The sequence below is a fragment of the Eublepharis macularius genome, chromosome 19 (genome assembly GCF_028583425.1).
Source record: "Eublepharis macularius isolate TG4126 chromosome 19, MPM_Emac_v1.0, whole genome shotgun sequence".
In the NCBI taxonomy this organism is placed as follows: domain Eukaryota; kingdom Metazoa; phylum Chordata; class Lepidosauria; order Squamata; family Eublepharidae; genus Eublepharis; species Eublepharis macularius.
Window position 1 is genome coordinate 23,769,313 of NC_072808.1, and position 116,584 is coordinate 23,885,896.

General features: G+C 50.7%; 2 protein-coding genes across 6 annotated transcripts in view; both read left to right on the plus strand.

Moving 5' to 3' along the window:
• Positions 1-4,393, plus strand: part of HAUS7 (HAUS augmin like complex subunit 7) — a 12,847-nt gene extending 8,454 nt beyond the window's left edge. The window contains exons 8-10 of the mRNA XM_055003646.1: positions 837-1,064; positions 3,461-3,572; positions 4,203-4,393. Of these exons, the coding sequence (XP_054859621.1) occupies positions 837-1,064; positions 3,461-3,572; positions 4,203-4,306 (444 nt within the window). The 3' untranslated portion in view covers positions 4,307-4,393. The remainder of the gene's footprint in view (positions 1-836; positions 1,065-3,460; positions 3,573-4,202) is intronic.
• Positions 4,394-26,084: 21,691 nt separating this feature from the next.
• On the plus strand, positions 26,085-112,573 carry FLNA (filamin A). 5 transcript variants are annotated; one of them, XM_055003303.1, is made up of 48 exons: positions 26,099-26,202; positions 39,800-40,294; positions 47,400-47,648; positions 49,247-49,344; positions 49,760-49,907; positions 50,682-50,800; positions 50,894-50,971; positions 51,064-51,226; positions 54,914-55,114; positions 55,574-55,711; positions 67,218-67,344; positions 67,786-67,922; positions 68,998-69,191; positions 70,351-70,464; positions 70,581-70,724; positions 71,402-71,525; positions 72,357-72,517; positions 72,617-72,707; positions 74,450-74,619; positions 75,072-75,189; positions 76,010-76,272; positions 76,730-77,327; positions 78,625-78,798; positions 80,014-80,176; positions 80,667-80,827; positions 81,634-81,804; positions 81,882-82,005; positions 84,287-84,443; positions 85,555-85,744; positions 86,005-86,028; positions 88,855-89,102; positions 92,217-92,324; positions 95,118-95,208; positions 95,404-95,544; positions 95,649-95,777; positions 96,070-96,243; positions 96,326-96,487; positions 96,604-96,807; positions 97,733-97,885; positions 99,226-99,348; positions 100,746-101,012; positions 102,005-102,142; positions 103,580-103,695; positions 104,422-104,554; positions 109,180-109,356; positions 109,452-109,670; positions 109,852-110,040; positions 111,591-112,573. In XM_055003303.1, the coding sequence occupies exons 2-48, from the start codon at positions 39,889-39,891 to the stop codon at positions 111,776-111,778; spliced, it is 7,965 nt and encodes a 2,654-aa protein (XP_054859278.1). In that variant the 5' UTR covers positions 26,099-26,202; positions 39,800-39,888; the 3' UTR covers positions 111,779-112,573. The 5 variants fall into 5 exon arrangements, with proteins under 5 accessions (XP_054859280.1, XP_054859278.1, XP_054859281.1 ...); XM_055003305.1 differs by lacking the exon at positions 86,005-86,028 and having other exon boundaries at positions 26,085-26,202; positions 88,861-89,102; XM_055003306.1 differs by lacking the exon at positions 92,217-92,324 and having other exon boundaries at positions 26,100-26,202.
• Positions 112,574-116,584: the final 4,011 nt, after the last annotated feature.

Sequence of the window (116,584 nt, forward strand, 5' to 3'; positions counted from 1 at the left end):
AACAGCTAGTAGTAGGTTCCCAACAAATTTGGTAAAATTTGGTCCTAAAATGCCCCCCTAGACCCCCGAAAAGCCCCAAATCACATTTCTCATTGGAAATAATGGCCAAATTTTACCCAATTTGCTCTGTATTGCCGAGACAAACTGGAAAATGAGTACCCCCCTACCCCATCCTTTTCAGGTTCATATATCAGGCATGTTTCTAAAATTTTGCTCAGATGCTTAGTCGTGTTGCCATGATCTTTCTTCCCACCTCCTCCTTATCCCGACCGAAAAAGTTGCATAGAGAGGAGGAGAACGTTAAGGGGGGAGGAGGGTGCAGGAAGGAGAAGTAAGGAGGTGGCGGCATCAACTAGAAAACAGGAGAATTTAAAACATGCCAGATTAAAAGCAAAACAGTTTGGGTGTAAGCCAGATCTAAGGGCAAAAAGAGGGGACAGGGAAGCGGAAGCTGCCCAAAATCGACGCTCTGCAATGCCGACTCGCTGATTATGACCATGGACACTTGCAACTGCGACTACACCAGTTACCCAACACAGGCGCTGACTAGGGCTACAGGACACGTGTTCACTCGGGGTAAAATAGACACGGGCAGGTAGGAACCGACATGATTCTAGGCATTCACGTAGCCTCGCGTAATTCGTCTCGTCTAGTTCAGCTCCCAGTGGCAGCAGCCTCTGATATGCGAAGGGCACTAAGTTCTCTGACTAACAGCTGGAGGGCCAGGGCCTTCTTCAGAGGAAGCGGGGAGCCATATCAAGAGCAGCAATGCCTCACCTAGCAGCAGAGGAGCCGAGTTGCAACCTTCCTTGACCACGACTCTTTTGGCTCGGCAGTGTTCCTTCCTGCACGGGACCTCAGCTGGGGCTGAGCAGCTTCTTGATGGCGCCACAGTGCTACAGACCCTCAAGCTGGTTGTCTCCGACTTCAACCAGCTGCTCGTGGCCTTCGAGCAGGTATACGGGAACGAGCTGCAGAAGCATTGTGAGCGCCCTGCGCCTTGGCTGAGCCCATGTGGCCCCCTCTTCAAAGCTGTGCAGCAGGAACTCTGGCTCTGCATGCAGGTTGGTTGGGAAGGAGCTCGGCACTGGGAGTCATTTGGTGGTAACGTGGGGAATAAATCATGTCTCTTGATGCACTGAGGGCTTTCTGCATTCATGGAAGCTGAAGCTTCGGGGAGCGATGAACAAGGCAGGAAGGAGGAGTGGGAAGAGGTGCAGGGCCCAGCAACCGTCTAGTTTGGAGGCCTTTAACACTGTTGAGACTGTGGGAATTTTGAGGACAGATACTGTCCATTGTGGTGCTGCACAGAAGGTTGGGGGTATCAAAGCAAGCGTGCCAGATGTGGACAGCTGTTTCCAAAAGGCAGCTTCCTGCAGACATAAAGGTGATGCTTCCTGAGCCCTTCAGAAGAGTCTCCTGTTCTGATGAGGAGGTGGAAAGGTAGAGCGTTTGGGGGGAGAACAGGCGTTGCCAATAGGCCTGGAAAAAAGTGCCCTGTCTCTTTAACAGAGGTTTAATGTATGGAAATGGGCAGCTGAAGTTATGGAACTAATTAACAACATCTGGTCAATAACATCTAACTATAGTTTCAGGTGGATAACCGTTTTGCTCTGCAATAAAAGTGCACAAGATTCGAGTCCAGTAGCACCTTAAAGACCAACCAGATTTGCAAGAGTCAAAGCTCCTTTCGTCAGATATGTTTAGAAGTGGAACTATGCAGGCAAGGTTTTTATCCAGCCAGAGAGCGGGAAGGGTATTTAAAATAAGGATGGAAGCACCCTTACTCCCCCCACCCCACACACCAACTTCTGGCTTGAAAAAGATCCTACGTAGCGTAGGATCTAAATGTGTCTGAAGAAGGGAGCTTTGACTCTCAAAAACTCCTACTCTGGAAATCAAGTTGGTCTTTAAGGTGCAATTGGATTTGAACATCTAATTATATAATTATTATCTAAGGGACAGGACATTTTTTTTCTCCTGGCAACCCTATGAATGCTGGGAAACGCAGCTGGTGGGCCCCGTGTTTGGGATCGCTGATCTGGCTCATTTCCTTACAGCTTCTTTCTTCTCGGCCTCATTCTCAGGACGATCATAGAATCCTAGAGTTGGAAGGGGCCATACAGACCATCTAGTCCAACCCCCTGCCCAGTGCAGGATCAGCCTAAAGCATCTCTGACAAGTATTCATCCAGCCTCTTCTTGAAAACTGCCAGTGAACGGGAGCTCACCACCTCCCTAGGCAGCTGATTCCACCTTTGAACTACTCTGACTGTAGATTGTACAGCTCAGCCAAAAATGTGTGTCTGAGCCTTGCAGTCTCAGTGAGAACAAAGCCCAGAAGAAAGATGGCGGCTGCCTTCCTCCAGAGCAGTGATCCCAAACATGGGTACCCGCCAGTTGTGTTCCTGGCACCACCAGTTGTGTTCCTGGCACCCGTACAATTCCATGACATCAGAGAGTCAGGCTTTGTATTCATAAGAGCCCCCCTAAGTCAGCCCCATGGGCCATCAAGCCCCACACCCTGAGGCCAACGCAGCTGCCAAACCCCTTGACCCGGAGAGTCATCAAGCAGAGCTTTCCCCTGTTGCTGCATCCTGGCATTGGGATTCATCGGTTGACTGCCTCTGAATAGAGAGGCTCCCCGTAGTCACTATGGGTAGTAGCCACAGATGTTAGAGGCTAGTAGCCTCTGTTAATTTTTTTTAATCCCCTTTTAAAATTGTCGATGCTCGTGGCTGTCACTATGTCACTGGTGGGAATTCCACAGTTTACTTACTTACTTACTTATTCCCAAACTTTGTTTGCTACCCTGATGAGAACTTAACCCTAGCGTAGCCCCTGCAGTGGCGCATCTCCATCCTAATCAGTAAGCATGCAGTAGTAAAAAAAAAGAAAAGAAACATCACTTACAGCTTTTTTTCTGAGCTGTGCCAAACTTGTTTAAATGGTGTAGACTTGCAACATGTGAAGCCGGTTTACTGGGACAGCAGCTCCCAGTAAGGTTGCCTGCTTCTTGTGCATCAGTGTTGGTCTCAGCTGTGTTAGTAACCCCGTCCTCTCTCCAAAGAACTCGGGGGGATCTGTATATTGCATGGGTATACAGCTGCAGCTTATTTCATGGCCTTTGGACACACACACACTCCAGCCAATGTGTGTCTGAATATATGGAGGTGTGGGGCATACATTTTATACATCTGATGAAGTGAACCCAAGCCTACGACTACACTCCATCAGTCTTTTAAGATGTGCCATGAGACTGAGTCTGAAGGGAAAACATAATGGAATCCCCCTGTAATTATCCTTCCAGGGACAGATTTCTTCTTCTCGCTCCCAGCTGCCCTTGTGCCCGGGTTTCAGGCCTTGTCAGGGGTCCAAGGCAATTGGAGGTGGCTGAGCAATTAGGTTTGGGCTGATAAAGTAGCTGAGGAGCTTTCTGTTCTGTGTGTTTCTGCAACCAGGAGTTGAAAAGCCTGGCCCAGGTCACAGAAACCTCCGAGCACGTAGCGCACACTGTGAGCCAGCTGCATGCAGAGAAGCTAGCGTGGAGGGGCAGCGCTAAAGCCACCTTGCGTAAGTACCACTCTCAAGGGTAGGCTGCTCCTGAGTGGGCGCCCCTTGTGCCTCATCTGGCATTGGGAGTCTTGTCTGGGTAACTTTCATTTTGTGGCTGGACTGGCTGCCAGCTCCTCTCAGCTCTGTCTGCTCAACTCCCTCCCAGCTTGGATCCAAGTTTGGAGATGCTGCCTTAAGTCTCTCCTTTGACTCTGTCCCTTTGGAATATCCCAGATCTTTGAGGGGTGGTGGTGATCTTCCTTTAGAGGCAGGAAGGAGAAGGCGTTAGCCTGAGTGATTGTACTCATAAGAGAGAGAGAGCACCCAAATCTGGGGTGCCCTTGCTGAAAGGCATCTATATTCCTTGGCGGCAGCAGTATAGAGGTGAAGGGGGGCTTCTCAGACTCAATGAGAGACATATGGGGGGGGCGGGTTGCCAGCAGAAGGTTCCAGTTTTGGCCCTTGGCTTCTCCACCTAAGGGAACTCTGGTAGCAGGTGGTAGGGCTGACCTCCCACCACAGGGAACTGCTGCCAGAGTAGACCAAGGGTCTGACTTGGGACAAGGCACCTTCAGGTACTCCCAAGCCCCCGACCCCGACGGTGCTGTTTTTCTGTCCTTTCTATAGCGACAGGTTTCTTTTTTTCAGCTTCAAAACTTGAAGAACTGTGCCAGAAATACAAGACCATTCATGGCGCGCTTCACAAGCTGCCGGTGATCCTGAGCAGTACAAAGGAGACCACCTCCCTGTGAAATACCCACCAGATGCCAGACCCAGACGGCGGAAGCCCCCTTGCCATGTTTTCTTTCTTGTACATAAATGTATGTGATCAAAAGGAAGGAGCCTCTTTGTACTTTCTCTGTGCATCTTGTAGCCTCTGCCAAACATGCTGGCTCTGCAGTGCAGCTGCTGTTCTCTGGTTTGAGTAGCTTGGGCAGAGCTCTCCCCCTAAACGACAGAATAATCGAATCATGGGGTGGGAAGGGATCTCTAGGGTCATCTAGTCCAACCCCCAGCACAGTGCAGGAGATTCACAACTACCCCTCCCCCCCTCCAACCTCCCCAGTGACCCCTGCTCCATGCCCAGAAGATGGTAGAACACCTCCAGGATCCCTAGCCAAGCTGGCCTGGGGAAAATTGCTTCACAGTCAATGCTCTGTTGTGATTCTGACTGGCCTCTTCTTCTGGAAGGCAGTGTAGTATAATGGTTAGGGTGTTAGACTAGGATCGGGAAGACCTATGTTCAAATCCCCGTTCTTCCATGGAAGCTTGTTGGGTGACCATGGGCCAGTCACACTCTCAGCCTAGCCTGCCTCACAGGGTTGTTGTGAGTTCAAAATGAAGAAGAACATGATGTAAGCTGCTTTGGGTCCCCGTTGGGGTGAAAGGCAGAGTATAAATGAAGTAAATAATTAAATAAGGGGCTAGTGGCTATGGTCACTGTACTATGGCACCCTTCTGTCTGCCCAAGCATACTTTTGGTGATGTTGTAGCTAGTACCTCTATCATAACTGGCCCATGGCAGTCTCTAGCCCAGGATGTGTGATGGTGCCCAGTGGGCTCACTCCTAGTTGCCCTGGAAAGCAAGAATGCTGCACTTCTTTCCTTGTTCTCCTTTGCAGGCCTGGGAAAAACAAACGGGAGTGGCAGTTGATCCTTCTGGCCCTGCAGCATCTTGGCTGTGGAGGATTCGACTCCCCACCCCTTGGCAGTCTGACTCATCACAGCAACAGGCAGAGCTGTCAGACTGTGTATGTACACACAGCAGGGGATGCATGCAAATAAATTGCTTATGGGAGGAGTCTTGTAATGGATAATGTAACTTGCTGAATGACCCGCAGCCATGTGTGCGCTCTCTCCCCGCCCAGTGGCTTCCGAGCTTAACAAACAAATCCGCTCTGTCAGGACGTCCGTATTCCTGGGTTCTCTTATGCGGCCTTCTCCCCATGTGGGTGTCTTGCATATTTCTCCTTTGGCCCTAACATGGTTTTCAGGATTTAGTAAGCTGGTATAACAACAACTGGTGCTGAAACTGTCAACAAATATGCAGGATTTGCTGAGGCCATTCATATCAATATATCTAATTCTCAATGTGATCTCATCTGTGGATACTTTAATCTGGACCTGGTGGCATGGACAGACAACACAGATATTTCTAAAACATGAGAAAAGTCCCAGGTTTGCAGAAAAATCTGATTTTTTTTAAAATAGGGGTTAAAACTCCCCTAATCGATAAAAGGAGTGCTGTATCTTTAAGGCATGGATGCCCTCGGTAGCCATTGCTAGGCAACCGTACTAGTATTGCTAGCCTTCAAACCTTGATTGCTGTCAGTAAAAGGCAGGGGGAAGGTGCAGGCCCTTTCTTGGGTTGTTTTGGCCTTTGAGAGAGGACTTACCTGGGCAAGCTCTGGCAACAACCAGCAAGCAATTTGCTATTACCCGACTTGCACGACTCATCCAGCACAAAAGCTCAGTGCAGTTTAATGGTTAGAGCTTCATATTTTGGATCAGAAGTCTGCCATTGAAGCTTGGGCCACTCGCTCTCAGCCTAACCTACCTCACAGGGTTGTTACAGGGACAAAATGGAGGAGAGGAAATGATGTAATCTGCTTTGTGGATGAAGGAGGGATATAAATGAGGTTTGTTATTGTTATTTGATTTATAGTCTTCTCTCCGTGCAAACAGGCTCAAGGTGGATAACATCCAGTTAAAACACAATACAGTACACAATATAGACAATTAAAACTGGTAGCATTAAAGAGCAGTTGCAATTGCACACCCTCCCTCAGCAGCGCATACTGCACAATCCCACATGTAATCATTTGGGTCCATGGTGGCGGATGGCAAACAACGAATAAAAGCAGAAGCCAGGAGGGAGGCTGAGGAGGAGGCCCACTCGCCTCACCCACCAAAGGCAGCACATCTGTGTCTTGCAGGCCCGGCGAAGTGATAATATTAATAATAATTCATTATATTTCTAATCCGCTCTTTCCGTGAACGGGATCAGAGCAGAATACAACACATATAAAATACTTAAACATATTAACTTAAAACCAGATAAAAACCAATAAATATATAAAACAATTTCTAAAAGATAGCAGCACACACATTGCACAACCCAAGCAGCAATCTGTGGGGCTGGGTGGCCAACTATTGGATGTTGACAGAAGAGGGGGTAACCCTCCCCTCAAGGCAGGAGTCAATGCCCACCTGCCTCAGCCACCATGTGCCTGGTGGAACATACCTGTCTTACAGGCCCAGCAGAAAGATAACAATTCCTGCTGAGCCCGGGTCTCCATAGAGAGTTCCACCAAGTGGAAGCCAGGGCTGAGAAGGCCCTGGTCCTGGTTGAGGCAAGGCGAATTTCTTTGGGGCCAGGGACCACAAACAGATGTTTATCCATTGATCTAAGTGTCCTCCAGGGAACATAGGGTGAGAGGCGGTCCTGTAGATATGCTGGTCCCAGCCTGCTAAGGGCTTTAAAGGTTAAGACCAAGACCTTGAACCTGATCCAGAGCTGTGCTGCTGGCACAATACTGGTGTTAAATGTGACCGGAACAGAGTCCCGGTCAAAACACGCACCGCCACATTCTGGACCTGCTGCAATAAATCCCGCTGGGCCCAGGTTGCAGTTCCATCTGGTTGGGGCCAGGACCAAAAAGGCCCGGGCCCTGGTCGAGGCAAAACGGACCTCCTTGGGGCCAGGGACCACTAGTAGGTGACAGATGGTCCCGCAGGTATGCTGATCCTAGCCCACTAAGGGCTTTAAAGGTCAGAACCAAAACTTTGAACCTGATCCGGAACTCCATCGGCAGCCAGTGCAGCTGGCACAGAACAGGTGTCACATGTGACCAGAATGGAGTCCCGGTCAATAGACACGCCGCTGTGTTCTGGACCGGTTGTAACTTCCGGAGCAGGGCCAAGGGCAGCCTAGCTTAAAACGAGTTACAGTAGTCCAGCCTGGAAGTGACCATTGCATGGATCACTGTCGCTAGGTCGTGGGACAACAGGTAGGGGGCAAGCTGCCTGACCTGACGAAGGTAGTAAAATGCTGATCTGGCAACTGCTGTGATCTGAGCCTCCATCGATAAGGAGGCATCCAAGAAAAACACCCAGATTCCTTACCGATGAAGCAGGCGCAAATGGCGCCCCATCAAGATATGGGAGCTGGATCCCTGTACCCAATAGACCCTCACCCAGATACAGGACTTCCATCTTCGTTGGATCAATTTCAGTCTGTTCTGCTTTAACCATTCAGTCATGACCTCCAAAGCCCTGCCCAGGTTGTCCGGGACGGTATCTGGCTGGCCATCCATCGACAGATAAAGTCGGGTGTCATCTGCATATTGATGACAATTGAAATAATAAATATATTGCTGAAATAATATAGTTGTGGGGAGGTAGAAAAAAGATGGGTGGATGGGAAGGAGAGAAGGAAACGAGAAAGGTTACCAGGAAGAGGGAAAGAAGAAATAGTTGGAAAGAATTAAATGAAATGCCCCCACAAGTCCTTGCACGTTCCATGCTTGTTCATCCATATTCCTCTTCCTTGTACAGGACACTGCCAAAGCAAACATCTGCTTAATCACATCTGTGTTTGGTTTTTAAATTTAATGTAAGCAGCCTTGGGTACTGTTTGGAATAAGAAAATTGGGGAGCAAATATTTTAAATAAATATTCTCTAGTAAGCACTCTAGAGGTCACTCTAGTCTAGTATGAACTTCCCAGCTCTTGCGTTAAATCGCTAAGTGACAATGTTGGGTGAAACCGAATTGAACATCTCTGCCGCCTGAGGTAGGTGAGCATAGTTTCTGGACTTCTGGACACAAAGGCATGCAGTGATATCGACTGGCCTGGTTCTGCATGCAAACGCTTCTTCCTGATGTGCACACCTCACTGTGAGTCCCTCTGCATGCTAGACAGATGGCATGGGGGAAGGTTTCTAAAAGTTCAGGCCATAACTGAGCTGCTGCCTATCAAAAGTATTTTGCCTTGAGCTGTAGCCACAAAATTTGGCATTTGTGGGCTCAGTTCAGACATCACACAAAACCAGGGTTTAGTTACACAAACTGCAGTCATTATGATCGCCTGAATGCAGGGCACACCATTAACAGTAATTGTGACCCATCAAACCAGGAGGAAAAGTAGATTTTATCAACCGCAATTTAACTCTGGTTTCATGAGATGTATGGAGGGGCCAATGCAGTCTCTAGACAGATGCTTCAACTGCAGCCCCTACCCCCGAACTGGTTCAATGTAGGTTTATTTTTTGATCCGCTTGAAATGAAAAGGCCCCTGGCATTTTGCAAGTGGTGTTTAGCGCCACACACCCCTCCACGAAAGTACAAAGTTATGTGACTGTTCCTATCATAATTAAAGGGCTTCTTGCATTCAAGAAGTGGAAAAATTCTTGTGTGCAGGCCCCCGAGACCATTCCTCTCCCTGCAGTGGGGAAAAAGTGTACCCAGAGATGATGAAGATACTTCTGGGTAGGTGGCCTGAAATCTGCCACGTGTAGTCAAAGAGGGGGTGTGTGGCTCAATAGTGGAGCAGCTGGTCTCCCCAGAGAAGGTCCAGGGGAGTTAGGGGTTAATCCCCACTATGCCATGAAGCTGGCTGGGTGACCTTGCGCCAGTCACCCTCTCAACTAGACCTACCTCACAGGGTTGTTTTGAGAGTAAATAAGGGGAGAAGCTTGTATGCGGCTCTATGCTCCTCAAAAGAAAGACAGGGTAAACAAACGCTAGACAGACACAGATTCTACGCAGCACTGGAGACCTGTTGCCAGACAGAGCAGACAATTCCTGCCCTTTTCACAAATTACTATGAGTGCATGATCCATGTACAGTGTACATTTGGTTTTTCTTCATATACGAATTGAGTAATTTTCATGTTCAGCACATTTATGTCCCTGGTTTCATTTGTGAAGTGTTCATGCAGATGTACATGCATGCATTGTAATATGTGGACAGGGTTTTGAAGTTGAATGGATCAAATAGTATGTCCGTGTCATGTGGCTTCGTACACACTCAGAATCTGAAAATGGGACACTTATGCACCCAGCAGTCAACGAGTGGGGCATAAGGTGTACTTCAGGTCAGCATTCCAGTACAGAGCAAGCCCAGCTGCAGGGGGTGGGGTGGGTGCGAAACACACAAGTAACTAAACGGCTTACTCCTCCCTGGCATTTCAAAGCTACAGTGTGCGTTTGGCTGGGAGACAGGAGGAGCAACGACTGGATTTGACTGGAGTGATGAGTTTGCCAGCAGATATAACAAAGGTGGTCAGTCACCAAGGGATAGCTTGGCTAGCAGCAGTTTTCAAGACAATTGTCTCTCTCCTGCTCAAGAGAGACCCCAACCGTACCTGCACACCTGCAGCGATCTACTCCCTCTTCATGTTTGGGTATCCTGAGGGCTAGAAACTTGTGAAACAGATAATGGTGCTCTGTTTCTGCCTAGCCACAGATGGTTCTTTGATTACTGACAAAGAAGAGTGGCATGATCATAGGAGAGGGCCCTGAGACGAACATGTTTGTGGCTTGTGGTTCATTCTCCTCAGAGACCAGATAAAGCCCCCAGGCCTTAGGCACGTTGAAGAAAGCTGAGCCATGCTCCACGGAGTGGCAAAACATGATGTACCGAAACTCAGCAGGAAGCAAGTGGATGCTGGTGTGTGCCACTGGTTGTTTTTCTTGCTGAGTGTGCCCCATTTGCGTTTTTTAGGCTGCTTTGGGAGGAGAGCGCCTCAGAGCGTGTGCAAACAATCTTCCTCTACCAATGTGAAGAAACACAGATTAACTCTTACACATCCTCATCATAGGGGAACAGAAATCACGTGGCACCTTAAAGACGAAGTTCATCCCAGCATAAGCTTTGTGGGTCAGGCCTCACAACTGGGCAACTGTTGTACGGATACTTCTATGCAGGGCTTTTTTTCAGCAGGAACACGGGGGAACGGAGTTCTGGAACCTCTTGAAAATGGTCACATGGCTGGTGGCCCCGCCCCCTGATCTCCAGACAGAGGGGAGTTGAGATTGCCCTCCAGCGGAGGGCAATCTCAACTCCCCTCTGTCTGGAGATCAGGGGGCGGGGCCACCAGCCATGTGACCATTTTCTCTGAGGACAACCCACTGAGTTTCACCACCTCTTTCCCCAGAAAAAAAGCCCTGCTTCTATGGCCAAAACCACAGGGATGACTGGGGCGGGATTTGTGGCAGAGAGAGACTGGCTGTGAATCTCGGGAATCCAGCCGTGGGACTCTTCAGTTCTCTGGCTGAGACAGCAGGGGGCACTCCGAGACCACGTGAGGGAGTTTCACGGCCAGCCTTTGCAGAGCGTGAACTCAGCCTCCGGCGCCCCAACCTTTTCCCAAGGTTCCACGGGCTTCCTAGGTCCCTTTCTCCTCTTTTTGCCCCCATCATTCTCTTGCGCTCTTAAAAAAATGAGAACTCGAAGCAGCCCATGGTTCAGAAGCACAAGGACCCCCCCACACACACACCCACACACCCACACACAGCAATACATACTGTTCATTTCCAAAAGCCTGGCCCATCCCAACCCCCAGCGCTCAGGAATGCGGGCCTGGAGCTGAGTCACCTTGGCTCAGTGTAAACACAGCCCCAAAGTGGAGTGGCTGCCTTATAGGGGAGAGATTCCAACATTCTCCCCCCTCGCCGCCTCCACCAGCCAGCTACAGGCCTCAATAGTCCTGGCTGCCTTCCCACCCCATTCTATCACAGTGTGCCCTGATCCTATCCAAAAGGCGAGACGGCCTGGGCTCACACACAGCCAGGCCGGGAGATGAGGCGCAGATACCCTCTGGGTTTGTGTGTCAGCAGATGGTCCTCTAGGGGAGTTGCGCGTTAACTCCCTTGGCCCCACAATTCCCATCACACTTGACCTGCCAGAACAGCAAAAACTCACGTCAGCGCAAGGCATTTTGTCACCCTGTGCCAGGGACCCTGAAGCCTGTGTGGCCACCAGCGGAGCCCACATGGCACAGCCACAGGGTTGGTCCTGGCCATGATGGCCCCGGCCCAGGCGGGGATACCAGCTGAGCCCTGGTGGGGCAGCAGTCTCTCCTCTGCATCCTCCACAGCTGTCATTTGGGTGGGTGATTTGGCCATACAATTGGCCCTGCTTGTCCTGTGATATCTGCCATTGGTCTTAAACTAGGGCTGATTCCGCACACGTTGGATAATGCACTTTCAATGCACTTTATCAGTTGTTTGAGGTGGATTTTTTGTTCCGCACACACAAAAATCCGTTCCAAATGACCTATAAAGAGGATTGGAAGTGCATTATCCAACGTGTGCGGAATCAGCCTAGGACTGATAACTCCAGTGACTGCAGATGCGCTCTCCCCCCACCCGCAACACACACACACCACACCAGATTCTTCTTTTTCCCATACACAGAACTCAGCAGCAAACCTGACACAAATCTCAAGACTGGATGTTGGAAACGGGGAGTGCTTTGTCTTTCTCATTGCTATGCACACCAGCGGATCGCGATTCTGACCCCAAAGCATGTCAGCAGCCTGCTGTTCGAGGCAGCCTGAGGGGCAGCGTTGCCGAGCTCCAGATGGAGCCGGGAGATCTCCCAGAATTACAACTCGTCTCCAGATGAGAGAGATCAGTTCTCCTGGAACAAATGGCATCATACCCCGCCAAGCTCCTTCCCCTAACCCCACCCTTCCCAGGATCTACCCCCAAATATCCGGGAATATCACAGCCTGTATCTGGCAACCTAAGGGGATACCAGTCCATCCAGAATCGTTCAGGACTAGGTTCTGAAGTGCCAAGCGCATGGTAAGACCCACAGTCCTCCGAAGGGGTCTTGTCTCCAAAGGGCATGAGGGCTCAGCTCCCTCTGCTGACAGGTCCCTTTAGAGTCAGGTCGGACAAAAGGACTTCAAGCCAGAGGAAGCTGGCTTGTGAAACTCTCTGCCACAAGATGTGGCTTAGGTAGCTCGAAAAAGAGTTGAATCTATTTTTGGAGGAGGAGCCACCATTTTAGGCAAGTGGGGCCTCCCGATTCAGCTGAAGAATGACAGCATGAGTAACAGTCAGCTGGGGAGCGATGCAGCCATCGGGCCCTGCTTGTTGAATTCCCTGTGACATCAGTCCGGCTGCTGGAAACGAGATGCTAGATTAGATGATCAGACCAGGGCTGATTCCAGATGGCCAGAAATTGCGGTTTTTCTGCGGAAATAATCGCTTACCGGCCACACGTTCAGTTTCGTCTCCATCCGCTTTGTCTCGCAGCGTGCCGTGCCATCCCACTTCCGGATGTTCGCACAGCCAACTGAGGTACCCGGGATTGGTTGTTTCCTCCCTGTCACAGTTGACATCGGCGGCCTTCATTGGTTCGCATTTCAGTTTTTTTTTAAAAAAAAAATTACGTGTTTTGCGCAAATGCGCAAATGTGCAGGTATGCGAATATGCAGCGTCAACTTTTGTGCATTTGTGCATTTGCGCATTTGTGCGCATTTGCGCAGTTCGATGTGCGCAAACATGCAACTGCGCAAATGGTGCCCGGTTTTAAAAAAAAACTAAGGGAATATTGTTGCCGGCCAGCCAGCAAAGGAAGGAGGTAAAGGGGAGGGCCTCTCCATGGCGACGAAGTGTCCAGAAGTGTGCAAACCCGCAATACGGCGTTCACACCGTCCGCTTCTGGAGCGCAACACAGCGCCATGAACTGGAGGTAAGCAGGGACGGGACATTACGTGTTTTAACGAGTGAGGTCGCTGGAAAAGCGAAAGCACTCGCTTTATTTGTGCCCGTCTGGAATCGGCCCTGGCAGGGCTGCTCTTATCTCCATGCAGGGAACCTCAGCACAAGAAGGAAGTCACACACACGGTCAGGAAAGGGCTGGAGAAATAAATGCCCTCTCCCTTTAATAGAGGCATCGTGGGGTGCCATTTCCCACCTCCCCGCCATGAAAAGCTTCCGCTGCCCACTTCCACACATGAAGGCCTCTGTGAAAAGGATGGGACATTCCCCCCCCTCCCCGGCCAGGCCTGTTGGCAACCTCAGGTCAGGAGGCCTTTCTGGAACACGCTCCGCCTTCCCTTCTCCTTAGAGCCAGGAATGCTGGCCTCTCTGCTCAACAAGCCCTCCCCACCCAGAGCTTCTTTCTCCGTTTTAACCCCCTAAATCCATCCCACCCTCATTTGGCTAGGTTTCAGAACTGAGACTCTGGGGTGGGGGCTGCTTCCAGGCCATCTTTGCCTTTGAATATTATGAGAAAGAACCCAAGCATCCTGGCTCCCAGCCCCCCCCTTCCTTCCTAAGCCAGGAGGCTTGACCTCCCCACCCAGCTGGTATTTCTCAATGCTTGGCTCCCCCCCACCCCATCCTTGCAAGGCCAGATTCCTGAGGGGCTGAGGTAATGGGGCTGGGAGGCGGGCAAGTGGGCCGGCTTAGCTGCCGTGCTCAGCCCGTCTTGCTATCATCTTTGGGCAGCGAGCCAGGCCTGGTCTTGAGCATCCGGCCGGGACTCAGTTCCACTGGGCTGGAGCCAACGCCCAAGGCCTGCAGGGAGCACCATGCAGCCCTTCTTGCTGCGGAGCGCTCTGCCTGCTCCGGCAACGGGGCAGCCAGCATCCCAGCCAGAAGAGGAGAGGCCTCTGGGCGCCCATCAGTGCGCTTTCTCCAAGGGTCAGCAAACCTCCCTTTGGAAAAAAACGAAGGGTCCAAAGTGTCTCTGAGAGCTTCCTTGGAAACACCCCCTACCCCACCCCAGGGCTGGCTTCGAGGGGCTAGGGAGCATCAGCTCCCCCTCTTCCCACACTCAGCCAGGCGTGTTTCAGTCCAGAGGTGCTTCCGAGACCTCTGCCCAGATGACTCATGCAAGCCAGCCAAGCTGCACCATGTGCCAAGTTACTTTTTAAAAAACGACACCTTCCACTCTGCTGTCCTCAAGCAACTAAAGGACAACAGCTTCATTACAACGCTGTCCAGGAACACCGCCACCCTTTTGGCAGGTCTTGTCCAGTTTTCTCCAGCCTCCTTGGCGGGCCCCGTGCTGTTCTCAAGTCAAGGCAGGCTGGCCCTTTAACATACGGCAAAGATCCTGGAGGGCCACCACAAGCCTACGCTTGTTGTCCTTATTGCAGCAGCCCAGGTCTGAGCCGTGCAGCCCCAGCGCCCCTGCCAGCACTGCAGGGCTGCTCGATCGAGCTTACCCCAGGCAAGGTTGCCAGCAACCCGAAGAAACAGCCTCCTGCCCCTTTAAGAGTGGAAATGGGCAAGTGAAGCCTTTTCTGGCCTGGAGGCAAATAACATCATCTGCTAAATAATATCCCATAAACCTCTATTAAGGGGGCAGGACGTTTTTTTCCCTCCAGGTTGTTAGTAACCCCATGGCTCTTTTAACATCGCAATCTGCGCCAGATAGGCTTGCTAGCTCTGGTTGGTTAATTCCTAGAGATATGGGGGTAAAGTCTTAAAGAGAGCAGGGTTTGAAGAGGGGAGGGACAATGCCATACAGTCCGCCCTCCAGAGCAGCTGTCTTCTCCAGGAGGCTTGATTCCTGTTGTCTGGAGATCTGTTATAATTCCAGGAGCTCTCCAGGTCACACCTGGAGACTGGCAACCTTAGTCCCAAACAACCACCCTAACTCACCACCCTCGGCTAGGCCATGTGCCCCTCCTGGGCAATTCTGATCCTGATCTATCCAAATCAAAATTCCTATTTTGCCTTTTGTGGAAACTTAAAAAAATGGGCTTTCATTCCACTGTACTAATAACCGTGCAGTCCTAGATCAAGAAGGGTAGCTGCGTTAGTCTGTCTGTAGCAGCAGAAATGAGTAAGAGACCAGTAGAACCTACAAAACCCTACAAAATTTATTGTAGAGTATGAGCTCACACTCTACATTTTGTTAGTCTTCTAGGCGCTCTTTTCTACCGTGCAGTCCCGAGTTATGCCTTGTAAATCGGTTGAAGACCATGGGATTAGAAGGGCAGAACTCTGTTTAGGATGGCACTGTCATTGTGTAGAGGGTTTATGAAAATGCCCTACTTCAGAAGCAAGTGCAGGCCGGGCTACTCTGGAGTAAAAGAATGCCTGCAATTAGGAACGATCAGCTTTTCAATTAGCCCTTGCCAGGGCTTTTTTTCTGGGGAAGGAGGTGGCGGAACTCAGTGGGTTGCCCTCGGAGAAAATGGTCACATGGCCGGTGGCCCCGCCCCCTGATCTCCAGACAGGGGGGAGTTGAGATGGCCCTCCGCGCCGCTCAGCAGCACAGAGAGCAATCTCAACTCCCCTCTGTCTGGCAATCCAGGGGCGGGGCCACCAGCCATGTGACCTTTTTCAAGAGGTTCCGGAACTCCGTTCCCCCGCGTTCCCCCTGAAAAAAAGCCCTGGCCCTGGCTACTGTGCCTTTTACCATCATCGGTTCTGCAGCGTTAAACATCAGGCAACACTTCTCTGCCTGCTCTGTTACAAAGGCACAGGAGAAAGGGACAGTGGGTAAGTTGGCAACCTGACATACAGGAGAAAGGAAAAGAGCTGTCAGCCATTGATTAAAGAGGACAGGGGCACAGGCTAACAAGTTTCCTTGGTGGGGGCGGGGGTCCACAGGGCTGATTTGAGACCCTAGTGAGGCCAGTTTCACACGGGCAGCTGTGTTGGTGTGTAGTTGAAGCGCAAAATTCAGTCAAGCAGCTCCTTTAAGACCAACTAGATTTCCAGGGTGTGAACCTTTGAGAGTCAGAGCTCCCTTCGTCAGATACAAAAGCTCTCTCGGAAGCGCATACCCTGGAAATCTAATTAGTCTTTAAGGTGCTACTGGACCCAAATCTTGCCACTGCACCACACTGGCTTTGTCTAAAGCAGGACCCACCAGGACCCAGAAATGTGGCGTTATTAGCACCCCATCTGCAAAGGCGAACCATAGTTCTCTCGATCCATTATGTACATCAGAGGTTGTATTGCAGGCTACAGGAAATGCATTCTTCAACCACTGAGGCCATCTGATTGCTAGAGGGATCCAAGCGCTTCTGTTAATCTTCCCCTCCCCTCCCCTAAAGGCTCTCTCTCTCTCTCTGTATTGTTTCTTCACAGCCAATATTATTCACTGAAGCCCCCCCCTCCGCCTTTGCAAAAGCAAACAAAACCAGCCCGTGCCTCCCATTAACTTGCTAACTGAAAAGTGAACTTGACAGCCTTCCTGAGCAGCTTCAGAGTGCTACCTGGCAGCCCTCTTCTCCTGTAAGGAAATCCCAGAGGGGACCCAATCCCCACTGAGGTTTATGCCCCTGTAGGAGAAAGGACTGTGTGTGACCAAGAGCTCCTCAGTGGGAAACAGGAGTGTGAAAAGCATACAAGGAGGACCCTTAATCCACATGCTCTGCTCCTGGCCTTCCACCCGCGGTCTTCTCTTTCTGCTGGGCACCTCACACCCGGCAGGCAAAGGGTCGGCCGGTGCCCCTCAATACAGGCATTGAAACCATGCAAGGACACATCAGCCTTTGTGTGGCACTTCCACTGGTCCTCTTTTCCATTGTCAGTAGCTTGACATCCTGTCCGGACGTGGGAGAGGAGCAGCTCGGCCCCCTGCCCTCTGGCCAGATGTGTGTTCCAAGGGGTGGGGCAGCGGGAGAGAGGGGGGGGAAGCACCAGGCCTCCAAAGACCAGAACCAAGGCAAGGCGGCACAGGGCCTGGCAGGGCATTCTGTGCGTGGAAAACAGCCTTGCTGGTGTTTACTGCATTTTGAAAAATGGGTTCCTGGTTCCGCTTGCCTTGAAGCTGTATTGTTGAAGAGCAGGCATGACTTTCAAAGGGTTTTTAAAAAAATGAAAAATATGTTTTTGAATATGAAGGCATTGGCTTGAGAGGAGGTCGCCTCTGCCCCTGAATCACAGTATAATATCCCATACATGCCTATGGCCCCACGCAACCACATTCCACCTCACCGGGGCCACGTTGTCCAATGGAGAAATGGGGCAGGTGCCCAAGGCCTTTAGAGGCCCTCTAGGGTTGCCAGCCTCCAGGTGGTCAAAAACAAATAGTGGAAACCCACAGCTGAGAGTGGATACTATAACACAATTCTCAAAGTGCTACATGTTGGGATTGTGGAACTTGTTTCCTCTGATTCTGGTTCCACCTGCAGCAAAAAGGAAAATAAAAAAAAATAAAAATAAAACATAATTAATAGCAATATGTAAGATTGATGACCATCCAGGACGTTTACATGTAGAAGTTTTTGTTCCCTTTGGGATCCATTTTTGCTGTCACACCTAGAGAGAGAGAAAGAATGAACTGCAAACTCTCTGTTGGATGTTAGTTTCATAGTACAGTCTATGGACTTAGTTGGCTGTAATATTGTATTTATTGGATTGTGGATATTTTGTATGTCTTTTAGACATTTATTGTAAATGTATTTATACTGTATTTATATGTACATAACATGTAGCACTTTGCACTTTTTCAATTATAAAAAACAATTTTGAGAATTGTGTTATAGTATCCACTCCCAGCAGTGGGTTTCCACTATTTGTTTTTGTTAGCCTGACTGGGAGAGCTTCCCATTTAGTTGTAGCCTCCAGGTGGTGGCTGGAGATCTCCTGGAATTACAACTGATCTTCAGGTGACAGAGATCAGTTCCCCTGGAGAATATGGCTGCTGTGAATGGTGAACTCTACGGCATTATACCCCACTGAGGCCCCTCCCCTCCCTGCCCCCTCCCCGCCCTCTCCAAGCTCCACCCCCAAAATTTCCAGGAATTTCGCAACCTGCATTTTGCTGAGACTCTTACTCTCCTAGTCTCCCATAGCTTCAAAGAGTGGACTATGGTATACTCTAGAGTCCACCCTCCCAAGCAGCCGTTTCCTCCTGAGGGACTGATCTCCGTAGTCAGATCCGTTGAAATTCCAGGAGAACTCCAGGCCCTGCTGTGCAGTTGGTAACCCCAGAGAGAGGGGCCCCCTCCCCTTAAAGGAAAACTTAGGACTGGCACAACATAAATAAATGCTGATCATAGAAGTGCTTTCAATTTTGTTGATTTGCTAGTTGCTCCTCTATCATTATTTGCTGTGTCAATAATATTATTCTCTTTATTTTTTAGGTGGAAGGCCATGTTTGGTGTAGTGGTTAAGAGCGCAGGACTCTAACCGGGAGAGCCCGGTTTGATTCCCCACTCCTCCACTTGAAGCCAGCTGGGTGACCTTGGGTCAGTCACTTAAGAGCAGCAGGACTCTAATCTGGACAGCCAGGTTTGATTCCCCACTCCTCCACTTGAAGCCAGCTGGGTGACCTTGGGCTAGTCATGGCTCTCTGGAGCTCTCTCAGCCCCACCCACCTCCCAGGGTGTTTTGCTGTGGGGATAATAATGGCATACTTTGTAAACCGCTCTGAGTGGGCATTAAGTTGTCCTGAAGGGCGGTATATGGATCGAATGTTGTTGTTGTTGTTGTTGTTATTATGTTGGACTGCAGTAGAACAGCAAGTTCAAATCCAGTAATGCTTTAAAGACCAACAGGGTATAAACTTTTAAGGCTCAATCTTTCTTCTTCAGATACAAGTAGGACTGGAGACCCTTTAGCCTTTATATCCTACTCAGGAGGTGGGAGGGGCAAGGCAAAGAAGGGAGTCCGGATACAAAGATGCAATGCAGCTTGATTACAGCAGAAACCAGCACCTGCAGTATGATAAGAATCCTGTGTCTTTATTCAGCCCTGGGGGTCCATTGTTGTTAATCTGCGAATGAACTCAAATTCCGTAATTTCACTGTAATCTCCCCCCGAAGTTTCTCTGAAGACTACCACTTTTAGGTCAGCAATGGAATGGACTGGAAGATTAAAATGTTCTCCCACTGGATTCTGAGAGCTGTGATTCTTAATGTCAGATGTATGTCCGTTTATTCTTTTGGGATTAATCCAGTGTAGGGAGAGGAAGGGCACGGTTGACACTTGATAGCACATATAACATTGGAAGATGAACAACTGAATGAACCTGAGATGGTAGTACTGGTGTTATTAGGTCTGGTGATTGTGTTGGAGTGAATAAGGGGACAGATTTGGCATCTTGGATTATTGCAAAGAAGCGTCAAGGGGAGATGACAGTATGAGATGGTGGAACTTGAGTTTATTCACAAATTCAGGAAAAAATCAGAGATCTCCATTCCTACTTGTATCTGAAGAAGGGAGCTTTGACTCTGGAAAGTTTGTGCCTTGAAATTTGTTTTCAACAAACAAAAATGGTTTTCTGCATCTTTAATAGCTGAACTGTCAGCGTTATAACCAACTAGCAACAGAGCCCATTGTGAAAATAAATACAACCGGCTCTAGCAGCAGGGTATCCTACACAAGGATAAGAGGTGAGTCGTTGCCAATATGGCTCAGCTTTTATGTATAGGATAGGTCAGGAGTTCATGCCAAGAATTTTCTCGAGGTTGTTGGTAACCCTAGGCTCACCAGAGTTAAATATCTGGTCACCACAAGTTAGCTGCATCATCTGTGTTGGTGACCTCTGCTTTCATCCAGGTTGTCTACTGAGTGTGCAGGGGTGCAAAAAGCCCGACTCTTTCTCCACCCATCACACTCAGGAGGGTCAACCTGGCTTCCCAGAGAGGTCTTTATCAGTTTATGATCGTCCATGAATTAGCCCAGCTAACCAATGAGAGCCAATTTGGTGTAGTGGTTAAGAGCAGCAGGACTCTAATCTGGAGAGCCAGGTTTGATTCCCCACTCCTCCACTTAAAGCCAGCTGGGTCAGTCACAGCTCTCTCAGAGCTCTCTCAGCTCCACCCACCTCACAGGGGGATTGTTGTTGTAGGGATAATAATAACATACTTTGTAAACTGCTCTGAGTGGGTGTTAAGTTGTCCTGAAGGGCGGTATATAAATCGAACGTTGTTGTTACTAATATTATAATTAAACAGGAGATAATCTCTCATTTCCGGTAAGCTCTTCGGCAGCTGAGACTCAGCAGGTAACCAAGAGAGGCCAGACTTACACATCCGCCTCGGTTTAGCTTTGGCTGCTGGAAGGAGTTGAAGTGAAGCAGTTCCAGGATGCTCGACAGTGGAAATAAGAAAGGATCCCTTTGGCAGAACTGGATGTGGAGAGACTAGAAAGTTTCCTGAGGGTTTATACTTCGAAGCAGTGGTCTTTGACCTTTCAGAACCCACTTTTCCCCCCTAGCTGCAACGTGGGGCTCAGGGAGCTGCAGGTTTGTGACATCAGAGTTATATGACAGGAAGAGGTGGGATTTCACGGGGTCAAGGCCAGGAGCTGGCAACGTAAATATTAGCCAGCCACCAGGAATTGTACCACAATGAGGAACAAGCCATGTGCCAGAGCCTTTGGGGGATCCTCTCGACATGCAGTGGCCTCGCCCCCTTGCATGCAGGGGGCTGGAGGATATGGTTTCCTTGCTCTCTGTGCAGCAAGTCCTTCCAAAAAACAGCAAAGAGGAGGCTCTGTGAGACTCTTGATCCAGCAGGTAGCGTTAACGTGACTTACCTGAGAATAAAAGCATCAACTTAAGTGGTAGGCAGCAGAGTCTCTTAGCTTGCGGTCAATGCTTGTACGGTGCTTCAGTGTCACGAAAGAACATAGCCTCATACAGCAGAAAATATCCTTGTACTTCTTGGCTAACAGTCCAGTGACATCTAGAAGCTAGCATTTTCACTTGGTGGCTTGTGTGTGTTTCAGTTCCTCTTAGTCTACTCATCTTATTTTGAAAGAGCTTTAATGTCTTTGCAGTTGAGCAGGAAATGTTGCTGGGAAACAAAAAATGAACTTTGAGACAATCCCTTTGGCCTTTCACAACTCGAAGGGGATCTGGAACAAGTATGTAATCCTGTAGTGGGTCACTCTCTCCTTGAAGCGTCAAGTTTGCTGACTGGAGGTGCAGCTGGATTGTGGCCCATGTGCTCCTCCACAGCACATAGCTTCGGCTGATATGCCAGCTATCGCTCTTCCATGAAAAGTTGAATATGACAGTTCATGCTCTAATCACATCCAAGTTTGACTACTGTAGTGCACTCTACAAGGGGCTGCCTTTGAAAAATGTCCAGAAATTACAGTTGATTCAAAGTATTTTGGGTCTGGCTATCGTCCGGGCTAAATACAGGGATTATACCACCCTAGTGCTGAAAGATCTACACTGGCTGCTCGTCTGTTTCTGGGCACAATTGAAAGTGCTGGTTCATACCTTTAAGGCCCTCAGTGGCTGGGGGCCAAGGTTCTTCGGGCACCGCCTACTCCCATATTGTCCAGTCCTCCAGTTCTCTTCATGCCCCCACCTGCAGAGGTGAGAGGCAGCTGGCGGCTAGAGACAAGACAGGACAGGACATTTTCAGTGGTGGCACCTCACCTTTGGAATGCCACCCCCCGGAGGCTCACCTGGCACCTTACTTTCCTTTAGGCACCAGTCCAAAACAATACTATTTCCCCAGACTTTTCACTAAAAGAATCCCTTCTTTTTAAAATGGGATTTCAAGCCTACTTCTAGCCCAGGACTATTTTATGATGTTTTTAATGGCTTGTTTTCAATACTGACATTTATGTTGGTTTTTAAAAAAAATATTTTGTTGTGTTGTTCTTTACTAGTGAACTGCTTCGAGTAGATCTCTGGAGAGGCAGCATGTACATATCCTAAATAAATTGATAAATAAATCACTAATGCTGGGTAGAAATGGGCAGTGTCTTTTTCAAAGGCTGCAGGGGAGGGCACGCATCCATCCTGGAAGAACCACACCCTTCACGCAACGGAAGACAGGAACTGGAGTCTCTGCAACTGGATTAGCTAGTTGAACCATGCAAACATGAAGGACTTCAGCGTGATCTCTTAATATGGCAGTAAGTTACTGTTGTTCTAAGGCGCTTCGGCAGTAAACCTCACCAGTACGAATCCCAAAGTTTCTTTGTGCTACAAAACCAGAACACAATCTTCACAATACATTTTACTGGGACCAACCATATGTCACATAACCATACATGAGCTTTCCAGTTCTCCAAAACCCTTCTTGAAACTGGACGTTATAAATTAAAAGAAAAAACCGTGAAAGGAAAATGATTCGGCACAGGGTGTTAAGTCCTAGTCTAATCTGCACGGGATGCTAAATGCAGAAATTCATGCCATAGAAATTCATTCCAGGTGTGCATATATGGCCATTCTTCAGGAAGACAGCCAGCCATGTGTCTTTGTGCAGACACATGATGCTATTTGGGGCCCACTGAACACAGCAGTGGATGTGCAACTGGAGGTTTTGTATTCAAATTTGTGCTCAGTTATGAGCTTACTGCATGGTTTGCACTGCAGCCATGTTGCTTCGTCTACAACATGGGTGTTATCGGTAAAATAGCCTGTCCACATTTCCCATTCCGTTTGGAGTTAATCCATGTAGCATGCAAATGAAAGAAACTCATGAATAGTGTGGTTATATTTTTAATTCAGGGGATCATTTAACTCTATCCTCACAATTTGCCAGTTCCACATTGCTGCCTCTGCCCCCATGGCTTCCTCTATGCCCGCAGGATTTCAAAGGTGTTAACAGGATCTCAGGTAGTCCAACTAGAGAACTCCTCTCAAGACCCCGGCAGAGAGCAGGGGAGACAATGCTGCTGGGTCAGATGACCGGCTGATCCCACTCATGCGTCCTTTGATGTTCAGTGTACTTCCATACTTTTCATGACAATCATAAAACGTTCATGGTAAGGCTGAAGTTCTGCTTGGAACGTCAGTTGAAATCCACTGTGTTTATTTCTGAGTACGCAGGGCTTTTTTTCAGCTGCAACGTGGTGGAACGGAGTTCCGGAACCTCTTGAAAATGGTCACATGGCTGGTGGCCCTGCCCCCTGATCTCCAGACAGAGGGGAGTTGAGATTGCCCTCCGTGGAGGGCAATCTCAACTCCCCTCTGTCTGGAGATCAGGGGGCGGGGCCACCAGCCATGTGACCATTTTCCCCGAGGGCAACCCACTGAGTTCCACCACCTCTTTTCCCAGAAGAAAAGCCCTGTGAGTAGGCAGAGCTGGGGTAAAGTCAGCCTTGCCCTGCTTCACACAGCGGCCAACCCGCCAGCCAGACTCGGATCTGAAGTTCAAATCCTCTCACTGCTATGAAGCTCTCTGGGCAACCCTGGGCTGGCCCCACGCTCTGCAGGGTTTCATGGGGATAGAATGGGGAAAGGACAGTCATGTATGCTTCCCTGCACACCTTGAACAATGGGCAGGACAAAATTGTCCTATTGAAATAGGGCCAGAGGGTGCCTGATGCAGCAGCCTCTTTGCTGAAGGCACACAAGGTTTGTGCTGGTCACTGCTTGGACGGGAGGGCTCCTGCCAACCCAATGGATGCCATCCAGTTTTATAAATTTTTAAAGTCACTTCTAAAATGGCCAAGAGCACTGCATGCTCGGACTTCCACAACAGTGCTTGCAGAGGAAATGTGTGGGTCATATTCCATGGATGCTTTGCACAACAGCGCACACACCATCCTCAGGTGTGCACGTGTGTATAAGTAGGGCAGAAAGGATGGCTGACTATGCACAACCGGGAGATCCTTGGGAAACCACCATGCTCCCTGCTCTAGGAGAGATAATTTATTTTATTATTTCATTTATATCATTTATAGTCCTCCTTTCTCACTGAGATTCAAGGTGGATTACATAGTGTGAGATTAGCACAGTCTGTATCAGGAATAAACAATGCCATAGGGTAAAGAGATACAAGTTCACAAAGACATAGCATTAGTAGGAATCCAATACAACTTACTGGTGAAGTCTATGGTCCCTAACTCATTAGCGGAGCATCTGAGATCCCCTCCCTACAATACAGCCCTCCTATCTGAGAAAAAAGCCTTTTTGAATAATTCAGTTTTGCATCGTTTGTGGAAAGCCAGGAGAGTGGGGGCTCTCCTCTCCTCCTCAGGCAGGCCGTTCCACAGGGTAGGTAGGGGCCACCACAGAGAAAGCCCATGTAGGGCCTGCTGTTGATTTCGCCCATGTGCAGGGTGGCACATAAAAGAAATGTACCTCAATCATACAACCAGAAGGTGTCTTAGAGGCCATCTAGTCTAGTCCCCTGCTGCATGCAGGAAATTCAAATCTAGAGCATCACCGTTCAGTCTTTGCATGAAACTCTCCTCCGTATAACTGGCTCCAACGTCAAACTGCTCTTGTTGTAAGGAAGCCTCCCCTGCCACCCCAACGAAATCTCCACTCTGGCCCTCCGGAGCAACAGAGAAGGAGCCTCTGCCCGTTTCTCTGAGATGGCTCTTTAGATGTTTGAAGAGTCTTCTCTTTTGTGGGCTAAACATCCCCCATATCTTTAACCTGAGGGGACGTCAAATTGCCCCCCAAGACAGAAGATGAAGATGAGCCAGCTACTGCAGGCAGTGGGTTCGGGGCATCAGTGGGATGGGGGGGGGCAATCCACCACAGAGAGAAGGCAAGAGAATTTCTTGATGGAACCTGCCTCCTGTTGAATAGCAGGGCAGGGAATACCAAGGGGTGGTACTTGTATGTTGACTTCAGTGACAGGCTGCCGTTCTCTCCAATAGGGACCTGGATCCGTTTCCATTATCCTCACAACAACCCAGCAGGGAAAGTTAGGCTGACCCAAGGCCACCTAGCCAGCTTCCACGGCCTGTTATTTGAACCCGGCTCTCACAGACCCTCGTCCCGGCTCTTCCATAGACCAGGGTTCCCGGGATTCTCACAAACATGCATGCTAAAGAGCAAATGTGCACAGTAAAGGGTAGGCATGAAAAGTGCTTGGGGCCAGGTGGCTGCACGCAGATGACCCCCCCCTTCTTAAACAGGTGCAAACCACCCACCCCAACAGCATGGACACACACCCCTCTGGGCTTGCTCAGCTCGCAGGCCGAGCGCATCTCACGCGTGTAAACTCCACGCATATTTGGAAGCGTTGCTGATGAACGAACAGACGGCCATAAGCGCGGCTTCTTTGCATTCCCTGCCCCGCACAACAAACGAGCCTTTCCAAACACACGAGCGCGGCCCTCCCCGGCCTCGAGCCGCTTATCAGCCCCGGCCCGGCTCCCCGCCGCTTCCGGGCCTCCCCCGCCCCGCGCGCTGCCCCTTCCCCGCCACGCCCAGCAGCCGGCCCGGCCCGGCGAACGGCTTCTGCTCGGGCCGCGCGTGTTCGGGCCCCGGGTCTTCAGCGGAGACGCCCCCCCCCCCGCTTATTGATCAAGACGAGGGGGGCTTCCTCCCCCTCCTCCCCTCGTGTTATCCTCACACCAGCCCTGCGGGGTAGGCCGGGCCGGGCCCTAAGCGCGCCGAAGACGGGCGGGGCGGCCGCGGGCAGGCTGCGCGGGCCTCTGGGCGGCCGGCGGGACCGGGCCCCGTCCTCACCAGGGGGCCGCGCGGGAGGCGGGCGGCGCGGCCCTCCCGCGGCCCGAGGGCAGCCCCTGCCCGGGGGGCGCTGGCGCGGCGCTCATCCGGGGCGGCGTCTGGCTCCCTCCTCCCCGCCGCTCGCTCTTTACCAATTAAGGCGCGCTGAGCCGCCCGCCCGCCCGGCCGGTGTCCTCCGCGCAGCCCCCGCCGCCCGGCCACTCCGTGCCCAGCTCCGGCCCGAGGCGCACCGGCCCGCCCGCCCGTCCAGCCTCCCAGCGCCCGTCCGTCCGCCCGCGGGAAGGCGGCGAGCGGCCCCTGCGCGTCCCTCGGGAGAGGTGAGGAGGGCGCGGGCGAAGCGCGGCCGTCGGGGGTGCGGCGGGGCGCGGCCGCTTTCGCCTGCCGGCGGCCCCGCCAGGGAGCTGCCTGGGCGAGCGGGGATTCGAACCCAGGCCCGTACCGGGTGGGCAGGCGAGACGGGGAGCGGGCGTCGCCGGGGCCCGTCGCTCCGCGCCCGGGAAAGGCCGCCCGGCAAGCGGGCAGGGCAGGGGGTGCCTCGCCTCGGCCCCGGAGTCTTGCGGGGGCGGCAGGCGGAGGCTCGCCTTCGGGAGACGCCGCTGCAAGCGGCCCTTTGCCTGGACTCCTCCCGGCCTCGGTGCCCGGCAGGAGGGCCCAGGCAGCCCGGCGCCCCCGGCACCTCCTCGGTCGCCTTCGCCCCCCTCAGTGTGGGGCTGCACCTGGGCGTCTTCAGGGGGGCGCCGGTTGCCCTCCTGGCCCGGGATTCGTGACCTTCGCGAAACCGCTCCGGGCCCCCCTGGCTCAGCCTGGGAGCAGCGCCCTGGCCTGGCGGCACAGCAGCAGTTGCCCCTCGAGAGGAGAAGCCAGAGGCATTTGGGGTGGGGGCACGCCCAAGCCAGCCATCCTAGGGCCCTTCCCATTAATCCGTGGGCGGGGGGGGGGTGCTGCCCACCGGAGACTTCTCTGGAGGAGGTGCTGGGCTGGTGCGCAGATCCTCTTCCCTTTACTGAGATTTTGTGCAGTAGAACTTTCTGGTGCTTGGCTCAGATGCCCCGGTCTCCCCGGCTGCTCTGCCGTCCTTGAGGGCATCCCACGTTGCCTTCATGGGTGGGCTGCCTGGGGGAGCGATCGCTCCTGGCTTCTCTGCAACTGCACCTCGATGTGGGCACTGGCTAAGGGAGCCCTGTTGAGTGTGCCCTTTATGCTGGATTGCATGGCACAATGCGCCGTGCTTCCAGAGCACTTTCTCCTGTATGCCAGGGCATGTGCAAATGCGCACTCATGGCTGAGTCCCTGGGCAGATTTCTACACTTGTGAGCGTCTGTGGGAAGAGTCCAGTAGCACCTTTAAGACTAACCAACTTTACTGTAGCATAAGCTTTCGAGAGCCACAGCTCTCTTCGTCAGATGCATTGTCAGACGCATCTGACAAAGAGAGCTGTGGTTCTCGAAAGCTGACGATGCATCTGATGAAGACAGCTGTGGTTCTCGAAAGCTTATGCCACAGTAAAGTTGGTTAGTCTTAAAGGTGCTACTGGACTCTTTACTACTTTGCTACTACAGACTGGCACGGCTAACTCCTCTGGATCTGTGAGAAAAGTGTCTGCCATAAATGGATGACAGGATGATTGCAAAATAGGTTACTCAGAGCAGACTAAAAGCCACTCAGTCAGTGCTTTTGATCGGCATTAACTGGGAATTTGAACCCAGCTCTGAGACTGGGCAAGACGGCTAAATTAGGAGGATGCCGAGCCTTCTACTCTTCACTGCATATTCTTCCATGTGTGAACTATAATTTGGCATTGAATCAGGATGTGGTATATGGTACAAATGTGGTGAACAGCAAGTGTGGTATATGGTACGAATGCGGTGTCAACCACATACAGGTGACTTCTGCTTCGCCATCTGTTTGGGCACACGGCCGTGGGAGTTCAAGAAAGCTTGTTTTCTCTTCCCAGGGATGGGTAGATGCTCAAAATCATGCCTGCCTCTGAAACCTCTTCACACATGCAGTCTTAAAATGCAGGTTTAGTGGCTGAGAAACCTGGTTAATTGTGGCAGCTCTCTGGTGTGAAATAAATGGGAGTAAGCACAGGCGGGGGCGGGGGCAGCATGATACAGCTAAGCAGATGGAACCACCAAGTACTTGGACGGGAAACCACTGAGGAACTGCCTCTACTTCTCACTTGCCTTGAAAGCCCCTTGCAAATCAGTTGTGACTTGACAGCATAGCTGTACATAAAAGGGTGGGATCTTCCGCACAACCATTATAAAGGTTTCAGATGTGCCTTAGAACCTTTGCATTAGAATTCTTTTGCATGTGTGTTCCAAAAGCATTTGGGGTCAGAATCGAGGTGGGGTAGGGGGGTAGGTAGAGGAATGAGGGTGCTGGCTGCTAGCATAGACATCAGAGGTGGGACTATTAGAAGGCCACATTCAAGATGCCTGCTCATCGGTCCTAAATGCTCCAGGGATGCATTAAAAAGGAGGGTAGCCATGTTGGTCTGCAGAAGAGCAGCAGGATGAGTCCAGTGGCCCCTTTGAGACCTGCAAGATTTTCAGAGCGTGAGCTTTCGAGAGTCAAAGTAACTGAGGAAGGAAGCTTTGACTCTTGAAAGCTTAAACCCTGGAAATCTTGTTGATCTTTAAGGTCCACTGGACTCAAATCCTGTTGTTCTACTGCGGATCAACTCAGCTACCCACCTGAGACTATCCTAAGGGTGCAGAGGCATGCTTTGTGCTATGCTGAAAGAGTGTTCAGTGTTTTCTTTGGCACCTTCTACCGTTTGGCAAATTCAGTCTCACCTGGGCAGATTTCCTTGGAGATGTCCTCTGGGTGTGTCCTGGCAGCGAGAACTCTTCAAACTTTCTTTAAGCTGCCTTACTGGGAAAGAGGAAGAAGGGTAGAAGGCTTGGTTGGGGGGCTTGCTTTGGGGGGCTGTAGTCCCTAGGGGGATGGCCAGAACATGCAGCAAGACGAGGAAGTTGTCTGGCTGCCTGTCAGCCTCCTTGGCTGACCCCAGCAGAAAGGCCCCCAAAACGGATCTAGGTTTACCTTGGCCTGTGACACCTGGGCAGTTTTCACACAACCAGCTCAGTTCCTGGCAATGTGGGGAGAAAATTGGCACCTGTAGACTAACGACTGTGGTTGCCCGGGCTGAAGTGATTGTGTGAATAATCCTTTGTGTCAGGAAGCCTTCGGATCCTCAGCTCTTTCTCCAGAGCTGCCTTGCACCAGACTACGAGGCAGGTCAATGAATCCCCTTGAATTACTCTGCCGTAAGCACAAATGAGACAGCAGAGTGTAGCAGTTAGAGCGCCAGGCTAGGAGCTGGGAGACCCACGCTCCGGTTCCCTCTCTTTCATGGAAGCTTGCTGGCAGGTACCCTTGGGCCAGTCTCAGCCTAGCCTTCCTCACAGGGTTGTTGTGAGGAGGAAATAGAGGAGAGGAGAACAGTGTTGACTGCTTTGGGTTCCTACTAGGGAAAAAGGTGCGGCTTCAATGAAGAATATAAAATAAACGGGGCGATTACAGAATGGGAGAACAGAATATTCCTTTTTCCCCTATACCTACAGGGGGAACAGAGCCAGTGTTGTGCAGTGGCTAGGGTGCTGGATTCGGAAGTGTGAGAGCTGGGTTCAAATCCCTGCTTGCCATGAAACTCACTGGGTAACCCTGAGCCAGTTACATTCTCTCCACGCTTAATCCACCTCGCAGGGTTGTTGTGTGAATAAAATGGGGAAGAGAAAACAATGTCTGCTGCTCTGAGTTCCTGGGGAAGGGGGAGATGAAAATGTACTAGATAGATAGGTATTTTCGGTGAGTCAGCGTGGGAGAACCAGGAACTGCCTTTTCTGACCCCAGATCCCCAAACTGGCCAGCTCGCCTTGTTCTGACCTTCTGCACAGATACCCTCCTTCCCCATACTAAACCCAGCAAGGCCACCCCCTCCCCAGTAATAATCCACGCCGTTCTCTCACCCCCCCCAGGGCGCCTTGCCTCTGTTGACGCCTCTCCCGTTCTGACCTGCATCCTACTGCTCTCCCCCGGGGCCCTGGGGAGGGTCCGTCTGGTTATTTTAAAAAGCCAAAGAAATGAAGCTCTCCAAATAAGGGGAAAATATGAAGCGAAGGTCCCTAGGCTGGGAGTTCTTCTGAGCCACTCGGAGGAAGGGGTGGGAGGTGGGAAGAGGGGAAAGAGTGCCACCTACTGATAGAACCTTGGAATTCCACGGCACGTCTCCTGGCCCCCAAAGCCTTTTTGACGCGCCGAGGGGGCTCATTTCCCAGCTTCTCCCTGTGAGCTCGAAGGGGATCTTTCATGTTGCCTTTCTGGGGATCAGATTATTGCTGATCATGAACTGATGGGTAGTGGCAGCTTTGGCCCTGGTGGAGTGGGGAACCCGAAATGTATGGGGGCAGGGGACTCGCTGGCCGTTTCAGCTGAATCCGAGCAGTTGATGGGGCAGTATTTTTAGGGGCTCCAATGAGGAAATGGGTCTTTGCACTCCAAGATCCCCAGATTTCACGGAGACCAGCCACAGTCAGTAAAAGGATCCTCCACACCCGAAGGCTGTAAACCTCTGCATACCAGTGCTAATGAGCATCACCAGAGAAAGGCCCTGCCCTCCATGCCTGCATTGCGGGCCCTTCAGGGCGCCTGCGAGGCCCCTGTGTGAAGCAGGATGCTGGAGCAGGTGGGCAGCTGGTCAGACCCAGCAGGGCTGCTCTTAAGTTATGACCTTATAACTTGATGGAAGATGCTGGAGTTCGAGCGTTCAGTCGTGAGTGGCTACACATGACTCCAGGGCTGTGCTCCACCATCTTCCCGCCACTGCAAGATGGCCTAAGGCGCACCTCTTAGATGGTGCGGAGGGGGCAGCAACGCTTCCCAAGCAGGCCTTCCCAAGATCAGGGCTATGCACAGAAAGATCCTTGACACCACCTGCTGCCACAGGAGCCCTGGCCCGAACCTATCCAGACAGCAGCCATTTCTAGCCACCCAAGCCTTTTCGCACCAATGGACAATGGGGAAAGCTCTGCCGGCATTGACGGCTGCCTGCGATCGCTGGCACAGACCCAGCTACAGTGGCTTCCTCCCTTTTAAAAAACAGTTGGCACCAAACACTCTCATCTCAGATGCGTCAGCAGCTGTTTCTGATCTGTCCTGACTCTGAGGTGTGGCGAGGCAACTGACTTCAGGGGCAGATTTGGGGTGCCACCATGGGGGGGGGGCAGAGTCGCCCACTCTGAAAATCTGACCCATGAGGTGCAGCCCAGCAGGGCGTTTTCTTTCATGCACCCCCACTGAAAGGACTGGAGCGTCCATTGGGGAATCCCGCAATGGCCCGTGAACTGGTGGGGCGGGCTGCCATTAGGGGCTTCATGCGCCGATGGCACAACAGTTTGCGCTGGCCCCTGGGGACTGGCCGCCCGCCGGCCACAGGGACTAGAAGCCCTCATGGGACGGGCATGTCCCATCCAGTGCAAAAAGGTTGAGTGAATAGATACGACCATTTGAGATGCTAACTACAATTAAATCAGTTGTATCATTGCATAGTGGACTTTTTAATGTTTTTAAAATTTATTTGCTGCTCTTAGTTAACACACTGTTTATCCTGAGGCTCTAGGACAGGACAAGAATGCGGCCCAGTTCCCCCCATTTATAAAATATTTCCAAGGACACCCCCAAGAAACCCTGGACAGGGGGAGGGTAAGCAGTGGAGAGCAGGAGCATTGATTCTCAAGTGCTTGCATGAAAATCGAGGGGAGAGTAAATAAATTGCAGGCTGGGACGCAGATGGGGAGGGTGAACCTTCTTCAGGCTCTGAGGCCAGCAGGACTGGCTGTAGGACTGGCTCCCACCCGAGCAGCATCCCTGAGTGTTTTACTCTCAGACATGCAGACAGCTGCTGAATGGAAGGCAGAAGCGCCCTGCAGAGGTTCATAGATGCTCTGCACTCCTCCTCGTCATCTCTCACAGACACAGACACTTTTCTCGCAGATCACAGAGGCAGCATTCTGCAGGCCGACCCCTTGGACTTGGTGCCAAAGCAGACAGGACTCTCTCCCTTCCCTGGCGCAGCCTGACCGAACGGGCTTCTCCCTCCCCAATGTGAATCACAATGATAGGGTGTATTGGAAACACCTTTGGCAATTACTGTGTACCCATTTACCCATGCAAACAGCCACACCAGTGCACTCCATTAGCACATTCCTCTCCAGTGTGTCCATTGTTAATGGCACACACTTGTTTAAATGGCCAGGTTCCCCACCAGTAAACAGATATTTGGACTCCTACTCGGTTCCAGATTGTTGCATCTGTGTTCATTGCTGAGAAAAGGCAGCAATTTAAACGAGTGTGTGCTGGCCTCCGAGTCAAGCTGCAGGAGACAAACTGCATGAGGAGGAGCAGGTGAAGGGAGTCCCAATGTTAGCTGGGAAGCTGAGTTTTAAAAGAGGTGGGAAGGCTTTGTCAATTTCCCCTCTCTACAGAGCCAGGGAGAAACAGCTCAGAAGGTTTATTTCCTCTTTGCCTCCTAGAAGGGGAGGTGAAACTGACAGAGCTTTCCAGAGGCAAAGAGGAAATTAACAAACCCTCTGAGCAGAGATCTCCTTGGCTCTGTAGAGAGGGGAAATTGACAAAGCCTTCCCATCGCTTTTAAACCTCAGCTTCCCGGCTAACATTGCAACTCCCTTCCTGTGCTCTTCCTTGTGTAATTCATCTCTTGTAGCTTGGCTCTGTACGGATGGCCTCTGAACTGGATGCTTTCCCCCACCTGCATTCGAAATGTACTGTGTGAAATAGCTATTTCCATCATGAGTATGCCCAATGGCAGTCATACACAGGTAAAATGTCCCACGCCTACATTTCGGATTGTTCATTTTAAAGGCACAGAAGCAACCTGCCTTCTTCCTCCTCTTAATTCTCATCCCCCCCCCCCAACACTGATTGCTGTATAATCTTATTTTTCTGGGGCACTACCCTGATTCAAGAAGAACCTGACAAAATGTGACACCCCCATCCAGAAGTGCTACCAGGTTATACAACACTGTCGAAGGTGCGTTGTCTATCAAATGAGCCTATTGCATAGTGTCTGCGCTCTCAACAGTGACAAAGCAGAATGAGCTCACATCCACCTTGCCCACTTATTTTTACAACTGCCTTCAAGTGTGTGTAGCAAACATACGCTTGATAAAAAAAGAGACAGGCATAAAACTATTCCCTTGAATATTTTGGCCTCCTCTCTGTCAGTAGCATTTAACTGATTGTCTTTGATTGTGATATCTCCCCTTAAGCATTTCCGCAGCAGATTGTATCCTCCTAAGATGACTGAATCTTATCTTAGCCAAGAGCTTAGCAGTTCTGGTTCTGTCTACTTCAATCCCTTTCCCCATTTGCCAAACGGAACAGTAATACTGGCCAGGTGGGGCTGTTGTAATGCCTGCTGATAAAAAGAAACACAACGAAGCAGGTTACGTATGTGCAAAGGGGGCAGGGTCTTTTTTGGTCAGTGGTTGTGTGTCCCACCGTGCTTTGGAAATGCGAGTCCTGTGTGCAGTGAGGTTGCATGTGTGGATTTTAAGATTCAGGCCAGGCTGTTAAAGGCATGACAGCAGCTGGGATGGAGAGCTGATTGGAGAGTGGTGGCAATTCTTCACTGGTCCAGCAGGGGGCAAGCAAGCATTCATATCCCTACCTGAGGTCTCTCCCTTTTTCATTCATGGGAGAGGTGCAGGATGCGATTCATTCATAGGATTTTTTCATGGGTTCCAAACGAAAGTTTGGTGTAGGGGTTAAGAGTGGGGGACTCTAATCTCGAGAGCCGGGTTTGATTCCCCGCTCCTCCACTTGAGACCAGCTGGGCGACCTTGGGTCAATCACAGCTCTCTCGGAGCTCTCTCAGCCCCACCCACCTCACAGGGTGTTTTGTTGTGTGGATAATAATGGCATACTTGGTAAACTGCTCTGAGTGGGCATTAAGTTGTCCAGAAGGGCGGTATATAAATCAAATGTTGTTGTTATTGTTATTATTATTATTCTATATCCCTTACAACAATCCTGCAGAGGATCCCAGTATTATTTCCCCATATTGCAGAAAGGAAGAGGAAGCAAAATTGAAGATAAGGGCCTGGGGAGGGGCGGGGCAAGCTTGCTTAATTCCAGAGTTATTGCTGAAAAAAATAAAAAGGATTCTTGTGGAGGCTAATTAGATTTTATTCCAGCATAAAGTAGGAGCTCTAATCCACTAACATTTGTGCTGGAATAAAGTCTTGTTAGCCTTTAAGGTGACCCAAAGCTTTCTTGATAGGCATGCCAACTCCAGCCTGGTAAATTCCTGGACATTTCACAGTGATGCCTGTAGAGATGAGAGTTTGGGGGTGATACACTTTTATTATTATTATTATTTATTATTATTATTATTTATAAACCACCCATCCTCAGGGGCTCTGGTTGGTGAATAGTTAAAATCAATAAAAACAAGAAAACAATAATTCTAAAATCAACATACAATAAACAATAATAAAGTAACCAAATACATTAAGGTGCAATGGTGGGAGAACCCCCCCCAGCCCAAAGGTGGGAGGCCGACATGGCACCGCCCCCTTCAACCACCAAACACCTGGCGGAACAGCTCTGTCTTACAGGCCCGGCGGAACGATAATATGTCCCGCTGGGCCCGGGTCTCCATTGACAGAGCATTCCACCAGGCTGGGGCCACGACTGAAAAGGCCCTGGCCCTGGTTGAAGCGAGGTGGGCTTCCTTAGGGCCGGGGATCACCAGTAAACATTTATTCACTGATCAAAGCGGTCTCCAGGGAACATACAGGGAGAGGCAGTCCCAAAGATATACCAGTCCCAACCCGCTCAGAGCTTTAAAGGTAAGAACCAACACCTTGAACCTGATTCGGAATTCAACCGGAAGCCAGTGCAGCTGGCACAGGACAGGTGTGATATGTGACTGGTAGGATATACCGGTCAGGACCTGCGCTGCCGCATTCTGGACCAGTTGTAGTTTCCAGATCAGGCCCAGGGGTAGCCCAGCGTAGGGTGAGTTACAGTAATCTAGCCTAATCTACAGTAATCTAGTGACCGTTGCATGGGTCACTGTAGCCAGGTCCTGGGGCGTCAGGTAAGGGGCAAGTTGTCTGATCTGACGGAGATGGAAAAATGCAGACTTGGCAACCGCCGTGACCTGGGCGCCCATAGAGTTTGCCTTTCAAGGCTGCCATTTCCTCCAGGGGAACTGATCTCCAGAGTCTGGAGAATAGTTTTAACTCCTGGAGAACTCCAGGCCCCGCTTGGGAGCTGGCAACCCCTGTTTCTCGAGCTAGAGACTTTCACGTTCATGATTTCTGTACTACACTATTTTAATAGCAGTGATTAAAGCAGTGTGAAGAGGGCAGGCAGATGGCACCCCCCCCCCCACTGCTGCCTTGCTACAATTTCCTGGCTTGAACCTACCATCAGATCAGAGCATCACTAAAGGCAGGGCCCACCAGGTCCAAACGGGACTGGCTTTGTGGTTCCCCATTAATCCCCCCTCAGTTGCTTGAAATCAGAGTCAAGCATCACTGAGCAGGCACAGAGACTCTTGCCACCCACCACCGAGTAACAACAACAAGCCCCCCTCCCCCACTTCTAGGCTTAGGATGAAGCCAGTTTTTGAGCTCCCAGCAGCCTCTACAGATCCAACGTTAAGTGTGTCCTACAATGATCCCTCACCCCCTGTGCTGCACAGAGAGTTTAATCTCTTCTGCCTTCTCCCTGGCTCACTCTGTGAGAGGGGGAAGTCCCAGGGTGGGGTGCCTGGGAGGCGATGCAGAATGAGAAATTTCAAAACTGTTTGCAGGAAGTCTGGGTGGGGCTGGCGTTGCTTCTGCAGACCACTGCAAGTTCGCTGAATCATGGGCACGTGGGAAACGGATAGGGCAGAACAAAAGCTGTGTGTGACAGCTGTGTGCGCACTCACCTCTCGTATGTGTTTGCTGTTGTACCACCAGGAGGCACTATTCTGCAGTACTTTACCTGGTGGTGGTGGAGAGCGCCCTCAAGTCATAGCTGACTTATGGCAACCCCTGGTGAGGTTTTCAAGGCAGGAGACTAAGAGAGGTGGTTTGCCATTGCCTGGCTCTGCAACCCTGGTCTTCCTTGGAGGTCTCCCATCCAAATTCTAACCAAGGCTGACCCTGCTTAGCTTCTGAGATCTAATGAGATTGGGCTTGCCTGGGCTATCCAGGTCAGAGCAGCGCTTTACCTGAACCTCAATTGCATCTGCTTCATAAGACATATTCTATCTTGCTTTGCTTCACACCAACAGCATTAAAACACCCCTTGCCTTAGTTCTGAGGCTCACATGGACGAACAAGGCTGTTCTGCAGTTACCCCCCCCCCCGCCTCCCGTGCATTCCATTCCTGCAAACAACATAGCTCAACCGTCCCCCTCCCAAGATAGGTCTAGCTTCACTGTAACGGGCATGGAACCAGCACCCAACATTTTTGTATTTTGGTGAGAAATCCTCAATCACTGATTGACCTGTAATAGAACCCACAGGCGGCACACGTTCCATTGAAAGGAGCAGCAGTTGTGCAAAAAGCTCTTGTGCATTTTAACTGAAAATGTCCAAGCGGGTTTAAAATAAACAGGACCAGGGCTTTTTTTCAGCGGGAACGCGATGGAACGGAGTTCTGGAACCTCTTGAAAATGGTCACATGGCTGGTGGCCCCGCCCCCTGATCTCCAGACAGAGGGGAGTTGAGATTGCCCTCGGCGCGGCGCGGAGGGCAATCTCAACTCCCCTCTGTCTGGAGATCAGGGGGCGGGGCCACCAGCCATGTGACCATTTTCTCCGAGGGCAACCCACTGAGTTCCGCCACCTCTTTTCCCAGAAAAAAAGCCCCGAACAGGACTCAAGCGCCTGTATCAGAATTTTATTCCAGCACAAGCATTTGTCGATTAGAGAGCCCAGTTCTTTAGATCCAGGGAGTGGATCCTCACTAGACAGTCATCATGTAACAGTAATCAAGTGCTGTCAAGTCACAACCAACTTAGGACGACCCCTTAGGGGGTTTTCAAGGCAAGAGATGAGCAGAGGTGGCCTGCCATTGCCCGCCTCTGTGTAGCAGCCCTAGACCTGTCCAAGGGCCAGGCAGGGCTGACCATTATTATTTAGGAGGTCTGAAAATGGACAAAGAAACAGCAGAGGCAAAGTGGACATGAAAGGCAGGATGTAATCCCATAAAATTCAGATCTAATCAGGAAAAGTACCGAGTCCGTTCACTGGCAATGCTGCACGAGTTCACGCCTGGAATACTTGTAATGAGTAAGAAACGCCAGTTTTCATTCAAGCTAGGGGTGGGCGGGTGTAGCGTGAAACCTCTTAATAGATTCCCAATTCAGCAGTTTCACACTGGAGTCTCCCTTTGAAATACTATTGCTGAAGATTAGTAACTTTGAGCTCAGAAACAGCATCCAGGGAGACTGAACTCTCCTCCCCCTGGTTCCTGGATATTGCAGTTTCTATCCCTCTGGAATTATTCCAAGCTGATCGCATTTCTGTGCATCTCCCATGAATAAATAAAAAAACCCTTGCTTCCCTTCCTAAATCCCAAAAAACTGCCCCCGGAGATTTGCTGCCTCCCTGTGCCTTCTCTGGCAGAATGATAGAGCGGTCTGGTTCCAAAAAACTCCAACTAGTCCAGTAATTGGCTAGGCTGAGGGGCACCATCCAATTCCCTCTGGCCACAATATGGGTAGGGTTGCCAGGTTCATGTTGGGAAATTCCTGGAGATTTGGGGGATGGAGCCTGGAGAGGGCGGGGTTTGGGGAGAGGAGGAGCCTCAGTGGGGTATGAAATTCCGGGAGATCTCCAGCTACCACCTGGAGGCTGGCAACCCACTGTTGCAGCAGTCATGTCAATCTTTGGGGTCCTGATTGGCTAACAGGCCTGAGCCAATTAGGTCCCTAAACCCACAAAACATGTTAGCAACATGGAGAAGTTAGTCTAAGTCTGCAAATCTTAAGTTTGGAAGTTCGAGTGGAAAAGTGGGTATCATATCCCGTATCATATGGGATGGGGGCCAGAGACAGCAGAACACCTGATCTCCAGGCAGGCAAGCCCAGGTTTCAGCACCCCTCTTGCGCTAAGAGGAGGATCTCTGGAACCAGCCCAGCCCCCTGCAAATGCAGCCTCTGGAGTTGCTTTATTGGGGGGGGGCTTTAACCCTTTCCTCCCCCTATTCTCTCACTGGAAAAGAAAAAAGCCCCCCCCCGTGCTGTTTCTATGCCTACTGGGGGGGGGGAAGAGGGATGCCTGCAAGTTTTCCCTAGCAGGAGTCAAAGCCACTTGGAGGAGGCTTTTTTCCAGTGACAATGGCAGGAGGGGAGGGTTAAAGGCTCCCACTGTCCCTGCACCCCTCCCCAGCTAGACAAAATATCTGCCAAACAGGCTGTTTGTCGCTTAAAATCAATGCAAAAGAAATCTGAAATGTGTGGTTGAGTCCTCCCAAGGCAGCAGGTCAGGTCCTGAAGAACCACTGCGACTTAAGAGTAGCCAGAAATGGGCTTGAAGAACAGCCGGATTCTGTAGAAGGCCGGTCTCAGCCGTCTGGCACCCCGGTTCCCTAGTCCAGCGTCCTGCTTTGCACCACGGAGAGGCACGGATGGGCCTGGCCTCTGGAGACGGATGGAAGTTGCCTTTCTCTCCGTTCCTCTGCAAAGACCGCTCGTTAGGCTTTCCGGCTGCCACTCATCCGAATGGCTCTGGGGGCGCGGAATATACTTTGCACATGCTCTAGAGCAACTTCAGGCCAATCCACAAGACAGACTGCCGAGGGCGGGGCGGCGGGTGCCTGAGCGCCGGCCCTTGCTCCCCGGGGCGATGGAGGCTGCAGAGGAGCAGCCCCGGCCCGAAGCACCTTTGGCCTTGCCAGGCTCTGGTCAGATGGGGGGGGGGGAGGTGGTCGAGTCTCTCTCAACGCACCCAGGCAGAACCGAGCTGCCCCCGCCTCGGGCTGCGGGGCTGGGCTGCTGCGCGGCGGCGGCGGCGGCGGGCGGGGGGGGGGGCGTCGCGCAGGAATGCGGGCGACGTGTGCCTGCTGGCCCGCCGGCGTCCCTGCGCGGCCCCTCCGGGGCTGGGCTGGGGCCCGATCTGCCCAAGCCCCCCGAACCGGCCGGGCGAGTGCAGAGCAGGGGCCTCGTCTTCTCGAGGGCGGCGCGTTGCACGTGTGTGTGCCCGCGCACGTGTGAATCGCTTTTGGTTAGAGAGCCGAGTCGGGGCGCCGGGGTTCTCCCCTCCGGAGGGGTGGCGGGCGAAGGCGCGCCGAGCAGCGGCGGCCCCGTCCATTCCCCTCCGCGGGGCTCGCCTGCCCCGACGGGCTGTCGAAGGAGCCGCGAGCAGCGCCAGCGCCTCGTCCCCTCCTGCCCGGCGGGAGGGCGTCCTCCCGGGGCCACGCAGGGCGCCCGGGGAGTTCCCACGCCCCGGCCCCCTTGGCGCCAAGCCCCCGCGGCACGAGGCCAGGACCCGGCGGGCCCCGGGGACAGCCGCCTCCCGTCGGCGGCTCTAGCAGCAGCGGCGGTCCCCGGCCGCTTCGCTTTCCAGGTCCCCGACGGACGCAGCCCTTGCCGAGCCCCCCAAAGCGGCTCTGAAGTCAAGCGGGCTCGCTAGCCTCGGGGGGGGGCGCGGATCCCTCGGGCCGAGGCGCTGGGAGGGCCGGGTTCGAAGCCCCGCGTCGGGAGCGCGGCCTACCCAGCGGGGCGGTTGTCGGGAGGGACCGGGGGCGGGGCGGGGCTCTGCCAAGTGTCCGGCGGGCGGCAGAAGAGCCGCGCCGTCCAGGCCGGCGAGAGTCGCCGGGGGAGCTCAGCCGCCCGGCCTCAGCCCGCCTCTCTTTCTCTCTCTCTCTCTCTCTCCCGCCTCAGGCTCCTGCGCCTTTAACCGCGGCCGGGCCGGCCCAGCCCACCCAGCGTCGCGGGTCCACCCACCCACCAGCGCCAGCCCGGCCGTTATAATGAGCGGCTCCCAAGCGCGGCTGCACCAGGCGGCTGCGGCGGGAGCGGGAGGCGGCGCCGGCGGAGGAGGCGGCGGAGGAGGCAGCGCCAGCGGCCCGGGCGAGCCCGCCGAGATGCCGGCCACCGAGAAGGACCTGGCCGAGGACGCGCCCTGGAAGAAGATCCAGCAGAACACCTTCACGCGCTGGTGCAACGAGCACCTCAAGTGCGTCAACAAGCGCATCGGCAACCTGCAGACCGACCTGGGCGACGGCCTGCGCCTCATCGCGCTGCTCGAGGTGCTCAGCCAGAAGAAGATGGGCCGCAAGTACAACGCGCGCCCCACCTTCCGCCAGATGCAGCTGGAGAACGTCTCGGTGGCGCTGGAGTTCCTCGAGCGCGAGAGCATCAAGCTCGTCTCCATCGGTGAGGCCCGGCCCGGCGCGGCGCCGCCGAGGCCGCTGGAATGCGAGGGCGGGCGGGAGGACAGGGGCGGCGGCGCCGCGTCCAGCTTTTTGTCTGCAGCCCGCCCAGCGGCGCCCGCGCGCCCAGCCCGGGAGAGGCAGGGAGGCCCGTTAGCTGCTCCGGAGCGGCCCGGAGCCTCGCTGCTGAGGAGCCGTCGGGCCGCTGCCTTCGCCAGCCGGGGAGGCGGCCCGCGGCAGGAGGGGGCCGGATAGGAAAGGGCCCCTTGAGCGTGAGGCCAGGTAGCCCGGAGCTCCGCGGGGCGCCCGCAGGGGATGTGAGCGGGCAGGCCTCGGGATGGGGCGGGCGGGGGGCCCGGCGAGGGGAGCTGTGTTCGCGGCTTCCTGGGCCCCGGGTGCCGGAGGGGCGCCGCCTGGCTCGGCTCCCTCCTGTGGGCCTCCCGCCCTTTCCCACCCAGGTGGACCGCATCCCCCCCCGCCCCCCCGATAGGCCGCCTCCGTGCCGCAGCACCTGCTCCTTGGCTGCGGCGGTGCCAGGGGTGCTCTGTGCCCCCTAGAAGAGAACCCTCCTCAGTAAGCAGGTCTGGGCTCGGCTCATGCCAGGGGTCGGGCCGGGGGCAACGGTCACCCCCTTCCAAATGGCCCGGAGGGTAAATTCTTGGCAGCTCCCAGGCGGCTGTGGGGGAAGGGCAGGGGGGCATGTCTGCTGGCACTGGCATCACAGTGTCTTTAGCATCAGAGGCGGAAGCCCTGCCTCTGGGGCAGTAGCAGCAGCAGCAGCCCGTTCTTGCTCTTTGCTTCCCTTCCCAGCAGAGGAAGCCTGCCAGACTGTGAGGGCAGCTGGGTGGTTTTCTGGGCTTGGTGCCTGGAACCAAAAGCTCAGCACATCTGCACAGATTTGCCCCACGCGCCCTTCCCAGTATCTCAGTGGCATACAGCTCTTGCATCCGCTCAGGATTCTTGGGCCCCTCCCCCCACTAGAGTCAGGCCTGGTCAACTTTGTGACCCCCCCCCCCAAGCCAAAGGCACCCTTTCCTGCCCGAGTTCCCTCTTCCTGCATTTGCCCCTTGTTTAAAGACACACACACACACACAGCAGTTGTGTCCTCAGCAGGCTCCAGTAACCTGGTTGGTGTGTCTCTGACTGGGCAGGTAGGTTTGTGCTCAGCCCAGCTTCTGAAAGGCTGAGCGTGGGTGCTTTGCGCTTTTGTGTCCTGCCATGCTGAAATGCAAAAGTGGTTGTCAGGATCAACCCCTGTGGTTGCAGAGGAACTACTGAGCCAGTAGCTGGCAGACAGTGAAACGCATGCGCAAAAATGGGCATTTCCCCTGCGTCCTCTTCCACCCCAGAAAAGGTGTTCAAGTGGCCCTGGCTGAGTGCCTTCCCTCTTCTAGAGAGGACTGGAGCACAGTTTGGGCGTGTCCTGCTCCTCCTAGGTGGATAACTGTCAATGTGGTAGTAGCAAAGGAGGGGGGGGGGAGATTTCACAATAGGTTCTAAGTAGATGCTCCCTCCCCCCAATTCTAGCAAGAAACTTCCACAAAGCACTAGGGGGAACTTATAGCCCCCCCCCCCACTGCCTGCTGGAAGTCATTGAGGCTAGTGGGAGACTGGAACCCAGTGCAGCTCTCCACTGCAGTGAGTCACTGGGACCCAGACGCTGACTCAGAGCAAGCCTGGCTGGCAGAGGCTGCTGAGGAGGGCAGGCATCCTCTCCCCCCCCCCTTCTCAGTCTGCAGGCAAAGGGGATAAGTAGCACAGGGGATGGTAAGCAGGGAGCCAGTGAATGGGCTTGGAAGTGGAAAGGCCTCTTCCCTCCGCAGCAGCGTGGTTCCTTTCTCTGTTTTTGGTTAGAAGGTTGGGCTGGCAAGGATCCTTTCCCAGGAAGGCAGGATGTAGTAAGGGGGGGGAGGGAGGAGCCAGGCCTAGCATGTGGAGGGATGTCCCCTCCCCTCCCCCTGGAAGGAGGATCCTGTTGGGATACAGGAGCCGCTGCCTGTCGGCCACTCCATATAAGGCTAAAAAATGCTGGCGCGGCCCTGTGCAGGGCTGTGTGACTAGATGGGCGGTGCAGGCTGGCGGGGAGGGAGCTGGGGTGTCCTGTCTCTTTCCCTCGCTTCCTCCCTCCCCCCAGTGGTGGTGGCAAAGGGTGTAAGCCTGGATCACCACAACAAAAGATGAGGGCTGGTGGCAAGGGATGCCCAGGGGGCGTGTGGCACTGGCTTGCTCCTTGCCCTGAGGGCCTTGCTGCTTATGTTACGGCAAATTGAGTTCAAGGGCACTCTTCTGTGGTTTTGAGTCTGGCTCTGGCAGGCTCTGGAATCCATGCGCAGTCGAACCACTACACATTGCGCTTTGAATTATATGCTGCCTCTAGCTACCCCACATGAAATTCCCTACTGCTAGCATGCAGAGGGAGGTCATGGCATGAAGTCTGTTTTGTGCCCACTCGTGTAGGGGCTGGGGTAACGCCTCCTTCTGAATGCTGGGAAGCTGCCACACATGAAGCAAAATACACGTGCATGTTCTTGGAGCAGCATTCTAGCTGTGCTTTTCTTGTGTTGCACATTGTCATGTAACATGAAGAAGAGCTCCTGGCAGAGGAGCAAGCGGCTCAGCTCCATGAAAGCCTGTCTACAAATACTAATGAAACTAAAATACGGCATTCCTGCCCTGTGAATTCTGCAACCTGCGTAATTAACGCAGATTCAAAGACGCTTTCAGGGCTCTGTGGCAGCATTTAGTTTGTGCTAGTTTGGGAGGAGAGATTGGAGCTTCACAGGTTACTTGGAGCCCAGCGCCCCTCAGCATGGCAGATCTAATTCAGCGTTCAGTCTGGGCCATTTCTGAGGTGGCAGAAGCTACACGCGTACTTTCATAAGGGCTAGCAGGCCTTTCCCTTTATTCTCCCGCCCTCTTTTCTCCTCAATGGGGACCGAGTGGCCAATATAATAGTAATTAATAATAGTAATAATAATTCATTCTTTTCCATGTTATCCTCACAGCAATTCTGTAAGGTAGCAGTAGAAAAGAGCAAGAGTCCAGGAGCACCTCTAAGACTTAACAAAATTGGTGGTAGGGTATGAGCTTTCGTGAGCCACAGCTCACGAATCTGGTATCTGGTGTCTGACGAAGTGGTGTCTAAAGAAGTGAGCTGTGGCTCACGAAAGCTCCTACCCTACCACCAATTTTGTTAAGTCTTAGAGGTGCTCCTGGACTCTTGCTCTTTTCCACTGCTACAGACAGACTAATGTGGCTACCCATCTTGGTCTGTAAGGTAGGTTAGACTGAGAGAAAGTGGCTGGCGGAAGGGCACTCGGCAGGCTTCTGTGGCAGAATGAGGATAGCACCTGGGTTTCTCCGTTCCTGGCCTGGCACCCTAACCGCTGTGCCACACTGGTTGGCGGCAGCAGCCACCGGAGATTCTGGCCTGGCTATGGAGTGCGAATGCAGGTGAACCAGTGGTGATCTGGGCTGCCTGCCTTTTTGCCTAGTATTGGATTATTGGCAAAGGCAATGCAAGTTTGTGCTTCGGGGGGGATTGAGGCGAAGGTTGGCTAAGCCTTGCGGGGAGTTGCACGGAGAACTATTCAGTTTCAGTCTCCCAGGTCTGAGGAAGCATCTTACAACCATCCGTTGACACTTGATTCTCCAAACCCGTTCCATGCATTCTGGTAGTAGAGAGTGCTGTCAAGTCACAGCTGACTTACAGAGATCCCTGCTGGGGTTTTCATGGCAAGAGACTAACAGAGGTGGTTTGCCATTGCCTGCCTCTGCAACCCTCTTTTCGTTGGCTGGGTTCCCATTCAATTACTAACCGAGGCTGGCCCGGGTTAGCTTCTGAGATCTGACGAGATCGGCCAGGCCTGCTACGTACTAGAGGAGTTACCTTGTGCTGTTTGCACCACACATTCCCATTGAGCTTTTCTTTCACCCCTTTTCTGTTTATGCGTCACAATTCCTTCCAGATTGATGCAAAGAGTGGCATTCCTCCAGCCTACCAGCCAATTCCCATTGTTCATCACGGTCCTTGCTGAGTTAGTTATCCTTGGTTGCTTTTCCTCCTGCAAAATAACATCCTCTCTTGGCTGTGGGGGCAGCCCTGGTCAGTGTGCTGGGAAACCCTGCTGCTGCCTAAATACCGAGGGACACGCATGCACACACACACACACGACAGGCAGCCCCCTCAGGGCATTTCAGTTTCTGCCCTGCCTTTTAAACCACTTCTGCCCTAATGTCCGAGGTTTTGGACCTCTAAGGCTAAGGGAAAAGGTGTTCCATTGCCTGGGGCCACCTGTGTGTTTAAACATTTAAGCCCTGTTTTTCTCCCAGTGAGGACCAAAAGGGAGTTGTGTCATTTCCCTTCCTCCATTTTATCTGCCCAATCACACTGTGAGGGAACGTAGTCTAGAAGAGAGAGTGGCCACGATCATCCAGTCTGTGTCAGAATGGAGATTTGAACCTGGGTCTCCCAGATACTAGTTAGCAGGGCTTTTTTTCTGGGAAAAGAGGTGGTGGAACTCAGTGGGTTGCCCTTGGAGAAAATGGTCACATGGCTGGTGGCCCCGCCCCCTGATCTCCAGACAGAGGGGAGTTGAGATTGCCTTCCACTTGGTGGCGCGGAGGGCAATCTCAACTCCCCTCTGTCTGGAGATCAGGGGGCGGGGCCACCAACCATGTGACCATTTTCAAGAGGTGCCGGAACTCCGTTCCACCGCACTCCTGCTGAAAAAAAGCTCTGCTAGTTAGACATACTAACAACTACACCTCACTGGCTCTGCTGCAAGACCAGTTGCCATCTGCAGGTAGAATCGTAGGTTAATCCTGAACGAGGTTAGTGTCAACATAGGAATCGAGACGCAGAGATGGGGTGGCGGCTGAAGGTGTTCAACATATGCCCTTTTTGCCACGCAAGGCCGGCTGGTCTGCTGTCATGTCACTTATTTTTTGAACTGACTCTATTGGGTGGGGGATTTTTTTTTTTTTTGCGGTGATAGCAATCCCAGATTAGAAAGAATTTTCCTAATTCATAAATGCTGATCTGATACTAGGATGTAATAGGCATTTATGTGTGAACTTTAAAAGTGTGTAGGAGGGCAGGTTTTCCAGGGAAGGCAAGATTCATGACTTACTGCTCTGGCCTTGGCCTTGAATTTTATCTTTCCTGATACGAGTTTCTCTATTTCTTGCAAGCAGACTGGGTTAGAGTGCATGGCGACGGTGGGGTGACTTTGAGGTCTCTGCCCTCCCCTTGTGGTCTTCAGTTGAGACCACCTTTTGGCCCTTCAGGAATGAGCTGGCAGAGCTCGGATGGCTATGATCCAAGTAGCTAATTGCTTCCTGGGATTAAGAGGGTTTTGCAAGTCTCCAAAAGCTACGAGCCCACATATTTTACTAACCTGCTCACCAGTGCTGGAACGTCAATGGGGAATGAGTCTTGTCTGCTCACTTGGGGTGAGTAAGAGTGACTTCCAGGCGAGCAGGCACTGGCAATGTAAAATTTACTGAACTGTGGAGAAGCTTCTTTGAAAAAGGATGTGTCAGATCCACTTCCTTAGCTTATGCCTAATTTTTTGCTTTAACATAAAATGCACAATTTAGCGCACAAACTCTGCTGTTTTCCTGTTTATGAAACACAAAAGAATAAATGCTTTGGTTTTTGTAAAAGCAAAATTGCAAATACACCCAATGCTAACGAAAAAGTTGCAGATTGCTGTATCTTATGCTGCCTTAAGCATTTGTGCTATCCAAGAGGTACAAGAGAGGAGTTGAAATTAGAAAACAAATCTTGCAGTAAAGAAACTCTTGTAGAGTCCCAATACAACTGCAGCATATTTAGACAGAGTTGAACTTTATAACATTGAAAACACTGAATTCTTCAATAGCATAACATCATCCTGCGCCCTATGCCATGTTAGTAGTGGAAAGAGTCACATTTAAATCGCAAGCATCCTCAAACACTAGCGATGCAGGGTGCTATCCCAGCCTGCATCCCAGTCTGTTGTGGAGAAGGCTGATGGAGGGGGTCAAGATTTGTGATTTTGGCTCTTATTATGTCCCTCCAAATGGGAGTAAAGGTACTGAGGGAAGCCAAAGCAGTCCACTGGCAAAGATGGTTCTATCTACTCTTCTGATGGAAGATGCCAGCACCCTCTTTGGTGCAAAAATGCATCTTAGATTTGGGAGTTCTTTATGTCTACAGTGTACACATATATTGTCTGGGTGCTTAACTTGTCCTGGCTTGAAGCTTGCACGCCTCACCAGGTAGTCAGCTTCTCGCTTGCAGGCATGAGTGCTGGCGAAAGAAGTGTTTTTGGTTGAACTTGTGGCATCTGAATGCACCACTCACTGAAGGCGAAGGAAGGCATTCTCCATGATTTCCTCACACCGGTGAAGCGTGCTTTCCTTGGATGGACCACTAAAGGCCAAACTGTATACGACACAGAAGTTGTGTGACTGCACAGAAAGAGTTGAGCTTGACCGTGGCCATATGGGGAAGTCCACAGCTGCTTTTATATGTTGCCTGCACTTTGGCCCAAGGTCACGGCTTAAGGAACCTTCAGAAAGAATGTAACGCTTTCTTCCTTGCACAGATACCAAATTAGCCATGCGATCTGGCAAATCCAACAAAACTCCTGATCGAATGAGTAAAACTGAACCCACCCTTGGGGATGGGAGGATAGCAACCTAATTTAATCCAGCAGCAGCAGTTTTGTGATCCCAGTTTTGTTGACATTCTGGGTTCGGTCTGTTTTAAAGAATTTGAATGGTTGGGATAACTTGGTGGTTAAAGCTCAGGCCCATAGCCAATCTTGTAGGGAAAGATGGTTTAAGAGTGTTCCTGGTCAGGGGAGGAGGGTAATGCGTAACAGACATGCTTTGAATACAGGCAGCATAATTACGCTGAGCACTAACACAATTCAATTATTAAAGAATTTTATCAGTCTAAATGAAAGGCCTAGAGATTTAGTGTATCATTGTGAATGATGAGAATTCAGGGAAGGAAGCTGGAGACGCCCCCAGACAGCCACTGTGGTTTTGATGGGGAGGTTTAAATTCCTGTTGCTCTTTCTTGGGAAAACCGAACCATGCTTCTGACCCCTCTCCAGACAGCAAAGCGATTGTGGATGGGAATCTCAAGCTGATCCTGGGCCTGATATGGACGCTGATCCTGCACTACTCCATCTCCATGCCCATGTGGGACGAGGAGGACGATGAAGAGACCAAGAAGCAAACGCCCAAGCAGCGGCTGCTGGGCTGGATCCAAAACAAGCTGCCCCAGTTGCCCATCACCAACTTCAGCAAGGACTGGCAGAGCGGCCGGGCACTCGGCGCTCTGGTGGACAGCTGTGCTCCAGGTACGCAATGGGGCTGGCTGAAGGAGGGCGGCCAGGGGGCAGTTGCTACCTAGAGCAGCCTTGTGTGGTATGCCGGACAGTAAACAAGGCCATCAGGCTAAGCAGCGAGCAGGTGGGGGTGCGAAGAAAGGACTTGTTTCCCTCCTGGGAAAAGCCTGAGAAGGCACGTTTGAAATGTGGCTGATGTTGAAAGGAAACTAGGCACAGGGGCTCACCGAAGATGGAATCTGTGCAGAACCAACAGAAGGAAGGAGCCGGGAAAGGGGAAAGCGCAAAGAACAGGGATGTTGTCTTGCCATTTCTTGGCACACATGGACTCCAGGCTCGTAGCAGATGGGCTTGTGTGTGCTACAGTAGCTGCTCTTTCGCACATACAAAGAATGAGTGAAGGTGTGCTACCTTTAGTCTCGGGTGTTTGCTGCTATTTCTCCCCTCTAGTTTAGAATTGGGAACTTGGGGGTGGGGATTCTTCCAAAGTTAAGGCTTGATTCTTCTGTTGTCCAGAGTTGGTTAGTCCTGGGCTACTAGCTTTCTCGTGCTGCCGTAATCTCATTTAGGTCATGTCTTCTGGTGGAGTCCAGTAAAGGGCTCTGCAATCATGTGAAGATCTCTCCGCCTGAAAAGAATGCTTTGTCTGTAATGGCCTCCTGGGCTTTGCACATGGCCCGTAGGGGTACAGCACCAACCAGCAAGCCAGGCACGTCACAGGTGTTGCATGCTTGCTCGTCGCCTTGTTTCCTGGAGTCTGCAGCAGTGTAACACTCCAGTTTTTTTTTCTCTTCCTACAATGTAGTTTCTCCCCATTCTGGAACTGGACATCCATAACTCCTCCTGCTGACCTCCAAATAGACACTTTCGTAATTGGCTATTCCGCTGATGAAGCCCCTTCCCTTCTCTTTGGCACTGTAAGAACTTGTACCTGGAAGTTGCGGGCTGCCGCTGCCGCTGCCGCCGCTTCCAGGAAAGCATGTTCTCACCAGGGCTGCCCGTTCCAGGCCTCCTTGGTGCCTAGGGAAAGGATTCCGACTTGTCCTGCCTGAGAGTTATTTTTGAAAGTCTTTTGGAGTTTTTATTTGGCTGTTGCTGTTAACCACCTTATGTCTCATTTGGGAGAGAGGCTGCATAGAAACATCTTTAAAACCCAAGTTTTGTCTTGGAAGGTGCTTGGCAGGATCAGGCCTCTGGGCCAGAGTCTCTTAACACCTGAGGTGGAAAAGCCAACTCTTGGATGGTACCCTGTTTCCGCTAGCTGTCTTGGGGCACAGTTCCTGCACACATGCTTTTATCATAGAACAGTACAAAAACACTCTGTGCCCTTACACAGCTCTGACTGGCCTAGGGGAACTGGTTTTGGAGGTTGCATGCTTAATGACTCACATGGAGCTGCTTGAAGCGGCTGTTCGCTGTGTTTCGTGGTAGGCTTACTACCTCTCGACAGAATCATCCTGGGCTGCATGTTCTGATGTTGGTGAATTGGATCCTGACTGTTCGCTGTCGTGTGAGGTGCAGATATGGATCTGCTTGTCATGAAGCATCTGTGTAAAGGGAAAGGTGTTTGCTGCCGGTGGCTAATGGGGGGCTGCTTCCTCTCGAAACAGGGTTGTGTCCTGACTGGGATTCATGGGATGCTAGCAAACCCGTCAACAATGCCCGGGAGGCTATGCAGCAGGCCGATGACTGGCTGGGCATCCCACAGGTAAGCAGCGAGCGGCCTCTGGGCCATGCATAACTCTGGACGGAGAAGCTGAGTTCAAAAATATGTCCAGTGTTGGAAATGAAGTAGGGGGCTGGCATACGTTCTTTGGATAGAAAAGTTACTTTTGCCAGCCACTAAATGTTGCGGGTTGCTGAATTTTTTTTCCCTGAACTGCTAATAATCCCAGAGTGTTTCTTCCCCACCAGATAAGCACAGAATGCTTCGCCCAGACATATTTAAGACTCTCAGACTTGCTTTGGGCAGAAGAATTCTTTTTGGGAAACAACAATTTTGAGGGAAAGCGTTCTGTTCCGTATTTGTTTCCCGCGCTCTGGGATATACATCGCCCTGTTTATTTGTCTCTCTCTCTCGCTCTCTCTCTCTCTCTGTCTGCTGCTGGAATCTGTGGATCTAGGTGATCACTCCTGAAGAGATCGTTGACCCCAATGTGGATGAACACTCGGTCATGACCTACCTCTCCCAGTTCCCCAAAGCCAAGCTAAAGCCAGGAGCCCCACTCAGGCCCAAGTTGAACCCCAAGAAGGCCAGAGCCTATGGGCCAGGTGAGGCGGGCATGAGCGGCTGAGAACGTGATACTTGTGACCAGGGCTTTTTTTCTGGGGAAAGAGGTGGTGGAACTCAGTGGGTTGCCCTCGGGGAAAATGGTCACATGGCTGGTGGCCCCGCCCCCTGATCTCCAGACAAAGGGGAGCTGAGATTGCCCTCCGCAGCGGCGCGGAGGGCGATCTCAACTCCCCTCTGTCTGGAGATCAGGGGGCGGGGCCACCAGCCCATGTGACCATTTTCAAGAGGTTCCAGAACTCCGTTCCCCCGCGTTCCAGCTGAAAAAAAGCCCTGCTTGTGACCATGTTTGGGTGGGATCAGGATTCCTGCCAGCATGGGAAGTGGGTGGAGTCTGTCTTGTAAGGGAGGGGCTTGGGGCCTGCGAGCAGGGATCACAGGTTTTCTTAAAAGTGTGTGTGAAGGCTTGCTTGTCCTTGAGACAACGCTGGGTTTCTCTGGCGTTGACTTTCTTGTACCGCCTTTTATGCTGATAGCCAAGGCTGGCCACACACAGCCTTGGGCTTATTCTGGATCTCAATGGAATGGATCTTTGGCAGTGCCGGGGTAGGCTTTAGTTCTAAATCTGACCAGTTGATTTATCTTGACCCTTAACAGCTTTGCAAAGCAGGCCTGGTTTTATTCCCACCTTGTTTGGGCGGGATTGAGAGTGCCGTGCTTAAGGCGATCTCTCTGGTTGTGGGCATGGCTTGACTTGCGGGTGCTGGTGGCGCAGGGAATAGTGTGGTCACTGCTGTCTCCCTGGTCTCTCTCAGGCATTGAGCCCACCGGAAACATGGTGAAGAAGAAGGCAGAGTTCACCGTAGAAACCATCAGTGCTGGCCAGGGGGAGGTGCTGGTCTATGTAGAGGACCCTGCTGGGCATCGAGAAGAGGTACTGGCTATGGAAAGTGCATGGGGAGAGCGGCTAGAGGTTGTTTGTGAGAATGGCGGGACATATGCCTTCAGTTTCTGTCTTTTTTTTTAGGCCAAAGTCATTGCCAACAATGACAAGAATCGGACGTTCTCGGTGTGGTATGTGCCAAAGGTGACCGGTGTCCACAAGGTAAGAGGCCTGGCCGTTGGGTGGCAGAGGATTCTCCCACGGGGGCCTTGCCCTGGCACCAGGCACTCCCCGCTTCCTCTCTTCTGCTTCAGGTGACAGTCCTCTTTGCTGGGCAGCACATTGCCAAGAGCCCCTTTGAGGTGAATGTGGACAAATCACACGGTGATGCCAGCAAGGTCACTGCCCAAGGTCCGGGCCTGGAGCCCACAGGCAATATTGCAAACAAAACCACTTACTTCGAGATCTTCACTGCAGGTTAGTGGATGGATGCGGATGCTGAGGGAGGGGGCGGGGGATGATGGGCCTGCACTACAGCTGTTGGGAGACCTGCAGGCTGCCCCACAACCCTGGTTGCCCTTCTGGGAGGGCCCAGAAGCCATGATGTCAGCGGGGGGATGTCATTTTGGGGGTCTTTAAGGAACTGCCGTTCTGCAGCAGGCCAGCATGGCTCCTCCACCTGAAACAATGTCCAGAAGTGCTCAGAACTTGTGCTGGAACATGAATGGAAATGACACATAAATAGCCATGTGCTGTCCCAAAAGGTTTTGCTTGCATTTGCTAATCTTTGCCACAATCCTCCGAAGAGGAGACTGCCTTGACTTCTTTGGAGCCCAGGGCTTCTTGGTTTGTAGCCACTATTTTAATTGCTGCTGACCTCCAGTCGGGGCATGGTTGGAAGAATGCATTCTTGCTCCTGCCTTTAAATCCTTAGGGGCTTGTCTGCTGCTCATCTTTATGTCTTTTCCTTCCTGCATATCATTGTATGGAGGTGGGGGGAGAAGATAAGATCTAAATATCTTCAGCAAATTCAAATATTTTCTTCTGAGCTTTTCATCTGTTGAACCCTTCCAAGTGCATAACTTGTTGGGGACTCTCAGCTGCCTTGAGCTTATTGAATTTGGCAGGCTCTAAGCCTAAACGATGAAGCGAAGTGTACAGCAGTGCTCAGATTAGAACCAGCCGTCTCTGGTACCTTCCAGTTCACCCAGAATGCCTGTCTCCACAGGAGCTGCCTGTTCTCACCTGGCCAAAAGCTACTCTTCTTCCTTCAGGCTAAAGGCCATTTCCTTGTCCAACAACACTTTGGAAGACAATCGGTTTCTTGTCTTGGCGTTTTCAGTATCACCTAACATTGAAATGTCTCTGTTGCCCAAGGGGTAAAGACAGTGTGCCAACTTTGGGAAATCAGCTGCTCTCTGAGTTGTTCCCTCTGCCTTCCAAGTGCTTAATCCTTCCAGCTGAAACCTGCCTAGTGCTAAATAGAGCATAACTTGCATCCCCAAGGATTCGTCTGCTGAGAAGCGTGGCTCTGACTGTGAGCCAGAGGAAAGCTGGAACACAAGTTTTTATATCTGGGAAATGGGCTGCGCGTTATGCTGTTCCAGCCGCTTAAAAGAAGAGCTGTAAGCTGATGCTTCGAGGCTATTCTTTAAAGTATCTTGAATTACTAGGTGTTTAACCAATGAGCTTGGTAGATTGTTTGCATAGCATTTTTATGTACTTAAAGGGTCCCATAAGCGTGGAATGTGGCACCACGGCATAAACGTTGTTGATGCTGGAGGGTTTCCAGCCTTCCGGTGGGGCCCGGAGTTCTCCCAGAATTACAGCTGATCTCCAGAGTGCAGAGGCCCATTCCCAGTTGCTAGACACAAATTGTGCAATAAGACCAGTACCCTGCTGGCTTCTAGAACCTCAGCAGCAGGGGCAGACTGGCCCTTTAACTCTCTGGGAGGTTGAGCCTAGGGAGGTTGAGCCTAGTTGTCCTGGGAGGTTGAGCTTAGTTGTCCCTGTGGTGGCTCAGGGGCTGCTTGGCTCAGATCAAACTCTGGCAATGATGGCAACAGCTGTAGGCCTGAGGCCAAGCCGTGTGGCCCCTGAATCACTGCCCGGTACCACAGAGGCTGTCCTGGCTGAGCTTGGTGCAGGATTTTGTTAATGTCCCATCTGCCTCTGCTCACCTGTCCAAGCATACTTTTCTACCCATTGGGAACTTGGTGCCCTCAAAGCAAGCACAGGAGCTGAAGCTCTCAAGCTGTCAATCTTGGTGCCATAATATAGAGCGCAGCGGTAGACATAGGATTGCAGGCCGTGTACAGCTTTGCATTCCTCTGCCCGCTTGTTGCATTGCTGTAGGGAAGACTGAACTGTGCTAGATTAGGTTCCCTCTCAACTGTAGGTTTGTACGGGTGGCGGGGAGTAAGGGGAGCATCAGCTTTATGATTAGGGGGGCCAGTTTAAAAATACTTTTCCTGACAAGGAGTATCAAATGGTCCAAACTCAGGTTTGCTTGTCACAGAGCTGAAAGAACAGCTGCACTTGCAGAGTTAATAAAACATGGTAGCTCAGTTCCCTTCAGTTGCACATGTACGTAATACATTTGGAGGGTTTTATATGCCAGAAGTGATGAAATGCATTCAACTGTTTTGCATAAAATTGCTTGCTTCAAAGCTTTGCTTGACAGGACTATTTCAGTTCTGCACCGAATCTAACCAAGTAGCAGAGTTCTGTCTCCTTGTGTATTGTATTACTAATAAATAGTTGGCAGTAGTTTTCCAAGGTCTCTGGCAGAGAGATGTCTCCCCCTTCTCTCTCACTTCTGCCAGTGGAAGTCCTTTAACTGGGAGTTCCAAAGACTCAACCCCAGACCTAATCATAGTTCCCCTCACTTTGGTAGACAATGGGATTCGAACCCATAACTCTCCCCAGAACCAAGTGCAATGCGTATTTTCACACCTTCCAGAATTCCTAAAGTTTTGTGCTTTTAAAAAATACCCAGAAGCCCGGTTATGGGAACAGCTGGGCTAAAACAGGGGAACTTTGGTATCATTGGACTGCTGCTGCTTCCAGTTCACTGTTGAAGAATGTGCAACCTGTGGCTCCACGGCCAAATGTAGTTCTGTAGAGAACTAAATACAGCTCTTTAAAAAATAAAATGAAATCTTTTAAGTGGTAGGTGGGATGCTAGAATAAAATTCAGTATTTATGTTTATTTATTTTAAATACTTACATGTTGCCTTTCCATCCAAATTAGGGCCCCCAAGGCAGCAAACGGAGAATTAAAACATTAAAATTATATAAATACAGTAAATATACCTACTACATAAAAGGTGAGCTGTATTGACGATGGCTCACCTTTTATTCCTGCACAGCTGCATGCGGTGGGAAGGCCCAGCATGCCTGCGCTGTCCTTCCCAGCCCCTATCAGGCTGGGCAGGTGGCGGAAGCGGCAGTGTCTGGCCTGCCTGCCCTGCCCTCCCACGGCTCTGATTGGGACGTGGCGGAGGCAGTGATGCCTGGCCCACCCACCGTGACCTTTCTAGAGCCTGTTGTATATTTTTCCCTCAATGGGCTTTGTTGCTAGTAAAAATATAAATGAACAAATGCACACAAAAGCGGAGAGGAGGGCTAGTAATTGTTCACCAAGGGTATGCCAAACGAAATGAAAAAGGCTTCACCCAGTTGCAGGAGACAACAAAAGAGGGAGTTGGGTGAATCTCCCTGGGGAGGGAGTGCCAAAGTTTTGGCACCACCACCAAGAAGGCCCTTTCTTGGGCTGCCACCCATCTGATGTAGCAAGGTCTCTGAAGATGATCAGAGGCGTACATATGTGTACACTTATTACTTGCTGTAAGATCTTGTGTGTACCACTTCCTAATAAAGCACTCACCATGGCCAGGGTCTGGGCTGCAGAAACTTAAATGTATATTTCAATTTACAGTAGCATTAAGTTGTATAGTTAATGCAAATGTACTTTTTTATTCTGTTTCTTTATGTCTGTCTCACAGAATTTTGACACGGCTTAGCTTTTTAATTGCAAAGGTTACAAACGCTTCACTTGAAACCACCCAGGACCTTTTTATTCCAGATTAAAATCTCTTTATAGGTGTGAAGCCTGTATCTTCTTTTAAATCTCTTTCCCCCCCCGCCCCCCCGCCCTGCCAGGTGCTGGAGTAGGAGAAGTGGAGGTCATCATCCAAGATCCCAGTGGCAGGAAAGGGACAGTCGAACAGCAGCTCGAAGACAAGGGCAACAGCACGTACCGCTGCACCTACAAGCCCACCCTGGAGGGCACCTACACCATCTACATCACCTTTGGTGGCATGCCCATCCCCCGCAGCCCTTACACAGTCACGGTGGGCCAGGGTAAGCCTCCCGCCCTGCGCTGGGCTTGTTGGGGCTTTCTGTCCTGGTTTCTCCGCTTGGTTTCCTCTTCATGGCTCGAAGGGGGTGATGCTCCGTTCTGCGCTAACCTCTGTCCTCTCCTTTCTACCTGCTGCCCTCCTTTCCTGGCCAGCTCTCCTATGCTCTGTCCTCTCCTCTCTGAAGAGCCACCCCTTGGATCTCTGCTGACACTCACCTCGGCTCCTCAGCGCCTGGACTCGGGGCCAATGGTACTTTTCTCTGTAGGCATGGGGGTGGGCGGCGGGAGATCCGTGGCAAGGGCCTGTGTCCACCCCACCCACCCCTGCCATGGGGGAGCTTCTGGGTTAAAGTCCCACTTTCCCTCTGAACGCCCAAGGAGACTGCAGCATTTGTGAATGGGCAACAATCATGTGACATGAGATGGCTCAGTTTGGCTCATCTTCCTTTCTGTTGTGACAGCATGCAACCCCAGTGCTTGCCGGGCAGTGGGCCGGGGCCTGCAACCCAAGGGTGTCCGGGTGAAGGAGACGGCGGATTTCAAGGTCTACACAAAAGAAGCCGGCAGTGGCGAGCTCAAAGTAACAATAAAAGGCCCAAGTAAGTCTGAACTTTGTCATTCACTTTTAAAAGAAGAACTGGAAACTGAATGAACATCTACTCTGCTATCCTAATGTCGCCCCCCCCCCCCCCCCCGGCAGCGGAATGTTTTAATCGTGCCTCATTAAACCTTCTAAACTGTTCCTTCCCAAGATTTGTCTCTGAACAGCTCCAAGGCTTTAGATAATGTCACCTAAAACTAGATCTTTCTTTGAAGAACCTGCTACATGGTATAAATAATTTGTATGGGTTCGCCTTATTTTAACTCTGTCCATCAAGGCACACAGAGACTTCTTTTAGAGTTAATGGTGGTTCTTTATGGAAATAAAGTCTAATATTTTTAATTAAGCAAACTACTACAATATAAAGGATTATTAAAATGAAACCTGTAAGTAATGAATGAGTATGTGCAAGAAGGATTAGCTCTGCTAACATCTCTCAAATAAAACTAAGATTGATTTTTAAATCAGATTTACTGTGAAATGTATTCAGTTTCAGTAAGCACACAGACAAATCTATGTCTCACCTAGATCTTCGTGAAACTTCCTTCATCAAAATCCCAATCTCTTATTTGGGTGGTATTTTTTTATACTAATTGACATGTGCTGTCTACTAAGAAATCTTAAGATCTTTCACACATGGCAAGAATATAAACATGACTGGCTTTAGATTTAGCAGATTCTTCAGGTTTTTATTCTTCAGGTTTTCTGCCAAGCCAAAAGCGATGCCTTGTGGCAGTTGCAAGACAAACTCCATAAATCCCTACGAGTTGACTTAAAATTTGTGTGCGGATCATGATCGGTCCATTCCAGCAATTGAAGAATCATTTGTCTACTGCTGCGCACTACTTTTAATTGGTTGTCAAAGATAAAAGGAACATGGATGTGGTTATACAACCTGTTGACAGACTACATTAAAGTTCATGCACTAGAATAAACGTGTAACTAAAGTATATTGTGATCAGATCCATTGTTACTGTCACGCAGCCCCCCGCACCCCCGGTGTGTTTTCCTGGCACTTGCTCACTGCTCGAGTCTTGGGCACAAGAACCGTAGGATGTGGAATGGAACAGACAAAGTTTGAGAGACGAGCAAAGCAGACCGCTGCCTTTTCATTTGGGAGCTGAAGCCAAGCTGCCCTTCCTCCTTGCAGCAGAGAGCCCATCCCTGCCTTCCTTTGCCTCCTCATTGCAGGAAGTGCTTCGGAAAAGCTCCAGTCTTTGCGCCTGGAGGGGGCACCCCCTTGGAAGTGGCTCCCTCCGCTGTAAGAGTCTGCTTGGCTTGGAAGCGCCCAAAGCTTTGCTCACCTCCCTGGCTGGCGTTTCTCCTCATTTCAAAGGTGCCTGCAGGCTCAACAAGGTTGGGGGAGACCTCAGTGCCCCAGGCCGCATAGCAGGACCCAGTCCAGCAGGTTTAAATGCATTGGGTGTCAGCAGAGACTCGAGTTCTGTCCCTGCATTGGGCAGGGAGTTGGACTAGATGGTCTTTTAGGCCATCTCTAGGATTCGGTGATTTCTGTGGTCTGGACTGTTTGAAACCGCCTTTCACCTCTGAGCCCAGTATAATACTTAGTATTGTTAAAACTGAGTAGGTCCTGGCTTGCTCAGAGCCTGGATGGGGGGCCTCGGGCGGGGGCCGCGGCTCAGATGGAGCACCTGTTTTGCATGTAGGAGGTTTTGGATTCAGTCTCTGACATCTCCAGTTAGAAGGGTCAGGTATTTTGAATGGCTTCTACCTGAGAGCCAAGCTACACGTGACGCCTTACCCAGGTTGGACACTTGTCAGCTTCCCTCAAGTTTTGATGGGAAACGTAGGCATCCTGGTTTTACAGCTTGGCTCTCCATTACAGCTGCAAGACCAGAATGCCTACTTTCCCGTCAAAACTTGAGGGAAGCTGACAAGTGTCCAACCTGTGTCAGGCGTCACTTGTAGCTTGGCTCTGAGACCCTGGAGAGCTGCTGCCAGTTGGAGTAGACACTACAGACCTTGAGGGACCAAAGGTCTCATTTAGTAAAGGCAGCTTCGTGTGAGCCTGCAGGGGAGCCTTGTAAGATGAAGCTCAACTTCCAAAGAGTACCTAAATGCAAAACTTTCTTTGACCTTGTTCCTGGCAGCTCTCAGATACAGTGAAGCCTGGAAGTAATATCAACCCCCTTTTCTTGCTTCTGGGTTGCTGAATTCTTGAGACAGGATAAGGAGCAGACTTCCTGCCTTAAAAGTAACTGGTCTCCTCTTGGTATTTGGCACAAGCCAGGAGATGTCCTAGGTCAAGGAAAGAAGCAGGGCAGTAAACAGTAAGAGGGTGGGAGCTCTGGGCAGGCAGAAACACAGATTGTGGGTAGCAGAGAACGGAGCAGGGTCTTGTCCAGGCTAGACAGAAACTGCTTACAGAGGTATGTCTAATGATAGATGCTGGGCTTGACGCCTGTATCTTTGGGATCAAACCACAGGAATTCAAAGCGGGGTTGGGCAACTAGGCCTAAGGCAGGCTTTAAACACCAGAGTCTTGCTAGAGCCAAGAAATTCAAGATGTCCCAGCTGGGAGATAAGATCTTGAGAATGGCGGGGATTGCAATCCATTCCTTCCCTTGAAGGTTTCAGCCTAGCGAGGGCCTAAAGGCATACCGGGTCGTCAGCGAGGAATGTTGGGACATCCTGAATTCTTGGATTACCAGATAACAAGGTCAACCCTTGGCTAGTTCGAGTTTGAGATTTGTTGTCTGGTGCCTGCTGTGATCTGTGGGGCTTCTTGTGTGAAGCAAGGGACCTGTCAAAGTGGCTGCATTAAAGATTTAGCTCATTGTTATTTTTTGCCTGCACTGACTTCCCCAAGAGTGAAATTCCTTTCTTGGGTCTTTTCACACACGGGTTTCCAGTGGTCCAGGTGCCAGCCGGCAGTCTTTTTCTTGCCTCTTTCTGCTTCCCCCTGTTTCCCCATTTCTGTTTTATCAAATCCCTTTTGATCCAATTTTAGAAAACATACAAAAAAAAATTGAAGAAGCTATGGAATGGCAACAATTGGAGGTAAAACAAGGACATGCAGAATATGGGAGGAAAAAACACTGCAAGTCAGCTCCCAAGCTGAGAATCTCTGTGTGAAAAAACGCGACTGTGTCTTAGTATATTGGATGTCTCCTCAGGGTATAATTTTTCTGTCTTGTTATCAGATGAATACGAACTGTTAGCAGTGTCTCAAAGAGAACTCGTGCCAGTTGGCTGAATAGCAAAATAGCCCATAAAAATGTTAAATTGAATCTATAATACAGAATTATATTTCAAGATTTGAAACTTGTATGTTAAATGTAAAGGTATGGATTCATGCTTTAGATCTCTGTATTTTATAGATGGCCGTGGCTCTGGTTGCAGTTGGCTGCAGCAATAAAAAAGATTGTGTGTGTGTTGAGAAATCTCAATGAATTGTGACTTTCTCCTCTTAGCAGGCCTTAGAGCCAAAACACACGTTAAGAAATACCTAGGTTCAGACTTCCTGTTTGGGATCCATGGAGGTCTAACGCAGCTCCACTTGCGGAGCTGACCGGACTGCCGTTTTAACCGGCCGGCGGGGTGAAAATAGCCCGCGGCCGACTGCTCTCAGGCGGGGAGCAGGCAAAGAACGCTCAAGACCCTAGGGTGAGCTAGATCTCGGACGAGGGGGGGCTCTATACAACGAGTCTCCCCCCGATCCTTGAGGTCCCACCTTGCGACGGGTCGGCTATAATCTCTGCGGCAGTTTTGGGGCCAATTCGGCTGGCATAAGACCTACATACCCAAGCATCGATTGGGGGAAGAAGCTGAGAGGAGAACTTAAAATCGAAACAGCGATTACAACCCGAGAAAAGTGAAGAGAAGGTAAAGATCATTATCTTCTGAGACGGGACAGATTGATAAAAACAGAGAGGAAAAAAAGTAGATTTTTAAACTGCAACAGACTAGTGAAAAGGAGGGGAAGACTCGGCAGGAATCGAATTTAAAAAGAGACTAAGTTTAAAGAAGTTATTAAAGAAATGGGACTATTGTTTTGAATACCTGTGGCTTTGGAGCTGTGAGAAAAAGACACCATCGCGAGATCTGCTGTGGGAAGACGGGAGACAGGAAGTGCGTAATAACAATAGAGTGGCTGGAGAGAAGCGGCCCTTGCTGGAGGGCAGGAAGTAGGGAATCGCCATTTTTGAAAGGGGAAGGGTCGCGGCTTCAGCGGAAGAGGAAGTAGGCCATCTTGGATTACAAAATCATAGAGAAACCATAGAGAAAAGACGCCCGACATTTTGGACTCTTTAAAATTTAATTTCTATAAGAAGACCGGGACATTTAAAATAGAAAAACGTTAAATTTTACGCCACGGAGTTAAGGAAGAGAGCGGATTCGTGGGAGCGAGCTAAAGCAAGCCCCACGATGTCAAAAAAAGAGTGGCAATCGGCAATAGAAAACCTGGATAAAAACCTGGACAAAAAACTTTTAGATATGATTAAAGAACTTAAGGACACGAAATTGGAGCTGATAAAAGAGGTTAAAGAGGTTACACAGACAGTAAAATCGGAGCTGTCAGAAGTGAAAAAAGGTATGGAAACAATACGAAGTGAATTACAAGGAACGCAGCAGAGAGTTAAAACAGTAGAAGACGCGATGGAGAATTTAGCAGACACGCAACAAACAGAGATGAGATTGGTGAAGGGGAGAATGTCAGTTGCAGAAACTAAACATATGGAGAAGCAGCTACGTTTTCGTGGCTTGCCAGAAGTGGAAGGAAAGTCAGCGCAAGAACAGATGACTGAGGTGTTGGCTGAGTACCTGGGGAAGGAGGAGGAGGAGGAAGTTGTGGCTATCCTAGATGTGGCATACCGTGTGAATTCGAGAATAGCAACCCAGAGGAAACTACCAAGAGATGTGATTGTGCAGTTTACAACACGAAATATGAAAGAGAGGATTGTGACAAAACAGTTTCAAGATCCATTGGAGATTGATGGCAAGACGATTATTATAATGAAGGAACTGCCCAGATCAGTGTTACTGGACCGGAAAAAATATAAAGTGCTAATTCAGATTTTGAAGGACATGAAAATCAGGTACAGATGGGAGTTACCGGAAGGAGTGTCCTTTGAGTTTGGAGGGGCCAAAAAACGCATCAGATCTGAGCGAGAGATGGAGCGATTTATTAAGGACAATGAAAAAGACTTACCAACAAGATCATGAGTATGGAGTGTAAAGTATTATCTTGGAATGTAAATGGACTAAACTCACCGAATAAGAGGAAAAATACTTTTCACTGGCTACTAAAACAAAAATGTGACATTGTTTGTTTGCAAGAGACCCATATCAGAAAGCAGGATGTAAAATATTTAAAATCTGGAAAATTGGGCAAAGAATATGTAGCGGCCTCCAACAAGAAAAAAAGAGGAGTGGTGTTGTACATAAAAGAGGAGCTACAGCCAAAATTTGTTATGAGAGATGTGGAAGCTAGATTTGTAGCAGTGGAATGTATTTGGAATTTAAAGAGAGTGTTGGTAGTCGGACTTTATGCACCTAACGGTGCAAAAGAAAGCTTCTTTGAGGATTTAAGGAAGCATTTAGACGATCTTGCATACGACCAGATAATTCTTGCTGGAGACTTCAATGGAGTGACAGACTTGGAACTAGACAAAAAGACTACAACGGCACAAAAGAAAAGAGGACTATTACCAAAGCTTTTTTTTGAGTTGATTCAACAAGAGACTCTTGAAGATGTATGGAGGAGAGAATATCCTAAAAGCAGACAGTTTACTTTTTATTCTGCAAGGCATTCTACATTATCAAGAATTGATATGATCTGGGCCTCAAAAGACTTAGCATTATGGACTAAGGAGGTAGAAATAATGCCTATGGTAGGCTCAGATCACAACCCAATTATGTGGAAATTTGGAAAAAAGAGAAAAAGGAAAGCATGGAGAATAAATGAGGACTTGTTACAGGAAAGAGAGAATATGGAAATACTGAGAAGAGAGACAAAGTTTTTTATACAATACAACGTGAATAAAGAAGTACCAACCAATAAAGTTTGGGATGCTTACAAGGCGGTTGTAAGGGGCATACTAATGGACTTAAATGGTAGAGCAAGAAAGAAGAAAGAGGAGAAAAGACAAGAGATTGAGGAGAAAATAAAAGCCAAAGAAATACAGCTAAAAAAGAGACCAGGGAAAAAGAAGGTATACCAGGAAATTAAAATACTTCAAGAACAGCTAACAGCAATGAGCAATAAAGAATTGGAGTGGAATCTCAAAAGACTGAATCAAAAAGCGTTTGAGGGTGCTAATAAACCTGGGAAGTACCTGGCATGGCAATTGAAGAAGAAAAGGGAAAAGAAGATAATAAATAAAATTTGCGAAGATAACAAAACGTATTTGGAGCAGGCTACCATTAGTAGAGCCTTTTATAAATTTTACGCTAAGCTGTATAATAAAAAAGAAGTAAACAAAGAATCAATAGCGTCATATTTGGAGAAAACCAAACTTCCAGAAATCTCGGAAGCTTGGAGAAATAAGTTGAATAGTGAAGTAACTGACGAGGAAATAAGTAAGGCAATACAATCTGCAAATCTAGGAAAGGCGCCAGGGCCAGATGGACTTACGGCTAAATTCTATAAGACAATGGCTAATGAACTGGCACCATTCCTAAAAGAGGTGATGAATGGGGTTTTAAGGGATCAAAGGATTCCAGAAACTTGGAGTGAAGCGAATATATCATTGATCCCAAAAGAGGGCCAAGACCTGACTAATGTGAAAAATTATAGACCTATATCGCTACTCAACAATGACTATAAAATTTTTGCGAAGATATTGGCGGAGAGATTGAAGGGGTGGCTCTCGGAAGTCATAGAGGAGGAACAAGCAGGCTTTTTGCCAGACAGACAAATAAGAGACAACTTAAGGACAGTGATCAATGCTATTGAATATTATGACAAGCGTTGTGACAAAGAGGTTGGTTTCTTCTTTGTTGACGCTGAAAAAGCGTTTGACAATTTAAACTGGGACTTTATGTTTGCCACTATGGAAAAGCTACAATTGGGAGAAAGATTCATCAGAGCAATTAAGGAAATTTATAGAGACCAGACTGCAGCAATTGTGGTGAATGATGAATTGACCAAGAAATTGACGATAAGTAAAGGAACAAGACAAGGTTGCCCGTTATCTCCATTGTTGTTCATTTTAGTATTGGAGATTCTGATGATACAAATACGTCAAGATGATGAAATTCGTGGAATAAAAATAAAGGACTATTCATACAAGGTCAGAGCATTTGCGGATGACATAATGTTAATTGTAGAGGACCCATTGGAGAACATGCCAAGAGTGATAGATAAGATCAAGGAGTTTGGAGACTTGGCAGGTTTCTTCATTAACAAAAAGAAGTCAAAGATATTATGCAAAAATATGACTAAGCAGAAACAACAATCGTTAATGGAAACAACGGATTGTGAAGTAACAAGTAAAGTGAAATATTTGGGAGTCGAATTAACTGCAAAGAACATAGATCTATTCAAAAACAATTATGAAAAACTATGGACTCAGATAGAGAGAGACTTGATTAAATGGAATAGATTGAATTTGTCATGGTTGGGCAGGATTGCAGCAGTTAAGATGAATGTGTTACCAAGAGTAATGTTTTTGCTACAGACAATACCAATCATCAGAGACTCCAAACAATTTGAAAAATGGCAGAGGAAAATATCAGATTTTGTTTGGGCAGGCAAGAAGCCTCGAGTGAAAGTGAAAGTTTTACAAGATGCAAAGGAAAGAGGCGGAATGCAACTGCCCAATCTGAGACTTTATCATGATGCAATCTGCCTAGTTTGGTTGAAAGAATGGATGACATTAAAGAACAAGAAACTATTAGCCCTAGAGGGATATAAAAAAATATTTGGATGGCACGCATATTTATGGCATGACAAAGTAAAGGTCAACTCGATGTTCCTGCATCACTTTGTTCGGAGAAGTCTATACATAATCTGGAAGAAGTACAGAATTTATCTACAAGAAGGAACCCCTTTGTGGGTGGTTCCATATGAGGTGATAGACCCGAGAGCTGTTGATAATGAACAACAATGTTTAACGTATAAAGAAATAACTAAAACTGAAGCATCCAAACTTAGAATAAAGACACAAGAGGAACTATCACCTAACTACGATTGGTTCCAGTATAGACAGATCAGAGACTTATATAATTCGGACTCGGTAAAGGGAGGTATACGAATAGAGAATTCGGAACTAGAGCAGACCCTTCTTAAAGAAGATAAGAAAAGAATATCCAAGGTATACCAAGTACTGTTGAAGTGGTATACCGAGGATGAGATAGTTAAAACACAAATGGTGAAATGGGCTATAAACTTTAATAAAGAAATAACAATGGAGGCATGGGAATACTTGTGGAAAACTACAATGAAGACAACGACATGTATTAATATCAAAGAGAACATTTATAAAATGATCTATCGTTGGTACATGACACCAAAGAAGATTGCGCTAGGGAATTTGAATACTTCTGATAAATGCTGGAAATGTAAGAAGCATGAGGGCTCCCTCTATCATATGTGGTGGTCGTGTGAGGTAGCCAGGCAGTACTGGGGGGAAATAATAAGAGAAATGAGTGAAATTTTACAATTTCAAATTAATAGGAACCCAGAACTCCTGCTACTGAACTTGGGAATGGAGGGAATTCCAGCCCAACACAGGACGTTGATATTTTATATGACAGCAGCAGCTAGACTTTTGTATGCGCAAAAATGGAAAGTACAAGAAGTGCCAACTATTGAAGATTGGACTTACAAATTGCTGTATATGGCTGAAATGGACAAGATGACAAGAAAATTGAGAGATCTGGACTCAGGGCAGTTCAACACAGACTGGGAGAAGCTGAAACAATACCTGGAGAAGAAATGGGAGGTGGGAGGAAAACTGTGGCAGTTTGAGAACTACTGAAGTATTGAAGTAGAGGGGGGAGACTTTACCGGGGGGAGAAGAGATAAATGTGAATTAATAAGCAGTCAGATTAATAGATTGACATATATATAGATATATATAGGTTAACAAACAAGAACATAGAGAAAATAATTAATTATAAGGACTAAATATAAGGAGCGATTAACTAACAATATTTTCTTTTTTTTCTGACAAGTTTTGTACCAAACTGAATGTCTGAAGATATAGATGGGTCAAATTGATTGACTACGTGAGGAGAGATATATAGAACTATTATAAAAAGATAGAATGAGTAATATATATAGAGAATAAGTCAAATTGTTTGATATAAACGAATGTATGATCTATATGGTTTATGATATATAGAAATACCTGAAATTGAAAAATTGGGATAAATTGTTTATCTAAGATGGAAACAAAGGCTTACAGTTTGGGCATATAATGTTAAAAATAGTTAAGGATGTACTGCTTAGAATAATGGAGAATATATATTTGTTTTAGATAGAGGAAGCTAATAAAAGTAAGGGAAAGGGGACAAAGGGTTGGAAAGCTGCTGGAAGTCAACAAAAAGGGGGGGGAAAGGGAGGGGGTTAGAGATGAAAAAATTGGGGAAAATTGAATGTAAATGTGGAAATAATGGATTCTAACCCAATAAAAATTTTTCAAAAAAAAAAAAGAAATACCTAGGTTCAGCACGTGTTCTCTTACCTCAAGGTTTGCCGGGATCTGTAGGCGTCCTGGAAGCTTAAAGTAGGTGTCCTGGAAGCTTAAAGATCTGTAGGGGTCCTGGAAACTTAAAGTCCTGGAAGCTTAAAGATCTGTAGGGGTCCTGGAAGCTTAAAGTCCTGGAAGCTTAAAGGATCTGTAAGCGTCCTGGAACCTTAAAGGCGTCCTGGAAGCTTAAAGCTTAAAATACAGGCGCCTGTATTTCCCTTCCCCTTTTTGCTGCTCTGTAAATGCTAAACTTCAAGCTTCCAGGACGCCTACAGATCCTGGCAAACCTTGAGGGTAAGGGAACACGTGCTGAACCTAGGTATTTCTTAACGTGTTTTTGGCTCTTAGGCAGTTCTTCCACTGAGTTAGGGCGTTGAGCCTACAAGGGGACAAAAATTCTAACCAGGGTAGTTAGCAAAAATTCCCTTGGAAAGACCACAGCCGTGCAAGCAGAAGGGGTCTCTGCAGAAGTTTCTGGGTAGAACTTAGGCACAGTCAGGATCTTTCGCAGGCTTCTACTTCAAAGAATCCACATAGGGCAGCTGACTTAGCTTTGAAAGTTCAACATCTTCCTCCCCTGGCTGTTTTCCCTGGTGTAAATGCATCCTCCCAGCAGTTAATAGCCCTAAAGGTTAAAAATACCCGTCAGTAGGACTGATGGCCTCTTGGAGGAAGGGAGGGGCTCACCCCTTCCACTTCCCTAGCTGCTTCGATTGGAATCAGTGGAAGATGCTGAGCACAAATCGTCTGAAGCCCATATTTCGTATGATTTTTATGATTTCTGTTCTGAAACTGGTGTGCCCAGATCCTGTCCAGGAATAGCAGTAGCAGGAAATGGAAGTGCACAACAGTTAGGCAGATGAGAATGCAGCTGGGAGGGGGAGGGGCCAAACATCAAGTACCTCCCCCCCCCTTTTGTAACTTTTTGCAGATCTTGCCTTCATAAACGGAGAACTTAACAGCTTGCAGTGAATTGGGAACAGGCTTAACAGCTTCGAGAGCATCACCATGAGTTCCTGGTGCTTAAGGCTGGGGTTTGTGTGCTGTGCTGGAAAAAAACAAAAGGTCACCGTCCCCCCCCCAAATCCCAGCATTCCTGGGTTCAGGCAGCCCTTATAGATGCCGGTGAAAACCAGTGTCTGATAAAATGGCAAAGCAAGCGCTTGTATAGCTTTAAAAAAAAAATTATTTGAAAGTAAAGAAAAATAACAATTACAAACAATGGATAAATAGAGTCCAGTAGCACCTTTAAGACTAACCAACTTTATTGTAGCATAAGCTTTCGAGAATCACAGTTCTCTTCGTCAGCCGAATGGATAAACAATATAGGCAAGATATATAGCAATACATAAAAACAATATATAACAGTCTTTTATACTACAAAACTATTTCTCCTCTCCATCCCTTTACTTACATACAGTCAGTATTTATAATCAAAGTTTTAATGTTAATTTTACAGTTGGTCTACTTTAATAATACCTGTTCTTAGTTTCTCTCTGTAGTTTTCAGCTACATAGTCAAAAAAGTCTTTCCATTTTTTCTTAAATTCTGAGATCGGTCTATTATGTATATAAGAAGTTATTTTGGCCATAGACTTATATTCACACAATTTGTTCATCCATTCAGTCACATCTGGGCAAGATTCTGTCTTCCAGTTTGTACTTGTATAGCTTTTTGTGTCCCTCCCAAGGACAGCTCTCTGCTCTTCAGGCCAGTCGTGATAACTTTTCCACCCCGCCCCCATAAAGGAAATGATTATTTGAGAGCTTCATGCTTGGCGTGTTTGAGCTTTGCTTCCTCTGCTTGCTTGGAATCCGCATCAACCTTCACTCTCTCTCCTTACAGAAGGGCTGGAGGAACGGGTGAAGCAGAAAGACTTGGGAGACGGGGTGTATGGCTTTGAGTACTACCCCACCGTACCTGGCACCTACACAGTCACCATCACCTGGGGTGGGCAGCATATCCCGCGCAGGTAAGCCTTGGCCGTGGGGGCTGTTGTGCCCCCCTTTTAAGTTGGAGGGGTCACGTCCTTCTGCTCATGGGGTGTGGTGGACGTTCTTTCAGTCTCACTTGCTGTGGGGCAAGTGTGCCTCTGGCGTCCTCCTGAGGCACAGACACTCTGCCTGAGGAGGAGGGCGGCATGATGGGTCACGTGGCTAGGAGAGAACGTCTTCGCAGGAGGCAGGGCTTGCGGGGTATCCGCTGCTGTTGAATGGGGAGTGGCTGTCCAAGGCATTAGACAGGGTGCTTCTGGTCCAGGCTGTTAAACATCTGTGGCAGTTTCCGACCCAGGAGGAACGAGAAGAGCTTTCTTTGGCATGCGGTGGGTGACCGGCTGTTGAGGGTTCTACATTAACTAGCTGTCTTTTCCAACACTGGAATAAATCTCGGCATCTCTTACCTGTTCCCTTAGCCCGTTTGAGGTCAAAGTGGGCACGGAATGCATAAGCCAGAAGGTGCGAGCCTGGGGCCCTGGTTTGGAAGGAGGAGTTGTGGGCAAGTCGGCTGACTTCGTGGTAGAAGCCATTGGAGACGATGTTGGCACGCTGGGTAAGCCAGAAGATGTCCCCCGTACTGTCCTGTATTCGTATGTAGGTAATTCGCTGTACAGAGGCCTGAATTAACTGGTGAAGTTTGCCCCTGCATGATGTCATGACCCTAACTTCGATCCCTCTGAAGGGATGAGGCAAATCCACTGGTGAGGCTCTGCCAAGGGCCGCTCTTCTCAAACTGCAGCGGGGGCGGCGGCGGCTGCCTTTCAGGGCTGAGAAGCTGTGGCTGGTCCAGGAGTGCAGATGTCCCCTGTACTGTCCTGTATTTGTATGGCTCGAACATGCAGATCCTGCCCCTTCTCAGGTAGCTTCCAAACACCATTCAAAGAGCTGGTCTGACCACCAAGCAGGAAATAGCTAGGGATGCCTACAGGCAGGGCTTTTTTTCTGGGAAAAGAGGTGGTGGAACTCATTGGGTTGCCCTTGGAGAAAATGGTCACATGGCTGGTGGCCCCGCCCCCTGATCTCCAGACAGAGGGGGGTTGAGATTGCCCTCTGCGCCACTCTAGCAGCATGGAGGTCAATCTAACCTCCCCTCTGTCTGGAGATCAGGGGGCGGGGCCACCGGCCATGTGACCATTTTCAAGAGGTTTCAGAACTCCGTTCCCCCGCGTTCCCGCTGAAAAAAAGCCCTGCCTACAGGAGCACCTCCAGATTTCCCCAGAGATCAAGGTTATGGAGAGATGGTCCTCTTAAGCTAGGGAGGTGGTACAAGGATTTCTACGCTGACGCCATCCCTCTGAAACGCTTTGCAGTTGAGGGGTCTGGTGGGCTTTGGATGCAAGATTTTGTAGGCTGGCTAAGATCTTTCTGGTTTTTGATGGGCCTTCTTTGTTAACAAATTTCCAGTTGCTAATTTTATGTTCCTTGTGTTAACTACTCTCTTTATTTTAATTTGGAAAGGTATAGAAGGAAGTATTGGGAGCCTTCGTGGGGTTATTTTGTGGTCTGTGGGGTTAATTTGCTCTAATTTTGTGACCCGTGTCATTGTCTCCTGGCTGGGATTGGCTCCTGGGCACCTCAGTGCAGACTCTCATTCACACGTTTGCCCTCTTCTCCCCGCCCAACCCCAGGCTTCTCAGTGGAGGGCCCCTCGCAGGCCAAGATTGAGTGCGATGACAAGGGAGATGGGTCCTGTGACGTGCGCTATTGGCCCCAGGAGCCAGGGGAGTATGCGGTTCATGTGCTGTGCAACAATGAAGACATCAAACTCAGCCCCTTCATGGCAGACATCAAACCTGCTTCCAAAGACTTCTTCCCAGAGAAGGTAACAGACCACCCTGGGCCAGGGGTGTGTGTCCTAAGGAACATCTAAAAGGCATTGCCATGTTGGAAACCTTCTACACTCCAGGAGTTAAAAGGACCAACCTAGTCAATGCTGGGTCGCATGGGCAACCCAAACCTGAATTTGTTAAGTGTATTGTGAAGTTTGGCCCTAAGGGTTTGGCGGCACCTGAGCCATTTTTTCCGTGTTTAATTTTTAAACAGGTGCTTTTCTGTTGGAAACTGCAGTCTCCACGGGGAGAGCACGTGGGGGGTGGGGGGGGGGTGGAAGCTTTAATGCTTGCACCCCTGCCGTTATTTCCTTGGATAAAGCTACCCTGAGCTGGTCTCTTTCTCACTGTGGAAACAGATTGCTGTAAGATTTTCCCCAGCCAAGGAAGGGTTGGCTTTTTTCAAGGAAAAGAGAAGGATTAAGTCATCCCCCACCCCACCCCCATGCCTCATACTGTCATCCTCTGCAACAGAGCAGTCCTGGCAGCTAAATTTACAAAGTTTATTTAGAAAAATGTTATGCTGCTTCTCCAGGGAACCTGACCTTCAAAAATAAACACAGAAGAAGCCATAATGTGGTGCTAAAGCCTTAGAGCCAGGCATGAAGACTCCTCTTGACGCTTGGCGATTTTGGGGGGCAACAGGGTCCCTTTTTGAGGGGAGGGGACCCTCATAAGAGCTGTGGAGTACACGTACCGGTTGCTTCATCCCTTGGGGGGGTGAGTCTCTGGAACAGGAGCCTGTTCTTTCTTAGGGGTGAGAGAACCTCTGAGTCTTAGAAGTTGCTGGCCTCTTGGGTGTAAATCTTTGACCCATTGCTCCACTCCAGCTAGGAAGGGCTGAGAGGAGGCACTGGGGTGTAAGAGGAAACGGGGCAAGCCTTTAGGCAGACTGCTCTTTGTCCTGAAAGCCTCGTGTCTGCCTGACAGTTTCTGTTCTTCTCTTCTGCCGCTCTGCTTCTGGATGGGAATGGCAGAATAGTTGAGAGTAGATGCCGCTGTGCCGTCTCGGTCTCCGAAGTCCGGCCAGACTCTGCCCTGGACGTTTCCGGGAGGGTTCATTGGGGCCCCTCCTCATACGGACTGAAATGTCTGCAGATGCCCTGGCAGCTTGTTAGCTCACCCGCTCTTTTCAATCCAACCTCTTCCTAGGTGAAAGCCCACGGCCCAGGCCTAGAGAAGACGGGCGTGGCTGTCAATAAGCCAGCTGAATTCACCGTCGATGCCAAGAGCGGCGGCAAGGCACCTCTCAAGGTGCAAGTGCAGGTGAGAGACGCGGTGCTGTGTGGAGGGCAGAAGAGAGCACGGCTGGTTTCTTGGGGCGGGGGGGGAGAGGGCACATCTGTTAGAGTGATGCATTGCTTCTTGTCCTTTCCGCTCAGGATGCGGAGGGCTCCCCAGTGGATGTGTCTGTGAAAGACAATGGCAACGGCACCTACAGCTGCTCCTACCTGCCCAAGAAGCCGGTGAAGCACACGGCCATGGTGTCCTGGGGCGGAGTCAACATCCCCAACAGCCCCTACAGGGTCAGTGTCCCTGCAGCAGAGGGAGGGGGGGGGTCCCGGTTGCCTTTCCCCTCCCCTGAGAGCTGGTGTGGTGTGCTGACTGGTGTCCGAGATACCCAGGTTCGAATTCTTACTCTGCTATGAAAACTTGATGGGTGATCTTGGGCTGGTCACGCTGTTTCTCACCCTAGCCAGAGTTGCTGTGAAGGAGGAGAGGAGAACAGTGTAAGCTGCTTTAGGTTTCCACTGGGGAGGAAAGTGGCAAGTAAATGGGGGGGTGGCACCCAAATACAGAGAATAATCTCCCAGAGCAGAATCTGCTTGGACTTATTCAGGATGCCCTGCCAGGGGGTGGGGTCCAAAGCAGAGATGCTGTAAGACCGTCTGGGTGCCGCCTTCCCTCCGGCAAGTGGTTCCAGGTGCAGAGAAGGCGGGCCCTTTCCTAGTCCTCATCTCACGTACGTGTGATTTTGTTTCTCAAGCAACTGTCGATTGCGAGCCGGCCTTTCTGGGACGCTCCCACCCCAGTAGGAAACCTTCCCTGTCTCCTTAAAACTTGGGAGATGGATGTCCAAGGAATACACCGGCAAGGCTCTCCCCATCTAACGCAGCAGTGCACGGAAACACCAGGATTCTACTGCTTTCGTTGCTGTGATTTCTGGACTGCTGCGTGAGACTGCCTTTCTGTCGCCCTCTAGGTCAACGTTGGGGCTGGCAGTCATCCAAACAAAGTGAAAGTGTACGGCCCGGGAGTGGCCAAGACAGGCTTGAAAGCACACGAGCCCACCTATTTCACAGTCGACTGCACGGAAGCGGGGCAGGGTGAGTCCCCAACTGAGTTCCCTTTCCCCCCTGTGAGCTGGACTCGACCCATATGACGGCAGCACGCCCCCCACCCCCCGTTCTGCTTGCTCAGCGCAGCAAAGCCACGTGGATTTCCTTGTTGAGCCTCTGGGTTTTGAGGTTGGCTAGCCCAACATACCTCGACTGAGTTCAGACCTCAGACCTAATCGTACTTTGGCACAGTAGGTCATTGTTCACCTTCATACTGCTGTCCACTATATCCTCAGGAATGGCTGCTAAAACCATTGGGCAGCAAGGTGAAGCCTTCCAGATGGACAGTCCTTGATTTGGTGTCCCCTCTTCACTGCCCCCTGCCCAAACCCATTCACGAGTTACTGCTCTCTCCCCCTCCAAGCCAGTGTCTTCCGACTGCAAGGGCTTGGCCTGAAGGCTCCTGATCGTTCTGTGCACGTGTGTGGATTGATCATGTATTTCACCAGCAGAAACTTTTATTAGTATAACGGTGTTGCCCTAACGGAGAGTTGTCCCCCTTCAGTAGCCTGGGAAAAACATAACTTTGCTTAGGGTGGTACTGTGAAGCTACGTCACAGCCCCACCCTAGACGTCCAGAGTTGCTCCTGGCTGAGTGCCCTGAACTGTGAAGAGCGCCCAGAGCTCCGGATTGTAAATCACAAGCAGCGTGAAGCAGGGTTGTCTACAAAACTGCTTGACTTGCAGGAAGGAACACACAATCTGTGTAGTATCTGGCGGCCAGAATTAGCTGGTGACAGCCAGGTGACCTGCTGGAAGACTAGTTAAGGCAGCGGTGTCCCCTGGGGCTCATTCTGGTCTCTTCTGCCTCCTGCAAAGGCGACGTGAGCATTGGCATAAAGTGTGCTCCAGGTGTGGTGGGCCCAGCAGAGGCAGACATTGACTTCGACATCATTCGAAACGACAACGACACCTTCACAGTCAAGTACACGCCTCGTGGGGCCGGCAGCTACACTATCATGGTGCTTTTTGCGGACCAGGTAAGACCTCTCGCTGCAGGGGTAGCTTCTGTGGAAAGGGAAGGGGCACTGGTTGGCTATCGTAACTGTTTTCTTGCTTTTCCTGTTGACAAACTGCAGACTACCCCTACCAGCCCCATCCGGATCAAAGTGGATCCCTCCCACGACGCCAGCAAGGTGAAGGCAGAGGGGCCCGGCCTGAACAGGAGCGGTAAGTTGGGACCCCAGGCATGGAGGGGGACTGGATCTCTGGCTGGGAGGACTGGTGGCCCGGCTCGGGACTGAGCAAGCGTCTAACACGAGGCCTTCTGTAGGGGGAGCTTGGAGAGGTGCAGCTGTTCAGACCATTCAGACCACTGCAGTTCTGCTCTGGGGTCAGCTGTACCCGTCTGAACACCCTTTCCTGTGCACATATTGTGTGTCAGTTGCAGTTTTAAAACTGTCAAGTTATTTTTGTCAGCCCCTCAGACCTTTGAGTTGAGAGGCCAGGGTATAAATCTTGTAAGTTTAAGCATCGTTCCCCTTCCTTTCCGCATGCCGTTGCGTGCGTACATGTGTACTGCCTTGGGTCTGCCCCCCACCTGCTATCCCCTTTTTCTGAAGTTTCTCCGTCCTTGTCCCTGTCTCTGCACCTCCTCTCAAAGAGGCGAGCTGTGCGTTAGATACGGGAGAGACCCCCATCAGACAGCACTGGGAAAAACAGTGACTTGAGACTGTCATAGTGGCCAGACTGTCTCCACCCATTTGTGCTCACAAGGCGGCTGCAGCCATTGCTGGTAGACTCCCCGCTGGGTCAGTAAGAAATGGCTGTTGCTGGGAGATGCAGTTTCCCCGTGGCTACACCTGCGCTGTGGAATGGGCTTCCTGGGGCTGTGAGGAAGGCCCTGGCCGTGTGCCGAGCTCTTCTGTCATGCCTCTAGGAGCCCACGAGAGAGGGTTGGTGGCCGCTGCCTGTATTTGTATGCTTTTGATGGTATGATACTGTATTTGATTTTTAAGTTTATGTAAGTGGCTTTGAATAAACATTGTAAAATCAGCTTCAGGATGGGTCAGGTTTTATAGAGAAGCAAACGGGGGTGGGTGGGTAGTGGTATTATTGGCTCCTCCACCACCTTTTCCACTGCAGTAGCTGCACTAATCAAATTACTGTTTCCTGCTGGCCACGCTTTATCCGGCTCTGTGGATTCTGTTGCGGTTAAGAACATAAGAACATAAGCAAAGCCATGTTGGATCAGGCCAGTGGCCCATCCAGTCCAACATTCTGTCACACACAGTGGCTAGAAATCCAGTGCCATCTAAAGGACTGTCAGTGAGGCCAGGACACCAGATGCCCTCCCACTGCCTTCCTTCCAGCACCAAGACAACAGAGCACCACCTCCCCACAAAGAGAATACCATCTATCTCCTGTGGCTAATAGCCACTGATGGACCTCTGCTCCATATATTTGTCCAGTCCCCTCTTGAAGCTGGCAATGCTTGTAGCTGCCACCACCTCCTGTGGCAACGAATTCCATGTGTTTATCACCCTTTGTGTAAAGTAGTATTTTCTTCTATCTGTTCTAACCCGACTGCTCAATAATTTCATAGAGTGCCCACGAGTTCTTGTATTGTGAGAAAGGGAGAAAAACACATCTTTCTCGACCTTCTCTAACCCGTGCATTATCTTGTAAACCTCTATCATGTCTCCCCTCAGTCGTCTTTTCTCCAGGCTAAAGAGCCCCAAGTCTTTTTGCAGGACTGCAACAACAACAAAAAAGCACCGCTTAGGAGACTTCTAAACTGTGTTTGGATACCATTACAGTAGGAAATTGTTTTAAAAAATTTAAAACCTTGTGCAGACTCATGTTGACCAGGAAGCTTGGGAAGGCGTGGTTACTGATGGTGCCACAGATCTTGCCAGAACAGCTCATCCTGTGGGCCTCCACAGATTATTGTCCCACTTCCTTTCAAACAGGAGTAGAAATCGGCAAGCCGACCTACTTCACAGTCAACACCAAGCCAGCTGGCAAAGCCAAACTGGACGTCCAGTTCACTGGGCCAGGAAAGGGAGATGCTGTGAGGGACTCTGAAATAATTGACCACCACGACAACACCTACACTGTCAAATATACCCCTGTGCAGCAGGTAAGTGCGGACGGAGGAGGTGTGCGGGCAGCTTGACCGTCAACCGTGGCCAAAGTGTGGCCTCCCTCCTTGAAGTGCCAGAAGTTGGCCTGTTTTTTATTTCATCCTAAAAAGCATGCTGGGCAGAAGTCAGCTTTTGGAAGAGTAGGGGAAAGAATGTAGAATCCCAGGGTTCCATGTTCTAGGAGGAGGGTAGCTTTCAAAGGGTTTTGCCTATGGGGGTTCTCTCATCCCCCGTACTCTCTTGCACATGGGAAGCATTCAGCCATGTGGAGTGCCCACCTCCAGTCCGTTATGGCGGAGCCTCATCCTGTCCTGGGCAACATTGAGGCCTGACGGGGGTGGTCTTTGGTGAGAAGTAGACCTCAAACCTGCCCCGTGAACTAACTTAACTACTTAAGACTGGGTTAGACCACTGGTGTGTAGGTCATGGCAGCTCTTGTCTTTCTCAGGGTAACATTGGAGTGAACGTAACGTATGGAGGAGACCACATCCCCAAAAGCCCTTTCAATGTGGCCGTTGCACCCACCCTGGACCTCAGCAAGATCAAGATTTCTGGGCTTGACGACAGTATGTACCTCAGTGGCTTAAGTGCGGGGATGTGGCTGTCTGCTTTGCGTTCTTGGCTTGCGTAATTCCACTTCTGGTTGTGGGAGGTTGAGGCTAGTTCGGCGCACGGCCACTGGCTCATGGGGAAAATCCTGCCTAGACTCCCTGTCCGCGCTGGGCCTCAAGGACAGCAAAGTTTAGCGGCATCTTTTGTGACGGATGCCCGTTCCATGTAATGTGTAGTCCAGGCCTCAAAGATGAATTCTCTTTTTTGTCTCCCTGCCCCCGTACGGCCACAGAGTGATGGTCTGCACCCAGCCCTGACCACAGCATGCGTCTGTGTTCTGTCTCCCTTGCCTTGATGAGAACCCTGGTACACTTAACTTGTGTTGACTGCTGGCCCCCTCAGAGCCCTTCCGGGGTTCTGGGAGAGGAAACCAGCGTGTGCAAACTTACAGCTCTGCCCTCGGGGGCTTCCTTAGCAGCTGCTCACAAACTTTCTTTTCCTGAAGACATGCCAGAGCCTTAATGATTGGAAACGCTCCAAGGCTGCTTTGTTTTCCAGGAAGTGTTAGTCATGCCAACATCCTCCCCTCCCCTCACTGTACTTCAGCCACAGAGGATCTTCATCTTCTCAAGGTCTTGGGCTATGGGAGGTCCCAAAAATCCAGCTGCCTAGGGATCTAGTGGCTCTCTGCAGCTCTTGGTCAGCTTTTAGGCACTCAAATGTGGGGCAGGGGACAAGTCCTATGGGAGGGATTTCTTGGTCTCTGGGAATATCGAAAGCTTGTTCGGGCAGCTTTCTGAATAGGTACCTGACGCACGCGTGCCATTCTTGCAGAGGTGGAAGTGGGCAAAGACCAGGAGTTCACTGTCAAATCCAAGGGGGCTGGTGGTCAAGGCAAGGTGGCTGCCAAGATCACAGGCCCGTCCAGCAAACCAGTGCCCTGCAAGGTGGAACCAGGCCTCAGCCCTGACAACAGCGTGGTGAAGTTCATCCCCCGTGAAGAGGGGCCATATGAGGTGGACGTGACATACGATGGCGTGCCCGTCCCAGGCAGCCCCTTCCCCGTGGAGGCTGTACCTCCTACCAACCCATCCAAGGTAGGGGGCTCAGGAGGGATGGGGACTCCCTGGCTACTTCAGAGTAGACATGGAAAGGGTATGATTGAGCTGGGGTGGCCACTTTAGCCCTAATGTCCCTGCGCAGTGGAGTAGATCCTGAAGCAGATGTGTTCCAAAGTCAGTGCGTGAGCAAAAGCACATCTGAGTGCCACCATCTAGCTTCCTTGTAGCGGCCTTGCAGAGATGAGAAGGTTCTTTTGAACAGCTTTGGCTTCTCCGGGGGAGGTGGCAACTGTCCCAGTTGATGGCCTGGAAGAAAGGGAGAGATCAGTGAACTGCTGTCCATCGACACTCTGTTTTGTTGGAAGTGCCGTTCATGAAATGCCACAGAAAGTGGATGTAGCGCTCTCTCAAGGGTGTGCCTTGACCCAAAGGTCTTACTACCAGTTAAAGTTTCCATGGACTTCCAAAGCAGCAGCCTCTCTTCTCTCCCCAGGTGAAGGCCTACGGACCAGGCCTGAAGGGAGGTTCGGCTGGCTCCCCGGCTCCCTTTACCATAGATACCAAGGGTGCTGGGAACGGAGGCCTTGGCCTGACGGTGGAAGGCCCTTGTGAGGCAAAGATTGAGTGCCTGGACAATGGTGATGGCACCTGCTCTGTTTCCTACCTGCCCACTGAACCTGGTGAATACAACATCAACATCCTCTTCGCTGACACGCACGTTCCGGGCTCTCCTTTCAAAGCTCAGGTGGTGCCTGGCTTTGATCCATCCAAAGTGAAGTGTTCCGGACCCGGGCTGGAGCATGCCACAGTGGGGCAAGCCGGAGAGTTCAGTGTGGACTGTTCCAACGCTGGCAGCGCAGAGCTCACCATTGAGATCATCTCTGAAAGTGGCACACAGGCAGAAGTCCATGTGCGGGACAACGGGGACGGCACTTACACCATCACTTACATCCCTCTCTGCCCCGGGATCTACACCATTACGATCAAATATGGAGGGCAACCTGTGCCAAACTTCCCCAGCAAGCTCAACGTGGAAGCACCTGTGGACACATCTGGTGTCAAAGTTTATGGTCCTGGAGTGGAAGGTAAAGGTGAGTGATTATGGATGTGCAGGCTGGCCTGAAGGGCAAATGTTTGTGTCTGAGACAAAACTCAGCCATCTTTGGGAAACTGGACGCTAGAGCAGCGGCACACTCTCTGCAGCTCATGAAGAACTGCATTTGTGATCTCTGTAAGTCAAGAGAGCCGCATTTACTTCCCTCTTTGGCGTGAAGCCTGCTCCTCAAAAAGGCTCAGAGCCAAACTAGACAAGTTACCGGACATGTGGAGGTTTCCCGCAAGTTTCCCATGGGAAGTGTAGCGAGAAAGAAGCTCTGCCAGGGAGAAGGTTCTTTCTCTAGGTGTCTTGTCTAGTCCAGTCGGCTCCCTCTCACTGTCAAGTGCGTTTAGGGGAGCAAGGGGAGTGCACTCCCTCTCGCTGCTGCCAGCGCACTCCCCTTGCTCTCCTAAATGCACTCGGCAGCCAGAGGAAGCGAAGCATGGCAGCGGCAGCAAGGGGGAGACACGTGTCCTCCACGTGTCAGACGCCCCGTCTAGTTTGACTCTTAGTCCCTCTGGTGATGGCTGTTTCAAGATGGGAACCAGTTACCCACCACAAGCCCCACCCCTGGCAAGGCCCTTTCCCACTTGCCACATTGGGGAACAGTGCTCAGAAGCGCCACAGGTGGCATACCAAGAGCCACTGAGTGAGTATCACTATTATGGAGAGTACAGAAGAACTAGACATTTATGTAAGTTGCATAATTCCTCGTTGTTCCTGTTCACTCGTAGGATGCAAGGCACTCAGACTTCTTCAGCCTTTTCTGTGGCTTCTGAAATGTAGAATGCGTTTATTCATATCTGTTAAAGAGCTGTTTGAAAAACAGAACAGCTGGAAACTTGCGGGGTTTTTTAAAAAAATGGAAGCAAAATTGCACACCCTGTATTTGTACCGTGTGCATGAATATGTATGCATTGAGGTCCTGAGAACCGGGTAAAACTTCCTGGGTGAACTTGAGACTTCATGTGGCAGGAGATTGAAGTGTAGTTGGAGGAGACACACGCGACAAGGCCGTCCTGGTTGCTGTGAACATGTTTCATGTTTATCTGGTGATCTGTTGGGTATTCGTTAGGGATAACGTCACTACATTGCCATAAACCGTAGTACACTCGCCCCAATTTTCCAATTTTTCCATTGGAAAAGCTGGAAGTCCTCAGGATCTTTTTCAAATATTGAGTCTAGAGCATACCTAAGAGAGGAGATGTGAGTGGTGTGGCAGCGGATCTCTTTGGGCTCCACCTGTAGGTTGCAGCTTCTGATTCCATTCCCCTTCCCGCCCCCCCCCCCAGGTGTGTTCCGTGAGGCCACTACAGAGTTCAATGTGGATGCACGACCCCTGACCAAGGCTGGAGGGCCTCACGTCAAAACGAGAGTGTCCAACCCCTCAGGAAACCTGACAGATAGCTACGTGCGTGACAATGGAGATGGAACCTACAACGTGGAGTACACACCTTATGAAGATGGTGAGAACTGTGAGGGGGTGAGCAACACTAACGGAGGGGAAAACATGCTGAGATCTTCTGCAGTTTGAAAGGCCAGAAGGCCCACTAGAGGACCGAGGGGACTAGGAATGGTAACTTCTCTTGGTCCGGCTTGGTTGGGGCAGGCTGGGAAAACAGCTGACGAGGCTGGGATGGGGGTTATGTGTGGTGAATGTCTGAGCCGGGGCCCATTCTGTCACCTGGCATGATAAAGCCAGCCTGAAGTGGACTCATGCCAAAACTTGCACAGTAAGTGCCGTATGGAACCAGCTGTGGAAGCGCCAGGCAAAAGGAGGTGTGCTTAAGAGGCGTACTGTGCTGTGCCCTCTTGAAGTGGGATGCTCCGTGGAGACTTTTCTGCCTGGAGTACCAAAATATCGTGGGATGGTTGAGTTAGGAGAAGCTGTAGCATGAGGAACAGCCTTTCTTGGGGCAGAGTTGCTGAAGTATCTGCAGGTGGCAGTCAAGTATTTGGCAGAAGCAGCTGCCAATTCCTGGTTGCATTTCATAGAATCTCAGGGTTGGAAGGTGCCTCTAGGGTCATCTAGTCCAACCCCCTGCACAATGCAGGAAATTCATGACCACCACCACCCCCTGCATCCCCAGTGACTCCTGCTCTGTGTGCAGAAGATAGCAAAACACCACCAGGATCCCCCCTGCATCCCCAGAGACCCCTGATCCATACGTAAAAGTTGGCAAAACACCATCAGGATCCTTAGCCAGACTGGCCTGGGGGAAATTGCTACCCGACTCAAAGGTTGCAATCGGCCTTACCCTGGGCAGGGCTTTTTTTCAGGGGAAAGAGGTGGTGGAACTCAGGACTGCACAATGACATCACTTTGGATCAGCTGGAACAAGGTTTTTTTTTTTTTAAGTTTAAATCGTCCTCGGTGAAAGTGGTCACATGGCCGGTGGCCCCGCCCCCTGATCTCCAGACAGAGGGGCGCGCCGCGTGGAGGGCAATCTAAACTCCCCTCTGTCTGGAGATCGGGGTGGGGCCACTGGCCATGTGACCATTTTCAAGAGGTGCCGGAACTCTTCTGCTGCGTTCCCGCTGAAAAAAAGCCCTGGCCCAGAGCTTTTTTGTAAGAAGAGACCACGAGAACTAAGCACTGATGCAACCCTTCCTGCCCTCCTTCTCATGATATGTTTCCTTATGCCCGTTCTGATTCTACCCCCTTTCTGTTGCTGCTTCAGGTGTTCACTCCATTGATGTAACTTACGATGGAAGCCCGGTGCCTGGCAGCCCCTTCCGTGTTCCAGTAACAGAAGGATGTGACCCCACAAGGGTTCGAGTATACGGCCCTGGCATTCAGAATGGCACCACCAACAAGCCCAACAAGTTCACTGTGGAGACCAGGTGAAAATCGGGAGGCTGGCAGTGCCAGTGTCTTGTAGCAGCTGCCTGTTGTGCTCGGAGTTGGAGCTGAGAATCTACTTCTTACCTACATGACCCGCTTGGGCCTGTTGTGCCAGCTTGAGATGGGGCATTCTGCTCACATAAGAAGCTTTACCTGTCAGGTGGTCCATAAGTCTCACTCAACCTACAGTCGATCTCTGGCTGGCTTTCTGTGGACCACTTACTAGGATTCTTGCCATGAACGCAGGCCTGGACACGGTTTGTAAATTAGTAGGCCCCTGCTTCCAAGTGTTCACTCTTGTTTGTAAAAACCACGTGCTCATGCAAGACTGTGATCAGCCCACCGCTGCATATTGCAACTGAACTTTTCTCTGGGCTTCCCTTTTAATTATGCTCCTTCCCAAGGAGGAACCTCTTAACGTCTCTTTGACATGCCTGATCACATAGGTTTGGATGCGCAAACCAGTGAGCTGGATTTTTCTCATTGCAGGGGTGCTGGTACTGGCGGGCTTGGCCTAGCTGTGGAAGGCCCCTCTGAAGCAAAGATGTCATGCACTGACAACAAGGATGGCAGCTGCTCCGTGGAGTACATACCCTATGAACCTGGCACCTACAACCTCAACGTCACTTACGGTGGACACCAAGTTCCAGGTACTCAGCTAGGATGCAGTGGCAGTGGCAAAGTGGTATGCAGGAGCCACAGCTAGTTGGACTAAGTGGTAGCAGTTTTATGATGCATGGCTGCCTCTTCCTTCCTCTTCTGTGTCGGTAGGTGATGGTTGGTTAGCGTTCTAGTCTAGAGAGAGTTGGAATCTGTTTCTTACGGCTTTCACCTCTGCCAGTTTCTAGCAGAGGACATGCTATGCGTAGGGTAGGAATAAAAGCCAGAATGAGACTGCACCTTGAATCGAACCAACAGGTGTATAAAAAAATGCTGGAAGCAATGCTTGTAAGTTGCATAGCCTGGATGTTCACATGTGAGGATGGTTCTGTTGGCATTTTTGGAGCTCTTAAAGCACCCCTCCTCTCTCCCCATCTAGACGATAAGATCTAAACATGTATCAGGGAGGTGACTAGCTGGGAATTTATTCCTCTAGTTTGCAGTTTTCAGCTTGCTCTGCCACCTTCCCCTTGTCATGGGACACTGTGCTGCCTGCTGTTCAGTGTCTGGACTGGCAGTACACAGTCTACCGTTTCCCTTGCCAGACTTACGGACACTGGTGTTGTGTCATTGCTTGCTGGAACCAGTCAGTAAGCTCCCTGAAAGACCAAAGAGGCACAGCTGGCTTGCAAGCCAGCCTTGCTGGTAAAGATTCCCCTTGCAGCTATGGCTCCTGAAACCAAGGTGTGTGGTGTGGGGAAAGAACAGTACTTTTTCAGAACTAGCCGTAGGTGAACATGCTTCATGCAAGGGCCTGATGGCCTGTCTGGACCCTAATCCAACTTCTCCTTCACAGGGAGCCCTTTCAAAGTTCCCGTGCATGATGTGGTGGATTCTTCCAAGGTGAAATGTTCAGGCCCTGGCCTGACTCCAGGTGTCGTCAGAGCCAATGTACCTCAGTCGTTCAGTGTGGACACCAGTAAGGCGGGTGTGGCACCCCTCCAGGTGAAAGTTCAAGGCCCAAAAGGTAATGCCCCCACCCGAATGTACAAGTATTATTTTCCTGTGCTTTAGCTGTCTCACTGGTCACGTATTTTCTTGCAGGGGTGGTTGAACCTGTAGACATCGTAGACAACGCTGACGGCACTCAGACGGCGAGCTATGTCCCAAGCCGGGAGGGCCCGTACAGCATTGCTGTGCACTACGGTGATGAGGAAGTGCCCCGCAGGTATGGGCCGGGGGGGGGGGGGATGGCTGTGTTTGTCCTCCAAGCTGTTGCCATATGTGAACGGATGCACTCGCAGGTCCTTCCGGTTTCTTTGGGTTGGCCTCTGGGAAGTCAGAAAGCACTGCAGCCATCTCCAGTCTCATTTTGGCAATACTGCCACTCTCCGTCGCTCCCCTGAGGTGTGAAAAACAAACTGGGTAACAACTCTGAGAGTATCCCCTGCTAAATAGGAGTCGTCCCTCTAGCGCTGTGTGCCTGTGTTGCTGTTGAGAGGCGCCACGTAGTTGGCTCTGCCTCCTCCCTCACTCCTGCAAGCTGTCCTGAGGGCAATCTAGCGTGCTCCAGGAATGGTGAACTAACCCGCTGCCCCTCCCTGTTACCGCACCCCGGAGAGCAAGGCCAAATAGGCATGGGGCATTTCCCCATGCGTTCAAAATATAAGGTGCTTTAATAATTGAATAACAAAAATACAGGGGATCTGTTCAAATATTCAGGCTGGGCTGGGGTACAAAGAAAAGGTGAAAACACGCAGTCGCCTTTCCCTATACTCGGTACTTATCCTAAACAATGTTTAAATAGGGCAGGCTGGTATTGCTTGATGTTGCAGGTTTAAGTTCAGTGACAAGACATTCTAGCAGGGCTGTCTTTCTTCAGCCAGAGCTTATTAAGCTATCTAAGCGCCCAAGTGCAAGAGAGCTGGGGTGCCCGGCCCTTTGCCCCCTCCTTGCCACCTCTGAGTTTGCAACTGGGTTTCAACCTAAAGAAAGGGAGGTCGTGGTTAAAATGTTGTGATGAATTCTTGAGTGGAGGATGTTTCTCCACACCAGATGATGGATGGTAGGTATATGATAGGGGAATTTTTTAAATAGTACTCTGTTGTAAAGTATAAGTTCCCCCTACTACCACTTACCTATATATATTCAAGACACCAAACACAGCGATACAAAGAGATACGAGTTTTATTGTGTTTCAGATAAAACCCAGACACACACTGCCTCTCTCTGGCTGATGTGTATAAAGACCAGTTACATCCAAGAATGTTATATACCCTTAGCACTGATATTACTCACTGTAATATAAACACCTCAATGCTGAAGTCATACTTTTATTATGGGTTCGAAATGCTTCCGGGAAGTTACACATTCAAGGCTAAAATCTTACTTAGGGAACAAAAACAATAAAAAATGTTTACAGTTGAAAGAATCTGCCTACCGAGGCAAATTTGCCGTGTGTGTGTGTCTTTTCCTTGAATGTGCTCACACATCGCTTCTGTAGGACCTACACACCTTTCGCCGTGCCCTTAAGACGTTATTATTCCAACAAGCGGGGCTGGCCTAAATGTGTTTTAATTGAGTTGTCCTGTTTCTGAGTTAAACTATTTAATATGTTTATATTTTATTCTCTTACTGTTTTATATTTGTATGTTTTATTTTTGCTGTACACTGCCCTGAGTCCTTCGGGAGATGGGCGGTATAAAAATTCAATTAAAGTTAAAGTTCTAGGAGAGGGCTCCTAAAAACCCCTTAACAGTATACCAGCTTTGCTCCCTGACTTGCTACCTCCCTGTGGAGCACATGGCGTGGTATGTTGGATCTTGACATTTGGTGGTAGAGGTTCTAGTCCTCAGGGCCTATCGAGTCCTGAAAAATGGAGGCCATCCCCTGAAGAGTCAGGTGAGAGGGTCTTCTTGGGCAGAGCTTCTGTTAGGGAGGTGGTAGGCATTCGGCATCTATTGCATCTGTCTGGCTCCTACTTCTGCTCAGAGCCTTTCTGTCCCTAATCTTCATGCGGCCCCTCAAAAAGCCCTGCACAATAATCTGGGCTAGAGGAGAGTAGAGGATCTCAAACAGTTCATAGTAGAAATCAGAGAACACCAACCTAGAAGATTCTTGAATATCCAAATATAAGTGTCCCCTCCATGTAATCCTGTCAATCGGCTGTTCGCTACAAACCCACTGAGTGGGATAGATGGCCCAAGGCTCCTCCCTTTTGCTGTACACCGGCAAAGCAAATCCAATGAGCCCGCAAGGACAAAAATGAGTGTAGAACTTGGATGGCGCTTGAGTCTGAAAGATGGCTCCCTCACTTGGCAAGGCCAACCTCCTTTACAGTTGCAACAGAAGGAAAGAACGAGCCCTGCCTGGTAGGCCGAAGCCCACAGCTTTCGCTTAATAGAAAGTGGGAAGCAAGAATGTCCACTGGGATGGAGGTGAGATCCATCTGTGGCCCTGGAAACCGGGGGTCCTCAGCAGTTGAGCACAAAAGCTTTTTTCCATTTCAGCCCATTCAAGGTCAAGGTCTTGCCCACCCATGATGCCAGCAAGGTGAAGGCCAGTGGTCCAGGGCTGAACACGACGGGAGTGCCTGCCAGTCTGCCCGTGGAATTCACCATCGATGCTAAGGATGCTGGAGAGGGGCTTCTAGCTGTCCAGATCACAGTGAGTGGAACTCGTGTCAGAGCAGGCGGCGGTCTGTGGAGGGGGGCTATGCCAGGGCCTGATAGAGAAGATGTCCATGTCCCTACTGTTGACAATTGTAGCGAGGGAAGCAGGGCCAGCTCAGAGCTCTTCAGAAGCTAGGGAAGGGGTGGGCTGTAACTCTTGACCCCTGGCCCGGAGTTCTCAAAGGACTGGAAAAACAAAAGGAGTTCTTATTTCAGCAGTTATGAGCGAACTTGGGCTACTTCTGAATCATCTTGACTGCACCCCTTTCCCCAGCTGTTCTTGCCATTCTTTCGCCGGTCTCTTTGGTTGGACGGGTGGAGTGGACGCTCCTCTAATCTGCTGTTTGGTCGTTTGGTGATCTGGGGAGCATGCTTGATTCACGAGCCCGGCTGGCTGGAAGGGGTTCCCTTCTCTCTAGGACTAGGAGCGGCTTCTGCCGTTTTAAAGCTAGCCCTGAAGCAGCAATCTGTGTTCCGTGTTAGCTTACAGGTGAAGGCTGCAGCAGCTTTGGGGACCCGAAGGGCTGGTGGGGATTTGCTTTCCATTGTGTTACCCTCCAGTCTGATGGGCTTCTGTGCCAGTGACATTGCTAGTAGGCCATGAGCCGAGCATAAGCTTGGCTCATAGTTCTTGAACACACAGTTCTATGCAGGGCTTTTTCTCTGGGAAAAGAGGTAGTAGAACTCAGTGGGTTGCCCTCGGAGAAAATGGTCACATGGCTGGTGGCCCCGCCCCCTGATCTCCAGACAGAGGGGAGTTGATATTGCCCTCCGCGCCGCTCAGCGGCGCGGAGGGCAATCTCAACTCCCCTCTGCCTGGAGATCAGGGGGCAGGGCCACCAGCCATGTGACCATTTTCAAGAGGTTCCGGAACTCCGTTCCGCCGCGTTCCTGCGGAAAAAAAGCCCTGGTTCTATGCAGGTATGACTGGTGATGACAGAGAACTGTTCATTGCCTGGTATAAAAAGTGCCATGAGTTTTACTTGAACGTGTCAGCGCTGAGCATCCCACTTGAGAACTGTTGCCTTGGAGTCAACAGCCGCGGCTTGGAAAGCTTCGGCTCCTCTGTCCAAGCACTTACTTTGCCACACTTCTTCCCGGGTTAGGATCCTGAAGGCAAACCTAAAAAAGCCACTATCCGTGACAACCAGGATGGCACCTACACGGTCTCGTATGTCCCAGACATGACTGGCCGCTATACGATCCTCATCAAGTATGGCGGGGATGAGATTCCTTACTCGCCATACCGTATCCGTGCCCTGCCCACCGGAGATGCCAGCAAGTGTACGGTAACAGGTGAGAGAGCTCTGGGCGAGTGCTGCCGGGGGGGAGGGGGGGAGCAGGAATTGGAGGGTGGGCGAGCCACGCTGAAACAACGCCACACCCCCCACACAAACTGCTTTTGCCGGGCACGTCCGGCCACACTGCTCACCCACTGTGGGGAGGGAATGGCCATGTTGTGTGTGTGTGTTTTTGTGTTTTTTTTTTAACTGTGCACTGTTCTATGTGAATCTTATCTCACTTGATTCCCCTTGCTCTTTGCCCTTCCACCTCAGTGTCGATTGGAGGTCATGGGCTAGGTAAGCAGCTTGCTAGTGGCATTGAACCCCCCGTTGTCCTGCTTGCCTGCTTGCTCTGCTGCCTTCCCCTTGCATGGTTCCAGGCCTGCCTTAGACTCCACCTCTGCTTAGGACTGGAGAGAAGGGGGTGGGTCTCCCGCCTGTTTGTTCCGGGGTCCAATTAGAGCCGGCCCAGAATGTTTTGTTCTGATCCTCACTGGGACAGGACTTGTGCTAAAACTGGGCCTGCCTGTTGCCAGCAGAGGGGCTTGGAAGATCGCAACATCAGCTACTCTTTGTAAGAAGAAAAAATGCCTCTGTTTCCTTTTTCCAATAATGCTTCAGTCAAATAAACCGTGCTCTTCAATTGCAGCCCCACTAACTCAAGCCAGTAACTTAAGGTTTGAGTTTAGCCTTGCCAGAAGCCTCTTTAAACCCGATGGCTCCTTGAAGGCAGGGGTTGCTGTTTAAGGAACAGGAGACCAGCTCTCAGAAGAGAGAAACTCTGTGTTGTTCTAAGCCCGCAAATTCTTAAGTGGCCTGGAGGGCAAAATCTAGCATGCTGGCTCTTAGGATTGTCTGTCTGCTCCACCTGGTAGCAGCAGGCCGGTGGTCTCTTACAGCTTAACAGAGCTGGGAAAGATCTCTAGAAAGCAAAGATGCTGACAGATTTGCCTGGGACATGTTGCCATGCAAAACAGAGGCATAGATCCTCCCTCCTTATGGTTTCTGCCCGTAGGGCACAATCGCTTGCTTGGTTAAGCCTCTTCAGAGGCGGAAAAGCGAAACCACCTTTATAATCCTTTGGGTTAACTGCCTTCAGCTCTAGTAATTGTGGACTCACTCGAGGTGGATCTAAGTGCTGGAGGTATGGCATGATTACCTTAGTCCCACCCCATTCCCTTCCCTTCCCAAAGTAACCCTTTCCTTGACTCCTCAACTGCTCCTCAGGGCTGGGGGTGGGCGAGGAATGTGCTTGCATTTTGGGGTAGGGGGGGGGTGGATCAGCATTGCATGTTTCCTTGGCCCCGCGGTGAAGGCTTTCTCCTCTAGAGAAGGATGTTGCCAGCGTTGTGGTGGCTTGGGTGGAGTTTCTGGGTGGTTGCCCTGGTACCTTCCTCATGCTGTTGAAGTGCTCCTGTACTGGACACACTTTGGCCAGTTCTGGATCTGTGTGAGATGCAGGTTTTTGGGGTAGAGAAGTCTTGGAACTCTATTTCAGGCCAGAAGGATGAGTGGTATAGCTCGGTCTTCACGGCAGCTGCATCGCCTGTCCCAGGGTATGAGAGGAGGGTGCCCCACTGACGTCTAGACTACCTGGGGCTAAAACCTTATAGGAGCAGATGACGCACAGTTTTTTGCAACCTTGTACAGTGGTCACAAGTAGCAGCACCTCTCTTCAATGGGCCTTGCCTGGCAGATGGCTCAATTCATGCCACAAGACTGATTTTGACCTCTACCCTCTACTGCCTAGAGTCATAATGGGGAACCCCTTTTCTTATGTTCTGCACTTTTGGGAAGGTGACCTTTTTATTTCAGAAGTCTTGACTTGGTTTAACTTGTTGCTGTGCTTAAAGAGCTTGGATTTTTTTTTTCGTGTTGGCAAAACCCCTTGCTTCCTTTAGACCAGGCTTCCACATACCAAATCCATAGACTGTCCAGTCCTGTAATCGCTTGGTACCCTCTTGAAGATGTTGATGTGCAAACTTGAAAGGTGTCTACATCAACTGACCTGCTGTTGACTATCTTAAAGCCTCCCAAAGAATCCTGGTAACAAGCCAGCTTTCCCTGGGGCTGTAGTTCTGAGCCATGGATCATAGTCTATAGTAGAAATGCTCCTGGGCTTTGTAGTTTACGGCTCCTATCTCTTTTTGCTCCAGATGTAAGGCCTAGAACTTTTGTTTGCCAGTGGGGATTAGCTGTTCTGGGGGGAAAAGTCTCCAGGGCTGGCACATCCCCAGTTACCCAAAGCTGTTAACATCCTTTTCTTTATTCTTCTGCGGCTGGGCTGTAATCAGAGTTCGGGGTGCTGCACCTCCCATCTTGCTTTAGTCCTTCAGTGTGATGCTCCGACAGGTCGCCTGGTCCTGTCCGTTACAAGATCAGTCAGTGGGTCTGCTCTAGCTTCCAGCCCCTACAGTTCAGGGTACGCGACTGGCAGCCCTGGCCTGGCCCCCAGCACATCCCTGATTCCCACAGGTCCTCCAACCTCTCAGCTGCTTTCTCCTGTGCAAGCAGCGCCCTTCTTCCCCCACTGTAAACAGCAATGGAGGCGCTATCAGTTTTGTCTCTGTATGCACTCTACGTACATGAGTAGACCACAAGCCAATAGTGAGGTACTGAGATGTGAAAGGGAAATGGTTTGTGCCAAAGCTTTAATTGACAGGCCTCGCTCTGCCTCACACGCAAAACTCTTTGTATTTGGCTCCGGAAGCAAGGAGCATTGAGGTGGTAGGGGCACAGCCAAGAGCGGATTGGAAAGACCTCGATGCACAGACAGTAGCTGCTGCCCTTGAGCCCTGTGTGGAAGTGTGAGCCTGCACCATCTCCTGCGTTCGTGCACTTGCTGTGCGCTCACCCCTGGAGTGTGAGAGCCAACTTGAGCCCCCCCCCCCCCAGCTAGGGCTGCCAGTTAAGGCCATTCTCTCTGCACTGACCCCTTCACACGTGCTCCAGCAACAGACCACCCTTTTGTCCAACTTCCCCAGCAGTAAGGCGGGTCTATATAAGGTGGCACGCAAGGCTGGGGGCTTGGGAGACCCCTTAGCAGACTGAGCTATGCACCATCAAGGGAGCAGTGGTGCTTGGGGGAAGCGCTCTGTCCCTTACAGTCCCCTCTTCTGCTAGGAGCAGGTATTGGCCCCACCATCCAGATTGGGGAAGAGACGGTGATCACCGTGGATGCCAAGGCTGCTGGGAAGGGCAAAGTGACATGCACGGTGTGCACGCCTGATGGCACGGAGGTGGACGTGGACGTGGTAGAAAACGAGGACGGCACCTTTGACATCTTCTATACGGCCCCTCAGCCAGGCAAATACGTCATCTGCGTGCGCTTTGGAGGAGAGCATATTCCAAACAGTCCTTTCCAGGTTACGGTGAGTCTTGGTGCGGCACGTCTAATGATCTGGGCTGTGGCTTGGTTCAGTGGAGGGAGGTGCCTGGTACATTGGGGCAAAAGGGAATGTGGCAAGCAGGCTGAAGGTTAGGGCCTTTGGCATGTTATTCTGAATTGAATGTGTTTATGATTTGTCTATTGGATTGAAGATGAATTTGTAAAGTGGTGTATCCAACTTTCCTTTTATTGAATCTAATTTTTATGTAAAAATGAAGAACAGTCCTCTAAAGTGTAAGCGTTCCTGGTGTATTAACCAGCAGCTGGACCAGGTGTTAAAATTGGGTAGGCCGTAAGATACTGGCCCAGGTGGCTCCTTTTCCCCCTAAGATGAACCTTGGAGCAGATCAGAGGAGCAGAACCTTGGCTTGTAAGAGCCCTTCCTTCTCCTCTTGCTTTGTTGGATAGGGAAGAGTGGTTCTTGGCCCTTGGAAAACCAGCCCGTGCCTTGGATTGTTGACTTTTGTAAACCACTTTGGGACAGGTTTCCTGGGGAGGCAGCATAAAAATCTTCCAAATGGTTTACATTTATTTTACGGGCGATATTGCTGTAATATGACAATTAAGCCTGTTGCTTTCTTTCCCCTGCTGGAGGCGAGGGGTTCTCTGGGCCTGAGGAAGTCGGTGGCTGCTGCCTGCGCAGAGAGCACTGTGTGCACCATCTGCCAAACCACCAGAGTTTGGCAGCAGAGAGGCTGATCGGGCTCAATGCCACATGTTCTCCAATTGGCTGCCTAAAGTGGGCCAGTTCTGAAGCATGGGGGGTTTTTTTATGTGGTGGGGGGCGGAGTATTCCAGGCAGGGAGTTTCCATGGCCACTTGCTCGACTTTCTGCCAAGCACTTCCCACTGGCGCCTCTTTGCAGCCTCGGGGGTTAGAAACTTGCTCTTAAAACTGTGCATCGGTATGACTGTGCCCAGCCACGCAGGGAGGGTGTGCGCATTAGGCAGCCCTGTGGACAGAAGGAATATTTGCAGCCTGCCCTTGTGGGGGGTCAGAGCCTGTTCAGCACAGATTTCTTCTTCCTGCTACCCACCCTGAGTCATGGGCCGACTCCCAGCATCTAACAGATGGATTTTCTTTTCAGGCCAGTCCAACCGCCAGCAGATTTCATGCTCCCACTGCTTCCAGCCCTTCCTCCCATTGTTCTACTCGGCGGCACATTCCTGTCCCAGGAGGCGGTGTTTTTGAGGCTTTTGCGGGGAGAGCGAGTAGAAGAGAAATAGTAAAGATTCCGGTGGCACTTTTGAGACCAACCAACTTTATTGTAGTATAAGCTTTCGAGAGCCACAGCTCTCTTCGTCAGATGCATCGTCAGCTTTCGAGAACCACAGCTCTCTTCTTCAGATGCATTGATGCTGACGAGGCATCTGACGAAGAGTGCTGTGGCTCTTGAAAGCTCATGCTGCAATAAAGTTGGTTAGTCTTAAAGACTACTGGACTCTTTACTGTTTTGCCACTACAGACTAACACGGCTAACTCCCCTGGATCTATGACCAAGTAGAGGAGAGACACCCTCAAAAGGGAGAGTCGATGTACGCATGCAGAGGCGGAAGAATTGTTTGGCTTGTACCACTTCAGAATGTAGGCGGGGACTGCATTTTTTGCTCTCCTACGTAAAATCTCCATGTATAGTAAGCTTGCACATCAGAGGTTTAGCATGGCTCTCTCCCGGAAAACGGTTTGCGGGGGAGAAAAAGCTTTTAAATGTGCACAATGCCCACTGAAGCAGCGCAGTTCAGGGTTCGTCCTCTTGCATAGTTGTGAATTGACTGTGCAGTTCGAATGTAAAACCTACACGAGCTAGGAAGCACAGAGCGAATGAGACGCCCCACGTGCACACACACACACACACACACACACCCCATCCTGGCACAGGTGCTTTCAAGTGCCCTCCCAAGTGTTCGGCAGAGCTTGTGCTCCTGACTCATCCCTTGGCTTTTCAGAAGCGGAGCCTTCCTGTTTCAGGTGTTAGTCACTGTTTCCAGATCCCAGTATAAAAGGAGTCCTCCGGCTCCTGGCAGGAGACTGATGGGTGGGGGTTGAGGAGCAGCATGTTCCCTTTCTGGTATTGTCTTCCGATGCCTTTCGAAACAGGCGGGCGAGTGTCCTGCAGCCAGGGAAGTCTGACTGAATGGAAAGCATCTGCCAGGTCCCCTGAAGAGCAAAGCTGAAGCCTCCTTTTCCTTTGTACACAGACCTCTGTGCAGCCCAGCCAGGCGCTGAAAAAATTCCTCTGTAACTCTGCAAAAGCTACTAGGGGTCTTGAGCTCAGCCGGCCTTGTTTAATGTTTGGCATGTGTGTGTTGAAATGCGCATAGCATTTCATGTCAGCGGAGCCTTTGGTACAGTCAGTTCTTTCAAGGCAAGCTTATTGTTTACATGACAAGCTTTATATGGAGGCTTGAGAGAGCTTTTCCAAGCAACTCCCTGACTGCCTGTTCATATCCCGGTAACTCTGACTTGGGGCTCCTTCCGCCACAGGCCTTATTTCCCAGTTGAGCTGTGTCAGAAAGCCCACCTAACACTTAATATATTTCAGGTGCTTATTGCACCCTTTTAAAAAAAGTATGCCGTTTACCCTGCTGCCTAGGGAACGATCAGGATGGAGAACTCAAGTTTTTCTCAAGGCAACTCAAAACTTGCCTCTTGAGAATCTGAGTATAAAACTTGAAAAGCATATTCCTGGTTCTCGTGAGTGGCTGAGAAGCTCAGTTTGGAGTTGAATATTGGGGTGAGTTGGGGGAAGACCAATCCTGCAGGGAACGCTCTTGCAAAAAGCCTCCTAGAATTGCATGTTTGGTTCCTTCGGGGGCCTTGAGGTGTGGGATCTTTATGTCCCCTAACTAGGGGCCAGCAAGATTGTTGCTCTGAAATAAGACTCTCTTGTTCAGTACAATAAAATGCATATCAGACTGTCTCTGAGGCTGCATGTGTCTTGGGAGTACAAACAGCTGCTCTCGGGCTCAACTGGGAGAAAAATCTTGCCAGAGAAGGATGTGTGCGAGTTCGGTGATGATATCCTGGCCCTGAGCCGGACTCTCCATTGGGCCATTCTAACATTCTTACCCCCCACCCCACCCCGTTCCTACCACAGGCTCTGGACGGTGAGCGCACAACCCCCCAGCAGATGGCCCAGCCGATGCACGCCCCACCCTACGCGTACCCACCTGGTGCTCAGCAGCCTTGGGGACCGACAGTAACAGTTCAGTTTCTTTGAGGAAAAGCTAGCCCAGGGCATTCTGGGCAGGGGAGCCACCCTGTGGAATTCAGTAGCCTGCTTTGCACTGCTTGGGGCTGGGCTGCTGCTTGCTGCCAGATCACGGGTCCCTCGTTAGCTGCGCTGCTGGGTTAACCAAAGGGTCACAGTCCCACGGAGGACCCTGCTTCGAGTATCCCAGGATGAGTTCGGAAGCGCGTTAAAAAGAATCCAGTCCAGCCCCTGCTTCTCTGTGTCTTAAGTCCTGGCTAAAAGTTATTTCCTGTGTGCTGCTCAGAGCAGAGAGCTACCTTCTCAAGTGGCACATAAACCAGTCCAGTGTTTTTGACTGTGGGCTGCATCCACACGGCATCGGACGCTGTGCTGGCGTTGCACTGCCATGGTCTTTCGCGGCTGAATTTTCTTGCCTGGATGAGATCAATCTATTTACAAACGATTACTATAGCTTGACAGCCAAAGAGATGTAAACACAACCTATATTTGGCAGAGGATAGCAGGGCTGAGTTGCTCTTGCGTTTTGGAACTCCCAGTGTTGCCAAGAGTCGCAGAACAATAAGACATTAGAACTTGTTGTGTGGCAACTACGCATTTGGGCAGACTCTGAATCTTGTAAGCTCACTGAAGGTTTTAACTTCCCTCTCCCTCCCCCTTCACTCCACAATCAGAAACGTGACAGCTTTGGAAGAACCTATCCCCTCAACTGGGACGGCCAACTTTGTGGCTCCCTTGGATGAGATGGTCGCACGCTCACTAGCTTGGATAAAAGTTGGTTGTTGTGGGTTTTCCGGGCTGTATTGCCATGGTCTGCAATACAAGACCACGGCAATACAGCCCGGAAAACCCACAACAACCATCGTTCTCCGGCCGTGAAAGCCTCCGACAATACATTGGATAAAAGTTGTTAAGAAAAGCTGCAGGGCCAATAGCGCTTGTTTGGGGTCCGGGCTTTTTTCCAGCTGGAACGTGGTGGAAGGGAGTTCCGGCACCTCTTGAAAATGGTCACATGACCAGTGGCCCCGCCCCCTGATCTCCAGACAGAGGGGAGTCTAAACTCCCCTCTGTCTGGAGATCAGGGGGCGGGGCCACCAGCCATGTGACCCTTTTCTCCTAGGGCGATTTAAACTTTAAAAAGCTCCCCCCTTGTTCCAGCTGAACCAAAGTGACGTCGTTGTGCGGTCCTGAGTTCCACCACCTCTTTTCCCTGAAAAAAAGCCTTGTTTGGGGTGATGTGGAAACAACTTGCAAGGGGCTGGCCGCTGTTCATGGCTGCTTCTCTCTCCTCTGCTTAGCCCGGCTCTTGGTATAAGCATCCTGAAACTCACTTAGCAAGAAATCGCAGCAGGCTTGAGGGGGCTGCGGGCGTGCTTTGAAGCTGTGTCTCCATCCCCTTCCAGCCCTTGCCCCGTGCAATGGGCACTGTGCCTTTCACCGGTGGGTGGCATCCTTGTCTTGCCCCCCCCCCCCCGCAGTTATGATAAGCTGGCCTGGGGTTGCAAGGCAAGACTTCAGCTGGGAGTGACATTCGTGTTCAGCCACTGGCCAAATTAAAAGTTGCTCTCATTCCTTTGCAAGCTTTGCAGAGCTTTTTGCTGGGCAGGGTGGATGTGGAAGTAGTGCTTTCCCTGGCCGTGGGGCCCCCCCGGCAGATCCTTTGCGGCGGCTGCTCTGCCCCCCCACCCCCCCCTTAGAGCTCACGCAGATGGACTGCTTTGCCGCTGCCTTTCCTGCACCTGAATTCCAGGGAGGGAAGAGGCCCTCCAGAATGCAGTGGGGCTGGGTCTTTTCCCAGGGTGTCTTTGTCTGAGATCATGTCCTTCCATCTCTTGATGCAGGGAGAGGGGGGGGGCCATCATGCTTTGTGTTGTCCTTGTCATTGCCTCCCCTGCGGGGTTTGCAGAGTGCTGTTCAAGTAGGGCCGTTCTGCAGTCCTATTCTTGCTGAAGCAGGGGTGGGGTGGGGTGGGGTGGGGTCTATTGGGCTGCCTCTCTTTCTCCTGTTCGTCAGCAAGATCAGTCTGTTGAGAATTGGGAGGGGGGTCCTGAGCTGGCAAGGCAGGTTTCTTTCTTTCTTTTTGAAAAAGCAATTTGGCCCTGTACAAAAAGGAGCCCTGATTTCAACCATGCTGGAGGTGAACAGGTTCTGCTCTTCTACAGAGGCTGCACACTGCAGCAGCCCGGGGCTTCCCAAAGGAAGGGGATTTTTTTGGGGGGGGGGAGGTGCTACCAGGACTGTTGGATAGTGCACACACCTCCAAAGAGAAGTGATGGATGCACCTACAGGACGCGGGAGCTACTGGGTGGGAAATTCTCCCACAGCCAGATGGCAGGCTTCTGAAGCAGCTGCACAAGCTGTCGGTCTGCTTCTGGATTTTTAAGCTCAGCCTTTGAAAGAGGAAGCATCCAGTAACAGTCTTGCAACTGCTTTCTGGGCTATAAATTAACACCTGAACTATAGTTCCAAATTACAAACGGGAGAACTCCAGCCTGAAATTCGGACTAGAAGTTCTAACTGGTATTGAGAGTACTAACAACCGTTCGACACACAGACTCCAATACTTGAAATACAGTCACTGAAACAAACACACACCTGCCCGCCCGCCCCAGGTTTGAGTAGGGCTAGAACAGGGTTAGAAAGTGGCTCTTCGGGCTGTCTTTGTTCGCTCCATGTTCCATCTCTGTTCACAAACGTGGCATTTCTTCCCATCCCTCCTTGTTGCCTCCAGCCCTCCCTTTTGATTTTCAGCTCTCATGGGGTTGGGGGGGTTCCTTTGTCTTCCAGGCTACAGATCGTCCCGTGAACGGGCTGGATGCTGGATTGCGGCCTTTTGACCTGGTCATCCCTTTCACTATCAAGAAGGGAGAGATTACAGGTGAGAGGGAATGAGTGCTCGGTGGAGCAGCTTGCAGTACAATCTTAAGCAGAGTTCCACCCTTTTGCACCTCCCGAAGTTGATCTCTGCTCAGGGTCGCCCTGTTTATGCTGTTAGTTCGGCCGGGTTTCCCACATGGGGCACTCAGACCAGTAGAGCCCACTGACTTCTCAGGGCTGCTTTCTCTTCCTGCAGGGGAGGTGCGCATGCCTTCTGGGAAAGTGGCAAAGCCAGACATCACAGACAACAAAGACGGTACCGTGACGGTGCGGTATGCCCCCACTGAGGCAGGCTTGCATGAGATGGACATCCGTTACGACAATATGCATATCCCAGGTAAGCGTTTTGAAGGAGTTGTGACTGGAATTCTCAAGATTTGATGGGTAGGGGCTGAGCAAGCAGTTGTTTGGTGACGCCATATGCTTCCTTCGCCTCTGTAGGCAGCCCTCTGCAGTTCTACGTGGACTATGTCAACAGTGGCCATGTGACTGCTTATGGGCAAGGGCTCATTCATGGGGTGGTGAACAAGCCGGCAGTCTTCACGGTCAACACGAAAGATGCGGGTGAAGGTGAGTGAGGAGCATCCCTTATGCTTCTGGAACTGGAAGGGCAGTTTTGTCAATGGGGAAAGCCCAGTTCATCAAACCTCCTTGACTCTTGTCAGTTGGGGGTGCGTTCTGCAATTTGAGTATATCTTCTGGACAATCTCTTCATTTAGAGCTAGCGGCAGAGGAGCCTCTTGCTCTTCCAAGGATACGCTTGAGGATTAGGGTTAGCCCAACTGTGGAATGGCTTGTGTGCTGGGGGTGCCAGGAGTAATGGACCTCTTGCCTTCCTTCTTCTGTCCATTTTGGGGGGTAGGTGGCTTGTCTCTGGCCATTGAAGGCCCTTCCAAGGCTGAGATTGGCTGCACTGATAATCAGGATGGCACTTGTACAGTGTCGTACCTTCCCGTTCTGCCGGGTGACTACAACATCCTGGTGAAATACAACGACAAACACATCCCGGGAAGTCCTTTCACTGCCAAGATTACTGGTGAGTCCTGGGTCGCGTGGGAGGGCGTGGCCCATCTGGGCAGCCTTTGAAGGGGAGAAGGTAACTTTCTGTGCTTCTGCAGGAGACGACACCATGCGCATGTCCCACCTCAAAGTGGGCTCTTCTGCAGACATCCCCTTGAACATCACAGAGACAGACCTGAGCCAGCTGACTGCCACTGTGGTCCCACCTTCTGGCCGCGAGGAGCCCTGCCTGCTCAAAAGGCTGCGCAATGGCCACGTTGGTAGGTGGGCAAGGGCTCTGCCTTCGGGTCTAGCTGCTTCCCAGGCTTCCTGGCAAGGAGCTCAGGACTGGCGAAGGGACAGGTGAACAAGCGCTCTCCTCATCTCTGTTCTGCAGGGATTTCCTTTGTGCCCAAAGAGATCGGGGAGCACATTGTCAACATCAAGAAGAATGGGCTACACATCCCCAGCAGCCCCATCATGGTGATGATCAGCCAGTCAGAAATCGGGGATGCCAGCCGGGTGAGGGTTTCGGGCCCAGGGCTCAGCGAGGGTCGGACCTTCGAACCTTCTGAGTTCATCATCGACACGAGAGATGCTGGTGAGGATAAGTCCGAAACTGTGCAGTCCTGGAAATTTTTCTTAGAAATTAGTGTAAGCCCATAGCTTCTCATGCACACTTCAGTCAACATGTGCTGTTTGTAGGTAACAAACAAGGCAATACACTGAGATACACTAGAATCGGCCTGGAGCTCTGGGCTATTATCAACTGTCCCAGCCTCCCAACCTGTTCCTAATAATGCTGGCTGCCGTACACCCAATCCGTTCCCTCCTCTGATAGAGTTGTGTTAAAAGTAGGCATGTTTTAGTTTGGGCTGCTTAGAAATGACTGTGCACATTCTCGTGGGAAAAGTCACTAAGTATATGCATCCTAGAGGGGCAGCCTTAATTTGAACAAGTCCCACTGAAATCTGCAGTTCTTGCCTCTGGGGTTGCTAGATTATATGGGCAAGGCCTAGAATAGAGAGGAGGAAGCAGGTTGCAAATGCTGGCAAGAGCTCCACTAGCCAGGAATTCCACTAGCCAGTCAAAAGCTTCAAAGCAGGCAGCTGTTGAGTCTCATCCATACCGGCTATACCATGGAGAGTTTAGAAGGATCAGCGAGGTGCAAGAATTGCCTTTAAAAAAAATGTTCCTAGCCCTTGAGCATTCCTACTAGACCTGTCCAAGGCCAATTCGCCTGGCCATTACTGGATAGTGCTGGAATGGTTTTGGCTGGAGAATGTCTGATGCCAGGTCCGGCACTGCAGGGCTTCTAGTGGCTAAGGGGACAAGTGTAGGGGGTTTCTGTGCTGTTCATTGTTCCTCCCCATGGAGAACTGAAGCAGCAGAATCCCTGCAGTATGCAAGGCTTCTGCATCTGGAGTAATCCGTTGGTATTTTTGCTCAACGTGCACAGTAGAGATGGCTGCGGGAACCTTCCTCGGCAGAGCCCTTTAATTCCAGCCTCTCCCTTGTCCCCTAAGGGTATGGTGGATTGAGTCTGTCCATTGAAGGGCCTAGCAAGGTTGACATCAACACAGAGGACCTGGAGGATGGGACTTGCAAAGTGACCTACTGCCCAACGGAACCCGGCAACTACATCATCAACATAAAATTTGCAGACCAACATGTGCCCGGTAAGGGCTGCCCTCTCTGCTCTGGAGCGCCACGTTGGGTCAGGAGAGCAAAGCCGTCTCCGTTTGTAACCCTAATGCAGTCTGTGTATCATGCTTCACTCGGTGTATTTTTATGCCAGTAAAGAACTGATTGATTAACCTTTTAGCAGCTGAAATCTATAAAAGTAACAGTGAAAAATATTCAGGGGCAAACATTTTCATCCAAATGGTTCAACATGTAATGCCTTGGATATGGCCAGCTTGTGGCACGTAGGTCCAGATACAGCCCCCCCCCCCCAAATATTTCCCAGCTACTGGCAACTCTAGTAGAGCCCTGTGGCACAGAGTGATAAGTGGCAGTACTGCAGCCCAAGCTCTGCTCACAACCTGAGTTCGATCCTGGCAGAAGCCGGGTTCAGGTAGCCGGCTCAAGGTTGACTCGGCCTTCCATCCTTCCAAGGTCAGTAAAATGAGTACCCAGTTTCCTGGTGGTAAAGGGTAGAGGACTGGGGAAGGCAATGGCAAACCACCCTGTAACAAAAAGTCTGCCAAGAAAACATTGTGAGATGACGTCCCCCCATGGGTCAGCAATGACTCGGTGCTTGCACAGGGGACTACCTTTACCTTTTACCTTTACTGGCAACTCTACCAAAATATTGTCTCATGTTACAGTTCTCATTCGGATCTTGTATGTTGGTATGTAAATACATAAGCTGGCACCTGCAAATTTTGCCGTCTTGGTGTTTCACCTGAAACTTACCCCATATTTTTTAAAAAAGATTCACGATCCGAGATCAGAGTGCTGGTGCTAATGCAGGTCTGCGTCTCCCATGTTCTAACATCCCTTTGAACGGGAATGCTGACCTCCATCTCCAGGAAATGGCTGGAATTTACTAACTTGGGGGGCGCATGTGTATGTTGCTAGAGATTTCCAGCCACGTTTGTCCCCCTTAAACTTCCTTTAGAAACTCCCCCTCCCTCCCCCACACCCCCAAGCTGTACCCAGAGCAAGGCAGGTCTTTCAGTGCTTATTTTGGGGTGAATTTTAAAACAAAATGCTGAAGGGCAGACACACAGGCATAGTTTTGTGTGTGCAACCTAAAACATGCAACTCCAGGAAGCCAGAGCCCAGCTGTGCCGTCAGAATGTTGGTGGGTGCCTGGAGCTGATGGGGTGCTTACAGGCGTTGGGGAATATTCCTGGCCCCCCAAACTGCCTTGCTGAGAACAGGGGCGAAAGAAGGGGAAAGGCCATAAGTCCGTCACTATCTACACCTGGTTTACCTGTCACTGCTAAATGTACCTTGAACTGGCTGTGCTCTCTTCCCCTTTTGAGTCCACTTCTGCTTCTCTTGGGCGCAGGGAGTCCGTTCTCTGTGAAGGTGACAGGAGAGGGGCGCATGAAGCAGATGATCACTAGAAGCCGCAAAGCCCCATCGGTTTCCAACATTGGCAGCCAGTGTGACCTCAGCTTGAAAATCCCAGGTGAGCGGTCAGAGGTCTTGGCTGGCTGAAAACGAATCCCGCAACTCTCACTGGGGCAAACAGTTGTCGTTTGTCGCCGATCTTGATGTTGGCTACTTCTCTCTTTTGCCCTGGATGCAGCCATCTGTTCTGGAATATTGCAGTGTCACCGTGCTATAGAAAGGATTTCACAACTGGATTTTTGTGTGGGCGAAACATTCTCATTGCATGTGACTGCTATAGTACAACAGTGGTATGATATCCAGTGATGTGTGAATGCAACCCTTGTTTGTGGGGAGAACAAGGACAGGGCAGAAGTGTACTTCATGTTTGCACAGGTCAAGTGGGAAAGGGGGTTGTGCTAGCTTAATGTTCTGTTTGGGTGCGGTTTCTTAGAAACAAGTTTCACGTCGTACAGTTAGTGCAGAAAACTTGGACTGGCTTGTATCCCATCATGCTGCTCAGCTGAGTTTGAAACCTGCCTCTGCCCGAGGTGCCTCCTGCGTTGGCTGAGCAGCATAACGGGGTGCAAGCCAGCAGTCTTCAGCGCTCTCTCCCTTCTGGGGCTCTGCTCCAGGCCTGGGATGGGAGTGCAGGAGCTGAGAGTCTTCAGCTAGAACCATTCTGTCTCCTGAGCTGGTGATCAGCACAGGAAAAGGGAAAGGGGTGGTCAGCACGGAGTTCTTCTGAACTTGAATCAAACTCTGGTGGTCAAACTCTGCCCACAGTTTGACTTATAAGGAAGAGAGACCCATGTTGAAAGCTGAGTCAGGGCTGCAGCTTTAGAGCCCAAGAATGTCAGTGCTCTTCAAGCAATGCAGCTGTTAACACTGCATGTCCACCACTCAATTTCCATAATCATACGAAAGCTACAGTCAAGCTGGTGATGGGAACTCGAAGTGGTCTGGATTTTGGGGGAAGCATACATTCCTCTGGGTATCTTCTGTTAAAGATTGCTTGAGCTTAATGTTCCGTAACGGCACGGAGAAGGAGCCCGGGGTTGCCTCATGGAGCAGCCCTCATGAGGGAAAAATTGGGGGGGGGGGGAGATGCACACTGGTGACATGCTGGCGCTGGCCATGCACAAACAAGTTGTGTTTAAAAGAAATGGAAAGGTAGGGGACCAGATCTGGAAGAATGGTTTGAAATCTTAAGACTGAGTACAAGCAACGTGAATTGGTTCTCTTTCGAGCGAGGTGCGTATGGAGGCAGATGGGGAGCACTTTTGGAGGGCATGTTTCTGTGCGACCACAAGTATGAATGCTGTGGGTCGTGGTGACTTTGCAAGCCCTGCTTGCTTTAAGATGTGTTGTAAGCCTGGAGATCTAGCATCATGTGGTGCTCATGGACAGCAGGGGAGGTGCATCTGTCCCATCCATCCGTTGCAGTGACCCACCTTTGGTTACCTTCCCCTCCAGAAATCAGCATCAGAGACATGACAGCTCAGGTGACCAGCCCCTCGGGCAAGTCCCACGATGCAGAGATCTTGGAGGCAGAGAACAGCACCTACTGCATCCGCTTTGTGCCTACTGAGACGGGCATCCACTCGGTCAGTGTCAAATACAAAGGGCAGCATGTGCCAGGAAGCCCCTTCCAGTTTACCGTGGGCCCCCTTGGCGAGGGCGGAGCGCACAAGGTTCGGGCAGGTGGCCCAGGATTGGAGAGAGCCGAAGCTGGCGTGCCAGGTACGTGGCAGCACGGGCTTAACTTGGAACGTTTTATTTCATGCCTCTGTAAAGTGCCTTCCTGTCAAGATGTCCAAAGTGGTTTGCAGTTGATTCGCCTCTTCCTTTTCAGCAGCAGAGATGGTCTTGAGTCGCCGCTCTCTCTTCTGGAGTTGAAGAAATCGACTCCCTGACCAGCCTCAGCCTTGCATGAGTCCTCCCCGCCTTCCAGGCCCGGGGGGCACAAGCCTTTTGACAGCTCCTGGGAAGATGAGGGGAACGTTACCTTGCAAAAGGGGCTGCCATGTGGCAGTACTTAAATTGATAGCTTCCAGGCTCCAGACTATGCATTCCTTGGCATGTAACATTAGATGTCAGGGGAAATCTTCCTAGACCAGAGAAAGGATCCAGACTTGGTTGAGCAGGATGCAGATGCGTCCTGGTGTATTTATTTGCTTTGTTTTATACCCACCTTTCTCCCCAAATGGGGGACCCAGAGCGGCTTACATCACTCTCTGCACAACAACCCTGAGGGGTAGGCTAGGCTGAGAGCATGTGAACTGGCCCAAGGTCACCCAGAAAGCTTCCATGGCAGCCTGGGGGTTCGAACCCAGGTCTTCCAGATCTTAGTCCAACACTAACCATGACATGAGTGATTCTACAGCCACGCATTGAAATCCTGGCCCATCCTGCGTATGCTGTTCTATACAGCACTGTGTGTGTAGGCAACTGTGCCACCATAGATCTTGCTGTTGTCATTCCGGCTACGTGGCAACAAATTTCTAAGTGCCTTGCATCCAGGTGAACTGTCTTCTGGGTCAGGAGTGTTTTCAGTAGAGTGAGCAAGAGATATTGAAACAAACGCTTGTTCTCTATCAAGGAAGGATTTACTACTAGCGAGCAACTGCTGTCACACCAGTGGGGTTTAACTCTTAGCTCCGGAGCTTCTCTGGCTATGCTCAAGGCCCCTCTCCTCCTTTTCACAAGAGTTTTGCTTTGTACCCTCCCCGCAGCTGAGTTCAGCATCTGGACAAGGGAAGCAGGTGCTGGAGGCCTGTCCATTGCTGTGGAAGGTCCAAGCAAGGCAGAGATTGCTTTTGAGGACCGGAAGGATGGGTCATGTGGCGTTTCCTACATTGTGCAAGAACCTGGTAAGTGGTTGGGGGCTTGTTTCCTGATGGGATGCCAGCATGGCTGATGGTTTTAGTGGAAGGTGTGGAAAGACAGACACTCGAAAATTCAGATGGACTTATCGGTGGCAGGGCAGGTCAGATCTGGGCCCTGGAAGGAGTGGTCTCATTTCCAGTGACAGGCGATTTCAATGGAAGTTTAGATATGTCCTCTGCCACATCCAGTGTGAGAAACCAGGGGCTGTTTGAGAGGAGGAGCAGGCAAGGGAGCAGAGGGACAGGACAGGAAAGGGATGCTCAAGAGGGAATAGGCTAGGTGGGCTTGAGGGGAGTGCACTGGCTGGATGCCATTTTTGAGGAAATTCAGAGAGGGCAGCTGCCCTCTCCCATTCTCTTCCAGGACAATGAACCTTTTTCCGGTTTGTAGCCAAGATAGCGAGTGGAACTGTATGATCAGCACAGGCAGTCCACGTTGGAATGGATTGGGGGGTGGGGGTTGCTACGTCAAAGGATGCGCGGTGGAGAAGGCTCCAGAGGCAGCCTGGGAGGGGAGGTGGCGGCCTCTTCTTAAGGCGCTGATAGCCTGGGTCTGGCGGAGCACAGCGGCATTCTACTCATACACTGGGGTAGGCCTGACCTGGTTGCAAGCTCAGCATCACGGCCAGCCCCCCAGGGAGATGCGGGGCTCACCCATAACTTAGAGTTGCTTCAACATCCCCGTCAGCCCCTGATACAGAGCTTGTCATAGCTCCTCTTCTCTTGGCCGTGGCTCTGGTAAACCAAGGAGGAGAAAAGCCATATGGCCGGCAGCTGCTGGAAATACCCAGTAGGCATGGTGTTGCCAAACTTCCTGGGTAGGAGCCAGATTTATGTGCCAAGGGGGTGGGAGATGGTGCCCCAACACAGCTGGCAGATTTGGGGTCAGGGGAGAAAGAGGTATTCTTTTATGCCCCAATAGCCTTTGATGGAGGAGGACTTCTGGCTGAATCTTGCATCTGGGATTGACATTTTCCTGATGCTTGTCTAGTGAAGAAGGCAGAGTCCGGGGTGTGGCCTGCTGTATGGCAGAGCTGTAACGAGTACTTGAATTCTACTGAAATGTTTTCTCTCAAAATATGGAGATCTGGGCTGTGGTGCTGAATGTCTGGTTTGAAGCGACTGTTTTTTTAGTTTTTGGCCGGCATCAATTGACAGCAGATAGCAGAAAGTTACTAAATGCTGTTTCATGTCTTGTCTCACTTAATGAAGTGTTTTCTAAACAAGAGAACTGCAGAGGCTCTCTGGTGAATACAGTTCTGAATTTCTCAAGGGAAAGTTGTTCAGCTCACGAAGAAGTCTCCCTTTTATTTTGCACAGCCGCTTGAAATGGCCTGTAGGAGAGTCACGGGGCAAAACATTGGCCTGTAGCTGGACCCCAGGCAGGCTTCCTGTTAACATGCCTCTTCTCTTCCCTGGCAGGAGACTACGAGGTGTCTGTGAAGTTCAATGAGGAGCACATCCCGGACAGCCCCTTTGTGGTGCCAGCCACCTCCACCTCAGATGATGCCCGCCGACTCACTGTTTCTAGTCTTCAGGTGAGGCACTGGGAGAAACCACCCACTTGCTCCCCTTGGTGGCTGGGCTGAGTGGGCACTGTGGCTCTTCCGGGCTGGCTGTTTCTTGACCCAAAGCCAGGCAGGTTTTGGATTGGGGCGGGGTGACAGGTGCTGGATTTGGGAAGAAAATGTGCAGCGGCCTGTGCTTTGAGACAACTCGGAGGCTGGACAGCTTGTGAAAGTGTGTGTGTGTGTGCGCGAGCGAGCGAGCGAGCTTAGGAATCGTGGGTGTCACACACCAGCCGCGGAAGAGTCACGGTGCCAGCTCTGCTGGCTCACAGGGGTCTGCTTTGGGGTTTTTCTCGTGTCTCGTTTAAAGGCTACTAACAGTCCTGCATCTCGTGCCGGGGCTTAAAGATGGAGAGTGTCCCTGGGCCTGCCTCTGCCAAACTTGCTGTTGTTCCTGAAGACTTTTGGCCTGCTTTTCAGGGCCTGCTTTGGGCCTGCTTTTCAGGGCCTTCCCTGTTCTGTTCCCTTTTGGCCTGCTTTTCAGGGCCTGCCCTGTTCTGTTTCCCTTCCCTCACTTGCGCTGTTGCCCACCCTCCTGGGACAGCTCTCCCTCTCTAAGCCATCAGGCCCTGGTAAGTCTTGTTCTTGTTCTTTGGTCTTGTTCTTCATGGATGGGAGGGAGGGAGGGGCGTGATGCTGGCATTCCCACCCACCCCCAAATCCCTTCCTGCCGTCTAACGTGTTCTGTGCTTCTAGGAGTCAGGGTTAAAAGTGAACCAGCCGGCCTCATTTGCTGTCAGCTTGAACGGGGCCAAGGGGGTGATTGATGCCAAGGTCCACAGCCCTTCCGGGGCATTGGAAGAGTGCCATGTCACAGAAATCGATGAAGGTAAGGAGGCCTGCCGCTGCTTCCCGGCAAAACGGTCCACCTGCAGACTGCAGAGCCAGTAGGGCGCTCTGTCCGTTTGCTTCCCGCACCCCAGAGGAGAGGGTGAGGCGTCATGGTCTGGCAGGTCCCAGCTCAGTCTCATTCACCCCGATGTCATTCTGTTAGGGAAAATCTGGTCCTTGTGAGCAGGTGCAGAATTTGCCTCTCTCTTGGCAGCCCATAAGGGAGAAAATTAGGAAATAGCAGCAGCGCAGGTTGGCTGGATAAATAAAGATGGTCACAAGTTTGCAGCGTGCCGTCTTTGCAAACTCGACTGCTTTCTGTAGTGTAAACCAAGGCAACTTAAAAGGAATATTGGAAAACGGCAACAGGAGCAATGTGACACCCAACATAGCTTATTTAGAGACCCACTTTTCAGCAGAAATGTCTCCAAGGTGGTGTACAGCGCAACAAACTTCAGCTGAAATTGGTTCCTCCATCTCCCCCCTCCCTGCCACACCGTTTCTTGTAATCTGATTTACAGTCCCTCCAGAACAGGCAAGCCCATTTGGACCTTAAGAGAGGCAGTCCCATCTTCTGTGGAGGGGGCCCCAAAACTTGGGGGTGGCAGCAGCTGGAAAAGTCCTCCCTGACGTGGGGCTCTCCTCAGCCAAAGCCCTCATTCGGGTTCCCGGAGGAAGTCCCCCTGAGCTGGCCTTGAGTGTCTCCATACAGGTCCTCTAGGCTTGATGAATGGGTATAAAAGGACTCTGCCTTTTAGAGAAGAGTATCCTCAGCGAGCATTTATTTTGGGATGTGGCCCAAGGGATTGTAGAACTCTTTCTTCATGTTTAAAACGGACCATGCTTCTGTTCTGGAAGGCGGTTGTGACACCTCCGTTGAAAAGGCCCCGTTTGGTGCATTACAGAACTGAACTCTTGAAGGCCCACTGCAGGTCTCCGCGCACATGATGGTAAACGCTGCACGAGGTGTAGGACAGGGAGGAAGGTGAGGCCGCGTGGTACAGCGCAGTCTCGTCATACCTCGGCAGCTAAGCAGGGTCGGTTCTTGGATGGGTGACCACCAAGGAAGATTCTGCAGAGAAAGGCATTGGCAGCCACCTCTGCTTCTTGCCTGCCTTTAAAGCTCCTTTCTAGGGTTGCCCTTAAGACGGTTGTGTCTTGATGAGACATACAAACGGACATACGTAGATGTGGGACCCAGACCCAGTAGAACTCTCTGAACTCTCATCTGGAACCAGAACCAAGGCTGGCAGCGTAGAGTTGGCAGATGTTTCCCGCATCCCATTAAATCCTGAGAAAGCCAGGACTTGCTGGCATCTGCAGGCAATTGATGCAGTCAAGGCCAGATCCCTATAAAGGGCAGCAGAGTGAGCTGTGGGCTTTGTGGGGCATGGATGAGAGTGGCCCCGGTTTAAAGGAACCGCCGTCTTACTGATGTCTTCATCTATATCCCACCTTTCTCACCAGTGGGAGACCCAAAGCAGCTTACATGGTTTTCTTCTCCTCTATTTTATCCTCACAACGACCCTGTGAGGTAGGGGAAGCTGAAAGTGTGTGACTTGACCCTAGGTCACCCAGCGTGCTTCCACAGCAGAGTGGGGATTCGAACCTGAGTCTTTAGATCCTAGCCTGACGCTCTAACCACTATACCACACTGGCATAGATGTGGCTAAAGAGAGACCTTGAGTGCTGCCACAAAGTTGCTGATGCAGTCCAGAAGGGGAAATGGGAGGGGAGAGAAGGTGCCAGTGCTAAGCCACCAGAAAGGCAGTCCTGACCTCTGCCCATTTCCTGCTGGCCCACAGGAGCTCCAAGCACAAACCGCTTTGTTCAGGGGGTCAGTGGTGGAAATGGAAGGAGTGGAAAGATCATCTGGTCCAGCAGTGTTGGAGGAATAAAAATGGGAGACTTCTCCTTCACGCTGATTCAGCTCCGGTGGATGGACTCCCTGGTGCTGTAGGAGTCTTCCCTTGCCAGCTGCAGTTGGGACGCAGCACTCTCCGCTCTGATGCAGTTGGAGCAGGTGTAGGCTGCTCTGTCCACTGCTGCGCAGTTGGTTTTCCATGCAGGTGGTGATACGCGGGCTGGCCTCTCGTGGTCCTGCTTGTGGGTCCCTTTAGGACAATAATGTGAGCTTGGTGGAGCTAATCTGCTCTCCTTTGTGGGGTACAGTTGTGATACAATCGTGAATTTTGGCATGTAGTGTAAGATCATTGGACATGCTTGAGTCCTGCATGCTTCCAAGCATTTACTACTAAGATACTTTTTATATGCAGCACCGGCTTGGGTGCAAGCAATGACTCCTTCTGTTGAATTAATTCAATTAAAATTCTTGAACCGTTTTTAAAGTACCTAGATGCGCACTTTCTGTGGTCCTTAGATTAGGAACTGCCTTATGTCATTTTCAAATTTGTCCTTGTTAGCAGTTTTCAGATAAAGAGTCAGACTGTTATTCAATAATGGGCAGAATAGTTTTCTTCAGGGCTTTTTTTCAGCAGGAACGCGGGGGAACGGAGTTCCGGAACCTCTTGAAAATGGTCACATGACTGGTGGCCCCGCCCCCTGATCTCCAGACAGAGGGGAGTTGAGATTGCCCTCCGCGCCGCCAAGCGGCGCAGAGGGCAATCTCAACTCCCCTCTGTCTGGAGATCAGGGGGCGGGGCCACCAGTCATGTGACCATTTTCTCCGAGGGCAACCCACTGAGTTCCACCACCTCTTTTCCCAGAAAAAAAGCCCTGGTTTTCTGTCTTAATGACGGATCCTTATACTCAGTCTTGGTTTAACCCAATAGACAAGAAAATGGCTACCTTGGGACTTTCAGTTTCCTTTCAAAATTCATTGGGGCCAAGCAGAGCTATTTTATCAATTAACATCTGCGTAAAGAATATAGATTGCAGAGGAACACTGACTAAAGATCATGGGGTGTGTTCTTCTTTTTGATTTAGCACCAGTGATCCCACATCAAGTCATGCGTTACTTAGCGATATTAACCGTCTCAAGATACTGCTTTCACTGGCCAGATTTAACGTGCTTCCATTATTGACAGGGAAATATCAAAATATTCCTTCTGATTATAGACGTGGCATCTGTTCCCCTAACCTCATTGAGTCAGTGGTTCATGTGTTATTTCATTGTAGATTTTATGTCCAAGCATGTATAGTTTTTCTGGAATCAGGCCGCCAGGTGATAAAAATTGGTTCTTGGGAAATAGGCTGCTCAAAATTCTATTGGTAGGAGTTGACCAAAGAATTGCGGTCTCCGTACCAAGTTTTTGCTTTTTGCAGTGAAAATATGAGCTGTGTTAACATCCCATGTGTAAATTGTTTGGGTTTTAACTTTTAAAATGTGGTTATAGGTTTGGATGAATATTCTAACTGGGATTTCTGTGGGTTATTTATTGTTGATAGTTTCTGTGTATGGCTTGTAGGCCGCAATGAAGATTGTACTGTACTGTACGCGTGATTTATTTGGGGTCCTGCGTGCATTGCACATCTGCAGTCAGCTTGGAAAAATACTGTTCAGGCCATCCCAAAGTCTCAGCATCCCTATAAAGGGCAGACTGTACATGATGCCGTCAGATTTGGGACAGACACGGATGTAGACAGTTTCACAAAGCAGGGGAATGCAAGCAGATTCCCACCCCCAGAGTTTCATCCTCCTCCCAGCCTAGCTCCCTTTCAGTCCTGGAACCCTAAGATCCCTCATCTTGGTCCATTTATAACGCCAATTGCAGGCTTGTACAGAGAAGGGGGAGAGGGCTTTTAATCCTTCACTGTCTTACTTTTGCTGTTTGGATCTGTGATCCCTGCTTTGTGAGCACTTCAAGTGGAAAATGTATGATTTTAGAAAAACACACCTTTCCTTCTTAAAATGCTAGAGCCGAGGTGGCTCTGAATTTAAATAGCAAAGTAGAGTGGAGTTTAAAGGGTTAAACCCCCCTCCCTTCCCGGTGTGGCATCTGGGCAAACCAATGCAGAGGAGTGAGCCGTGTTAGTCTGTAGTAGCAAAATCGAAAAGAGTCCAGGAGCACCTTTAAGACTAACCAACTTTACTGTAGCATCTGATGAAGAGAACTGTGATCCTTGAAAGCTTATGCTACAGTAAAGTTGGTTAGTCTTAAAGGTGCTACTGGACTCTTTTTGATTGGGCAGACAGAGGCTGCCCAAGCTGGCAACTTGCACTTTTAAGGAAGGCTCAAGGCACCCTCTCTGTTTGGACCCCGAGTCAGCTGGAGAGGGAGGGGATCAAGCTGCAGGTTGTGAGCTGCATGATGGCAGGGGAGGAGGAGTCGAGCCCCACATTTTTGCTCTAAAATTGAGTTGCCTTTCCACAGGATTTGTGTCCGACCTGTATCTACACATGGCTGTTGCTTTTAGGGTGGCCCTGAATACCTGAACTTGACTTTTACTGGTTTGTCAACCTGTGAAGCAGTGCTTAGGCATGTATTGTGTTGTGTTGATCAGCTCGATGTTAAGTTGTACAGAGGCTTCCAAAACTTTGCAGATACCTAGCCTTTGTGTTCCCAGTATTTTCCCTTGAGATCCATTTATGCCGCTGTCCCTTCTGATTGCTGTCGTCTTGCACCTTAAACCTAACCTGTCTTGTCCTGTGTGTTGCCGCAGACAAATACGCAGTGCGCTTCATCCCCCGCGAGAACGGCATCTACTCCGTCGACGTCAAGTTCAACGGCAGCCACATCCCTGGGAGCCCATTCAAGATCCGTGTTGGGGAAGTGGGCCAGGCTGGAGACCCAGGGATGGTGTCTGCCTATGGCCCTGGATTAGAGGGTGGTGTGACAGGTAAGGGCAGAGGGAACGCGAGGCTAGCATCCAGGTGCCAGAGTGCGGGGGGCTGTCCAGCTCACCTGGATTCTGGCCTGTCTCCTCTCCTGCAGGAAGCCCTGCGGAATTCATTGTCAACACCACCAACGCCGGTCCTGGGGCACTGGCAGTCACCATTGATGGTCCCTCGAAGGTGAAGATGGACTGCCAAGAGTGTCCAGAGGGCTACAAGGTCATCTACACACCCATGGCACCAGGCAGCTACCTCATCTCCATCAAGTATGGTGGCCCATACCACATTGCTGGCAGCCCCTTCAAGGCCAAAATCACAGGTAAATGCTGCGTGGGTTGGAGCCACCTGGCTGTGCAATGGGGCCCTCGTCGGACCTTGGTCCCCTTGAGGCCAGGAGCTGAGGGCCCCTATTCCATGCGGGCCCAGGGGCAGTGGCCTTCATCTGATGTGGGAGGGGCAGGGACGTGCTGCTCACATTGCCTTCCTTCTCCCCGTGGCAGGTGCCCGCCTTGTTAGCAGTCACAGCCTCCACGAGACCTCCTCCGTCTTCATGGACGGCGTGGCCAAGCCTGACGGAGCAGCGCCCAAGTTTGCTTCCGACGCCAGCAAAGTGGTAGCCAAGGGACTGGGCCTCAACAAGGGCTTTGTGGGACAAAAGAACTCCTTCACAGTGGATTGCAGCAAAGCAGGTGGGGGGCAGCTCATCGCCACCGTGTGTTTGGAAGTCAGAATGGACTTCCTAGTCCTTGTGGATTGGCAGAACTTTAGAAAGGGGCAGTAGCAGGTAGACTGCGTGATGGGCTGGGTGGGGCTTCTCTTGGCCCACTAGGCTAATTTTCTTGGCATTTCAGCACATACTCTGCCCCATCCTGGGAATCTGGGGTGAGTAAAGAATGAGTAAGTGAACAGTATAATAGTCTTGATTTAGTCAATGTTCGAAAGCCAGAAATTCAGCAGGGATAATTCTACCTGCCTGGTAGGATTTACATTAACTCCTAAAGGTACTTGGGCAGCATGAAGAGAGAAGGGGTTGGATGTAAATTCTCATGTTCTGCATGTCTGCATCCCAGCAGCATGGGTGCCTGCTCAAGTCTTGTGAAGGCGGGGCGTGTCTGATGCAGCATTTACTAGAGGGCTCAGTGAGAATGGGTTGGTGTACTTGGCCAGAGGACAGTGGTCATGGGGAAAGTACAGCCGTGCCTACTTATGTGGTAGAGCAAGGTGACAATATTGGGAGGGGGATACAGGTGGGGAATTTAACTTTTGTATGCTGCTGTGCATTTGAAAATCACTTCTTGCAAGTAGGCAGCTAGTGCATTAGCCCAGCCCAGTTCTTGCTGTACTAGTTGTCTTCTTTCAAGGACTTTTTTTTTTTTGCACAAGAGGAGTACAAAACATGATCTGTTGCGTTTCGAAATGTGGCCCGTTATAACACCTCATCTCTCCCTCCTCTTTCTGCAGCAGGTGTAGACCAGACATGTCCAGGAGAGAGTTGTTAGAAGAGTGTTGGGAGGGGGGTTGAATGGAAGAGACACTGTTTTTCCCCAGTTCAGGCACAGGACATGGAGTGCAAGGAATGAGTAGACTGATGAGTGTCTTAACAGTATCCCAGTTGGTCTTGGGATGGGGTGGGAGCAATACAGAGCTTTTCTGCAGCTGGCCTTTTCTCTGTGTGGAGTTTCCTGGTTGTGCCAACAGTGTGCTGAATGCTGCACGAGCTTCCCAAAGAGCATTCAGGCTGGATTGAACCAAGACGGAGGAGGAGGGCCATGGGGGAAACCTAGTTTTATTGGCCTGGCTAGAATTTTACCTGTCTAGCCTAGTGACACAAGAGGAGGGTGAAAAGCTAGAAAACAGTCCGTGCACCCCACCCCACCCCCAAAAAAGAAAGAAAATCTAGCCGAGAGCCGTAGGTGAAGGAGTCGTTGCTGGGCAGGTGGTGTCCCCCTGAGGTGCCACAAATGGCAAAATGGAAACTTGCCAACTGCAGCAGGGTCCCAAATGGGCTGTTGGCAGGGGGAGTTGGATGATGGTGGGGAAGGAGCTGGTACAACAAGGAGCAGAGTGAGGAGAAGGGGGGTTGCTTAACAAATGGGAAGGGGCATTTAGAGAGAGGGGCCGTGGCAGGGAAGCCTGTCCCGGCACCTGTCCTTTCTCTCTGCACTGTCTGGCCTTCTTCAGCCCCGTCTTGAGAGGGGGCAGCCGTTTTATCTGACCGCGCTTCTCTCCCCCTCCCCAGGGAACAACATGCTGCTGGTGGGTGTTCACGGCCCCAAGACCCCCTGCGAAGAGATCGTAGTGAAGCACCTGGGCAACCGGCTGTACAACGTCACCTACCTGCTGAAGGACAGAGGGGACTATGTCCTGGTGGTGAAATGGGGGGAGGAGCACATCCCCGGCAGCCCCTTCCGTGTCTCTGTGCCTTAATGCTCCTCCCCCTGCCTGCTGGTAACACTGCCCCTCCTGAGCCCTGTTCTGTAGCGCCGCTGGTCCTCCCATGCCCGCCTGAGATGTTCTGCCTCTTGGCAGGGCTCACGGGTTTTGTCCCAGTGAGGTGGGAGGGAGCCCATTTCCTTTAAAGTAACCAGAAAACCAAGAGACAACTGGTGCCTTCGTTCTGAGACCCCACACATTTTGCATATGCTTCATTGGCGGGGGCGGGGGGAGGGTCCATAAAATATTATAGCCGGGACACTTCCCACAGCAGCAGCATTTGAGGAAAAAAGCAACTGGGGGGGAGGGGGTCAGAATTCCTGTGGATCTGTATACATTCAGCACTAACTTCCCAACCAGTTTGTCTGAGACTTCCTTTCCACCTTTGAGGGGGCAGGATAGATGACACTTTTTCTTGCCAAAGCACTGGCTTCGTGCCCATGGACTGAACCTGTGCCCCCTGGGTCTTCCAGGAAAGGTGCCTTAGCTGCCAACAGGGCATCTGGATCCTGCATACGTGTTCCGGTGCCATCCACTGCTTCAGAGAAACCACTGCTCCCGATGGGACTGCAGGCAACCTGCCTTCTCGTCTCGAGTTCTCCTCCTCCTCTCAGCTTGAGAGGGAAGCTCTATTGATAACCAGTGGCAGGAGCTGCCGTCGCGTCTCCTTGCTTTGCCAGTTTGTAACCAAAACCTTGTTTAGTCCTTCAAAGTCTTAAGTTGTTGTGCACAACAGCAAGGCCCTTTTCTCTGATGAGAGAAGGAAATAAAAGTTCTGCTTCAAACGGCTGCTGGTTGTCTCTGTCAGTTTCCCCTTTTGCTCTTCATACAGAGCCGTGGGATGCCCACTGGAGCTGGGCTGGCATCGCTTAAATCAGTGTGTGTTCTAGATCTCATGCCCTTCAGAAACCCTGTTCGTTACACATGTTACGTGTTCTAACAAGTCCAGTCCTGACTTGTTTTCTATGCAGCCGTACAGTAGCTGCAGGGAATGGAAATTGAAAAGTTGGCAGGGGCCCAATTCAGCCCAGGAGTGTAGTAAGGGGGGATGGAGAGGTCTGGCTTTCCTTGTGCCATTTTGCCAGAGAGGGGCCCAGGTGTGTGTGTAATTGCTCCATTGTGGAGCTGCATGGAGTGCTGTGTGCACAAAGGAAACCTAGATGTGATTAGAAAATGTAGCTTGTAAAACGTTACCACACGTTCCAGCATTTTAGAGCTGCCTCCCTTCACTGCTGACGGAGAACAAGGCCCATCCTTGAAACACATACACACTTCCTCCTCCCCTTTTTTAAAATGCAGGCTAGAAACCCAATGGAAGTGGAACTCTCCTTTGTCCTTACATAGCCCTAAGGTAAATTGAGGCTACAGTTTTGCATTTGAGCTTTTTGCTAGAAAGCAAAAAAATGGAGTTGAGACCCCGGTGGGTCGTAAGTATGGCTTGGTGGATTGCAAGGAGACCTTCAACCTTCTTTTGGAGGCAGTAGCTATCTAAACGTTGTGAGGCTGAGGAAGAGGCAGGCAGTCCACGAGCAGGGAAACAAACCTCTCCGGTTGGAGTTCTCAAAAGAAGTGCCTCCAAGAGCTAGGGCTTCATGCCAGAAGATACAGCAGTGGCCACATTCCTATAGAAAATGGCCTCGTTCTCTGTCAGCAGCTCTAAAAAGCAAGAGTGTGTTGTACAGACAGGCCAGAGAATTGTTAAAACCTTCAATTAAGCCTCTGCAGGGATATGGCCCTGCAAAATACCAGCTCAGTGACATAGTAGCTGGCTTCTGCAAGTGCACGGCGTTGCTGTGGGGAGGGCAGAAAACCACTGACTGCATCTCTCAGAGAATTCAGCTGCTTCAGTGGTTTACTGTTTTAGAAACCATGTGAGCTCCTGGCATTTCTGGTTTGCAAAGATATGCCTGAAAGTGTGCCGGCAATGCCAACCACAATCTTGCAAGTCAGAAGCATTGCTGAGAGGGACTGGGCCTTCTGTTTCTACAGAGCAGATTGCAAATTAGCACAGTCATTACAATATGACTGTCTGGAACAGTCTGTGGCTGCCCAGTCTTCTTGGGGCCAAACTAAACGTGACAGTGAACCCGTGGCTGCCATGAGTTTGCCATCGCGTTCAGTTGCTTGCTTGCTTTCCCTGAGTGGTCAGATGTTCCAGGACCAACTCGGGACACTCCAGAGCCTGGGCCTGCTTACAAGACTTCTTTACTAATATGCATCAACAGGAGCAGGCATTTCCCCAGCAGGCTCCAAGGCTGTCAGCCTTGAAGCCAACTTACAAGAGCCCACCCCCTCGAGGCCCACTCTCATCTGGGTATGTGGGGGCAGCTCTGTGGTTCCCGTTTCTCAAATAAGATGGACGTGTGCACATCTTGGAGTGTGCAAGTGGAGGAGCTAAAGCAGTGAGACACCCACGTGCACATCTGATTTGGCCATTGACTGCCTGACTGGTTGAGGTTTGCTATCTGCATTGGAAGAGGAGAAACGAGCTTGAGGCAGCTGGCTGCAGGAAGAGAAGGCCAAGGCTGCTTGCTTGGCAGAGTTGTAGGGCTGTGGTTGGCCCCTGTCTCCTCATGGCTTGACCAGCAGGCACGTCTCCAGTCTATTGGGAAAGCCTAGTAGGAGCTGGTTCGTTTCAGGCCTTCCATCCAGGAACGATCTCAGTTTACCTGTGAATGTGCTCTTGGCACCTTTAAAAATAACCTGACTCAGATTCTCTAATGAACATCTTATTTGGCCCTTAGGGTAGAATTGAGTTTGGGGGGAGATCAGCTGCTGTCTTGGGCAAGCTTCAAGAACCAGCTACTTCAACGAGGCCTCCTTTTTTCTTTCCCTATTTCTGGCCTTCAAGGAAGGGGGCAGCGTTATGTCATGATGCGCCTGGAAGTCCCAGCACCCATCCAGCTAGAGCAGGGGCAGGCAATGTAAAAGAGCCAGTCTTGGTTCCCTTCCTGCTGTCTTTGCAGGAGAGGTGGGGGACAATCTGCGTGCCTGTGAGAGGAGGCTCCGGCTTGCACCCTCCCTCCTGTTGTATGGGGTGGCTACTGTGCTACCACTCGAGCTGCGCCCTTCCTCTTCCAACCCACGGCTTGAGTCACGGATAGGGGTGGTGTGCATTTGTGGTTCAGTGCTGAAGCTTCCCCGTTGTCTGTAGCACAGTCAGGAGTTTCTGCTCTTTGCGAGGAATGAGCCAGTCAAGCGCATAGGTGAGATTTTTGACCACAGTCTGAGATCTCTTAAAAACAGGGACAATGTTTTTACTTGCACTGTCACTTCATTAGAGCACAAGGCATTGAAAAACTATCAAATCACTACAGGGTATTACTCAACTGGTAAAAGAAAAGGAAGAAATATGAGGCTGTCTTGATATGAATGGCCCAGGTACCCTCATCTTGTCAGGCCTCAGAAGCTAAGCAGGGTTGGACATGTTTAGTACTTGGGTGGGAGACCATCAAGGAAGTCCCATGTCTCTACACAGAGGCAGGCAATGGCAAAGTACCTCTGTTTTTCTCTTGCCTTGAAAACTCTCTGGGTTTGCTATAAGTCAGCTGTGCGCGCACACAACTAAACGGTAGTCACTGGTGTTACCTTGGTATTGCCTTCCTTGGAATGGACGTAAGCCCACGGCAGGTCCTGACAGACCACCCCGTGTGCTCCCTGACCTTTTGCTTGCCTGTTGCTGTCAGGAGTTTCAGGCCTTTTAATCCTTTCTGCCCCAGCTTGGAGAGTTAAACTTGAACCTATCAAGAAACCGGGGGTGGACCCCTGTGTGTACCTTTTCTCCAATCAAAATAATAATTGCACTTATATACCGCTCTTCTAGACAGATTAGTGCCTCGCTCAGAGCGGTGAACAAGTTAGTGTTACTATTATCCCCACGATACAGCTGGGGAACGGGCTGAGAGGAATGGCTTACCCGAGGCCACCTACTGAGCTCATGGCAGTAGTGGGATTCGAACCAGTAGAGTGCTGATTTGCAGCCAAACCACTTAACCACTGTGCTACAGGAGCTCTAAATGAGTATGCCCCAACTTTTTATGGCCATACTATGTTCAAGTAGCCATCTCTTTTGCCTCTTCCTGACAGCTGGGCAAATGGTCATTCCCAGTCTGCTGATATTTTTCCCTAAAGGAAACATCTCCTCTAAGGCTGCAATTTGAGTGTAGTGTGCAGTTCTGTTTCCAGAGAAGAACATTTTCTCTGAGATCAGGGCCTCCCTAAGAATTAAGAGACCCTGCATGTCATAAGAAGCAGCACCCGTGCTGAAACATGGTATACCACTTTGCTTAGCCTGCCGGCCTGATTCTCCACCTGAACAACTGAGGAAGGCCCAAGACTGTGGCAGTGCCGTTGGGGCTGGCCCTGTGGGAGAACGTGAGAGGCAGGACTTAAGCCCATCGTTGCCTCCTGGAAATAAAATCCATGTCATGCCTTTCATTGGGGCCAACCAAAGCAGCACAAAACATTGTGCAAGGTTAGATGTCAAGAAAAATGACAAAAATCAAGGGGAAAAGCAGCCCCCCCCACCCCCGGTCAAGATCTTAAGGCCCAGCCTTGTCACCTTTGATGTTAGATTCAAAGAGGCTCCCCATCTGATTGCTGTAGGCAGGGCTTTTTTTCAGCTGGAACGCAGTGGAATGGAGTTCCGGCACCTCTTGAAAATGGTCACATGGCCGGAGGCCCCGCCCCCTGATCTCCAGACAGAGGGGGGTTTAGAGCTGGAGTGGCGTGGAGGGCAATCTAAACTCCCCTCTGCCTGGAGATCAGGGGGCGGGGCCACCGGCCATGTGACCATTTTCG

Bases quoted from the DNA above. Each gene is read 5' to 3' on its own strand.
- FLNA (XM_055003303.1), top strand. From the start codon at position 39,889: ATGAGCGGCTCCCAAGCGCGGCTGCACCAGGCGGCTGCGGCGGGAGCG. The intron at 49,345-49,759 runs GTAAGCAGCGAG...CTGTGGATCTAG, and splicing joins ACTGGCTGGGCATCCCACAG to GTGATCACTCCTGAAGAGAT. The intron at 97,886-99,225 runs GTAAGGGCTGCC...TCTTGGGCGCAG, and splicing joins TGCAGACCAACATGTGCCCG to GGAGTCCGTTCTCTGTGAAG.